The following is a 144,179-nucleotide window of genomic DNA, read 5'->3' as shown; positions in this document are numbered from 1 at the left end:
CTCTCTCTCTCTCTCTCTCTCTCTCTCTCTCTCTCTCTCTCTCTTTCTGTGTGTGTGTGTGTGTGTGTGTGTGTGTGTGTGTGTGTGTGTGTGTGTTGGCTGTGTTTTCTGATGGGATGTTAGCAACAGGAGTTAGGGCATTGCTTGTATCTTTTCATATGGCTATTTGGCCGACCTTTGATGAGTGGGTATTTGGATTTCTATTCAGTGTTACCCTGGCTTGGCAGGATTTAGTTCAACTGGGTGATAGTTGAAGCTCAGCCTTATGACTACTCAGTGTTGGTCTGTGCTTGAGGTAACAGAGAGGTCCCTGGTACAGCTAGTGCAAAGGGAATTCTGAATTCACACCATACCATAGGAAGTTTCCTCCTGCAGTTCCTCAGAGGTTACTGCTAGAGTGCCATCGAGAAATGGACATGGGGTCTAACAGTGGGGTACACATGTTCTCTGAATGGGTCTTCAGATGGCAGCATTAGATTCTCAGAGAAAGGGGCAACACTGCATGAGGGATGGACAGAAAGCTCCTCAGAGGTCCTCAACTGGCAGCATTAGGTGCCCAGAGAGAGAGGGAGGGGAAGGCTACCCATAGAGCAAGCCGAGGACTTGGTGTAAGCCCTTAGACAGCTGCATTAGAAAAATGCATGGCACAAATTCTCAGTTTTACGTGATGCCAATAGCCTCTTAAGGACTGCCTAAGGGGAATGTATGATTGCTGTTGATTAGCGATTCGAGGCTTGTGGATTTACTTGACTTATAGATTTCTGTTCAATAGGACAGAGAAAATCAAACTTTTATGGCCTGCTGTGCATTTCAGAAATCAAATTGTACTCCAATGGCATGCTTATATTGCCTATAAATGTCTTGGCTCTTAAATGACATTCAAACCAAAGTTAATACCTAACTCCTTTTTAGTCAGTAATTTAAGAAAAACCAACAGTGTAAGCCCATTTTGTTCTTGTCCGAGAACCATGACTTTTTATCTCTGGAAATTGCACTTTACAGATATGCTGACGACTTCAAGAGGCTCAAATGATAAAATGCAAAGACTAAAGGGCAGTCATATGTGAAAAAAATCAATTGTAATTTCAATTTCTCCTGTGGAAATAAAAATGGTCATTTTTCTATTTTAATCATGTCTTACCTTTTTACTTTAACTGAAACAAAAAATAATTACATGTTAATGATGGTCCATGTAATATTCAGTACATATATACATTGAGTGACATGTAATTGGGTTAAACACATTTATCACTTGAAACATTTATTAATTCCTTATGATGAAACTTTTAAAATACTTTCCCTGTGGCTTTCTTAAATGCTCAGAATATAGTTTTTACTTCTATTCCCCACACTAAGCACTGGCTCTGGTCCCTAACTATACCTGTGCGCCCCTTGATCAAGCTTCCACCCATCCCTTTTGCCCTCCAATTTTAAAATATAATATTGTGATAAATTCTTCAAGCGCTCCATAGATGCACACTATATATTAGAACATATTTACTTTCTTTTCCTTCTACAACTCCTCTGAGATCCAGCATTCCTATCCCCCAACTTTGTGTCACTTTGATTTATAATCCACCAAGTCAAATTTGTGATACACACACACACACACACACACACACACACACACACACACACACACATTTTTAAACTTGTTTCTATCAGATATTTTGTCACAGCAACAGTAAATAATAACAGAATACTAGTGCCACAAAGTGGGCTATCACTGTGACAAATCTGACCACGTGATTCTTGAGCTTTTAGAATGCAGAAGAGTGGTCCATAGAAGCCGTAGAATGCTATAGTGGGGCTTAGTGGTCCCTCTACGGAAAAGCAGAAAACCAAAACCAATAGGAAATGTGAGCAGCAAAAATTGCTCACAACGTCACAGATGGGAACAAAGGCTCGTTTAGAAATCACACTAGACCCAGGGGTCCCGCTCAAATTAAGGCACCAGCCAAGGACAATACAGGAGGTAAACTTTAAACCCCTTCCCAGATCTAGCCAATGGTCAGAATATTCTCCACAGTTGAGTGGAGAGTGTGATATGACTTTCTCAGGTACTATGGTGCCTCACATTTGACCATGTCCCCTGGACGGGGAGACCTGGTGGCACTCAGAGGAAGGACAGCTGGTAGCCAAGAAGAGACTTGATACCCTATGAGAATATACAGGGGGAGGTAATCCCCCTCAGGAACAGTCATAGGGGAGGGGAATAATGGGAAAAAGGGGGGGGAGGAATGGGAGGATACAAGGGATGGGATAAACATTGAGATGTAACAAGAATAAATAAAAAATAAAAAAATTAAATAAATAAATAAATAAATAAATAAAAGAAATCACACTAGAGAGCATCGCTATTACATTCTGGCCAGGAATGTGTTTTATTCTGCCCATGTCGTGTCCTGAAATTTTGAATGAAGACGAACTCAACAATGACAGACTAATTAATTTGGCAGAGGAAAGGACAAGAGATCATATCACCCAAGACGTTGTACAATGACTCCTGGTTACTTTTAACCAGATTTACAGTGAAAATAATGACTCAGGTGAGGCTCTCTTCAGCGAAAAACACGCCATTTAGCAGGGACAGGAGTTAAAGTCTCAGGAAGGGCAGGATCAGGAAAGGCTAAGGCAGATCTCAAGGAGATTTGTGCCATTAAACTTTGCACTTGGCCACTTAACGCTGAGACAGTGGGAGAGGTGCTTTGGGAGTGAGAAGCACCCATTGAAGTCTCCAGGGTGCATAAACGAAACGAAAGCACTTTCACTTGAAAGGAAACACTCTTTAGAGGGAAAAAGAAAGAGTGCTTTAAAAGAGACCATTTCCAGGGTGCCCTGCTGGAGAAGAGCCAGGTAGGGAAGTGATTTTTCTTGGTTCAATCACCTAAGCACTCAGGCTGCTAGAGCCACAATAAAGGGGGGGGGTGTGGGGGGAGGAGCCCAGCCACCTTTCAAGATGACTAGATCTTGATGCTTGTCCGTGTGGTGTTATTTTGCAGCTTTATATTATGGCATAATGGAGTCTGGCATAAAGTTTCAGGGAAAAGCCTGTAAAAAGAAGCAATGTGCATGGTGACTGTGGGAGTGGGAGTAGGGGGCACCGATTCCCTGCAGGGAAATCCTGCACATGTTTGAAAATGTGAAAAGTCAAGCTTAATTTGTAACCAAAGACTATGTTCCAGGAACTTCAAGGCCTATAGCAGTCAACCCCACCTCTCCACTCATACCTGCCCTCACACCCACACCCACACCCACCCAAGTTTCCTTTGCATTGCTTTCCAAATTAGCCAGTTGGGGTTGACTATCAGATCAAAGCTCAGCCAAGTTCCCCCTTTCATTGAGGATGAAAGGCTGGAGCCATTTTGGGTATATGTGCTCCTTGCTAGCCCAGTTTGGATACCTGTTTTATAAAAAGAATTGCCTTGCTAAGTTACTTTCACTTTATTCTTTCGTTTCTTTGTGAGACACCAAGAATATTCTTTTCAACACAGGAGCTCGATGTTAAGAGCTTGCCTTGATTTCAGGGAAGTCTTTGAACTTTAGAATTTTCAACAGCGTTGGGACTGCTGAGGACTATAAGGACGTTTGTATGTGCACTAAATGCATTTTGCATTATGAGATGGCCATGAACCTTTGGGAGGCAGCAAGCCATGTTTGAATCTGGAGTGTCCCCTGCAGGTTCATGTTCTGAGTGACTGCTCCATAGCTTCTGGCGCTATTTTGAGGTCTACAGAGTCAGCAGAAGGTAAGGCGTGGCTGATAAAGGAAAGACATGGAGAAGTTTTGGTGAATTTGCCTACTTCTGGTTCTGGACCGTACAACCAGTTTTGTTAGGTGTCTCTATGGACAGAGCCACTCCTTCTGCCATGCCTTCTCTACCACGATGCTCTGAAAACCTGAAATGATATGCCAAAATAAGCCTTTTTCCCTTAAGTTGCCTCTGTCAAGCATTTTATCACAGAGATACAGATAGTAATTAATATGCCCAGCCCAACTTCTTTCTAGTCTCAATTGGGGCCATTGCCTCAACCATCCTGGCTGGAAACATCTCCCTTCAACCTTCAATCATGTCCTACTTAAGCACATGTTATTCATCTAGATGGGCCCCAGACCCTCAAAACTAAATTCATGCTTATCCTGGCTAGCTTTTCTCGGGATCAAAGTTTCTACTTTTTTCCTGAAATACACTTATCAGGAAATACAGGACATGGGTATCAGCAGAAGAAGTGGGAAAGGGATGAGAAGCTAAGAACAGAGTGAGAACACATGTTGTAACCTGGGCTAGTGGAGTGGATGGAGTAATGTGTGAAGGAGGCTGGATCTATCATTTCTCTGTGCTGGAAGCATATGCTCTAGAAAGTAAGCTATTTCCCCACAGATTATTGATACCTACACTTCTTCATATCACAGCCAGATGACACTAGGCAAGCTATTTGCCCCAGTTTCCTGACATGTAAATGGTGTTAATTATGGTGCTTAGTTTATATGGTTGGATAGGAATTAAGTGGAGGAAGAAGTGTTAAGTGATTTGAACAGCTCCAGGAATAATCAACAAATTCTAGGTTTCAGTATTGATTCTATTATCGTGAATGCTGTGCCCCAGCAAATTATCACTATCCCCCGCCCCTCATTATAGTCCATCAGGATGGAATCACAAGCATTATGGAAGCACAAATTGAGATAAATGTTCTAATCCTCAGAGAATATAACTGAATTCCAAAATCATGAAAGGTGAAGTCTGTTTCATGAGACTTCACTTGAGAACAAATGCAGCTCTAAAGCCTCATTAAGAAGAGAAGTCAGTGATAGAGTCACTCGCTCAGCAGTGTGAAGGACACACGGGTCTATAATTTTCTTTTCATGTTCTGCCTCCCGCTGAGCCAAGCATATGACACACATCAGAGTGCAATGCTTATGTTCTACGAAAAAAATGTTCAACCCAAACCAAGCTAGATTTATGCAATGTGCACATGGAAGCATTTAGGCCCTAATGGACATAAAAGGAGATTTAGTAAATTAGTATCAGAACTAGGAATGAGTCTATGGATGCCAAACAGTGATGTTATTTGTATAAAAATAAAAACTGGTGGCAAACCCTCTCCTGGGAGATACCTAGGATACAGCAGTTGAAACACACACACACACACACACACACACACACACACACACACACACACACACACAAACTATTTCCTGACCCCTCGGAGGATCTATCTAATTGGGATGCCCAACACAAGCTAGATACTACATCAGTGTGTACCCAGAACAGAACACCTGATGCCATCTGGTAATTCAGAAAAAGACCCATCAAAGGAAGTAGCTTTTAAAATAGAAATAAAAGGCACTTTATAATGGGTAGAAGGGAAAACACAGGTATGAGAACTAAACGACACTTGGCTGCAAAAGAACAAATCAATCCCAAGAAGAAACAAACAAATGCTATAAAACCAGGGTTGGAAACGTCACTACTTCTGAACTCAAGTCAGACTACAGATCTAAGTTGTTTAGACATCATGGTCCTGGCATTCACACAGATACCAAAGCTGATGGGACAGCCAGCGATTCCAGAAATAAATCTGCACATTGACAGCCAACTGGTTCTCAACAAAAACACCAAAAATACACTCTGGAGAAGGGACAGTGCGTTCATAAACCATCCTGAGAGCATCAGAGAGCTGCGTGCAGAATATGAACATAGGCCTCTGGCTTTCATCCTATTGCCAACCATCAACTCAAAATAAATGAAACACCTAAATGAAAGGTCAAAAACTATGAAAGATTATATAAACATAGATAGGTAGACAGACAGATAGATGATAGACAGACAGATAGATAGATGATAGATAGATAGATAGATAGATAGATAGATAGATAGATAGATAGATAGTATTTCATATATTTTGGACATAAGTAATGGCCAATTGGGCATAAATAATTGCCAAGTGGGCAATCTTTTTTTTTTTTTTTTTGTAAGAATACCTTGAATGTGCAAGAAACAAAAGTAACAACAGACAAATAGGATTGTGCCCACCCAAGGAGCCTCTGAACTGCAAAGGAAACCATCTAGGGTGCAGAAATAAGCTACAGAATGGGGAAACCACTGGTAAACGATTCATAGGAAAAAGTACCAGTGCCCGAAAATATAAGTTCCAAAAGCTTAACAATAACAATACACCTTGAAAATGGGCAAAAAGTAAAGATCCAGTCATTTTTTGAGTTGAACCTGAAGACCTTTAAATCCCTCATTTAGTCTCTAGACCTCATCAGATGCCCATGGTGGCTGATGACTCAGTAGTCAGTGTTACCTGCTCCAAACAATTTTTGGAACATGCACATCTCCTGGGAGCACAACATGGACACAGAACACGTATTTGAAACTATCTCCCCAAGCCATGCTGAATGTTGTGGACCAGGATGTATGTGTGCACATATGGGTGCAGGTGACTTACATGGTTGTGGGTGTGGGTACCATCAGCTTTGTGCATGTTTTATGTAAAGGCCAGAAGCTGACACTGCTTTCATATCGTTCTCTTCATTTCATCTTTTGAGTCAGGGTTTCTCAGTGAACCCAATGCTTACCCCTTTCAGCTACACTGACTAGACTGCATGGGACCTAATATCTACCTGTTATACACATGCAAGTGCACACATATGCACAAGAGCACTCCCTAGTGCTGAAGTTAGATTCTCCTGTCTCTCTCCACTCTCCCAGCATTGGAGTTATAAATAAGCACTTCCAAACCTGGATTTCATGTGAGTACTAGGCCATCAAACTCAGGTCCTCATGCTTGTACCATAAGCGCCGACTGACACACCTCCTCGGCCCCTAAAAGGAACTTTTAGTAGCCCAAGCATTCAAGACCTCTTAAAGATGAGGGTGCAGTGATCACAAAGGAAAATACTCCAGCATCTTTGAGTCAACACTAGGGTGAGGTAGCAACAGTCCACTGCTGGAGGGTGTGAGTCCAGCATCTTTGAGTCAACACTAGAGTGAGGTAGCAACAGTCCACGGCTGGAGGGTGTGGGTGTATTAATGGCAGTTACAGCAATGGCAAGCCTTAGAATCAGTTAAGTTAGCACTCTGCTGTGATGTATTCCTCACTTTAAAATGCAAGAGGCATGCCATTTCAACGAGGACTCCTACTGACAACAGCATCACCTTTTCTTTGATACAGCATGGCCAGTACTGGAACAAAACTTAGACATTCACAATAACAAGAATCTGTACTTTCTTATATCGAGTGGAATGCTCCAAATGCATCAAATGATTAAAGTGGTTTTTCATTTCTTCTGTAGTCTCTTATTGGTTTTCAAATAGTTCTTTCAATTTCTTATAGAGGATTATTAAGACTTCTTACTATAATTGTTCATTTATCATTTTCTGTTTTTAATTCTGACTTGTTTTTTCATGTATTGTGATAATCTGTTGAGTAGATAGTCATTTGTAAAGGTATGTTCTCTTGTTTTATTGACCTACTATTATTAGAAAACATTTTTATTGCCTCCAATAACATTTTTATCATAAAATCTAAAGTCTACTTGGCTGAAGTTAACATAGCAGATCCAGTCTTGCTACGGCTGCTATTTGCATGATAACACCTTTCCATCCCTTTACTTTCAAGCAACTGTTTGTGTCTTACAGAAAGAGTGTTTGGGTTGTTGTTGTTGTTGTTGTTTTTGCCTCACCTGACAATCTTGGTCTTTCTTCATAATTTTCATATAGGTGGACTTATATCTATCATTTCCGGCAGACCAGCTCCAGGAAGAAAGAAGAGAAAGTCTTGATAGTTTAGGGAGAAGTGAGAAGGCAGTGGACAGCTGGTTAAGGGAAGCCAACTGTTGGTTGAACAACTAGTCAGAGGAACTAGTTGTTGAGGAGAGGTTCAGGAACAGAAGAGAAAAGAAATATTTGGCCAAGGCATAAATGCAGTGTAAACTGAAAGGTCTTCTAGCCTTTACTTTTCTTTTGCTTTTCCTTTCTCCTTTGGCCAACCCCAGTACTTTATTTAAAGTGAAATTCAGTTTTTTAAATTACATATTACATCATGATTTTCTCATCTTCTACAATCAATAGAGTCTTTAAAAATGAAAAAATCAAGAAAACAATCTAACAAAGAAATATAAACAGTTCTGTATAACCTGTAATAAGGCATACAGCAAAAATCAATCAATATTCAAGCAGTGATCATCATGACCTGATTATTATTTCTTAAACAATACTCAGGAAAGTTTAATCATAAATTTTCCTAGGCTAAAGCCATTGTGTTTATATATCATAAAAACATAGCTCGACACTTAATGCCTTTAACACATAAAAAACAAAACAAAACAAAACAAAAAACTTCACTTACTTCCAGTCCCAAACCAACAGGTGTGCTATCCAAGACTAGGCTAACTGCCAAGGGGTCCTCTATTGTAAAATATCTGTAAAGCATGATGTTCCAAGTCCACCTTCTGTTGCCTTCAAAGCACATTCTAAAGAAACAAGTTTTACTTTCCTACAACTAACAATATCTAACCAGTTACTGTTATGGCAAAGTCCTGACTCTATTTTCAAGTAGTTTCTGCCTGGCTTCACACAATAGTCAGACCCAAGACTCTCTCGTTGTCTCAATCCTTTGGCCAGACACCTCCTTTCAACATTCTCTGTGGGAAAAAGTTTTTCCAATGTGAATTTCATTAGGGCTGAGAAATAGAGAGAAAGACAGTTTTAGTAGAAAAAGCAGATTTCAAAGTAGTTTTTAGACATAAGTATACCTGGACCATACATAATATTTAAGAGCAGTGGTGATGAGCCAGAGGTCTTTGAAACTTTGTCAAGCAAAGCCTCTATGACTTGTATTCATACTGTGACAGTCATTTATTATTCATTCTCTGTGTCTATGTCTAATTCCTATTTGGGTTTTCTGTTCTTTTTCACTGCCTTCTCTTTCCTTATTTATTTTCTTTGTGGCTGTCTTAGTTAAAGTACTACTGCTATGATGACACACCATGACCAAATCAACTTTGTGAAGAAAGGGTTTATTTCAGCTTATACTCCATGTAACAATCCATTGATGAGGGAATTCTGCACAGGAACCTAAACAGGGCACGTACCTGGAGCTAGGAGCTGATTCAGAGGCCACTGAGGAGTGCTGCTTCCTGGTTTGTTCATCATGGCTTGCTCAGCCTACTTTTTGTATAGAACCCAGGCACACAAACCAAGCCAAGGATGGTACCAGCCATAATGGGCTTTGCTGTTCTCCACTAATCATTAATTAAAGAATGCCCTACAACCAGATCATATGGAGGCAATTTTCTAATTGACATTTCTTCCTTTCAGTTATCTCTAACTTGTGTCAAGCTGACATAAAACTATCTTGCATAATTGACCACTTGTTAACTTGACACACAAGCACATCTTTATTAAAGCCACAGCCTTTTATTTCTTGTCCATCCCCAAGGTCACACAGTAATACTAATATTACAATATAAAACATTTTACAAACTTACAAGGCCCTATAGTCTTTACAAATTCAAGCACTTTAAAATTCAATCTCTTTAAAAATTCAAGGTCTCTTTTAAAATTCAAGGTCTCTCAACTGTGGGAACTTATAAAAGCAAAAATAAATTAAATACTTTTGTACTTCAAAAGGGAAGAACCAGGGCACAGTCACAATCCAAATAAAGAAAAAGCGAAACTCCAACAGTGTAACTCAACATCCAGTGTCTGTAATACACTCAAGAACTTCAAGCTCCAACGGGCTTGAGTGATTTCTCTGGCTCTTCCCTCTGCAGCATACACAGCTTCTCTTACAGAATCTTGCTGGTTCCACTCCATGGATGCTGCTTTTAGTGGTGGTCATCCTACAATACTTGAGTCTCCAAAATGCTGGTGTCTCTTGCTGCAGTTGAGGTGCACTTTCACCAACAGCATCTCCTGAACTCTTTTCAGGGACTACACCCCTGTCACATAGTGCCAAGCCTCAGCTTCTGTCTACAACCCTTTAAACCTTCAAAGCCACCTGGGAGACTGTTCCTTTGGCCACCTCTGAAGAGCAGCTTCTGTGGGCAGAATCTGAGAAGGCACTTCCCAGAAGATTTCACCTCAATGATGCTGGTCTCTTCTTAATTATCACTAATATCTCAGCTCCAACTCACCTGCATCTATTGTCCCAATAATGCAAAGATCTTATTTTATTGCTTCTGCACTTGAGGGCATAGCTAATTACCATATATTATGTCAACTAACATTCACGTTCAGGTTTAAAGCTGTAGAGGAAAGAAACACCACTGTAGTAGATGTAAACATGTTTTTGTTTGGACCCCAAGTATAGGATGTGAAACAGACTTGTGTGAGGGTGTGTGATGTTTGTCTGCTAGAAAAGGAGCCACCTCTTGTGGGGGAATGATCTTTGCCAACTGATAAACATTCTGGTATGGCTTCTGTGAGGATCTATACACACACACACACACACACACACACACACACACACACACACACACGAGCCCCAAACCAGAGGCTTGGCTTTTTCATCACTTCCCATTTCTTGGCAGTTTATTGCTTCACTCTGAGACACTACTAGAGAGAAAGGCTCCAGAGAAGGCTTCGAGGTTATGAGTTCCTGATACTGCTCTGGGTTCCAGCTGCTGTAGTTGCAGCCATTTTTGTTGAACTGCTGGTTTGCTGTTTAATGGGTCTGCTGGAATCCTGACGATGAAGAGTAGAATCAGCCCAAGAACTGAATCTAAGACATTCTGCTCCTCCTGTCCCCACTAACCTCTTTCCTCTCCTATCTAGGGTAGATGGGTTGGAAGGGAAGTAGAGGCATTAAAGAATGCCAAATAAAGTAGGTTTGGAAAAGGCCAAAGCCTACACATCACAACTCCTATTGGTTCTTTTTTATTTGTTCGTTTGTTTTTGTTTGTTGAGACAGGGTTTCTCTGTGTTCGGTTGTCTTGGAACTCATGTCCTGCCACTATCTCCTGAGTGCTAGGATTAAAGCATGCACCACTACCACTGCCTGGGTTCCTGATGGTTCTTAAATGGAGCCTTTGGCTAAATCTTGAACTGAGTTCATACAATGCTCATTATAAAGAGGGATACATGAAATCTTTATTAAGTTACCTGAACACTGGATCTTCAAAAGAAAATGAATTTCAAAAATAGGACTATGGTAAGATGCTCTATGCTTTTCTTTGTTTTTGTTTGTTTGTTTGCTTGCTTGCTTGTTTGTTTTTGTTTTGTTTTGTTTTTGTTTTTGTTTTAAGAGCAAAGAATCCATGAAGGAATGACAAGTCAAATGAATCTCTGGAGTAATGTGGTCAATTTTAATGATGTCAGTAGGAGATAAATGGGGGAATGTTGAAGCTATTAGAAGACAGAGAGACATAAACAAATATATTTACTCAGGTTCAATACAGCCCCAATGACCAGTGTCTGCAAAGAGCCCACTAATTACTTATCTAATATGAAATGATCAGCACTGGAAACATATGTATGCAGAGATCCTTATGTGGACTGACCAGGTTCTACTTATATCTTTAAGAATACGAACATGCACACACACACACAACAACGACAACAACCACCCTACAACCAACAACAATGACAACCATCGAAGAAAAAAAGACTGACTCTGAATGAGAGTAAGGGGGCACACTGAAGGGTTTGGAGGGAGAAAACAGAAGGGGAAAATTATGTAATTATATTATTATCTCAAAAAATATTTTTAAAAAGAAAATTTAAAAACCTAATTCCTTGATTTTTGACAAAGAAGCCAAATCCATTCAGTGGAAAAAGGATAGCATCTTCAACAAATGGTGCTGGTCTAACTGGAGGTCTATGTGTAAAAAAGTGCAACTGGACCCATATTTGTCACCTTGCACAAAACTCAAATCCAAGTGGATTAAAGACCTCAACATAAAACCAGAGACACTAAGCCACTTAGAGGAAAAAGTGGGAAAGAGCCTGGAACATATTGGCACAGGAGACAACTTCCTGAACAGAACACCAATGGCCCAGGCCTTAATGTCAACCATTAATAAATGGGACCTCATGAGGCTGAGAAGCTTCTGTAAGGCAGGAGACACTGTCAAGAGAACAAAGCGACAGCCTACACACTGGGAAAAAATCTTCACCAACCCTACATCTGACAAAGGTCTAATATCCAAAATATATAAAGAACTCAAGAAATTAAACACCACCAAATCGAATAACCCAATAGAGAAATGGGGCTTGGAACTAAACAGAGAATTCTCAACAGAGGAGTATCAAATGGCTGAGAAACACTTAAAGAAATGCTCAACCTCCTTAGTCATCAGGGAAATGCAAATCAAAACAACTCTGAGATTCCATCTTACACCCATAAGAATGGCTAAGATCAAAAACTCAAGCGACACCACATGCTGGCGAGGATGTGGGGAGAGAGGAATACTCCTTTATTGCTGGTGGGAATGCAAACTAGTACAGCCACTTTGGAAATCTATCTGGTGCTATCTCAGAAAAATGGGAATAGGGCTTCCTCAAGACCCAGCTATTCCACTCCTTGGAATGTACCCAGAAGATGCTCCAGCACACAACAAGAAAATTTGCTCAACCATGTTTATAGCAGCCTTATTCATAATAGCCAGAACATGAAACAGCCTAAGTGTCCCTCAATAGAAGAGTGGATAAAGAAACTGTGGTACATATACACTATGGAATACTACTCAGCTATTAAAAACAAGGAATTCCCAAAATTTGTGGATAAATGGATTGAGCTAGAAATGATCATAATGAGTGAGTTAACCCAGAAGCAGAAAGACTCAAATGGTATATACTCACTTATATCTGCATACTAGCCCAAGGGGCATGTCCCACGAAAGCCTTCACTTACCAGGAAACTGGGACAGAGGGGAGGGCATCTTGTTGGGACTCTAAATGAGAGACGCATGGGAGAATAGCAAAATAAAAGGATACAGAGGGTCCTAGAAATCTACAAGTAGAACAATAGGATAGGCAGATTTGGGCCCAGGGGTCCCGCTCAAACTAAGGCACCAGCCAAGGACAATACAGGAGGTAAACTTTAAACCCCTTCCCAGATCTAGCCAATGGTCAGAATATTCTCCACAGTTGAGTGGAGAGTGTGATATGACTTTCTCACGTACTCTGGTGCCTCACATTTGACCATGTCCCCTGGAGGGGGAGACCTGGTGGCACTCAGAGGAAGGACAGCAGGTAGCCAAGAAGAGACTTGATACCCTATGAGAATATACAGGGGGAGGTAATCCCCCTCAGGAACAGTCATAGGGGAGGGGAATAATGGGAAAATGGGGGGGGGGAGGAATGGGAGGATACAAGGGATGGGATAAACATTGAGATGTAACAAGAATAAATTAATTTTAAAAAATAGATAAATAAATTGTGGTATATGAATGCAAAAAAAAAAAAAAAAAAAAAAAAAACTATTTCCTTGCTTTAGTACAGGAAGGGTACCCGTCTCAAAAGCATCCTTATGGTTTTCTGTGTGTAAGAAAAGATGAGCCGAATGGCCCTTTCTAAAGTGATAGTTCCTTACGTGATGAGAGCTTGGAATGAATTCAGCATATCCTGAGACAACCTGTCCTTAACTCCTGCAAACTGTATCAATACATGAAAGCAGCAGGGTACAGCTTTTAGCATCAACAAAGCATTTTATAGATCCCAGCGACCACCCGTTTTTAATCCATTGGGCTGCTGGATAGTACTTGGGTGAACCAGGCCTTGTTACGGCCTGCCATAAAGGATGATCGATTCAAGGCCAAAATCTCACATCTCCGTGCCTCATCAGTGGTGCAGCAGCTTGAGTTTTCTCATGTGTGAACAAAAACACCAAGAATAATGCAGGCCTTGGCTGTTTATTGAAAAGAATTTTTTTTTCTAAAATTAAACAGAAGCTTTATTACCTAAGCATTCTCTTGCTCTGGTGTTGTGAAATACACGTTTTGTCTCCTCCATATCCTGGTGAGATGATACAAGCTTCTGAAACTTAAATTTTCTAGGGTTATAGGAATGTCATTCCAGCATTGACCGAATGACTGGCAGTTCAGCTAGCTTTGAGCTGTGGGCTGGCCACAGGAAAGACTAAGTCATTATTATAGGGTTGGGACTTCCAATCCCACCCCAATCTCTAGGAAGTGAGAATAACTGCAGGTTGAGTTGGTCATTGCTGATCACTGCTGGCCAATGACATAATCAATCATGCTTAAAAATATGCCTTCCACAAATACATGATTTTTGTTTATTTGTGTTTTATATTGAAAGAGAGAGTGAACATGAAGTTGTGGGGGCAGTAAAGTGGGGAGGATCTGGGAGGAGTTGGGTGGGGGTAAAGAATATGGCCAGAATGTATCATATGAAAAGAATTCTTGTATAAATGAAAAAAATCAGAAAAAAAAAAACCTTAATACTGAATTTGGGGTAGGACTTCTAGGTCACTATACACATGGTTGTTCTAGCACACCTAAAGATGGTCCCTTCCATGTTCCTTGTTTTGATGTGTCTCCTTTCTCATCTGCATCCTCTGATAAGTGCATAAATATGTTTCCTAATATACTTCAGTAAATTCATTAAACTGAAGATGTCTAAAGACAGGGTTAGCCTGTGGACCTGACTTGTAACTCACTGGATCTCGTACAACCTGCAGGTAGATAGTACGAGAACTAAAGTAGAAGACACCTACTAGTTGCCTGCTGCAGAACTAATAATCCATGCGTTACTATTAGTTAAAATTTATGGGTGAGGAAACTGAGATGAAAAGAGGTAGAAATAGTACCTAGCAGTGCTGGGATTCAAGCCCAAGTCATCTGATCCAAAGACCACAGCCTGATCCCAATGCCTTGCTCCCTCTTTTGAATTAAAAGGTAGAAAAGAAAAAGAAGAGGAGAGGGAGGAGGAAGAGAAGGAACAAGAAACCGGAAACAGACTTTACTAACCCACTAAACAAACAGGTGAGCTGCACTTTGCTCCTTCATTCCCCAGCCTTGCAGCAGGTAAAGCTACATTTTATACAGATTTGATTTCAAATGGAATGCTTCATTTAAATATCCTCAGTGGAAAGAAGCCTTAATTTATCCTCCTAGATAATTGTAAGAAGATTAAAAGTAGATGCACTGACTTGAAATAAAGCCCCTGGGAACAATAAAATTTAAACAGAAATGAATTAACATTTAGTATCCTGCTAAATGTAACACAAGCTTGCTAGTTAACATGCTTGGTGTGCACTGTTTCTGTTACATCCCTCCACTTTCTGCATTTAAACTAACAAACCCCAGCAACTGACACCAAGAAATTATGTGCATTAGGGCTCCTATTCTCAATTGACATGCTGAAATCTCCCTTTACAATGACCTTTTAAGATATAAAATATTCGCTTAGTCTTCAAGACAATCCTAGAGGATGGCCACTATTATTCCCACTTTAGGACAAACCAAATCAGAGTGTTAAGCAGCAACTTCAAGGTCACACAATTTGTAAATGACAAAATGCACACTGGAACTTCATTCCAAGCACTAAAGTTACACCCTTTCTCATTACTCCAAGACTAGACAGAAAAGGAGGTGGGTTTCACTGTGGTATCAAATGTGGGTTTCAGTGGGACATATGAGCTGAACTTGGATAGCAGTACTTGTTCCAAACATAGAACCTTGCCGCTAAGGAGCCCAAAGACTTTATGCATCATTAAATTTGCCAAATTTCTAAATAGCTTACAACAGGAAAAGTTGACTATGAACCACAGTCCTGTCTTCAACTCCAATGCCAGCAATCCAGCCAGATTTTATCAGCTCTTGTGTCCCCACAAGCTTCACAGTGAGGTGACTTGGCTTGTCTTAATGTCACAGAAGATGATAGATAGATATAGATAGATGATAGGTGAGAGACAGAAATAGATAGATAGATGATTGATAGAGAGACAGAGAGAGAGAGAGAGAGAGAGAGAGAGAGAGAGAGAGAGAGAAGAAATTGAAGGTAAGTTCCAAGTTTCCAAGGCTCTGAGAAGACTGACATTTAGCCTTCTCTCCTTAACGCTGCCCAAAGAATAAAGATGAGGGAAGGCAGTGGGTTAATAAGCAGATCCAGGTCCCAACCAGTTCTTCTAGCAGAATTGGGCAGAGCTTATTCTCCACTGGGCTTAGAATCTTCTCTGTTACATAGGATAGAGGTGAGGGGTCTGACCACAAACTAAACCAAAAGTGCTTTACTTCATATATCAGACTTGGTAGAGTACAGCCAAGCCCCTTTATCTGCATTTATTATCTTTGGCTGCTTTTGTATGACAGACACACAGCTGAGTATCTCTGACAGAACCCATCTGTCCACAAAGCATTTATTATTTGGTCCTTTAAAACCATGGCAACTCCTGGGCCTAGATCAGTCTCCAATCTTCTGTCTCTGTCAACAAATACTTGTCATGACCAAATGTAAGAGAGGTTCCTTGATAATTGGGGAACTTTAGGAAGCAACCAGTCCTTGTCCCAGTTTACTCAACTTCCTACAACCACTCTGATCTCTTGAAGTTGTTTTCTCCCTTCCCAGCAGCCAGACCTACAACATGCATATGCATACCTCTTGGCTCCCCATTTTTGTTCTTCCCCAATATAAACCTAAATCTGTTGCCAGGACAAGGAAGACAGTTTTCTGGATTAGCTATCTTCCTGATCTGCCCAAACCAAAAATAAATTCTTTGCATGCTTCGCCATGCCTTCTGTCAACGGTACCACTTGTAGAGGTAGCAGGTGGTTAGACTTAATATTGCAGAATTAGGTCATCAGCCTAGGACTCTGGGAACAGGGATATAAAAATATATTTGAATTGTTAAAAGTTGGGAAAAGAAACAGAAGAGCTTTTCTTAGTCAAAAAAAAATTATTTAAAAAAATACAAGAGAGACACATGACAAATGTGATTAGGGGGAAATGAGAAGCTACCACCAATACTACACAAGAGATGAACAGCCCTGGGAGGCAGAAATGCAGCTTAGGTGTAGCTCAGGAGAACAGAACTCGAAAGGGCAGGGTACCTGCAGCTGGCTTTGTGATTTGCACCTTTCATCAGAAGCAACCAGACCGTGTTTCCCTCTTTTACTTCTCTACGCCAGCCTGAGCAGCAAAGGCATCTTTCACCTGACTGGAGCACGTGAAGAGCTGTATGAGAAAGGGGTGGGTGTCACATGACCAGCAGCACCCAAGACGAACCAGGAGATTACATTCTCCGGGGAAATAGCTATTGTTATATTCTACAAACAAACATAGGCACATACTCTCCAAGTCACAGAGCAAATGTGTCTTAGAGAAATGGCATGCTCAAGAATAGTGAAGAATGAACCACCATAGTTCTAAGATAAGCTCTGTCAAACACTGTTTAACCTTTGAGAGGCCCCAATTATAAGTACAACCGAATGCCTGAGCAAACAGTCGCCAAAGGAAAAGGACTCAGACATACAGTGAAAAATAGCATAAAGTCTATGAAGAACACCTCAAAAAATGAACTACAACATACCCCAAGAAAGAAATCCACCAAATTATATAAACAGGTAATGCAGTTTACAAAAAGAAGACTATAAATGGCCAGAAATACTGAAATGTTTCTTTTGTTCACCAGTAATCAGGAAAGAACAGACCCAATTATCTAGCATCCGCAACCCTCCCCACATAAATGGGACAGAACTTTAGGAGACTGATAACTATTATTAAGGAAGAGTATTAGTCTTAAGCCTTGTTAGTAGGTATTAAATCAATCTATTCAATGCTAATAAGCATGCCCTTTAATCCAACAATTTACTTCTTGATGTCTGCTGGCAAGAAATAACCTCACAGATGTTCACACAGCACTGTTTGTATCTTAAAATTTAAAGCAGCTTAAATTTCTATTGCTAACAATTTAGCCAACAAAGGTGTTTTCAAGCTAGGAATATTTTGCATCTATAGGATCCAAACTCCAACATACTGTGAACTTTGTTGTGACTATGACTTTTATGATCTCATTCCCTGGCCTCTACAAGAATGTGTGCCATACTGAAAGAATTACCAAGTCTGTATGACTGTGTCAACTCTGTACTGTGAGAGGCTAGCATATCGGGACATTATCTTGCTTTCCAGCTTCCTGCTGAATTCAACCAATGAGGATCTCCCTCCAAAATCAAGGACAACATTCCAGTGTTCTTGCTTGCCAAAACAAAATGTAAGTCAGAGTGGTCTTAAAGAACAACAACAAAAAAAAATGTGTTTCTATAGTCTGGGAGGGTCTCAGAACAAAACGCAGTGGAGGTTGGTTTCTGGGGAGGGCTGTTCTCTAGGCTTGGAGAGGAAGGCCTCCCATGCTCTGGGTCTGTGCACTTATGTGGGAGAAAGGGAGAAAGCGCTCTGGTGTCTCTTCCCACAAGGGCAATACTCCCATCACGAGCGCTCACAGTCTTAATGGCAACATATACCTTTAATGATCTCACAAAGGTTCCATCTCCAAATATTAAGAGATTGAGAGTTACTGTGTGTCAATTAGAGAAGAAATAAAAATGTCTAGTCCATCATAGGGAGGAAAGAATGGAGAGAGAAGGGACTTAGCTTCTTGGGTTTGTCCTTGCAAGAATGGCTCAGACTAGTCGTTCCCACCTTTGGCGGTCTCAGTCTTGCTGCTATACAATCCTCACCAACCAAATGTCTCTGCCTCTGTTACTGTCTCCTGTCAACTATGTGTCTTCCCAATAAGACCTCTTCTCCCACCACCCCCTGCCTGCATCTTCTCTTGAGTGGTAACAATGTCTCCATTATCACTAATTCCAAGGTGATAACTCCATTCAACTCCTGTGAATTTCCTTACCCCAGCCATAAAATGAAGTTGGTTGAAATTTCCTCAAATTATTCTATTTGAGTTTGGTCATTTGTTTTCTGAATGGACCATGATTGACACACAGATTGATAGACTAAAAGGACCCAAGGCATTTATTATATGAAGAATGAAGCTTTCAAAAGAACATAGCATAGATGCCATAGCCAATATAATTAATATGTATAATTTTCTAAATGTATATATAAACATGGAGAGACATATGAAGGAGTGTACACTAAATGGATGTAGTGATTATATCTGAAAGAGAACATATTGGGGAGGTAGGCAGAGAACAGAGATAGGGAGGGGGTGAAACTATATTGCTGGAACTCTAAACAGAGGATACATATTTATGTAACACATTTAAATTAAAATATCTTAAGAGAGAAATAAGTATTTATTCTATATTTATTAAATTGCAAGCATAAAACTACTTGTTTTAAATACGTGTATCATTGTTGTAGTCTGCATTCTGGAGGTGCAACAGAATACCACATAGTCAAAGTAGTAATTCAAAGTAGACAGAAAAATCTTTCTCATGTCTCAGGACAGTATTATCTACTTAGTTCCTCTTGTGAATTCATGAAAGTGCATGAAAGGGTAAAAGGACAAGATGATCCAATGTTGTGGGAAGTTTCTTTTATGGGACTGCCATGAGAGAGGCGCATTCTTGGTCTAATGGCTTCTTCAAGACGCCACTTTAGATACCCTCAGATTAACTGCTCAAATGACATAGCCTTCCACCTGCAGCTATCCAAAAGTCATGTTCTTCTGACATGCAAAATACACTTATTTCTATTTGTTTTTAGTTATTCTGCCCTCAGTTTCCTGAATTGAAAAGATAGGACACTTGTAATTGCTAAATTACTTAACTATGCACTGAACAAATTAAAATTAGAAGGCTCACAGCAGTCCACTGAAGTCTGCCAAACCTGTCACTACAGGAATGAAGAAAATCAGACAGGCCAAGGAAAACTTATAGAGATACTACAGGAACCAGATTATTTCCTGTAGCTGTGCCTACAGGAAGATAAAGACAAACATGCCAGAGCCAAAGTCTCCCTATAACTACAAAAGGGCTTAATTTCACTTTTTTCGGTTCTGATTTAAACTCCAGGCTCTCTACTGAGCATGAGGAAAGTCCTTTACTCTCCTATTTAGGCAGTGCCTGGCACACCATAGATTCTCAAATATTTGTTGCCTCTCTTTTTTATATTTATAGACTTATGCAAATACCAGATATATTTTTAGCACTGCTTTCTTCCACTAAAATAAATTATGCTACAAATTTATAAATTGTACGGGAGATTTATGAATCTGAATACTAAGGAGATAAGGAAATTACCTTCTAAAATATAAAAATATTTAAAGTTTCTTAATTTTTATTTTTGGTAACTTTGTGCATGCATACAATGAAATATGATCATATCCACCATCTGCTCCTCCCCTCTAACTCTTCCCCTATGTCCCCCAACATGGCCACCCTCCCAACTTCATGTTTTTCTTTGTTTTTTCAGTAACCCACTAAGTCTAATTAGTGCTGTTCATCTGTACATGGGTGTGAGGCCATCAGCTGGAACATGGAAAACCACCAATGGTCACATCCTCAAAAAGAATTATTCCACCTTCCCCACCAACTATCACTGCCTAAAACTCCTCAGTAATGGGTAGGACCTGAAACTCATCTGCTCCATCTATGCTAAGATTCTGGCTGATGAATTTTGTATAGATATTGTACAGGTTATGACAGTTGCTATAAATTCATCACAGTGACAGCCATTTAGTATCCAGAAGTTGAAATTTCACAGTAAAAAACCTTTTAAGTAATGGCATATTTAAGAAAAACTCCAACACAGCACATTAGTAAGATATTTGCTCACAAATGGGAGGGTCAAATTACAAAATTTTAAATTTAGTAACTCACCCCTCAAAACTGATTTAGCTGAGACTGTCAATCAAAGGCTAGGAATTCAGTCAACAGAAAATCTGATTCACCTTATGTGCAAAAGAAGTGAGAGGAATAATTTACCCCCTTGATGAAGTAAGTGCTCACCCTCTGTCGAAGTTTGAATGAGATTAGTCTCTATAGTCCCATATATTTGAATGCTTAGCCATCATGGAGTATCACTATTTGAGAAGGATTAGTAGATGTGACTTTGTTGGAATAGATGTGAACTTGTTGGAGGAAGTGAGCCACTAGGGGTGGGCTTTGAGCTTTCCAAAGTCCAAGCTAGGCAGTCTCTGTCTCATCTCTCTCTGTCTCTGTCTCTGTATCTCTCTGTCTCTGTGTGTGTGTCTCTCTGTCTCTGTCTCTGTCTCTCTCTGTCTCTCTCTCTCTCTCTCTCTCTCTCTCTCTCTCTCTCTCTCTCTCTCTCTCTCTCTCTCTCTCTCTCTCTCTCCCTGCCTACCACCTATGGATCCAGATGTAAAACTCTTAGCTACTTCTTCAGCACCATGTCTGCTTCCATGCCTCTATGCTCCCTGCCATGATGATAATAAATCTCAGAAACTATAAACAAGCTCAATTAAATGTGTCTTTTATAAAGGTTGTCTTAATCCTGGTGTCTCTTCAGAGCAATAGAAGCTCTTAGACACCTTCCCTCAGTGCAGTTACTTGTAGATCCTCTAGTCTTCCACCATGTAGGACGGTGGAGCCTTCCTAGTTTTCTGAACTACTTAGAATAGTGTAATTTTTCCTTTTCACTGACACTTCTTAATAGCATAGATTTTTTAATACAAATTAATAATATACTTTTATAAATGAGTTCAGTTGTAAAATGATGTATAAAGTTAACTTCTTGAGTTAGAAGATATTCTTTCTACCACAACTGCAGATCTTTAGAAGTAATCCTATTCAGGTGTCTTTGTGACACTTAATTTACTCTATTTAGAAATACTGATCCCTTAAAATTTGTAGAGAGAATATCTGGTGTATTGTCTGGATGCAATACCTATCAATTAAAAAAAAAAAAAACTATGACCTATAGGAAGGCATAGAATAGAAGGTGGGACATCCAGCAGGCAGAAAGGATTCTGGGATAGAGGCAAGTGTGGGAGATTGGCCTGAAAAGATTGAGTAAGATAGACACACAGTACCTGAGCAGAGGTAACCAGCCATGTGAAGAATGTAGATTAGTATAAATGGGTTATTTTAGGTTATGAGCTCATCAGAGAAGAGCCTGGCTAGATGGCCTAGGTATTTGTAACTTATATTTTGTAGTAGGGCACATGTTTTTCCTCCCATTTCCAAGATTCCAGAATAATAACTCATGAGACTCAAAATATAAAGTTATAATAAGCTATATGATGTCAGATATCCTTTAAGAATATAATACATAATGAATATATGGTGAATCATAACAAGAAAATAGGAATGCAACCAAAAGGTGATCATAATGGGTGTAAGATGGGCCATGTATATTCTATAATGCAATTTACTCCTGTTCTACTAGCCAACTCCAAGCCTAAGATCTTCAGCAGAAGAAAAAGAAAAGAAAATCTGATCATATGAGGCTCTACTCAAAAGAACATGCTGCCTATTATAGCACAAAATCAATAGATCTTTGGGGCAAGAGGTCACAAGAGTCCACTTGCTATACAATTCATCTTTAATTCACAAAAGAATTCACAACTTTCATGTCTTTCAACTGCATCATGCAGAAAGTGAAAATATTTCCCTTTTGAAGATGATGTTTTTCTGCTTCATTGTATTACCATCCTGTTGCTTTTATTTGAGCAGGTCATTTGTCACTGATTACAGACCTCATGGTTTAAACTATTTGTTACAATTCTGAGGGCTTGCCAGTCTAGACTGTGGTTGGACATAGTTATGATTTTTTAATGGGCCCATCTTACTTCTCAATGAAAGAACCATTTTGGCCTTTATGTTTTCAGAAACCATTCTCTCCAGTGTCCTTATCACTGAAGTTTCTTAATCCTTTTCCGTTCTCACAGAGACTTTTAAGTCTCACTTTTCCCCCAAAATTCAGTACCCCATATCTAACCAGCCTCTTGTCCAATGTCCTTTGTTCTTTCTCAAAATACTAACATCTTAGCACTCTAACTGTTGACAATATAAGTGTATTTCATTACTCTGGACCTAATTCAAAGGAGGAAATGCTAATTCAAGAATGATTTGAATAAAATTATATTATTTAGATTCTCAAAGTGGGCAAAGTAACAATCAAATGTTCCAATGAGTGAGAGGGTAACAAGAAGGGTAAAAGAAAATAGACTATGGATAAATTGCAAAAGAAAATAAAAGACAGATAGACAGTGGAAACTGTAGTAAAATCTTCCTGTGAACAGTTATAGCTTTGCAATAAGATGCTGGGAGGAGGGCAGGAAGCAGAGAAGGGCTTGGAGAATCAAGGCCACCTTTGACTCTCACCTCCACTGCTTTGTTTATCTTATTATCCCTCACTTAGGCACTATGTTGCTCTGCCTTTCCATCTCCTCACTATAAAATATGCATAAGGTTCTGAGGAGTCAGTTTCCATTCACTCTCTTGTGAGAATTTTAAGTGTGACGAATGCTTTGAACTCACTGAAGAAGGTGTCATTTCAGAAGAGCACCACAGTAGCTGCCTGTATGCAGATGCTTTAAAAGAGAGTGTCTGCGTTGAGCCAATATCTACTACACTCTTTATTGAAAAGACTCCCTTTCCTTTCTGTTACTTTTCTATAATTGAATTGAATGATATTACCTAAATATGTTACATTGTTGTATTATAGAAACTAAATTAATCTTTAAAGTGGTCAAAATGGCACTGGGAAGACAAAAATAGAAGCCATAGTTAGAATTTACTTTTCAGATTTTATCAAATAATGAATCTACTAAATGAATATCTCTTGGTGCTTACTAACTTCTGAACACTAAAGTCTTTGAAGATGCAGTATTGACTGTGCCACCAACAGTGAAATAGACACATTTCATGTTTTTCAGAAACATTAACTGGTCAATAGGGAAGATCACTATAAATTTCCATCTTAACTCCTAATCTCCGGTAAATGGGCAGCCCTTGACTGACAACCTCCCGGAACACCTGCTTCAGCATCCCTGGTGGTACATACTCACATATCCAGAAGATCCTCCAGTGCTGAAAAGCACCAGGCCATAATCCACTAAAGACCCAGATTCCAACTTCATTAATTTAATTCCTAAAAATGACTTTTATTTTTATGTTTGATTATGTGTGCATGCAGTACCAACAGTATCCAGAGCTGGGGTGTCAGAGCCCCTGGAGTTGGATTTACAGCCTGTAGTGAACCGTCAGGGAAGTGGGAATAGAACCAGGGTCCTCTGCAAGAGCAGCCAGTACTCCAACCACTAAGCTGCCTCTCCAGCCCCCATTTATTTAATTCTAGGAACCAGTCTCAGACAATCACAAAACTACCCAATGCCTTCACAGAATTTGTGAAATAAATCTAAATTATAATTAAATAACACAGAGATAATGCTGAAAGGCATATAATACAGAAGAACCCTCACTTTTTTCACTCACCCCAAGTGCCCATAACTCACTGGGATCCATAGTCAGTGACTGAAGGTGTTTCTTTTGGTCTTTGATTCCTTATTTCTGAATAATATTTTATTTGGCCATTTACCAGCAATATTTTCAGATATTACATATTGACTCCCAACATGGTGATAATTTAACCCTCTTGTTTCTACTGTCCTTCCATAAATCAATAAATATGTTAACAAGATAATTTGTAACTAAATATAAAGTGAATCTTTATACTAGTATCATTACATAAAAAACATTTTACTACAGAATTAAGTATTAGTTCATTTCCTTCCAAAAGGTTTTACTTGTTTAAACTTACCATTGTATTGTCATTATTGTGATACATAATGTCAACCAGTGCAACAAATATATGTACATATATGTCTGGGTTTGCCTTCTGTTGTTGTGATAAAGGATTCTGACAAAAAAAAAAAAAGAAGTTGAGGAGTTGAGGATCTGTTGGCTTGCACTCCCACGTGCCAGTATATCACTGATGGAAGTCGGTCTGCCTCAAGCAGAGGCAGAAACAGAAACTCAAGCACTTGGCATATCTACCTATTTTACTCCACACTACATGTCAGAGTCCATTCTCTCCCTAACAGGGAGATGACCTTATCATAGAGACTTGCCTTCTCTGAGCTTCCAACACTTTCTAAAGAGAGCCCACTTTTAAATTAAGATTTGTGAGCCTAGAATGGTGGCTCTTCAGTAAAATGTTTGCCATGCATTCTTAAGAGCCTGGTTTCAACCTCAGCTCCCATGAAAGAAGACAGGTGTGTAATCCCACCGCACTGGAGGCTAACGAAGGAAGATAGTAAATCTGAGATCAGCCTGGACTACATTGTAACATCTCATCTCAAGAAGGGGGTAGGGGGCAGCCGGGTGCAGTGACACAAGCCTGTAATCCTAGCACTCAGGGTGGCATATCTCTGTGAGTTCAAGGCCAGCAGGTCTACAAAGCTTGTCTGTGAGATCCAAGGCTACACAGAGAAACCCTGTCCTGTCTCAAAAAACAAAAACAAAAACAAAAAAAAGGGAAAAACAATTAAGTGTAATTATCCCATCATGGACCATATTGCTAGTGCTCCTGAATTTCTTCGTGCCAATAGATATTTCACAAGTCAGTGCATCTCTTTGTATCTGTAGCACATCCCAGTGTGCCACACAGCCACACCTAAAGGCATAGTGTGCCACACAGCCACACATAAAGGCACAACCACTAACTTCACTGCTACTGGATGTCAAGGAGTGTCACAATTTTCTCTTCTGTCAGTGACAGTGACTTATGCCAGTCCCCTGGGAAGGGATCCAATTTTAGAAACTCTTGAAGTCCGGTCCCCAGGATCCCTCTTCTGGCTGAACTACCTCAGGCCATGTTCTCCGGCATCCATGAAAGTCGCCATCTCTAAGTGTTTCTCACACGAGTGCTGCTGTCTCCCACTGGTATTCATTGAGTTCTATATGTCTTTTCAAAAAAAAGATATTGAAATGGGAGGTTTGCCCACCAGAAATCCAAAAATGTTAGGCTCAACTACAAAAAGAAATGTATCATTTTCATGCCATGGACATACAATGAATCCAGATGGTCGTGCTAAAAACTGAAGGGAAAACCCTTTTAGCTATCAGAAACCAACAAGGCGTCAAGTCTTGGAAAACAGAATTGGTAATCAGAAGGGATGGGGCGTCCATATCAGCCCTCTTACCAATTGCAAGTGATTAAAATAAATATACAAAATAGGTAGGGATTCAGAATAAAGCAGATCCACTATTAATTTTACATAAGGCAAAGTAAAAAACATGTCACAATTAATCATATACAAAAATAAATGTCTTCTGTAAATTTTAAAGGAAAAATGTGAAAAAGAAGTATTGTAAAGACATTTTTAGTTCAAATTTCTGTTTGAATTTCTCCCTTCTGGTTTCCAATCTGTCAGGCAATGAAGCACCTAATTGACTGAAATTTCAGAAGGGGTGGGGGGGCACGGGTAGAGAAAGAAAGAAAACAGAAACAACCCAAAGGCCAATAAAGTTTAAATGCTTTTTTTTTCTTTTTCTTTTCTTTATGCAAAAAAACGAGGTTTTCATCTAAAGACCCTGGCTCTGAAGAATACATTTCTTATTGAGCATTTAGAATAGGGAAGCCAGACTCGCTGCTCGTGCATTTTCTTGCTTTCTGTTTATCAAAATGACATTCTGCTACAGTTTCACTTCCTACATAATAGGTTTGCTATTCCCATGTTAAATGCTTAGATATCTTTTTCTTTGAGGACAAAACAGGAGTCTCGGGTAAGGGTGCATTCTGGGTTGTTCCACATGGAAACTGTATAAATAAGGTTAAAAATTCAGCATATGTATTTATGGTGGGAAATGGCCTTGAGCAGGCATTAATATTCTATATTTTGGTTCTTCATATCAACACATTTCTAGCAATAATATGAAGAAAAGAATAAAATGTTCACAAGTCCATCATACTCCCGAGATGCATTATCATCAACAATTTGTCTTGTGGTATAAAAGGAACAAAGTGGTAGCTGAAGTAAAGCGAATAAAAATGTTTGGGAAAATTTTTTTAAAAAACAATGTTTGGGAGAGCAAGTCTGGAACCTCAGACGACAGCAGTCAGCAGAGTCCTTCATGTGGACAGTTGCTTTTCAGAAGGAACTGCACCCAGACATACTTGAAGTAGTCTGTTATGTCTGTGAGGGTGACATAAGAGTGCTTTTCTCTAGCATGCGTGAGGCCCAGGGTTTGAGCCACAGTGGTACAAAGAAGAGGGAAGAAGAGGAGAGAATAGGTGGAGAAAGAGAAAAACAGGGGTATCTGTAGCCTCTACATCAAGTGTAGTGTGGAAACTATAAAATATCTTACGTATCAATGCATAGACGTAGCATGCATTCAAAGTTAAAAGGGAAAAGCGTTCTTGAAACTGAAATATAGAACACAAGACTTGGAGATGAAGGGAACTGAAAGTTATTTTGGTAGGTGAAGAGATTCAAAATTGGGATCAAGAAAATTTGGGTAGAGTGACAACTTCAAAGTCATGCTGATTTAACATAGATGGTTTTTGTTTTAGTTCTTTTTATTATTATTATTATTATTTCTTCTTTTTGCATTGTATGTGCCTATGTAGATGTGTGTGTGTGTGTGTGTGTGTGTGTGTGTGTGTGTGTGTGTGTGTGTGTGTTTGCATTGAAGAGGAGGTCATGCATCACTGCTTCTGTAGTGTGAAGGTCAGAGGACAATGCACCAGAACTGGTTCTCTCCTCCTTCCCCTATGTGAGTTCCAAGACTCAAACTCAAATCATCAAGGTCAGTGGCAAGCACAGTTACTCACTGAGCCATCTAGCAGGTCCCATAAGTTTATGGTAGTTGCTCATAATAAATTTGTTTAGATTACAGATGACAGTGTAAAATAAAAGTTTTTGTAGATGCATAGTAATTGTCAACGTTGTGGGGTATTCACCAGAGAAGACTGTTCAGACATGGGTTTAAGCCAATAGAAACTCTTTGTTAGCCAGCTGTCAATTATACTGGGTGTTCAGGATCCCAGTGTAGCACTGGGCCTCTCTCAGAGTAAGCTTTAAACACATACACACATAAACACACACACACACACACACAAAACATGTTCTGGGTTGACATACTTCAGTTAACAGGAAGAGTTACCCAGAAGCAGAACTACAGAAGCTAAAAAGCAAAGTTAGTACATTTAGAGACTTTCTCAGAACTATGAACATGCTTTAATGGATTAGGGCTTTGTTTTAGTTTTGGCGGGTGGTGCTATGTGCTGAGTCTTATGGCCTGTTTGGCACTTCCACTGAGAATCTCCTCACTTGGTCTTTTGTTTTTGTTTTTGTTTTTTATCACCATTTGTCCATTTAACTGATAGATTGGGACAAATTGAGCCTAGTCTGATGGAGCAGCCCAACCCCGCTTTGCTTTTGCCTTAAAGAACTCTAATTATCTAATCACAGTTGTTTATTGTCTTTCTTTGCCAGGAAGACTGTGGAACATGGCCAGACCCACTCGTGTTTCATTTCAGACATGCTTTGACTTTGCCATTCACTGCCACGTCTTCTCTTCTGCATTCCCCTTGGTGCTCACTTCTGTGCAAAGGTCACTTGCACAGAAATATTGAAGAAGAAATAAAACATTTTGTAATGTTTGACAATTTGTCCAACATCAGAACCATGGATATTTACTTTTTCTCATTAGGAATGTATAAATAGCCCAAGAAGTACCTTTAACATTGGTGGGCCAAGAACCAAAGGCATCTGCAAACTTCCAGCATCAGTGTTTTTCATAGTCAGCTTATCTACAAGCTTTGCAACCTCTGTAGTTGTGATCCTAAAGTTTTGGCACTGCAGGAGACAGTGTAAAGAGAAACGCCTGTGTCTGGGTTTTTTTGTTTTGTTTTGTTTTGTTTTGTTTTGTTTTGGCTATGGTCCTATCACCTTTTGTTCTTTGCAAAATTAGTGTACTTAACAATCAGACAGAAGTCTTGAGCTAGAAGCTACCCACCAAAAATTGATACAAAAGGATTGCAGTCTCTCTCTATCAAAGAAGTGAAGTCAAACTCTAGCAGGTCTGGAATTCTTATTTGAATTTCAGAACTCTGGGTTCCGTCAGCCCTTACAAGCATGTCTCTGCTGTACATCTTCAATAGGCTAACTAAAGAGACAAAGTAATAGTAAAGTGAATACAATGAGACATATTCAATTGGCCATATTGGGCAGAGGAACAAAGAGGTCCATCTTTAAGGTCTTCACATGAGAGGAAAGTTAATTAGAGAACAAGTGGCCCCACCACCCATCACTATTGTCTTGGTGTAGTCACTCCTGTAAGGTGTTTTATCAAGCTGTCAAAATTGTGTGAAATCTCTCTCTGGAATACTGAAGACAAACCACTCCTTTGGCTGCCTATTCCTTCTTTCACTGTGGGATTCTTGGGAAATTCCACTTTCTTGGGGCCCAATGTCTGAATTGTCTGACAGCAAAGAAAGAGCCTATTCCAGAGAATTTACCAGTGGTGAAGAGAGGTTTCTAAGACATGGGGAAAGGATGGCCAGAGACTTGAGAATGAGTCACTGTTTCCTTCTGGTTCAGCACAGTTATTGAAAGAAATCTGTTCTGAAGCGGAGGACAGAGAGGATGTTCTGTGTACACAGCAGCAAGCAGGGTACCCCTGTGCTTCTCCAACCCTCACAAAGTTCCAGCTTCTAAAACTCCGGAGAGGAACTTGAAGAGTTTGCGCTGCTCCTTGCAGCTCAGTTCTAAGGCTCTAGCGAATGCGCAAAGCTCAGAAAGGAAGCAAGGTCACCTGCTTTCCTGTATCTCCTTAGAGGGCGGAGGTGAGGTCTTGACCTTTGCTCCCACTTTCTCCACAGACACTAACCAGGAAGTCCTCAGGCCTCACTGGCTTGCTGTTTTAATGCTATTCATCTATTTATTGCACTTTCCCTTGACACTTTCAGTCTTTTGTTTGTTTGTTTGTTTTGACACAGAAACTGTGGTGGGGACATTAAATTCTCTTTGCATGCAAAAAGAAAGAAAGAAAGAAAGAAAGAAAGAAAGAAAGAAAGAAAGAAAGAAAGAAAGAAAGAAATAAATCTGTTCTGTCTCTCTGTCTTTGCTTGAGGGGATTGTCACCAACGCTAGAGTTGGTGGGATTAGGAGAATGGAGCCTATGAAAGAGGCCAACTAAAGTCTCCTGCTGCCTTCATTTAAAGCAGCAGATGGTTTACTCTTTGAGGGTTAAGAAAGGTCACATGAATAAAGCTCTCATTGGTTCAGGCTGTAAACATTCTGAGTAACAATGGCAAGTGGCCATGGGTAATCTGAAGCAAAGCTGCTCCTATCTGCTACACCTGAGAGGGGCGGGGAACCACATCCCAAACCCACACCTACATTTGGAAAGAGCTGAGGTCACAAGACTCTTGTTTTCTTGAAGTGTTCTTACAAGCACTCAGAAGTCTCACCACATGACTCCATTCCTGGACTTTGTTCTGACATGAACCAATCCAGATTCTAGACCGCTTCTGCTCCGGATGCAGCTTTGCCCTCCTGGATAACTGTCTCCTCTGGAGACTGGTGCATTCTGGGGGTTCTACTGTTCTAAGATCCCTCTAAGGAGACTAAAAAGAAAGAGTTAAGAATGATGACTTATCTGCTTTCTCAGCCAAACTAAAGGAGACAGACACAAAATGGAGGCAGCGGTGTCAGGCTTCCATACTTATCTTAGGAAACTTGTGGGTTCAAGTGAGGAGGCAATTGTAATCTGGACTAGGGCCCGTTTTACTTTAGCCTTGACCACATTGGGAAAGATGTTTGTTTTGGTTTGGTTTGGTTAGTTGTTTTTTTGTTTTGTTTTGTTTTTCTGACTGTCTTGGTTTTGGTTTTTCTTTTTTTCTTTTTCTGTGTAGCATTAGCTGTCCTGGACTCGCTTTGTAGACCAGACTGGCCTCGAACTCACAGTGATCCGCCTGCCTCTGCCTCCCAAGTGCTGGGATTAAAGGCATGCGCCACCACACCCAGCATCATTTTGGTTTTTCAAGACAGGGTTTCTGCTAGCATTCTCCCCTAGTCTGCCTAGCAACCTATGATATCATTACCTTCCTGCCACTAGGTGTGACCCTACCCAGGAGTACATAAAAGGACAAACCCACCTACCTCTCTCTCTTACTCTCTTACCTTTCTCCTTTGGTGTTTTCTTACCTGTCTCTATCTCTCTTCCTCTGTCTCTGTGTCTCTCTGTGTCTATCTCTGTCTCTCTCTCTCTGTCTCTGTCTGTCTATCTATCTATCTATCTATCTATCTATCTATCTATCTATCTATCTCTATCTCTATCTATCTATCTACCTCTATCTATCTATCTATCTATCTACCTCTATCTATCTATCTATCTCTATCTATCTATCTATCTATCTCTATCTGTCTGTCTATCTATCTATCTCTATCTATCTATCTCTATCTATCTATCTCTATCTATCTATCTCTATCTATCTATCTCTATCTATCTATCTATCTATCTATCTATCTATCTGGGGCACGTCCCCTTCCTTCTCCCCCCATGCTCATATAGCAAACTGCTCCATACCATTTCTGTCGTGTGGCACATATTTCACATCTCATATTGCATATGGTGACTCCATACTGGGAAGGCTTCTTTAGAATCACCAATCTCTGAAATCCTTCCTGTCAAATTCGCTGTACCTGCCACACTTCCCTCAACAATTTGCCTTCTGTTCCACCGATCACTAATTACAGCTCCATCTAACATCAACTAATTGATTGGTAGGTTTTCCCTTCCTGGTCAGCATAAATGGCAATGTCTGACTGTTCCCACTGACCTTCCCTGGGTGGGACTTCTTCTCCCACCAAAAACGTTTTCTTTTCCTCTTTCTTGCACATCAAAAACCCTGGAACCAGGTGAAGACTTGCCGCCCAGGTGTCTGCCCTGGCTACTGGCAAACAGTGTGATGACACATTTAACCAGCTTTGTGCCTACTAGTTTCTAGTCCTTGAAGCCCACTGGGACACATTTTTCTTTCCCCACCTCAGACCTCCAAGCTTTTTGGAGACTCATAGCTTCTAAATTGTCTCATCACACTGTCAAAGGGATCAGGGAACATAAAAAGTTTTATTTTCCTATGACTTTTTCTCACTCCAAAACTTGATTTTTAGACCATCACAGCTACCACCTGAGCTCAGGGGCAGTGATGGCTGCTTCAGAATATGTTCACCTTGCTGTCAGACCTCAGTTTTAACAACTGATAAGGTAAATTTAATTCTAAATTCTACTTAGAGATTCTACCATGTGGCTCTGACTCCAGCTTTCTTCCACTTCCCAAAGCTGCCTACCCCAAACATGCATTATCTTGGTGGGTGCTGATGATCATGGTCGCCTTAACAGCTCTGGATATGGCTCTGGGGGCAATAGCTACAGGCAGTGGTGACCCCAGCAGCAGCATCTGCTAGTAACCAGGGTAACCCAGCTGTACTTTTAAAATCTGCCCACACTGCAGTCTGTGCACAATAAGTGGTGAGTCACTGTGTTGGTTTTGGGGTGGGGATGGAGCTATTGCCTTGTCACCATCTTTGTTGAGGGTAATCATGTGACTAGCAGCCATGGTTGTTTTGGAAAAATTGTAGACACTCATGCCATCTTTACTAAGGGCTCTGTTCAAATCTTTACTAAACTCCAAGTACACCTGTGTTTTCAGTCTTTTGTGCTTGGTTTACAATGATACAATTAGTTGCAGGCTTAAGGTTACCTAATTCCCACTTTTACATTTTCAAGGTTCTATTTTTACCCTGATGCAAAATGTTTTCATTTCTAACTTATGCCTTTACTAATTCCTAGACAAATAAATGAATGCTGTTCCTTCTGTCAGTAGATACCCTGGATTTAACTACAGGTTTCTTGGCTAATGGGTTTGATAATATTATATTAACATTCATTTATTTCCAATGTTAAAACTTAATTGTTATGCATTACCTTCATTCTCAAAACCTAAAAATCACTGTCTTAAAACATGTTTAGCCTTACTTTGTAAATATGATGTTATAAATCATATAAAAAACTGTTCTCTCTTTTTATGGGCTGTGTTTACGAATTTTAAGACTCTAACTTAACAGATAAAACCTAAATTCTTAGTCTTTAATGACTAAGACAAACTATAAACAAAGTTTGTCTATCTAAATACTCTTAAGATAGACTTCGGTCTTGCTGCCTTCTTAACTAAAAGGCTGAGGATGGTCCCGAACCCCCAAATAAGAATGAGTAAAATAGATTTTTAAAACCTTTAAAGCCCAAGAGAAGCCTTTCCAACAGGTCCACCTACAGCAGAAAACTATGCTCTATGCCTTAGCCACTGCCTTGAAGCAAGAAAAAAGAGGTCTGTGATGCCCCCTCTTGCCGGGGTTCAGCCTAAGTCAGCTCCAACAGGGGCCTGTTTTAGATGCAGCCAGAAAGGGAACACTAGTCTCACAGCTGCTACAGCCAGAAACAGACACTGATCCCATAGCTGCCTAGAAGCCATATCCTGCTTGCTGGCCAACTGGCTTCTGGAAGCCAAAATGCTCCCATACAGGCTTGGCCTCTGTGCCCAGCCACTGGAGAATCAACCAGGACAAGAGCTATATATAGTTCCAACCTTCAAACTCTTTGACCCAGGAATATACAGATGGCTCCTAGATTCAGCAAACTTGCCAAACCTATGGTAATGCTACACATCAATTTTAACCTCATCCTTGGGCTAACAGTCACACTGCCAACTTCTATAATGGGAGGCTTCAGATACCTTCACAGTCCTCTTCATAAACAGGAGACCAAACTTTAACTATCAGGTCTAGATCAGTCTACCTGCTTACCACACTTAAAGGGTACTTTAGGAGATCAGAACTTAAGCCTCACTCCTATAGCCACTGTCGAGTCTAGATACAGTCTACCTCATTACCAGACTTAAAAGATAGTTCTCAGATACAACCTTTTACCATTCTTTTAGCTTTACCATTCTTTAGACAGTGACTGCTCACAGCAATTTCACCCATGTCTTAAAGTTTCCAAGCATGTTTTGTGAATGTTGGAGGGTCTAAGAAAGTGTTTTAAGGTTGGCACATGCAAGTTATAAATGTTAGGAGGTTTAGGAAAATGCTTTAAGGTTGATTAATGTAAGATATGAGGGTCAACATGTCTAAAAGGATGTTCTATTTCTTCCTGTGGCTATGTTATTGTTGTATTAACTGTTCAGAGTGTCAATGAAACTCTTATTTATTAATCTAACTATTGTAAGACATTCCACTAAAGAATCCTCTACCATAGTTCCAAGCTCAAAATTTTAAATTTCCTTTGGTTTGTCTTTTTAAAATAGACCCAAAATGTTTCTAATTTTGCTTAAATAACATTCATTGAATCTTCTGGAAAGACACCCTTCATAGTGTATAGTGATGCTAAAAATCAAGATCAAGTGAGCTTTTCCCTTCTGCTCTACAGGAGATTTCTGTCTTCCCCATGTTACTGTCCCACAGGTGTCAGAAAAAATTCCATAAGGATTATTCCTTTCCTAAGCTCACCTCAAAGAGTAGTCATGCTTTTAACACAAAGTTCTTTTTCCAAGCCTCTGTTATGCTATATGTCTACTGACTTTTATGACAATGTGTATTTTACTGTAGATTACAAACAATGCTGATGCTAACATGTCTCCTTTTCCAAACTTAAAAGAATTCTTATTAGCTCAGAAAATCCACCTTTTACATCAAATAGAATCCAGATGAGTACTGCCAATAAAAGGTCTAAGTTTCTCAGCTATTGCCTATTTCGTGGGGTGGGATTCCTCCCTTTTCAGTGGTTTTAGTACTCTGCTCCCTTACTATCCGATTGCCACTTTTTTTGTACTCAACACTAGCTGATTAAATGAGTTCCTCCTTCCTAGGCGGTGTAAATGTTTCCCTTTGTCCAAGAGACCATCGACAGCTCTCTGGTTTACTGGGAACAGAGGTACCCAACCCTGTTCTACATGGCTGGTCTTTCTCACTGCCCTGACACTAGGACTTTTCCCACTGGGGAAGACTGCTGACACAGCTCTTTTTCCACTGCTGCCAGTTGTCACCACAAAATCCTAGTACTGGGTGGGCTATGTCTCCAGGATGGCTCATCTGTTGAGCTGTGCTCTCTTGGTCACTGACAAGAACTGACAAGTCTCTGGGACAGTCTGTACTCGCCCTTTTTGAGTCACAGTCCATTTTGGGGGATGCCCTAATGGATTAGTGACATCACTTCCCCATAAGAAATAGTTCATACGCCACCTCTCCAGGCTCCTCTGGGATGCCTTCTAGAGAATTTCAAATCCCTACGCCCACATTAAGGGCTACTAAGCTTACACACCTCTGCAAGCAAACTTAGACAGATCCAAAACAAGATCTTTTTAATTACCACCAACAATCAAGTAAAATGGAAGGAAGTTTCTCTTGCTTGAGCCTTTTCTAAGGTAAAATGAAAAGAGGCTCCTTATTTTCAATTCTTTTCTCTCCTTTGCTCTCCCAAAAGTTTCAAATTTACACCTCAAGTAAAATGTTCAAGCCTTTTCTAAAAGAGGGTCCTTACTTTCTTTTTCTTTTTCTTTTCTTTTTTTTTTTTTTTTTTTTTTTTTTTTTTTTTTTTTTGAGACAGGATTTCTCTGTGTAGCCTTGGCCATCCTGGACTCACTTAGTAGACCAGGCTGGCCTCGAACTCACAGCGATCCGCCTGCCTCTGCCTCCCAAGTGCTGGGATTAAAGGCGTGCTTTCAAGCCTTTTCTCTCCTTCACTCTCCTAAAAGTTTCAAGTGTACACCTAAAGGGAATTTTCTTTCTAACCTTCTAAGTTTGTCTTCTGCCCACATATATGTTCCAGTATCCTGCCAGACTTCCTATATCCAGGACAGCACTAAAACAGCTACCCACAGTGCTCCAGTCCAACCTCACAGATCATGCCAGCGGAACCTGTATTGCCCCTCCTAGCTGCAGATGTTGTCAGACCCTGACAGCAAATACAATAACCTGATCCTCCTGGGCCTGGCCAACAGTTCAGCCTTTTGACCCACTGTCACTGCCCTACTGTCAGCAGGAATCAGTCAAAGGCATTGATTTCTTCAGCCCTTATCCATTTACAAAAGGCTGAAATGGTGCGCTGAGACCTGGGACAACCAGCTCCAGGTTCCTCTTTCTCTTGCTTTTTGTTGCTCTTGCTTTTTTTTTTCTCTCTCTCTTTTCCCCCTTATGTGGCAGCCAAAAGCTGCTTCCAATGAACCTACATTTATATACTTTAATCTCCATTACATAAAAAAATCCAATGTCCTCATTTTTTTTTTTTTTTTTTTTTTTTTTTTTTTAATTATAGGAAAAAGGAGGTATGTTAGCATCCGGACCCAGTCTGCCTAACAACCTGTGATGTTATTACCTACCGGCCACTAGGCATGGCCCTGCCCAGGAGTATATAAAAGGACAAACCCACCTCTCTCACTCTCTTACCTTTCTCCTCTCTTTTTTCTCTCTTCCTCTCCTGTTGTCTTACCTGTCTCTATGCCTTTTTCTTCCTTAGTCTCTGTCTTTCTCTGTCTCTCTGTCTCTCTCTCTTTCTGTCTCTGTCTGTTTCTGTCTCTCTGTCTCTCTGTCTCTCTGTCTGTGTCTCTCTGTCTCTCTGTCTCTCTGTCTCTGTCTCTCTGTCTCTCTGTCTCTCTGTCTCTGTCTCTGTCTCTCTGTCTCTCTGTCTCTGTCTCTCTGTCTCTCTCTCTCTGTCTCTCTGTCTCTCTGTCTCTTTCTCTGAGGTGCTCCCCTCTTTCTTCTTCCCCGTACTCATATAATAAACTTCTCCATATCATATCTGTTGTGTGGCACATATCTTATTTTTTTCACATCTTATTTTTCATATTTAAAAGTTTCTCTGTGTAGCCTTTGCTCTCCTGGACTCCCTCTGTAGACCAGGCTGGCCTTGAACTCACAGAGATCTGCCTGTCTCTCCTCCTGAGTGCTGAGATTACAGGCATATGCCATTGCACTGTCTCCCCTCAGACTCACTCACACTCAACACAGAACAGCTGAGTCCTGTAATGTTCTTCAGTCTAGTTCCTGCTTTTGTTTGTTTGTTATTTTTTATTTATTTATTTTTTTAGTTCCTGCTTTAAAGGCAAACTAATAGCAGCCCACTGATAAGCCGGAAGCAGCTCAGCTTCCTCTGTTTACACCAAGGAACAGATCATTATAGCTGCTTGTCAGGTATGTCGAGAGCTGGGTATTTATGCTGTATACAGCATACGTATGCTCATGACTCCCAGCATAACTTCTAAAGGCATAGACAACACCAAAGAGCTGCTGGATAACCACCAGGCTGCAGCCATGCTTAGCCTTGAATCCACAGGATTCCGAAGGTGGCTTTGGCTGTTGTTGTTGTTGTGTTGTTTTTTTTTTTTTTTTTTAATGAGTTGAGAAGACTATTTAATCTGCCTTTAAGCTTCAAATCCTTGTATGTGGATGGAGGGAAAGGAAGTTCCAGGTTTTTTTCTTTCTTTCTTTCCTCTCCTTTTGCTTTTGCCAATTATTTATTTTTGTAAATCTGCTTTCTCTTTTCAAAAAGGATAGTTTGCAAACAAGCTTTTGTAAAAACAAACTCCAGCAATTGGAGGGTACCTCTAAGTCTGCATGTTTTCTAAGAACACTTAAGCACATAGCAGGGGGCAGAAGCCCCTGACGCTGAAGTTGTAGGACTAATTAGCTCAGGCAAGGGGAATGGTTCCCCCAGGCGGTCTGAATTCCATGCAGGAGGTTGCTGCCCTTTAATTAGCAACCTCTGATTTTTATCCGGAGGTTCCCATTGATTTTCTAACAGCTTAAATGTTAATTTAAGCTAAAAAAAAAAAAAAAAAAAAAAAAAAAAAAAAAAAAAAAAAAAAAAAAAACAAACCAAACACCAAAAAAACAATTGTGTTCTTTAGAACATTTTATCCACAGACAGGAAAAGAGAGGTGGGGGTGGGACGTGAGATGGGAGGGTCCTTTTCCAAACACACACACACACACACACACACACACACACACACACACACACACACACCCCAGAATGGCTTTCCTGAATCAGAAATAAAGTAAAAATGGAAATCTGTGGGTGTCCTGGTTACCTGGCAACACAACCTATGGTTTGTTTCTGTTCATATCCTAATGTCCCCAGCAGGAAAGAAGCAAGAGAGGGGATTCCATTTATGTAAAAAGCCTCTTGACTCTCATTCATTCATTGACAATTATTTGGTTTCCTAGTCAGTGGCCCCGCCTTCTTTAAACTGTAATGCTTGTCTCTCCAGAGGAAGGCAGCTTCCACTGAGGTTCCATTTACTATAACACATTTTAAAATGCATCCGTATTTTGCAACCGCCCTGGGGAAAATTGCACACAGAGGTGGGGAGCTGGGGAGAACTATTGAAGGGACCCTGCAGGCCTTCCCCATAGCTCCAGGCCACCTATAATTCCATGTGACATCATTCAGCGCCTCATGGCCTGAGGCGTCACATGGAATTGATTGTTGGTCACACTGCAAATTCATCCAGTCAGTCCAGATTGGCAAGGAATAACAGCGACAGAGACATAACGCTCCAGACCTTTGTTCCAGCCCTACACCACGCGAGGCCAAGCCAGTCCTGCTGCTTTTAGTTCCTTATATTACTGGTGCTAGAAACTGAACCCTAGGGCCATTTGTTGATGTTGCTACCGCTGCTGCTTGTTGCATTTAGAAATCCCACAGAGAGCTGTGCACCGGATCCCCAACTTGAAACCTTCTTTCTCAATTTAACATGCTGCCCTTTGGAAGGAAATACTGCACTATTTCTATACGTTTTTAAGCTAAAATACCAATGATTCTTAACTATTATTCTGTTCAAGCCTCAGCAATATGGTTGAAAAATAAATAAGTAAAAAGGAAAAGGAACATGACTGGTCCTGGGCTACGGCACCAGATGAATGAAAAAAATAAGAAGGAAATGACATGAATGGCCCAAGGTATGGTGGAGGAGAATGTTTAGTATAGATATATGGTAAAGCATGGCCATCCAGGGACATCGGGGAGAATACCAAGTGGACATAACCGTGAGTCATGTGAGAACAGGGGGAGGGGAAAGGAAAGGGAGGAGAGGGGTACCAGGTGCCCAAAGAGTGGGTGAAAAAGGACAGGCAACCAAAAATAGCTGAATTATATATGGAAGAGCAACTTGGGGAAGGGCAGCCTAGCCCCAGGGCTGGAAAAGTTCAGGACAGATGTTGAGGTATGCCATCTAGGAGGACCCATTAACAGGTAGGGACTGAGGGATGCTGGGAGAACCTGACAGTCCTGATATGTTAAAGAGGCACCTCGGCCATTTGTCCCAGGTTTGAAACCTAAAACCAGGTTTAGCTGTTGTGTGCCTTTAAAAACTGATCCCTCAAAGATCATATCCCATCACAATTCATTTGTGTTTGCATTAGTCACTGATGCCCCTTAAACATCAGTGCCTTTCCTCTGAAAGCCTTTCCTATTTGTTAGCCTCTTTGTCAAAATGATTAGTGAAGGTTTTTATAATATAGAAAGAAGAGCTATTTCCTGCTAAATTCACCCAGTCAGCAAATCAGATTGAGAAGTGTGTGTGTGTGTGTGTGTGTGTGTGTGTGTGTGTGTGTGATGTTCTCCTTATATATCTGGTGTTCTACTTCAAAACAAAATATTGGCTGAGGTGTCACATAACTCCATGCTGCTACCTGCAGCAGCCTGAACTCTGTTCAGAGCTTCTACTCAAGTGAAACTGTCATTTTTGACTACACAGAAAAGAATTTCCAGATGAACTGATATGAAGCAGTATTAGAGATTTCTTTCTTTTCTTTTTTTTTTTAAAGAAGATATTTTCAACACAGGTTTTTGTATAGGAGTCACTACAAAGAAAGGTACTCAAGGAAATGCCCACACCCCCAGGAAAGTAGGCACCAGCTTCTCAGGAAAACCTTGCTTAGGTTAAGTGCCTTCACAGTAGCTTCATACAAGATTTTGAAGGCTTTTGGAATCTTGTTCTCAAAGGATTTCTAAGAGACAATGCCCCTTTATCTCTTTTCAGTTTTTCAATAAGGGTAATTATGAGGTGGTTCTGGGGGATGGATTGGATGGGATTGCAATCTGATAAGGTGAAACCAGGGGATGGTAAAGCTTCCTGATGTAGTTAGGACATGTCTTTTCCTTTGTGTGGGTGTTCTTGTAAGAGTTCTAGAAAACTGTAAGTTTAGAACTGGAAAGGGAGAAAGGCCATACTCAAAAGTCGTATGTGCTTAAATCACTGGAGAAAGCCTAGGCTTCCCCATGAGGTGGTGTCTGAAATAGTTACTGTTCTAATTGCTGTGACAAAATACCACGGCCAAGACAACTTATCAAAGAACGCATTTAATGATAGGCGTGCTTACAGTTTCAGAAGGTGAATTTATGGTTATCAGGGCAGGGTGCATGGTGGCAGGTGGGAACGCTGGAGCTGGAGCTGACATCTCGATTCACAGGCAAAAAGGGAAGGGGGGAGGGAAGGAGGGATGGAGAGAAAGAGGGGGGGCTGTATGGTATATAGGCTTTTGAAACTTCAAATCTACTTCCAGTGACATACCTCCCCCAACAAGACCACACCTCCTAAGCAGACCATCAACTGGGAACCAGACTTCAAATATATGGGACATGGGGACTGTTTCCATTCAAACAACTACAGTGTCCAGATTCTTTGTGTGTCAACGAATTGGGCAAGACCTGGAGTACTGTCCACAGTCTGAGACTGGCCTTCAGAAAGCATGTAGCTCAAGAGTCCTGAGTTCTTTTTTTTTTTTGGGGGGGTGCCATTTTATGAGTTTATGTGGAGGTGCTGCTACCCAGAGGCAGGAATGGGATGGTGTTTTACCCTGATTGACAGATGGAATATTATATAACTTTGGATGATCTATCTGTGTGTGCATAATGGTAAGCATATGTACACCCCACCATGCATACACATGAGGTTGTAAATAGATGTTTTCCCCTGGCAGGTGGCTTTAAGGACATATTTCTTCCTCTGAGACAAGACAAATCTGTTGCTCTTGTGCCCAGTACTGACTTAAGTCTCTACTAGGAAGTAAGGTTGACTTCTGAACTCCATATGGATGCACAACACACACACACACACACACACACACACACACACACACACACACACACATGAATTAAGCCTAGGTAAGATCTCCATAAAGAAGCAGCAGCCAAGCTGACTACCAACCAGCACCCAGCCACACTATAGTCCTCACGTTGAGACAGGGTCAATGGTTGTTGCCAGAGAGGCACTTGCCTCTCTGGAAACACATACTGACAGAAGGGGAGATGGAGATAGAATGACTCAGCTGTGCAGAATGGAACCAAAGGCAGGACACATACACTGTCTGTGGAGAGATGGACACAGCAGCACAGGTAGCTGAATTGGAGCCAGACGTGTGCACAGAAGCCTGAGGCTGAGATTCACCAGGACCTTGGGTGACTATCCATAGAAAGCACCGTCCCTACCACTCTTGAGTGATGGAGAATAGGGAAAGTGGAGATATGCAATGCTGAACTTGCCTCAGTTTCCCAAAATGGACATGGCCAGTAACAAAGGTAAGCAGAAGCAGGTGGATTGTCCATTGCCATTCGCAGCCTCAGGCACAGAAAGCCACACAAATGGAAAGAATGACATGGGAAACACGTGAGGTGAAGTTATAACTGGCAGGGAGGAATGCAGGTGGGGCTTCAGAATCCCAGAAGGAAGTGGGTTTCAAGGCTGAGATCCTCCTCAGCAGGAAGCACACAGGAACTTAACTAGTATGTTACAGAGACCAGCAGATCCACCCCGTCAGCTTCTCAAGAGAGCCCTGCTGTAGTCAGTGTCAGAGCAGTGGCTGCAGAGAGGATTTGAGAGGCTTGTTTTACCACAAAGTCAGGCTTTGCTACGTCAGTACTGCCGTAATTGTAATTCCCTCACCAGAAATGGCAGAAGACCTCTTGTGTGTGAGTCCAGTCAGAAGGCCACTGTGAAATTCGGCTTAGAATTCACTGTTCACTGGCGCAGGTCACCATGTCACATGTCACAAGGTCAATCCAAGGCAGCACTCTGGAACCACTACAACCGCAAAACTAGACAGATGCACACACACACACACACACACACAGAGAGAGAGAGAGAGAGAGAGAGAGAGAGAGAGAGAGAGAGAGAGAGAGAGAGAGAGAGAGAGAGAGAGAGAGAATATGAGAGTGTCTGCACACACTGGGCTGGCTGACTTCTGGGGAGCTTAAGCAAGGTGCATCAAAGACTGTGATCCTATGCTCTGTTTCATTTAAACCTCCACATAAGGTGATGATTAGATGAAAAGGTATTTCTATGCAGATGGCTGGAAAGCAGGAGTCTATTCTGTGACAGCTGTCTCACGCCCATCGTGGCTAGCCTACCTGATGGGAAGTCAGGGCAACAGGCAAAGCAAAGACTCCCTAGATGATCAGAATTGCTGAAAATCAGTCACCAACTGTTTTCTACTTTTACTGGTCAGAGGGTCATTAAAGATAGACAGAAGGCAAGCATAATTAACTGCTAGCTCTCTGCCAAACACTTTGATTGTCATTTACACATTAATTGTGCCACATCCAAAAGGCAGCTGTATCCAAAGAGGTACAAGCTTACATATGATATTTCTGTGTCTTTGATGTTGTTACACACATAAGTTTTTTCATTAGAAAGACCCCAACATTTCTCTTTTGTTCCCCGCCCCCGAGCATTTCCAGAACTTTTAGTTGTCAATCTGCTGAGAAATATGACAGAATTATAGGGAAGATGGAGCTGCAGAGGGCCAGGGCTGCTTTTCAGAGGGAGTTAAACAGCGTTCACCTAGTCCAGAGAGCATGTGCATGGGAGAGCTGGCTCCAAGTTCATGGGAGCCACAGAGCTGGGACAGCCCCTGGCATGCTGGAGCACTCAGAAGAACAGGCCCTACACCTCACCTGGGCATCACAGTAGAGCTAGCCCTGCTGGGGTAGCGGGTGGAGGATGGGGGGTGAGCAGGCTTGGATAGCATGAAATTGGGAGAGCTCACCCAATGCTGCAGCTGGCAAGGGGCAGGGTCAGCACTCCCAATCTAGGATGCTGGAGAACTGGCAGACTGATCAGCTCAGCTATCACCCAGGCCCAGATCCAGGGCTTTGAGTTGGCTCACTCCAATATCTACCCCATCTAGGAACTGCTGAGATGCATGAAGGGACCAGCCAGTCTTATAGATCTGAAGTCGTGGGGTCTCCACAGTACAGGGAAGAACAGGATAGCCAAGAGGAGCCCCAGGGAAGATGCAGATGATGCTGTAGCAGAAGCCAGAGGCATCAAATCAGACCAATGAGTCATTACAGTGACCATGTGAAAGCAAAGCAGTGTGGATAAAAGGGGATACCGTGGGGTGCACTGTGACATAGTACAGCTTCCACAATAAGACTGGGGGGCGGGGTTGCAAGGGTGGGTACAAAGGGATGGGGAGATGAGTGGGATTGGGGTATGTAATGTGAAATTCACAAAGAATAAAAAGAAAGGAAGGAAGGAAGGGAAAGAATGAGAGAGAGAGAGAAGGAAGAAAGAAAGCAAAGAAAGAGAGAGAGAAAGGAAGGAAGGAAAAGAGAGAAAAAGAAAGAGAGAATAAGAGAACGAAAGAAAGAAGAAGGAAGGAAGGAAGGAAGGAAGGGAGGGAGGAAATAAGGAAGGAAGGAAGGAAGACGTTCATCAAAAATCATTACCAAGAACAGTCAGAAGAGACCTAAACAAACAGACATGGCGTTGTGGTTTTCTTCTCCAGGAGAATAGAAGCTTAGTTGCCAAGTTCTCCTGCTGTTTCTGGGAAGGAAAAGAGCTAAAACAATTATATATTAAACAAAATACAATTGTGAGCCCCATGGGTCAATGGTGTGTAGTCTCCAAATTCACATGAATGGGCCCAGAGGTCAAATTCACTTAATGAAAGAACTCCTTTTCTTAAGAAATTCCCATCAGTGGAATGCCAGTGTCCTACTTTGCTTCTCTGTGGCTGTAATAAAACACTGAAAAAGAAAATGCAACTTGGGGAAGAAAAACGTTTCTTTCTTTGGCTTATAGATTACAGGGTGTTGTTTAGGGAAGCCAAGACAGGGAGTCAAAGCAGAACTTTGAATCAGAAACCACAGAGAAGCGCAGCTTAGTGGCTGGGTCGGCCACCTTACATACATGTCCAGACCTACCTGCCCTAGGCTCTCACCACCCACATTGAACTGGCCCTGCCTACATTAATCAGCAACCAATAAAACCATACCTGCCCATGTGCAAATCAGAGAGAGGCAATTTTCATCCTCTGAGGCCTGCCTCTTCCCTGGTGTGTCAAGGTGACAACCAAGGTCAGCCATCAACCGGATATGCAGAAGTAGACCTCCTTGTTTGCAGAAACTAACAAATAGAAGATCTGAATTGTTGTTTTCAACAACTTTTTTTTTTTTAATTCTTACCATCTCATACCTAAGATCCTCAATTCATGAAGAGAAAAAAAAAAATTCACTTAGCTCAGTTTAGAGCCTCAGTCTGTGATTGGTCAGCCCTGTTGATTTGAGACCTGTCATGAGACAAGGCTCTGTGGCAGAAGCATGTGGCATGGCGCAAGCCTGTTCACCCCATGACCAAGAGTGAAAAAGAAAAAGCAGAGAACAGATGTGGTTCCGGGAGAAAGCTGACATTAAACCTTTACTTGGTTTGTGGGAAAGCAAATTTCCCTTAAAGTACATATTCTGAGACATGTAGAAATCTTTGGTCAAAACCTGCAATGTGATTGCTGCTTTGGTTTGATGCTACTCTTGTTGCAAGCAGCCTCGGTAACATCAGCAGAGCAAGACTAGTCACATCTTTATACCACACCCATGCATGCATGGGCATAGTTGGACTCCATAGCGGGGGCGGGGGGTGGGGAAGTGGGGGGGGGGTATGGAGAAGGGAAAGAACATGAAGTTGGCGGGAGAATGGATGAAGGGGCCTGGAGGGAGCTGGAGGCAGGGAGTATGGGTGGACATGATCAAGATACATTGCATACATGTATAATATTTTCAAAGACTAAATTAAAAAAGAAAGAAAGAAAGAAACACTGGCAGAATGTATAAGTCCCATGTTTTTCCTTCTTTCCTCTAGGGTCAAGGTCTCTCTCCTCTAGAAAAGCCAGGTTTCACATGCTGGAGGACTTTGGCAGTACTTGTGGGAAAACTGACACCAGTTCTCCAGCCAGATTCTGTCCATGAGGGAACTTGCTGGTTTCCCTCTGTGATTTTTCAGCAGCCAGTGAGGGGGAATCGGTGGTAGGGAGGAACCTGGCTGATGAAAGGCAGCTGTGCACAGTCTCCCCTCCAATCCTGCAGGTCAAATGGGCTGCGTGGAAGTTGTCCAGGCAGAGGCTGTGTGGCTGGGGGAACTGCCGCTGTACAGTCAGAGAACTGGCATTAGGTGCCTGTTATACAGAAGATGTGGCTGGCATCAAAATGAGTACAGCATTCTTATACCGGAGGCCTCTGTCCTTTCTCCCTACTCACCACAGCCCTAAGATACCCAGAGTCCCTAGGGAGGGCAGGAAGGAAGAGAAACAGCAAGCCAGACTGCAGCCAAGGCAGTCCCACACAGATGCAGGTGCTGTGCATCCAGGCTTCCTGGGAACAAATGTTCTTTCTCTATTGGACATGAACCTGAGATTTTTAAAGCATCAAGTTAAACCAGAGCATAATTTCATGACTCAAAATATCCACAAAACTGTGAGATTTGTCCAAAATATTCTTGAGGAGCAAAATATTTGCCAAAAGCAAATAGTTACAACAAAAGAAAAATGGGGAAAATGAACGAATCCACCTCATCTGTGCATCATCAAATCTTGTTCAGTAAGAAACGGTCTCAGCGGATAATATTGCTACATCAAGTTATTAAGATAATTTCTCTATAGAAATGGAAACACTTCAAAATTAACGAGCTAGTTGAAAGTGCTTCACACTTAAAGATATCTCCAAGGTCAATAATTGCAAGAAACAAATAGATTTTATGTCTTTCAAGCAAATAGTGAATTTACTGGAGAATATAGCAGACTCACTGTGTCGGTTCATTCAATAACTACTTATCAAGTGTTCTTGTGCATCAAGTATTATCCTGCATATTGGTATAAACATGAGATAAATTTTCTTTATAAGCTTGTCACCTAATGAGAAAGTCAGACAAAACCATGTAAGAAAAGAATATTACACACTGTAATAGATGCCGCATACAGGGATGTGGCCAAAGAAGTTGGCATTTGGACAAAGTCAGAAGAGATGAAAGCACAGAGTAGTTCGGCTGGTACATGCACTGTCACCACCAAAACCGCTGCTGCCTCTGAAGATGCCACTGTAAGGCTGTGACTCCAGCACTCGGAAACACTCTGTTCATCATCGTCTCCCTCACCCATTCCTCCTCATGCCCCAGAAAGAATGTCTACATAGCTGAGCAGGGTTATATGTCTCCCTACCCTGGCTCCTGGAAGTGGACAGAGGGAGTGATGGGTTGCAATTATACTCCATGAGAGATTCCCTAAATGAGAAAAAGTGAATGTCTAACTCACTGCTGTTTGGGGAAGCTTTTCCCATGGCTTTAGCTCTTTCAGAAGCATTTGTGGCTTTGTAGGACTAAATGGCTGATCCAACAGTTCAGAGTGGAACAGCTACAAGTCCCAGCTGTTTTGTCCCAAGCAAAAGAGAACAGTTCCCCATCTCATCCTATTGCCAGGGTACATTAGAGGAAGCAAAGGATTGTCCCCAAGTGTCCTAGGTTGCTTTCTGTTGCTGTGATAAATGCTGTAACTAAAAACAACTTGAGGAGAAATGTTAAGGTTAATTTTACAAAACTGTGTTTGTTTCTCAGTTTCTCTCTCAACCCAGCTACCATACAAATAATTGAGACTCTGTTATATTATTTTAACAAGTTTCACAGCACAGGAACTGAGCAGCTATTAATTTATTCTTAACTTTCTAAGCTACTTTGGTTTCCTCCCACCATACATCCCAAAGATACTTGCACTTTATAGCTTTCCTTGCTGAGCTCTCTCTCTCTCTCCTGGTCCCTCCTGGACATCTGCCTGTGGCTGAATCCCCTACTTCCTTCTCTAACTCCTCCTCCCCTGACTGGCAGGAAGTCCAGCCCTATTTGCTCCCCTGCCCAGCAACTGGCTACAATTTGCTTTATTGGCATATAAGGGGACAATTGGAAACAGTGTTTACACAGCATTGAGACAAGAGATTCTTAGAACAAGAATTGTAACCAGATATGGGGGGGGGGGTTCAGAAATCAGCATTTAAATTACACAGTAACCTCATGCCTATATTAGAAAGGAGTTATTTGGTGTATATTTCCAGGTCACTATCTATCACTAAGGAAAGTCAGGGCAGGAGCTAAAGCAAGGACTGAAGCAGAAGCCATAGAGGGGTGATGCTCACTGGAGTGCTCTCTGGCTTAGTCAGCTAGTTGTCCTATACAGCCTAGACCTGCCTGTCTAGGGGATGGTGCTGCCCACAGTGGCTAGTTCTTCTCACATCAATCAACAGTCAGCAAGGTTCCTTGTATTCATGGCCACAGGTCAAGCTGATCTAGACAATAATCCCAGTTGAGACTTCCTCCAAATAACTCATGTCAAGTTGACAGCTGAAGATAACCAGGCCACCAAAGGTGCCTGCCAACTATGGGCTTCCTTGAAAGTGTTTCACATCAGGTCTCCTCGTCTTCTCTCACTGTAGGTACTCTCCTCAGCTTCCCTTACCTGCTTGTCTCTAGCAAGCATCAAACCCAGTGGGTACTTTGGCCCTGTAGATCAGTGTTCCTCAAATGATACGAGAGCACCCACTGGGGACATGTGAGAAATGTAGAACCTTGGATTCCACATACAATACACTAAATCAGGAAGTATAGGAAGACAGTTTCGTCTTAATATGCCTCCCTAGTAATTTTGATAAAGGCTTAATTTGGGAATGCTGCTGTAGGTTACACAGCTGTTCTCGATGCTATGCCATCCCAACGTGGTTCCAGACCCCTAGAATTACCATTGTTCTGCCCTTCATCAAACTCTAATCACCTGCCATGAATAGCCGAGAGCCTCCTTCAAGATGCAGCTTCAGCCTGGGCACGGGGAAAAGTTTCTGTCTGTCTCTAAAAGCCTTTAGAAGCCTGACATCACCTATGATGTCGATATCAAAGTTATAAAACCGTAAGAGAATAAAATAAACGTTCTCACAACAGCAAAGGGCACATAAGTACATAAATATGTAAGTATACAGACACATAGTATTTAGACAACGGGTTGAGTGTGGGGGAGGGAGGGCAGGCAGACAATCTTGAATTGTAACGCCAACCAGGGAAACACATACCATTTCCTATAAGGTACTCGAAGTGCTTAAATATTGTCCATTCATCACAAAAGTTGATTCCTGAGCTCTGTACACCACTGAGTAACTCCCTATTATGGGCTGCTTGGCTCAGAACCTACCCACAGAACAACGGAAGCCACAAAGTGGCAAGATGATTAAAAGTAAGGTTTTACTGACATTTTTACAAATGCAAATTCGTATCACTGGAACTGAACAAAGCTTCATATTGTTCTTTTTTTTTTTTTTTTTTTTTTTCTTTTTTTTTTTTTTTACCAAAGCAAAACGAGACTCCTCACTTTCCATGGATTTATAATTCTCATGGGTCCTGAAAAAAAAAATTCTAGTGTTCTTCTTCAATCAGATTTTACCTTATAATACTTTGTAATATGACTTTTTTCTTTTACTTTTCTCTGAATAGCTCCCACATGTCTGTTGATATGTAACTTTCTTTATTAATAATATAAAATTTTTCTTATTATAAAAAGCGTATGTTAATTCTAAAACAACAAATTAAACTCCTTGAGTACATCTTTGGTATTTTCTTAATTTTTTATAATCCACTTTTATAATTGGTGGTATTAATCAAGAGACTGAAGCCATTTTTACAGCAAAAGACAAGTATAAAAGAAAGCCTCTCAACACAAGAATGTAGTCATTCAGAGGCCTACACTCTGGTCAAGCTCTCAGTCCCTTCACTCTTAATTCTTTAGAGGAGTTGGCCCTTTGGAATGGTTTAAACACCGAGCAGACCCAAGCACAGCAAGATGAAATACTGTATCATTTTACAGTGTTATCTACGGAGGGCTGAGGAATTGTTTTCTATGCAGACAAAGATAACTCAGTTTACAGTGAAACCAGGTAGTCCCTTCTGCTAGAATTTACTCCGAGGCGTTGCATGAAGGCCTCGATGTCAGTGACGCCAGAGACCACTGAGAGTTTAAATCATTATAAATTGTTTTTAAGAGGAAAATCCCTTTAGCCCATTATGGCAACTTTAAGAGACTGTGAGATGCAGCAACACCTTTGGGTTTATTTTATTGCTTTATTGTCTTATTTGAGAATTAAGGAAGCAGTAGCTTCAAAGAAGAAAGAACTAGAAAGCACCTTCCTCTCATGAATATTAGCCATGCATCTTCATTTCTTGAAATCCCAAGTCACCTTTCTTGGGACAGCTCCTTTGACACTGTGGTAGAGGGAATGCTGCCACAGCCCATTACTAATGCCACACACTCTGAAACAGAGCTGCCAGCAGTCTGGCCTTCTCTACTTCAAAGTGAGAATTAAATCAAATTGAACTTGCTTTCTGCAAGATAAAATAATACAGTAGGTCTCCATCCCTCCTCCATTATTTTGAAAGGTCATGATTTCTAGTAAAGTATAATGAGAGGGAAATTACTTAAATTAAACCTCTGTTATCTACACTGTGGGCTAATTACAAAATTAGCGATTCCCTCTGTCACCACCAGCTCCCTGCAGTTCTATGGTGACAGCGCGCCATCTAGTGGTGACTTCCTCTTAGATGCATTCAAAAGCACATAGGTAGAACCTTAAAAGGCAACTGTAAAATTAAATCGAATCAACAAATACTGGGCAATGCATACTAGATCAATAGCATTTGTTTAGATTTCTCCTCAACTCTGGATAAACCTTTCAACAAAATGAAGTGCTCTGGATCTGGTGGAAATTATCTTCACTATCAAACTCTTTTCTTGGTTAGAAATTGGACGTAGTCTGCAGACGAGAAAGATCTCATTGCAGATACTGAACCTCTTCCCAGAAATATATAGGGCTATTTAGCATTTATATCCCATGGGCTTTCTTTGTAGAGGCTCTCGGACTAATTGTCCCAAAGGTCCTGCAGAGTAGTTAGTACTTTGCACTATGAACATCATCCTGAAAGCTGTGGACGATTGTTGCCATCGTGTGAGAGTGAATGGCATTTACCAGAGAGAGTTTCTCCAAAGGTGTGTGTCTAGAACAACTACCATAATAAACCTTTATTCCACTTTTACCAAGAAACAAAGTCTTATAATTAATTTTATACAGTCAACACCGCATTTCTTCCTATTTAAAGGGAAGAATGCCCACAAGGAAAACATTGTGGCGTAGGTATAAGATGTTCCCTTATTCTCTGGTCAGTGTTTCACACAGAAAAACTCTCCTCTGAGTCACAGCACTATGTCCTCAGAGTACAGAGAGCCCAGGAGGCCAGCGAGGTAAGAAAAACTCTTTAAAAGAAGAGTCTATGGTACTAGGACTCCAGGACACCTAGGAACTGGTGTTATTTGACCACCTATCATGCCTAACGTAATCAACTAATTTAAGAAACCAACTATTCATGCAATACTTAGTTTAACAGCATGATACAGGGAAAACAGCAAAGAAGCATGTACTTTCAATGAGCCATAGTCATAATTTAAGCGTGAAGGTTGTGGTTTGGATCCTTTCCTTTTTAAAAGAAAACAGTAGCCACATATAGTCATCATGCGTACCTGGAATCTCCATACTTAGGAGGTGAAGAAACAGGAGGGATAAGCTCAAAAATGAAAGAGAGGTCTTTTGAATTTGGCACTTTTAAATCCCAAAGCATATTAGCTGTGCCATTCCTACACCCTTTGATAAGTTATGAGTGTATCAACAGAGAGTCACATCAGAATGCATCTCCTCAGGGGGAAGGGAGGCAGGGAAGGGAAACCTGGGGGGGGGGGCAGCAGGAGAAGAAAACAGAGCAGCCAGAGGAGGTTGAATTGGAAGCCTAGCAGAGAGTGCCACAGCCTTGGTGCACACTGCATGCAGCAAGCCCGAGCAGCTCTGTGCCTGGGAGGCCCTTTGCCATCCTTTCTCTGGTGATATTACCAAGAGATACATGACAAGCATTTCATGATTCACAGTTGATGACAAAAAAGAATTTTGACATTAGTGATAATAATCTAGGTTTTTTTTTCAGCTTTAAAAAATAGTTAAGGACTATTCCATGACACGTGGGAAGCAATGGGTCAGAATTAACTCTTCACACGTCATTTCCAAAGCCCTCTCTGCAGACCAAGGAGGATCATTTTAGTGGTATCACATTAACAGCTTAAAAAAAAAAAAAGCAATCTCTAGTTATAGGCACTTTCTATAAAGAGAGCCATCACCATTCTGTTATCTAAAGTATTTTCATGTATTTTAAGACTTAGGAAAAGAAGATATGTGAACTAAAAATACAACATAATGAGCATATTCATTAGGCCAGACTATTTTAGAGCTTTAAAGAAATCCCACAGTGAGATACTAAAAATTGTAATTGCTATAAAAAATGTTCCATTTTGGATTGTTGGGGAAGGTGGTTCCCTCTTCTAAGAGCTGGGGTTTTCAGGAGAGCAAGGAAGTCTGTAACAGAGACAGCGCCACTGATACCAAAAAAACCTTAAAGGCATCCACTGCCTTGGGAGTAAAAACGAGCCCCATGGGCTAGGGGAGAAGACATCCGATGGGTCCAGAAAGCTTGGTGTCCTTTGATCATCTTCGTTGAGCACCTACTTTTTACACAGCATGGGCAATTACTAAAACTTTAATCTTTTTATGTCAGACAGTTTAAATGAAGAAGCTTAGATATTCTGCTTTTTCAGAGTTAGCCTCATCTAGGGCTTAGTTTTTGTGATCTCTCTGAGGTGACTAGATTTTTTTTTTTTTTTTTTTTTTTTTTTTGGTGATACATTTAGTTTTTCAGATTTTTCTCTCTCAAAAGCCATTTGCCCTGAGATAGCCACTGTCTCTGTAAACAGAGCTAACACTGCCTTCCTGGCAGCAGCAGCAACAGCAAGATGTTCTTTGACCATTGTAACATCCCCTGGCCACTGGTCCATGCTATAGGGTAACCAGACTTACTGACCTCTGCAGTACAGAGGGCCGTGTCTGTCTCGGGGGTGTGAGAATGCCCCATTCTATGACTGTGGCCCTACCCATTTGCCACCAGCCTACAGGAGGTAGTGGTAACACTAGTAAGGTCTGTGTTCCCAGCTCGATCGCCTGTCACAGTCAACAACACAAGAACACCTTCCTGGAGCAAACGAGAATTCCTGAAGTTTACTCTTGTTACCCCAAACCCATGGCCAACCAGAAGACTATGACAGGCCTGTCTGCTCCGCTTTCCTGTTCCATGCTTCTGGTAGACTTCTGTAGTTGCCATGCTAGACATCATCATGCATTTAGAGAACTCAAGTCCTATCTCCCCTGTTCTCTTTAATCCCTGGGAAACCCCTGCCCCTGCTTCTCATTCTCAAGGCAAATATCAAATGTGATAATGTTCATTCTGCATAACTAGGATGTGTGAAAGGATGTGTGAAGATTTTATACATGGGTTATTGAAAAACTCCTTACAGTGCTGTACAGCATGGACTTATAATAAACACAAGGAAAACTATCACCTTCTGAATTTGGATAAAACATACTGGAGCTTGATTTGAGGTACTTAGTTTTTAAGCCTTAGCTGAGGAGATGGCTGAGTAATTAAGAGCACTTGTGGCTCATGAGGAGGATCCAGATTCTGTTGCCAGGATCCACATGGTGGGTTACAACCAATTGTCTGAAACTCCAATTCCAGGGGATCTTGAGAGGGTTCCCTGCAGGTGTCATACAGGGAAGTGAACCACTCAAAGAGATAAGAATAAAACCCGGGTGCAGATCGACTTTCTCAACCTGGATCAGACTTTGGGGAGTCCAATGCCAGACAGTTCATTATAAGTATATATAAAAATACTGTACAATTTGGGAAAAGGCTTAGAATCTAGTGTGGTCCCTGACAAATAGGATAGGGGTCAGCAGGTAATAAAGTTCATGTGACATCTCCCCTAAGGATGGGTAATGGTCTAGGGAGGGAAGAGTCTGAGATAATCATTCTAGGGAATTTGGGTGAGATCTGCTTCTATAGCAAAAGGCAGGTGAGGTCTGCCAGGTCATTATCCACTCACTCTCAGCTTTCTGGGTGGAATGCAGGTATTTGATTTTTATCTCCTCCATTGAGGAAACATCCCTGTGCGGTCAGTATCTCTGGTTCTCTTAGTGCTTTCTCTGTGAGTATAAGGACCTCTGTGCTACCAGCAGAATCTGGAGCCCTCTTATGACCTCTGAGGGCACAAGGCATGCAGGTGGTATACAGACAGATGCAGGCAAAACATCTATACATATAAAATCAACAAATCTGAATGAAAATTTAAGTAATCATAAACAATTCCCAACTTTGGTGCTTTCTCTTGTTAATAAAACTTGGTTAAGAAATGTCTAGGAGGGGTCTCTCCCTAGAGTGTTGGGGTGCAGGAAGTATCAAAGGTACTGACAGCTAAAGAGGTAGTGGACCTGCCTTTATATTCTTTCTTTCTTTCCTTTTTTTTTTTTTTTTTTTTTTCAGTATTAACCACCCTGCAACTCTGGTGGTCAAGTTGACCGCTGGAGTTTCAGTCTTAGAGGTAGCATCAACCTCTCTTCCTGTAGTTTTCACCCACCAATGCTGCCAATTTAAGCAACATTCATTGAGTAGACTTCATGCAGGCACTTTGCTCTTGTCTGCCATCCTGCTTTTAAGGTCTTTTCCTTCCTGTCTTCATCCATTTATTTTTAACTATATTTTTTCCCAAAACACATCTCCTGCTGAGTCACTTATCATAGTTACGTGGCTCTGAGCTTGATACAACTCTCACTCCTTAAAACTCTTGTAGCAGTTGCATAGAGCTCTTTTATCCTGCTTTACCTTGAAAGTTGTAAAGATTTGACTTCTTACACAGGATCATGACCCACTTGACCACAGCAATGACATCATATCCTGTTCACCTGTGTGCCCATTCAATATTCACAGCCTTGAGTTTAAAATAATAAGGGTCGCCACATCAACTACAGTAGGTTTAGTAATGTATGCAGGAATGCAAGAGTGACTGGAATACAAAGAAAGTAGCTGAGAGAAGCAGCCAGCACTGTCATCAGCACCCTAAAGCTTTCTCTTCAGAAGCTTCAGGACCTTACTCAGGGAAGGATGAATCTTCAATAGAGACAAAGAAAGTAATTTCCAGGCAAGCCAGAGTAAGACAAATCCCTCAGTCTACAGTTAACTCTTACTGACTGCATTTTGACTAGACCTGACTGAAATGAGGACCCAGAAGAAAAGCTTTCGTAAAAGACATAGTGTCGCAAAAGTTCTGCGGAAAAGGGCAGATTAGAAGTCATGTGTGTACCATCCTGTGGGAAGGAAGAATCAAGATTTTAAAATAATAATACTGTCTAGTTCATCCCTACAAAAGAAATGGCAAAAAAGAAAGAAACCTGAATAAAAATCTCTACAAAGAAAAAGCTATTCAGGAAAGTGGGGCGTCCTTGAGAGCTTTGTGGGGGTTGTTTTTCCTCAGTGGACTGTAGGGACCAGCTTGTGGGGCACAGTTCCAGAAAAATGAATGGCTGTCAAAGACACACTTATGGCTGCTGCATTCTTGACTTGAGATTTTGAAGACTGAAACTCGTGGACCAGGGAATCCTGAGTTTCAGAGGCGAGTTTTATTATAGGATGATAGGTGGGAGCTTAAGAGACAGAGGCAGCACCCCTATATAGCAGGAGTGGGATCACAGAAATGAGATGCCACTAAATTGTTAGCCAGAGGCTCTTCATAGGAGGCAGAAGCTGGGGTGAGGGTATCGGATGGGAGCATGAGATTGTATATCTAGCTAGCCCACCCATAGCATGTCCAGGTGCCTTCAGTGTCAATTCCATCCTCATGTGTGGGCTTCCTGGCAGGAATGCTGATTAGGAATAGAGAAGCAAGGCAGACCTCTCTGCCTGCCTCTGGTAAGGTCAACCCTGCCTACAGGACCAAGGCGAACTTCAGCTTCTAGCCAAGGACAAGAATTAAAATGATGTAGCTGGACATGGTGGCACATGCCTCTAATCTCAGCACTCAGGAAGGCAGAGGCAGGCGGATCTCTGAGTTCAAGGCCAGCCTGGTCTACAAAGTGAGTCCAGGACAGCCAAGGCTACCCAGAGAAAGCCTGTCTCAAAAAAATAAAATAAAATAAAAATTAAAAAAATTAAAATGTCTTCCGTTCAGGTCCCTTATCCTGAAGCTGCCTGACCAGTTTTTGTCTTAAATTCTCATCAGAGGCAGGAAGAGCCATCAACCAGTGCCTAGCTGTACTGCAGGCTGTCTGAGCCAGGCTGCTGTCAACAGTAGCTGCCAGGAAGGTGTTCTCTACTCCCAGACAGAGGCATTGCAGAGAAAGAGCTAATTAGAAAAAGACCAATGAGCCAGCCAAGATGCAACCAGGGCTTGAATACATTGTAGACAGAGAATGCAGAGACAGTTGAGATGGTATAATATGGGAGCTTGATGGTGAGATTGCCCACTATTGGCCTAGAGAAAAAAAAAAATCACGGCCACTTTGTGGGCCAGTGACAACATACAACCTTGAGATGTATGCAGCTGAACTTGATGCAAGGTCACTGAAGAGTGCCACCAGAAAGAGACCACACAGTGAGGATGGGTTAACACAAACAGGAGGGCCTTCCACACTGTAATCCTCATCAAAAATCCATGCCTGGGGAGGTCATGGGCCCTCCCCGTGGTAGTTTTATTTTATTTTGCTAAACAATCTTATCATCAAGGTGCCTTCTAGATATTTATGTTCACACCATATAGACCCAGGCTGCTGTTAACCTTAGTGACAGACACATCTTTTCTATGGTAGGCAGCAGTCAATGAAAAAAGATACAGAACTGGTCCAAGTGCTTAGAACAAGAAACTGAGTGTTCAGCCTCTTGCTCTAGATAAGCAGGGCGCCTATATCAACGTTCCCTTCAAGGCTCAGGGAATAGACTGAGAGAGGAGATGGAAAGAAAGGAAGAACCAGGAGAAGCAGAGAACAATGTGAAACACCTTTTGGATGCATCATGGCTGTGATCTCACAGCAGCTGTCATTTCTTGCACAGAGGCCTGCACAAGATCAAGCCACCTCGAATCCTAAAATAGATGGGGAACATGACCTCAGGGCTGATCCCCTACTGATGAATGGATAGCTACCAAGGAAGAGAATTACCCTTTTTGCAGGACATGTGTACTGATAGTTTTCCATGCTCCAGTCACTTCATCTCCATGCATGGATGGATGGGTACCACTCACTGGACGTTTTGCTTGTCTTAGTTAGGGTTTCTATTCCTGTGAAGAGATGCCATGACTGTGGCAACTCTTATAAAGGAAAACATGGCATCGGGGCTGTTTATAGTTTCAGAGGTTTAGTCCATTATCGTCATGGCAGGAAGTATGGAGGCGTGCAGGCAGACATGGTGCTGGAGAAGGAGCTGAGAGTTCTATATCTGATGGGCAGGCAGCAGAAAAAGAATGACGCTTACATCCTCCAGCAAGGCCACACCTCCTCATAGTGCTACTCCTGATGAGCCTATGGGGCAATTTTCTTTCAAATCACTCCAGTGGGTTGTCAGTTAAAAAAAAAAGTATATTATGTTGAGAGGGGCTTGTTAGGAAGATAGAGAGAGAGACTAGAGATCTGGGCCAAGTGGACAGATGTGATCATATTTCATTGCATAGATGTTAAAAAAAAAATCCTTAAACATAAAATCATTTAAATAATAATAAAATGAAAAGGAGAATGGGTAGAAACAGAACAGACTCTGAGAAAAGCAGTGAAATCTAGCCATCTCCAGTCAGCTCCTGAAAACCACCCTCCATCTCTTGCCCTGAGGAGGCACTCTTGCCCTTCCTTCTACAAATGTGTCAACTTCATGGGTAGTTATACCTTTACACATGCTCTTGCAACTAATTGTAAGGGACTGAATTGTGGATAAAGATGGCTTCTCAGAATGCCTCTACCTACTGTACAAAAATAAATATTTCCCTAGGCAGCCCCAGTGGGGGACAAAGAGGAGAAATTGTGAGTCATTCATTGAGACATGAGAGGCAGGCCTTTGCTGTTGCTGCTGTCAGCTCAATCAGCCCCCTACTTTGGAAGGTGTACTTACTGTCTGATCTTCTTTCTCACCTGCTCAAATAAGCCTGGACCACTCACTCGCTCGCTCTACCTATACCTCAATGTGGATTCTTCTGACTCCTAAGCACAGAGATGGTTACTATGGTTGAGATCATCAGGAATGAAGGAAGATGCTTCTCTCCCTACCCACAGTGGGAAAAATTAAAATTTTAATTTTTAAGAGAAGATGCACATAAAATCAAGGTATCCATGCTATGAAAAGGACTCCACCTCAGCAATTAAATGTATCTCCTTGGGGGCTGGAAAGATGGCTCAGTGGTTAAGAGCATTATCTGCTCTTCCAGTGGTTCTGAGTTCAATTCCCAGCAATCACATGGTAACTCACAACCATCTATACTAGGATCTGATGCCCTCTTCTGGCACACAGGTGTACATGCCAATAGAGCAATCATACATAAAATAAATACTTTAAAAAATTAAACTGCTTTGTGCTTAGATAAGGGGTGAGAACTGGACCATAAAAACTGGGGACCTCTGCACATAAATCCAGATTTTCCACCAACTTTCAAAGACAAAGATCAACCCATACTCACTCTGGCAGAAGTGAGGTTTGCTCTTTTACAGTCTTAACTGTTGAGCCATCTTTCCAGACCCATGACTTTTTTAATATTACATTTATGCATTACTTCAACCCAAAAGTATCAAAACTATCTTAATAATACCAGAATGCCATTTGGTTTGTCTATTCCCACTGGCATTTTCCCAGAGGATACACGCAGAAAAGATAGAAGAATACAGTTATCTTCTATTAAGCTAGACATTTCAACAATTCATAAATAGGTAAAGCATATTTCTTATATTTGGTTTGTTTGTAATTTTGGAAGATATTTGAAGTAGATCAGATAAGCGCTCTTTGTTTTTGTATTCGTATGCTATTGACTTTTTAAGACTTATTTATTTTCTTTTATGTGCATGAGTGTTTTCTCTGCATGTGTGTCTGTGCATTATGTCCATGTCTTGTGCCCAAAGAGGTCAAAAGAGGACATTGGATCCCTTGTGATTTAAGGTATAGATAGCTATAAGCCACTGTGTCGGGGCTAGAAGCCAAACCCCAGATCCTTGGCAACAACAACTAGTCTTAACTGTTGAGCCATCTTTCCAGACCCATGACTTTTTTATATTACATTTATGTATTACTTTAATGGTGAGTTTAATCTGAGTTTATACATTTTAGTACATTTGTAGCATTGTTGTTTTGTAACCTCTTATAGACATAGGCATTACTCTTCAGAGAGCACCAATGTTATATAAAATAAAGAAAAAGAGAGGGGAGATGCATGGATGTTTCCTGGTAAAGAACAGAGTACCACCACTGTAGCCCCACCCCCAGCAGCCCCAAGTCAAATCTGAATCAAAGTGTGATAAAATTCTGTATTATATGTGTGAGCAAACACACAGAAAACACAGAGAATATTAAAGGGCATCACAGAATGCTGATAATCAAAATTCAGAGCATGCAGCTTGATAGTACAAAACAATTCGGTCTCTCTAATTGAAAAAGAGGGTGATGGGAGAGGTATATGAGAGGAAAGAATCTTAAAGAATATTTACATATCCCAAGTCTCTAGCAGTGAGATGTTTCACTGTGTATAACTGTCCATAACTCCCAGAATCAACGATAGCATTAGTCAATATATCAATGACGAAGAGGCTAGAACACTTTGGTTTTATATAGGTCATTATTCAGAAAAAGCAACTTCTCTTTAAAAAAAAAAAAAAAGCCAACATACACATTTCTAAAGCCAAACTTTATGGCTCCTTCAGATGGCTTCCTTCTGCCTTAGGAAGCATTGGGGGGGGGGGTATCTAGCATATAAGTAAGTATCACACTGGGACAGATTTTATTCTGGGATAGAATGTCAGCCAAGGGAAATTTCCACAACAAAAGAGAAAAATACCAAAAGACAGCTAATTGATAGCACCAAAATTAACACGCGCAAGTATTCTATACCTAGGGGTTATTCATAATAGGTCAGAATAGCTCATCATCAAAATTCAGCTGTGAAACAGAAACACGTTTTCAGGGACATCTGCGCATTCCAGATCCATGCAGTCCCTGCTTAAGGCAGTCAACATGCAGCACCCTGTCATGCGACATGCGCATGGCCGCTGGCTCAGGGATCAGCACCTGACTGTCACTATCAGAGAAGCACGAACTGTGTTGATACTTCAGGGACAGAAGCAATTTAAGCTGTGAGGATCTGAAATCTGGGTCTGCTGCTTACGTGCCCCAAGGGCTGAACTTGCCAAAGAATAAACCCAAGAGGAGAAGAGCAGAGCTCATAGGCTGCTCTAGCTCCATCCTTTGATGGCCTAATTAAGCTAATGAGCACTCTATTATGATCCTTCCATCAATTAATTGCATATTTACCAGTCTGATGGAAGCCAGTTTCACCTTTTGGGCACAACGGAAAATTTTACTAAATTATATTAGGATTCAGGGTATTTGACAGAAAATGTATTCCACTAGCAAACAAAGGTCTGCCAAGCAATTACTGCAGCCCGGCATCCCACACTGGGAACATGGGACATGGGGGCATCACAGAGCTGTTACGGCCATGATGCATTTGGAGAAAGAAGCTACAAGAATTTAGCAAGTTTATTTTTTCCTTACATGAGCATCTGTTATCATGGCAGCATTAGGTAGCATAAGAATTTTCTAGTGTTTCTGTAACAAGCCATTATAAACTAAACAGCTTAAAAGAATGGAAATGCACCTTCTCATGGTTATGAAGTCAAGAATTCTAAACTCCAATGTCAGCAGAGCCAACCTCTGGGAGAGATTCCAGCCATTGCCTCTTCTGTCTCTTGGAGGCTCTTGGGCATGCCTGGACTGTGAGCTTATTACTGAGACTCTGATGCCAGAGCCATGCAGTCATCTCAAGTCTCCTTGTCCTGGTTTCCTACAAGGACTAAGCCCCACCTAGGCAAACAAGAATGATCCACTGGTCTCAACGTCCTTAATTCTACCTGCAAAGAAGTTTTCTAAATAAGCAACATAGAATATAGACATGCTTCTAGGGGAGGCGCTCAATCCAGTACAGTAATTCATCTCCTTATACAGCTTAATCCAGTCATATAAATAAAGAGCCTTAGATATCAAAACTGTGGCCTAACTTATTTATTGATATGGTTTGAATATGAAGTGATTCCCCAAAAGGCTGTGTGTTCAAGGCTTTGTCCCCAGCTGGTAGTTCCAGTGATGGAAAGATGCTTAGACCACAATGGCTCTAACTTAACTAATGGGTTAATCCATTAATTAGTCCACACTGGATAGTGTAGTGAGATATCCTTGCTTGGAGGAAGCAGTTTGCTGAGGGCACAACTTCAGTGTTTGTTTGATTGGTTCGTTGGGTTTTGAGACATGGTTTCTCCGTGTAGCCTTGACTGTCCGGGACTCACTTTGTAAACCAGGCTGGCCTCAAACTCACAGGAGATCCAGCAGCCTCTGCCTCCCTAAGTGCTGGAATTACAACCATAAGCCACCTTTCCCCTCTTTTCGTAGTCTTGAGTGTTTATCATAGTGTCAAGAACAACAAGATAACATACCGTTCCCATTATCAGTTTTTAAACTAAATTTACTATCATGTCATATATATATATATATATATATATATATATACATATACATATACATATGTATATATATGAAGTAAAAAGATTCATCAGCATGCCTCTTTCCTCACATTGACTTTAAGCTTCCTGCCATAGCCCAAAGTTGTCACATCATCTAAAAAGCTGGGCACATTAAGTAATAGCAAGTATTTACCTAAATAAAAACTTTAAGTTTTAAACTTCTCAAACTGTTTTTTTCCCTACAGTATAAGTCTGACCCAAGTAATGACCTATTATAGACATAGCCCATATTAAAATAGATTATACTACATGGATGTGACCTTTTATATTATACTTTAATATGTGCTTAAAACTTTAATAAACACATAGAATATGTTCCCCAGGCTCCAAGAACTCATAGGCAGAGAACACAGGAGGCTCCTTTAAAAAATGAGTACTCACTTTGTGTAATGTCATTTTCTAACAGTGGGATGTCAAGAAGAACAACTTCTCTGGGCATGGTGTCACAACACTTCAATCCTAGCACTCAGGAGGCAGAAGCAGGCAGATCTCTATTAGTTCGAGGCCAGCCTGGTCTACAAAGTACATCTGGGTCAGCCAAGGCTACACAGAGAAACCCTGTTTCAAAAACAAAAACAAACAAAAAAGTGTCATTCACAGGGCGAAGATTACCTGAGTCTTAAGTGATAAGCAGTAAAGTTTCTAACCAGGAAAACCAGGAAGAGAAAGGGAACGTGGATATAAACGTGTGCCGCAGCAGCAGACAGCTGACAGCTGTGTGCTGTTTTTCCTGGCAATCGCACCCCAGCTTTCTTTGACAATCCATTCTTCTTTGCTCTCAGATTGCCACAACTTAGGAATCCTGGGAAAGACATTAAACTCCTGTGTCAATAACCAGAACAGTTGCTCATGGAAAGAGCTATTTCACAGTGGGCACATTTTCTTGTGCCAGTGCTAAACCCCACTTCCCAAAAAACAACAACAGCAAGACCTAGTAGTGCGTGTGTGGTCTGTTATAGGGACCAAATATCTTACAATGAGCAGTGGGCATGACTGCCAAAGGAGACCCGTATGTGGGATATGCTGTCAGCTAAAAGCCATCTGGAATTGCATATACTAAAACAACAATAACTGGAAAAACTAAAAGAAAGATCTTCATCTGGTACAATATAACCACACCTTAGAAAGAAGCACAGGTACTCTGCTGAGAAGTTTTATCCTAGAGAGCAACTTCCAAACTCTAGCTCTGAGAAAGGGCTGGCACTCTGGAGCAGAACGTCCAGTGCCTTCTGCCTATTGTAAATCATTGATTTCCTGTCACGTCGCTTTAAAGCTATCTCGTTTGCAAGGTAAATGTGCATCACAGCAATCAAAGCATCCTTCCCTGATTTTCTCTGTCTGGTGAAACAGTAAAGGGTAGCAATTGCATCTACAAGAGGTGAATTTATAATAAATGATGCACATTTCTTGTAGGCAATGTGGACAACAAGTTGAGAGAGCTCATTACCTGTAGGAGATGAATCATTCGAGTGAACGTTTTTCAAAGTCTTGAACAAATTCATGAATAAGAAATGTCTCAGCTGAGGATGCCATAAAGTAATAGCCTAAGGCTGGGTGGCTTAAATGACTGAAATGTAGCTCTCTCTCAGCTCTTTTTAAAAAATTATTATTAATTTATTCAGATTACATCTCAATTGTTATCCCATCACTTGTATCCCCCCGTTCCTCCTTCCCTCCCACTTTCACGCTAGTCCCCTCTCCTAGGTCTATGACCGAGGGGGACCTCCTCCCCTACTATATGGTCATAGGCTATCAAGTCTCATCTTGGTAGCCTGCTTGTTCTTTCTCTGAGTGCTACCAGGCCTCCCTACCAAGGGGAAGTGGTCAAATATGGGGCACCAGAGTGCATGTCAGAGTCAGTCCCGCTCTCCACACAACTGTGGAGAATATCCTGTCGACTGGCTAGATCTGAGTAGGGGTCGATGTTTAGGGCTTGTATTGTCCTTGGTTGGTGCAGTAGTTTGAGCAGACCCCCCTGGGCCCAGATCCACCCATTATGATGTTCTTCTTATATGTTTCTAGAACTCTCTGGATCCTTCTATTTCTCCATTCTCCTTTATTTCTCTTACCTGGAGTTCCAATATGATGTCCTCATATCTATCTCAGTCTCCTGGTAAGTGAAGACTTTCATGGGACATGCCTTTTGGCCTCAGTTCTTGACATTGGAAGTCTGAGCCAAAATTCCAGTATGGTCAGGATTTGGCAAAAAGCCCACTTTGTGGCTTGCAAATAGCTGACTTCTTTTGTACTCTCTCATGGTAATAATCTCCTCACTCTTCCCTCAGAGGGGCAGAAAAGGTAGATGTATGTATTTTAAAGCTGTTTTACAACTCTTCTGATTCTGTTCATGAACACTGTCTTAGTCACTATTCTATTGCTATGAAGATGCCATGACCAGGAACTCTTTAAAAAGAAAGCATTTAAATTAGGAGCTTGCTAACAGTTTCAGAGGGTCAGTCTATTTTTATCATGGCAGGGAATATGATGACAAGAATGGAACTGGACAGGAGCTCAGACCTTATATCCTAATATGCAAGGAGAAGGAGAGAGAGATGGAGGAAGGGGGAGGGGAGGGGGGAGGGGAGGGGAGGAAGGGAGGGGAGGAGGGGGGGGAGAGAGAGAGAGAAAGAGAGAGAGAGAGAGAGAGAGAGAGCGGAGAGGGGAGAGAGAGAGAGAGAGAGAGAGAGATGTAACTTCAAAGCCTACCTCCAGCGACAGACACACTTCCTCCAACAAGGACACTCCTAATTTTCAAAACATGCCACTCTCTGATGTCTAAGTATACAAATATTAGAGCCTATAGGGCCTTTTTCATTCAAAAACCCACAAATATCTACTAACTAGCTGCATTTTAATTCAATCTAATGATCTGTCTGTTATCATACTTTGAACTGTCTCTTGAGACACCTTGTCTTTTGTGAAGGCTACAAGACAGAGTCCCAGACCATCATGTAAGAGACAGAAGTGTCCAAATTCCTCCTGAGGTTTCCAGAATATACACCATACCCAGGATGTCCAGGATTCTTCTATCACCCTCAGTGGCCATATTGGTGTGGACCAGGAATATGCTCATTGTAGGAGAAAAGGGTCTGAAATATGAGGTGTCCTCTGGTTTCTCTACCCTCTCCATCAATACCTATGGTCCAGCTGGCTCCTCCTCTTCCTGCCAGTATGTGCACTTACCCTTGCACTCTATACTGAATGTTGGTCTGGATGTTGGAGGCCTGGGAAGCTCACCAGCTTACTTAACCCCAGAAGGTTTGTGTGCATCCTGCAAACTCCTTCCTAGCTTTCCTCTGTGGCTCTCCACCTTCCAAACCCTACATCCCAGAGCAAATACCTCAGATAGACCCTTACCAAATCCCATGTCCTTCCCTAAAAGGGCCATGGTTGTGGAACTGTAGTGGCCCAGGATTAATTAAGTAAGGGCTGAGGAGAGCTTCAACACAGGATACCTCAGACGGGGAAAGCAGGCTTTGGCTCCCTCATCAGGCCTGGAGGCAAGTGCTTTTACTCATGGAGCCATAACACCAGGCCCTTTTAAAAAACATTTTTAACTGTTTATGTTTGTAATCTTTTCTTATTTTAAATTTTGAGTGACATATTAACATATATAGGGTACCATGTGATGTTTCAACATACATATGCACTGTGTAATATTCAAATCAGAGTAGACATGTCTGTCTCTTCAAGTATAATTTCTTTACAGTGAATTTTTCAAAATTCTTTCTTATAGCATTTCAAAAATATGCATTGTCATTATCCATAATCACATTCCTGTGCAGTAGGACACAGACATTCTGTGTCTATCCAATTCTAATTTAGTATTCCCTAATTTGTCTTTCCCCATGTCTCCCTCCCCCAATGCTCTCCTTTGCCTCTGGTCATCACTAATCTAACTAGCTGAAATGAATTATTTCAAATGCCACACAGGCAAGCATCCACTATGTAATCCTACAGCTGGGTTATTTAACGTATGTAATAAATACCATTCTATCTGGGTTGCCAAGAACTATGGGGAAAAGAGGAAGCCTTGAGAGGATGTATAAAGATTGAATGAAGTCCTGAATGAATGTGACTTGTTGCCATGGGCACAGCATACCGAGGACCAATGCTTAAGACCCATGAGAAACTGGCAAAGCTTTCCCCTGGGTTAGGCTGAGAAAGGCAAAGTCTTAAGTATGAGTGTTATGAATGATTGATCAGTGTGTTAAAAAAAAATAGCAACTGCTGCTTTTTTTATATGTATACAATAAAGTTTATTCATCCATAAAGATGAATTAAATTATGTACTTTGTAAGAAGTTGAAATGGAACTCATCAAGTTACTTGAAATAAGTCAGGCTCAGAAAGATAAACACCACATTCCCCCTCATATATGTGAAGTCTAGATTCTAAAACATATATAACAAATGAAAACAGAAAAGACTTGTTAGGAGATTGATGGGGGCCTAGAGGGCAATGGAAATTAAGGAAGGTATTATATGAAAACAGTATAACTCAATAGGTATATGAAATGTCCTAATGAGACTCATCATTTTGTATGCTAAAAAAAAAATAACAAAACTAAATGAATGAATACATAAAAGGCCTTTTGAGTCTAAGTCCTCCCTTACATTTTAGGAAATTATATCTCCGACCTATAAAACACGGAGAAGGAGCAGTAAGATTTCTCAACATTCTCTTATCCTTAAAACAATATTGAGACTATGCCTTTTCAATTGTTTCCAACAAAGCTAAGTGGTGGGTGAAAATGCGTGCAACAGCACCATCTAGTGAACAGAATATGGTAACACTGGCAACAACTAACAAAGGCAAATGCTTGTTAAATTGAACCTCCCAGGTTAACCTTTTGTAGATTGTGAGGCCCTTGAAGAACCTAATCAAACCATAGACCCTTTCACCTTCAGAAATGCCAAGGCACACACACAATGTTTCTACACATGGTTTATGAAATAAATGACTTGCCCAGCTCCCCTTAACCATCAGTGGACCAATTAAAAACCTCTCACAGAATAAATGATTTCAATCACTGGAAAAATAAAAAGAAAGCTAAAGTCATCTAAGTTGGATCTAATGTCTTTAAAAAGAAATCTAACCATAGTCTAGTCCCACCCCTTTTCAGGGAACATGGCTTTAGGAAGGGTCTCACTGTTCATGGCAAAAGAGGCCAGAACTGTTGTTTATAAACAAAATACCAAACGTTTAATTTTACCAATAACAACTCAGGAGCCTGATGCTTGAGTAAAAGGTTACTAGCTCAGAGAGGCAGAGAAAGCACGCAGCTGACCTTCCTACTCAACAAACACCCCAGAAGGAAAAAGGCCCCTTCTGTCTCCTCGCTGTCTTAAAAAGCCCTCAAACTGAACCTCCATCTTTTCTACTTCCTGTGTTCCTCTATCTATCATCTGGACTTTCTCTCACTCTCTGTTTTTGTTTTGTTTGTTTGTTTTTGTTTTCTTGTGGTTTTTTCTTTCTTTCTTTTTTTTTCTTATGTTCACTCCCAGCCAATCTTTTAGATGCTCCACCTCTTGACCTATGGTTGAATTTCTTCAATCCTATTTACAGAGGGTTCATGGATTAAGGTGTGTACCAGGGCTGAGCCACACTACAGCCACCTGTTTACAATAAACAGAAAGCTCTTAGATTAAATGAGCTACACCATAACTGAAAATAGGTTTTTCCAGTACACAACATAATTATGGGGCTCACAGTGTGATCAAATCTCCTGTAACCACAGATCCCGCTTTTCCCTTTACTTGGTTAAAGTAAGAGTGCCAGTTTGAGAAGGAATAAAAATTAATTTCCTGAGTAAATAGGGTGTTTGGGTTAGCAGCTTCCAAAATGAAAAAATGACAAAGACAGTTTGCCACCTGAACAGTCACCCAAATGAAGACCAGACAGTTTAGTTTTACAACAAAGCTTACTTGTTTAGGGATTAAGATTTTTTTTAGGTCTAGATAGATGTTTTAAGTTGATAGAGATGAGATATGATAGATATTGATTTACATTCAGAATTTGAGATTCACCAAGATAGGAAAGATGTTTTCTCCAAGGTTGCCAAACACAAATAGCCAAAACACTATGAATGTAACATTTATATAATTTCTGATGGTTATGTGGTTCTTCTTGTTGTATGTACTTTGTTGTAAATATGTGTAATAATATAAATGTAAAAAAAATAATAATAATATAAATGTATATGTAAAAAAGAAAAATAATAAAAAGAATGTGCCAGTTTGATCATACATTTGTTCTCCATAGACTTTGGTTCTTGAGAAAGGGTGGCAAATGCATATAAAAATTTAAAGTGGCTGAACAGAGAACAGCACTAGCAGAGTCCACTGGCAGCAAACTTACTGAGGAGATACTAGCCTGAACTTTCCTCAGTTCAAATTCCATCTCCACAAATCCTCATCCATTCACTATCTGGCTGCTCCATCTCATTATTTCTCTGAACTACTTAACATCCTTCCAACAGACCCTTTTACTGCTTAAATGAAAGCCTACGCATTACAATTAACAGACACCAGAACTCTTAATTGACATGTGCACCAAATTCTTAGGAGTGACCTGAAAAGTAATGTTCTATGTTGCTTTCTGTTGCTGTGATAAGACACTGACCAAAAGCAACTTGGCAAGGGTGAGGAAAACGTTTGCTTGGCTTACAGGTTACCGTTTTTTTCATGATGGAACTCAGGGCAGGAGCTCAAGGCAGAGACCTGGAGGCAGGAACTGAAGCAGAGAGTTCAGATGAACGCTGCTTCCTGGCTCTTTCCACTGGATTGCTTCCTTGCTTTCTTAGAGAGCCCATGCCTACCTGACCAGGAATGGCACCACCCACAGTGCAGTAGGGCCTCCTTCATCAATTACCAATCAAGAAAGTAGCCCCACAGACCTACCGCAGGCTAATCCGATAGAAGCATTTCTTCAACTGAGGTTTCCCCCTTCCAGAGATGTCAAGTTGATAACTAAGATTAGCCCTCACAAATAGCTCTCATAGAATAAAACATACTTTAGAGTGTAAAAGTAACTTTTATTCTCCCTGGCTCAATTGTTGTCTAGGAGGCCCAGGCCTAGTTCTGGAAGCTTCTAGCCTCTGTACAATCTAAGCTAAACCTAGAATGTTTTTATTAATGAGCTCACCCTTACTCATTCTTTCTGAGCTCTGGGATGGCTGGTTCAACTCAGCTGTTTTGGCTCATAGTCTTTTCCCAGCTGACTTATACCATCTGGCCTCTCTCTCAGCCCAGAATTGCTCTGTTTGGCCTCAAACTTCTTGGCTCTTCTCATTTTCTGGCCTGTCTGTCTCCACCTGAGTTCTCTCTCTCTGCAACCCATCTCTCTATACTGTCCTGGTAAAAACTGCCTCCTCTTTCTGAAAAACTGCATCTCACGTAGCTTCCCTTTCCATCCTCTTCTTGTGAGAGTTGGGCATATCCTATTCTGTCAAATCTTCGCTGATTTGTCACCTTTTCTGCCACTCAATTAGACATCACTTTCAAACCTGGGTGCTTCTTTCTACAAAGTCATTTTGTAGAGATTTGTTTGGGATTAAAGGCATGTACCACCATGCCTGGGTCTAAGCTTTTTTTTTTTAAACCTGATACCTATACCCAGCTGGCCTTGAACTCAGACCTATTTGCCTCTGTCTCCTGGATTATAAAGGCATGTTTGTATTCCAGCAGGATTACACAGACCTAGAAGATCTTTAGATGTGATCTCTTGCCAGACAGATCACACAGGCCTAGAAGGTCTGTAGATATGATCTCTTGCTAGAACAGCCATGTCCTGAATTAACATTCCTCTACATTAGAGGTTGGAGAGGTGTTTCAAGAATTAAGAGCAATTGTTGCTCTTGCCTAGAACCCAGGCTCACTTTCCTACACCCACATAGTAGCTCACAACCATCCATAACTTCAGTTCCTGGGGATCTGGTACTTCTCCTGGCTGACCTGGGCACCAGGCACACATATAGTACATATACATATATGTGGGCAAAATACTAACACACATAAAATAAAATTAAAAACTTTCTAAAAATATATGACAATTTTATCATTTACCTAATAGCATACTAAGGTGAGCCATTTAAATTTTTAAAAGCTACTTCTCTGAAGATGATGAGAGCATAGGGAACACACAGAGGTCCATAATCCACCCCCTCCTTTATGTGTAGGTTTAACACTTCACATTTCAGTCTCTAGAGAGCCTTATTTTGTTACTTTCCCCTACATTTCATACCTGAATTTATTAAATACAATCCCAGTCTTCATGGAATGTGCTACTTTATGTGTTTGCATACTAGTGTGGTGTCTAATTATTACCCAAGATATATTAAACCCATAAAACATGTCTTGTAAAGAATAAGTAGTAGGAATGGGTAGACAGCTTGATGGGTAAAAGCACTCACCTCACAAGCCTGATAACTTTAGTTTGGATCCATGTTGCACATGTAAAAGCCAAGAGATGTATATGTAGATTTGTTTTTAGCTTTTTGAGACTTCTCCACAATGATTTTCCTACTGGCTGCATCAATTTGCAATCCCATCAGTAATGACTGAGGGCTTCCTTTTCTCCATCCCCACTCCAGAATTTATTGTCCATTGCTTTATTGAGCTTTGATTCTGACTGTGGTGAGATGGAATCTCAAACTAGTTTTTATTTGCATTTCCCTGATTGCTAGACACAATGAACTTTCGGTTTTTAGTGGACTATTTGATTTTTTATTCTGCTTTTGTTCGTTGGCTTTGTCTTGTTCTTTATTTATACTGGATGTTAAGCTTCTATCAAATAAATGTATACCTGGCAAAGATTCTTTCCCGTTCTGTGGGCTTCTCCTTTACCCGGCTGATTATTTCTTTACCTGTGAAGAGGCGTTTTAATTTTATGCAGTCCTACTTATCAATTGCTGGCCACAATTCTTGTGCAAAGGAATCCTATTCAGAATGTCCCTTCCTACACCTGTATCAGGTAGGGTACTGCTATGGTTTTTTTTTTTTTTTTCCAGCAGGTTGAGCGTTTCAGGTTTCACACTTAGGTCTTTGAATGCGCCTGGAATTAGTTTTTGTGTAAAGTGACAGACACAGGTCTAATTTCATTCTTCTATGTGGGGATATGCAGTTTTCTAAGCACCACTTGTTACTTTCTCTTCTCCAGCTTAAGTGTTTGCATCTTTATGAAATATTAACTAGCTGAAGGGCTATGTACTCATGCTTAGTTCTTCTATTTTGTTCAATTGGTTTGTGTACCTGTTTTTTGCCAGTGCCATATTGATTTTATTATTATTGCTCTGTAATATGTCTTAAGACATGGAATGATAATAATCCTTCCAGCATTATTCTTTCTGCTCAGGATTATTTTTTTTTTCATAACTGGTGTCTTTAATGGATGTTAACATGTTTTTGGTTTGATCCTAAGTACTGGATGTGAAACAGACTTGTGTGAGGGTGTACAGTGTTTGTCTACTAGAAGAAAAACTCCCTCTTGTTGGGGGCATGGTCTTTGCCAACTGGTAAACATCCTACTACTACGAAATCTGAGAGAACACACACACACACACACACACACACACACACACACACACACACACACACACACAGCCCAAAGCAGAGGCAGGGCCTTTTGGTTTGGCATCACTTCCTATCATTTGGCTGTTTATCACTCTGTTTCGAGATGCTCCTAGAAAGAAATGCTCCAGAGAACACTTCAAGGTTCCGGGTTCTGGCTGCTTCGGTTGCAGTCACCTTTGCTGAACTGCTGGCTTGCTGTTTAAAGGGTCTGCTGGAATCCTGATGGCAAGAGTGGAATTGCTCCAAGGAACTGAGTCTAAAAATGTCTACTTCTCCCTATTATCCTCTTTTTTTCTCCTATCTAGGGTAGGTAGGTTGGAAGGGAGGTATAGGCATTTAAAAACCCCTAATAAAGTATGTTTGAAAAAGCTCAAAGCCTACAGGTGTCCTTTGAGTTTCCATATGAATTTTAGGATAGTAGAGAATGAGATAGGTATTTGGTTGGGATTGCATTGCATTTGTAAATAGTGATCATTTTCACAATATTAATTTTGTCAACCCATGAGCACAGGAAGTCTTTCCTTCTGTGTGTGTGTGTGTGTGTGTGTGTGTGTGTGTGTGTGTGTGTGTGTATTTCTTTATCTTTTATACCAGAACTTTATTTTTCATGTTAGCAGTTCTTCACTTCCTTGGTTAGGGTTTGTTTCTAGATTTTTTTTTTTTGATGCTATTATTGTTTGATGTCAGGTTAACTTTTATTACATAGTGTTCAAACAGTTTTTATTTCAATGGTTTTGCATCTGTAAAGATCTGTTTTGAGTCCCAGAATGCTGTCTACGTTAGAAAAGGTTCCATGTGCTCCTGAGTAGAGTATGAATTTTTTGGTGTTTGGGTAGAATATTCTGTAGGTATCTAAAAAACCGTTTAATGTATGATGTCAATTAATCTTGACATCAGTGGTACTTTGTATTTTAATATATATGGCTTCATACGTATTCTTTCCAAGTCTCTCTACTCTTCTTATTCCTCTCTTCAACTCCAAATATTGTATTTTCTTCAGTTTGGTTTGTTAGATATAAAAATTTTAAGACTGTTTATATAATGGAAAGTTGTTCTCCTTCAATTATGGAGGATTATTTTGCTGGATATATTAGTCTAATCTGGCTGTCATATTTTAGTACTGAGAATGTATTGTTCCAGACTCTTTCAGCTTTCTAAGTTTCTATTGAAAAACTAGCTCTTATTCTAATGATTTTTCCTTTATATGTGACTTGAGTTTTTTTTTTTCCTGAGTCTTTCAGTAGATATTTTTTATTCTGTATACTTAGATATGCTGTGGAGATTTTCTTTTCTTTTCTATTTGGTGTTCTGTGTGCTTTTTGTATCTGTATTTCCTAAATTTGAAGATTGCTTCTATGATATTCCTGAAGTTCTGGTCTATGCCACTGACTTGGAATTCTTCTCCCTCAACTGTCCCTCTAATTCAAAGTTGGTGTTTTTTTCTCTATGGTATCCTACATTTCTTCTATGATCCTTTTCTCTGTTTATTATTTTTTTAAATTTCTTATAGTCCTTGTGTGATTTATATTCTCTACTTTATATTGAATCCTAATAGAATTTGCCTGCTTGGTTAATTTTGCTTGTAAGTCTCTTGAGTTTCCTAGTTCAGTTATTGGATTTTTTTCAGTTCCCTCTTCATTTTAGCCTGAATCTTCTGTATTTTTATTTCTTTATGAAATTCTATTCTCAGGCATTTATGTTCCTTAAGTTCCTCCTCTTTAATTTTCTTGAGCAGTTTGTATCTTCTTTAAATTCCTTGAGCAGTTTGTATCCTCTTCAATTTCTTTAAATTCTTTGTCAAAATTTATGATTGTTCTTTTAATTCTGTGTCCTGGGGTTCAATTAGTTAGTTCTCATTGGCAAGTTATTTTGAGAAGACTGGTAGGATTTAGAGAAGATATTGGCTTGGTCTTTCATGTTATTTCTACATTTGGACATGTGGACCTTTGTTAGTTCTAAGGTTGACATGAATCAGGCAGGTGTGTGTGTGGGGGGGGGGGGTTGGACCTAGTGGCTGAAAGTGACTTAAGTGGAATAAAGTCAGATGGACTGGTATACAGGATATCCTCCTGGTCTAAGCCTTGTGTATAGGGGTAATTTTATTGGGTGGAGAGGTTGGATTCAACATCGGCAGGGGAGGCAAGACTAGGCCAAGGCAGGAGTATTGGATGTGAGACCAGAGCTAGATTTGGTGGGTTGGGGTCAGGGAGACTCACACATCTAAACCCTGGAAAAAGATGTAGGCCATCAGGCTGCCCAGAAAGGTTGGAGGGAAGGAACCTGGGAGTTGTGACAAATAGAGAAGGTTTGGCAAAAGCCTAGATTTTTATTGCAGCACAGGTAGGAGTCACCAAAGCCTGGACACTGATGTTGGTAGGGTTAGAGGGATTTGCTGAGTTGAGTAGGGTCTTAGACCCCGGAGGAGGATGTGGGAGATCTGGCTGACTGGAAAGGTTCCTTTGTATTATTTTGTTTCATTGACTTCAGCCTTGAGTTTGATTACTTTGTCTCATTCATTTACTCTTTTTATTATTTCTTCTTGATTCTCTAGAGCTTTCAGGTATGTCCATAAATTACTAATATAACATCTCTAATTTTTTATTAGTAGTGTCTTTTTTTTTCCCCCGATGGCACTTTTTGCTATAAAGATAAAGTTACATTTATAACTGTCTTCATTGTGTCTCACAGGTTTGGGTATGCTATATTTTCATTTAGTTCTCAAATGTTTTTAGCTTCTTTCTCGATATGTCTTGATGCAATTTTCATTCAGTAAGGAGTTGTTTAGTTTTCATGAATTTGTATACTTTCTGCTATTTCTGTTGGTGTTGGTATCCAGCCTTAATCCATGATGGTCAGAGAAGATGCGGTGGAGTTTTTGTCTTTTTTTTTTTTTTTTTTTCAATTTTCTTGTATCTATTAAGACTTGCTTTGTGTGCCAATATGTGGTCAATGAGCCGCTGAGAAGAAAGTTTCTCTCTTAATGTTTGGATGTAAAGTTGTATAAATCTCTGATAGGACTGTTTGTTCTATATTTAACTGAAACTGTTCAGTCTCTGTTTGGATGACCTATTGGTGAGAAAGGGGTACTGAAGTCATTCACCAGCCCTGAAAGAAAGCCAGTATGTGATTTTGGCTGTAATAGTGTTTCTTTTATGAATTGGAGTACCTTTGTGTTTGGTACATGTGTAGAATTATAATATCCTCTTGGTGGATCTTTCCTTTAATGAGTATGTAATGTCCCTATCCAGATTAATTTTGAAAAATATTTTATTACATATTAAAACAGCTATATATTTGCTTCTTGAGTCCATTTTTTTTTTTTTTTTTTAAAGAATACCTTTTCTAGCTTTTTGTGGTCAAGTGATATCTTTGATGATTCCTATTATTTTCTTGTTGTATACGGGTGTGCAGTCCTCCATATTTGGTTTATTGTTCTGGTCTTATTTCTTGTGTCCTCTTGGGTGTAGTTAACCTCTTCAGACTGAAGTTTTCATTATAGTGCCTTCTGTAGAGCAGGGTTGGTGGATAGAAATTACTTAAATTTTGTTACGGTGAAGTTTTCTTTCTCTGTCAGTTGTGATTGATAATTTTGCTGGATATAGAAGTCTGGGCTGGCATCTGTGGTCTCTCAGAGCTTGCAGAATATGTGTCCAGGACCTTCTGGCTTTCAGTCTCCATTGAGAAGTCAGGTGCTATATTTCAAAGGGCCTGTCTCTTATATGTGACTCAGTCTTTTTCCCCTGTAGCTTTAACAACCTTTCTTTATTTTGTATATTCAGTATCCTGATTATGTATCCTAGAGAGTTCTTTGGGTCTGCTTATTTGGTGTTCTGTATGCTTCTTGTAATCTGATAGGTGCCCTTTTAGACTGGAAAAGTTTTCTTCTATGGTTTTGTCAAAAATATTGTCTGTGCCTTTGACCTATATTTATCTACTTCCTAGTATTCATAGGTTTGGTCTTTTCATGGTGTTACAGGTTTCCTGGATGTTTTATGCCTAGATTTTTTTTTTTTTTTAAGATGTAACATTTTCTTTCACTGAGCTTTCCATTTCTAATACTTTGTCTTGTCTTCAAGACCTGAAATTCTCCCTTCCAAGTCTTTTGTTTGGTTAGTAAGGCTTACCTCTGAGGTTTTTGTTTAACGTCTTAAAATTTTTCATTTCCAGTTTTATTGCAATTTGAGTTTTCTTTAGTGACTCTTTGTTGTTAAATTCTCCTTTCACATCTTCAATTACTCTCATTACTTCATTCAACTGTTTTCACAGTTTTTATAAAGCACTTACTTATGACCTCTTTAAGGTCCTTGAACATATTCCTTTTTTTAAAATTTTTTTATTAATTTATTCTTGTTACATCTCAATGGTTATCCCATCACTTGTATCCTCCCATTCTTCCCTCCCTCCCATTTTCCCCTTACTCCCCTTCCCTATGACTGTTCCTGAGGGGAATTACCTCCCCCTGTATATGCTCATAGAGTATCAATTTTCTTCTTGGTAACCTGCTGTCCTTCCTCTGAGTGCCACCAGGTCTCCCCCTCCAGGGGACATGGTCAAATGTGAGGCACCAGAGGACGTGAGAAAGACATATCCCACTCTCTACTCAAGTGTGGAGACTGTTATGACCATTGGCTAGATCTGGGTAGGGGTTTAAAGTTTACCACCTGTATTGTCCTTGGCTGGTGCCTTAGTTTGAGCGGGACCCCTGGGCCCAAATCTGCCTATCATAATGTTCTACTTGTAGGTTTCTAGGACCCTCTGGATCCTTCTACTTTGCTATTCTCCCATGCTTCTCTCATTTAGAGTCCCAATAGGATGTCCTCCCCTCTGTCCCAGTTTCCTGGTAAGTGAAGGCTTTCGTGGGACATGCCCCTTGGGCTAGTATGCAGATATAAGTGAGTATTTGAACATATTCTTAACTGTTATTTGAAGTCCTTCTCCTCTGCTTCAGAAGCTAAACTGCTTTTCTCAAGGCCTATGACAAAATGGTTGATGGCTTCTCGAAGTGGCTTATTGTCTTGGTTAATTTTTGTGTTTTTGCACTATTATCTAGGCACATAGAGCTGATATATTTCTTGGCATAGATCTTTGGTCTTGCTTTGTTGGGTGGGTGTTCTATTTCTTGGTTGTTGTTGCCCACCATGGGTCGTAGCCAAGTATGGTGGCCATGGGTTCCCAGAAGAAACTGTTTCTCTGGGTTAGAGGGTGTCACAAAGGAATGGATATGGGCTAGAAGACTCAAAGGGGCAGTGGAAAAAAATAGGGGACCCTGTGTCTGCATCAAGAGGCAGAGTCCCTAGGGAACGGAGGTGGGCTGGTATATTTATAGTTTTCTGAAATTGTCATTTGATCCTTCCAATGATTCTGTGAGAGATGTTGGAAATGTTTTCATTCTTTACATGTAAAATTTGAGGTGAGAAACTCTAAACAATTTGCTGTTTTCACACTTTGTGCTGGCACCTGTCCTCAAATGCAAGCACAATAATTCAAATCCAAAGTTCTTTCTTGATGTTACATGGCATGCTTCATATCAAGGTCAGTACTTCATTAAATACATTTATACTTTTTAGTATTCTAATGACACCTATCATGCTTTACTGCACAAGATATGTAAATTAATGTGAATATTTCAGGCTGCTGTCATACAAACATTAAAGCACACATCTAAAACAGTATCTTTGGTTGTATTGGCCCGGTTCAGCAAAACAATGTCTATCTGAATTAACAATGTCTGAGGCCTCTATTAAGTTGCAAATGCTTAAGCTCTACTACAAAACTACTGATCTACCAATCAGACCTAGTGTGGGGGCCAAGGAAGTCTTGTAAGCAGTATCTTTATCTTCACATAAAGTTGAACATCTTCTAGGCTTATTTACCATTTCTCAGCTTTTTCTTTATTTCAAACTTATTGCACCTAAAATTCTTACCTAATACTTTTAGCAGGTGGTTCTTATAAGCTATACTCTCAAAAATACCTTGCTCTTTCTCAACTTATTACTACAGTTTTAACTATTTTCCCCAATTATTTTACAAAGTCTATCAGTTTATAAAATGACTCAAACATAGGAATTAGAGAAATGGCTCAGAGGCTAAGAACACTTCCTGATCTTCCTGAGGACTTTGGTTTCCATATCCCCATTGGGTGCATCATAACTGCCTATAACTCCAACTCCAAGGCATCTCATGCCTTCCTCTGGGCTCCAGACAGCTGCATTCACATGCCACACAATCACACAATACAAATAAGTAAAAAGTTAAAAATAAAAAGCTTAAGAAATAAATTTTCAGTAACCATTCTCCTCAAATGCCTTAGCACTTAATCTACATTGACTCAATTGTGCTACACTAGACAAAACTGCCACCTTCAAGCATATAAGCTCTTTCTAAGCATCAAGAGCTGTAACTGATGTATCTTAGTATGCTATTATAAAGTATACTAAGTAAATATTTATTATCAATAAAGGCTCTTGAACTGCTCCCAGTGAATTAGTAATAAAAAATATTAAAATTCTCTCAAAGATGAAAGGGCTGATGGAGATCAAGTGTCTCAGGTACTATTGCTATTATTTTTCTACAAAGACATAGGCAAATGGTACCTGGCAAACAGTAAGTTCTCCATGTTTGCAAGATAGAAAACTACTAGTATTTTAAGACAATGTACTCTTTGCAATATGTAAAAAATGTTTTAATATGGTAAAAATCTCCACTTTTGAAGAGCTAATTAATAGCCTATTTTATGTTAAAGTATTTTGAAGGTTTTATAATAACATTTCTTGAGATTTTTGCCATTAGAAAATGGTTACTGATAATATATTGAATATTTGAAGATTCTTATTCTTCAAGCTAACTAAAAATCACTGATATCTCAGCAAATATTACCAGTTATGACTACTTTAGTCTTATTATCAGAAAAGTATCTAAAGCAAGTTTCAAACCAAAAAAAAAAAAAAAAAATCATAATGACTGTTCTTATAGGAAATTTAAAATGTTGTTACAAGAAAGAGAGGCAGGATATGGCACACAAGATCTGAATAACTATAGAATTTCATTTAATAAGTATTCTTAAAATTCATTTGTTCAAAAGACAATATTTCAATTACATTCAAATTATATTCACTCTACCAACAAACCATTGTTTATTTACAAAGCTAGATATTACAAAACAGATGAACATTTAAACAATGTTTATTTCTTAAAAGTCCTTCCAAATTTAGAATCCTGAAAACTTCTACAGATACAACTAAAAAAAGTATACATTATCAGGAAAACTATAGGTTTCTTGAATAGGAAGAAAATGTAATACACATACAATGAAGCATAATTCACTTTGGCTCAGCTTACGGGTATGTCTCAAAGTGTGTGAGTGAGTGGGTGTTTGTGTGTGTGTATGTGTGTGTGTGCACATGTATGCATTCATATATCATATATTTATATATACAACACAATTTCTAATACAGGCAAGTCACAGCTGGCATCTTAAAGGAATGTCTCCATACATTTTCTCAGAGAAAGTAGAAGAGTTCTCAGGACTTGATGCTGATCCATGATTTTTCAAATCTTTGTTCTCACATACAGAACCAGACATTAGTTTGCTTTCCATTTTTAAATTAGGCTCATTTTATAACTATGACTTAGCTGCTATGAAAAATACTATTAAGCCTGCTTTGTTTAGAGCTCAGCAACAAAGACATGTCTGTTGTTCTGTCCTGCACTTCTACTTTCTCTTCAAAAAGTCTCTAAGGAAACTTTTAACCAGTGGTGGTAAAGACATCAAACAAAGTAACTCTGAGATGGTAAAGAAACATGAGATTTGGCCTTAACACAGACTTAGAAAAATAAATGCCCCATTTATATAAAACAGTGAGAGAAAGAGGTTGAAAATAAACGGAAAGAGACAAAGAACTGTGGCTCTTGTGAGTTCTAGTTTCAAAGATGTGCAGCAGCTAGGCTATCAGTAACTGCACCTTTAAAAGCTGGATGAATTTCCATACATTTAGTCATTCTAAATTGGGCTTCTGTAGCAAAACAAAAATGTCATCGCTGTAAAGGTGATGTGAACGTTGCTTTGTGGGAAGAAAAAAGAATGGACATATTATATATAAGGTTAAAAAGGACAGAACTAGGATCTGATCAAAGGTAGAGAAACTACCTTCAGATTTTATCTCATTCTGTAATCAGAGAAAAATAGCCTTTCTTCAGTTTCTTTTTTTTTTTTTTTTACTATATCTCAGGTTAAAAGTAATAGAATGAATAGCCCTTGTTCGCTAGTTCTATAAGAGACAATTTAAAATTTTTCATATATTTGTTAAATGATAAACATAAGAGCTGTCTCTTCTAGAATGGTTTTTAGATGTACTGATATATTTATGCCTTTCCTGAATTAAACAGTCAACATACAAGTTTGGCATTGCAGGTGATCGTGACGCATGCCTTTAATCATAGCTCGGGGGGCAGAGGCAGGCAGATCTCTGTGAGTTCTAGGCCAGCTTGGTCTACAGAACTAGTTCCATGACAGCCTGGTCTACAGAGCTAGTTCCAGAACAGCCGAAGCTACACAGAGAAAACCTGTGTGGAAAAACCAAAATGAGTTTGGCATCAAAAGTGAACAATTAAATGTTTTAAAGAAATGTTTACATTCAAATTAAGTTAAAATAAGTGCTGTTGTATCAAATACCAAAATTGCTATTTTGTTAATCAGAAACATACAATTAACAAATATTATATAATAATTCCCCAAAATCACCACAAAAATTAAATTATCTTTTCCTCTATATGAAGATGATGATTCTGAAGTAACACTCTAAGCTACAAAATGTCACTGAGTTTTCAGAAAGTCAGTGCATCCAGTAGTTACAATAGGCATAATGCTTGTCCACAGCCAGGAGCTCTGAAAAAGTTAAAAAAAAGAAAAAAAGAAAAAAGAAAAAAGAAAAGGTGAATAACTGAAAGTCATACTAATGACAACAAATACTATGAGAAGTGCTCAAGCCAAATATTATATAACCTGAATGTCAATCAGCTGTGGTCTTTTCTCCCAATGGAAGGCGTTCCCATAACTGGAGCAACTGCTCACCAACCTGAGGTTCTAGCTCCTAGATAAGTCAAAAATAAAAATAAACATTAAAGCTATCTGGGATGAATTTTTAATAAGTAAAAATATATGCAGACAAAAGGCAAAAAAATCACTTTAAATTTCACTTAAAAAACAGATCCTGCTAATATCAAATGGTACACATACTATTTCTAGTTCTCTACTTTTATAGAGTCGACATTTAGATATAAAATTCTACTTAATGTGAAAATCTTGTACTATTTGTTATGAAGTGTCAGCAGATTACCATGTAATCAATTTTGGATGTTGTCTAGATGAAAACAATAAATTTTATTTGAAATAGAGATTCAACCAGAGCACTCAATTTGAACTTCCAAAGGTTACCTACCATATTAAGATGTTTTTAGACTTTCTCCTCAAAAATGAATCTTAAATGACTACATAATCCTAACTTATGAATTATTTAACTTTAAATCAAGATTAATAAATTAAAATAGAATGACATGAATAAAAAGAATGTCACTTTTTTTTCCTCCTGTGGCATATATGATACCGCTAAAGAGTACACAGAAAGAACTCTATTCCCAGGGTGGACTGAAGTAAGCTACAATGGTTCAAATAAATTACTGGATGTAATTGTTGGTAAAACTAATCTCTGAATACACTTTCCCCTGTAAATCGGGACCAAAAGCTCACTGTACTGTTGATATGAACAGATTACATGATACAGGCAGCACAGTATTTTGACACTATTTGTTAATTCCCATCACATTACTAGTTTAAGTGCACAGGGGCAGCACCACAAAAGCAAAGGAGACTGAAATAAAGCAAGTCACTAGAGTATTAAAGGGCTGCTGTTTACATAATGTACTTAGACAACAAGGAAGCTGAGTGCTGATAGCACTTGAGACTTCGACAAATTACCTTAAGAGAGTACTCTGCTTTAGTCACGTGTCATTAAGGAGACAAGAGAAACCTCCATGAAATGACTCATGAAAGATTTCATACAGCAAGAAACAAAACTTAACACAATGTTAAAGGATCTATAAGACATCTTGCAAGCAGACTTTTATGCTCTTTATTCACCAAAACCACTGTTGATCATGTGCACATGGCATATACATTTTCTCCTTGAACATAACAAGAACAAAACAAAATCAAAAGAAAAAAAACTGAAGATACCAGTGTATACCTGCCCATCTCTGCTTATCTGTACTTTTTTGTTGTCATTCCAAGGATTGAGTAAATGGTGTGCAAACTGAAAGGGCAAGCTTTCTTTGCGTATCCACTCCACTTTAAATACTCCACCGAGTCCAGCAGAGCCCCAGTCCTGGCTTTTCTCTCTTCCTATCTCAGAAGACATCCTAGAAAATCCCTGTATAAAAAAATGAGGGGATGTTTATCAGCTGTAGGAGTTCTCTGGTGGAATTTTGAGGGTCACTTATGTACACTATCATATCATCTGCAAATAGGGATAATTTGACTTCCTCCTTTCCCATTTGGATACCCTTGATCTCCTTTTGTTGTCTTATTGCTCTGGCTAGAACTTCGAGTACTATATTGAAGAGATATGGAGAGAGTGGGCAGCCTTGCCCTGTTCCCGATTTTAGAGGAATTTCCTTGAGTATTTCACCATTTACTTTGATTTTGGCTATTGGCTTGCTGTATAGAGCCTTTATTATGTTGAGGAAAGTGCCTTGTATCCCCGATCTCTCTAAAACTTTAAATATGAATGGGTGTTGGATTTTATCAAATGCTTTCTCTGCATCTACAGAGATGATCATGTGGTTTTTTATTTTCAGTTTGTTTATATGGTGGATTACATTGATGGATTTCCATATATTAAACCATCCCTGCATGCCTGGAATGAAGCCTACTTGGTCATGTTGAATGATATCTTTGATGTGTTCTTGTATTCGTTTTGCAAGTATTTTATTTAGTATTTTTGCATCAATGTTCATAAGAGAAATTGGTCTGAAATTCTCTTTCTTTGTTGAGTCTTTGTGACCCCTACCCAGATCTAGCCAATGGTCAGAACATTCTCCACAGTTGAGTGGAGAGTGGGATATGACTTTCTCACGTACTCTGGTGCCTCACATTTGACCATGTCTCCTGGAGGGGGAGACCTGGTGGCACTCAGAGGAAGGACAGCAGCTTACCAAGAAGAGACCTGATACCCTATGAGCATATACAGGGGGAGGTAATCCCCCTCAGGAACAGTCATAGGGGAGGGGAATAATGGGTAAATTGGGGGGAGGGAAGAATGGGAGGATACAAGGGATGGGATAAACATTGAGATGTAACAAGAATAAATTAAGAATTAAAAAAAAATGAGGGGAAAGGATGTAAGCAAAAATGATATTAAAATATCTATATTTATCTCATAAGGCTAATTATGTTTTAAAGAATTTTAAGGCAAAGCACAATATTAAAAAAATGCAAAATTATCAAGAACCAAAAAAGCTTCTTTATCAAATTTTGGAAGACAAACCAATTCGAGTAACTTACAATCTTAATAGTTTCTTTATAATGTATCAACAATAATGACAGTATTTATTATATAAAAATATAACCATCAAAACTATAGTTTTTATTTATGAATACTGTAACTATGAAATAATTCAATAGTTTGCAAGTTCAGACATATATTAACTCAAATTAAAATTAAACCATCTCAGAGATAGAGATGCTTCAATGGTGAAGAGCTCTGGCTGCTCTTCCATAGGTCCTGGGTTCCATTCCCAGCACCAGTGTGGTGGCTCACAACCATTTGTAACTCCAGTTTCAGAGGATCTGACTCCCTCTTCTGGTCTCCACAGGCACTGCATGCATGTGGTGTATAGACTGACACGCAGGCAAAAGCAAAACACTCATAAAACTTAAGTTTGAAACTTCTTCTGAAAAGAATCATTGTCTTTTCATTGTCAATGACTTTTCTAGTCCACATAAACATTTTACAAAGGTGAAGCTTCTTGCTTTTAATCCATAACAGATCCAAAGCTGTTGTCAGAAGGAAAAACTACTCATTTAGAAATGTCCTGGTTATTCAAGGTAAAAGCAGTTCTACCACCCCCTTGCAGAAATGTGACATAGACCTCAATTTTATTGTGTCCCAATACAATGAAATGCTAGGGTTTGGATTTGATTTTCTCTAAATTTTAGAGTGTAACCTACAGGCAAAACAAAGCCCATTTTATTGACCCAGGATGCCTCACCTGGAAATGTCCAGATCCTTGAACAGAAAATACCAAGTAAACCATGCTGCTCTCCCAAAATGCTCGATTTAGCTTCCGTTCATTACTAGGGGTTGTAGACCAGATACCCTTCTGTTGAGAAATTTCAAGGTTTCTCAAATTGCTACTCTTCATTATGAAGTAACGAATAGGCATGTTTGGTCTTGGTGAAGGAGACTTTGAGCCCTGTGAAAGAATATGTAAGTTCTTGAAAGGTAATCTGACTTTTCAAAGTCAGTAGGCTCTCATAAATAACATCTCATAAACATATAAACTTAACCACATATCCAAGAAATGAAAATCAAAACCTTTACAAGGCTTAATCAAAAAGTAAAAAGAAAAAAAGAAAAAAGAAAAAAAACTTATTTCCAAAGCATTCAAAATGCCTTATACCAAGACAGAAAATTTATTAATTTACACTTAGACTGAATTTTCAGAAAATGTTTTTAAATCCTTCCAATTCTGGAGGGGAAATTGTTCCAGTTTACTACCTAGAGGCAGTTTTAAGATGATCAAAGGAAACAGTCCAGTACTCTTACTGCGTTGCAGAGACTGAAGTTTAGACACCACAGTGACTAGAATGGGCACAGCAATGTAAAAAGGAGTTGCACAAAGAGCTCCAGAGAACTGCAGAAGGATCGGTCCCCAAAAGTGCGTGGTCAGCTACAGACCTCATCAAGAGTTCAGACAAAAGAAACGTCTGAGAGCAGGCAAGGAATTGAAGAAAAGCATTACACTAAATATTTGCCACATCCTCACCAATGGTTGGGAATACTTAGCATCCTCAGCCACAGCAGGCATCTTGTAACATAGTGGACTCGCCCTTAGAGGGCTCAAACCTTAGTACTATAAGGAAACTAATCCCAGGAAAAGACTTCTCAGGACCTATGGTGGAAAAAGAGAACTGACTCCTGAAAGTTGCCTCTGACCCCCGTGGCATGCACATGCACACATACAAATAATTTTTTAAAAGTTAAAAAAGTATTAAACTAATTGTAACTAAGCTAGCTATTAGAACAAAATCTAACACTATTTAATGGAACACACACACACACACACACACACAAACAAAAGCAAAAAACAGAAAAAAAACTCCAGCAGCCAAACAAATGTTTAAGAAATACAAATACTAAATAAATAAATAAATAAAGGATAGGAGGGAAAAAAAATCAATACAAGCACTTGCATGGCAGATTTTATAGACAGTAGACAAGAATGGTAAAATACATATTATAAATTATGTGAATGGTATTTTAGAAGATAAATAAAAATATGAATATTATTTTTTAAAAGAGGTATTTTTAAATAGCAAGTAGTATTAAAGACATATGAAGAACCTTGAAACATAACATTATAAAAAATGAAGTTTACCCTCTCAAAATAAAAATATCACTAAGTGAAAAAATAGCAATAGAATTACCTTAAATGAGGCCCAAGAGGGAGAATGAAATATTGAGTGATGTTATATACACATACACATACATATATATAGCTACACACATAGAGATCTAGTAAGAGTTCCAGAAAAGGGAGGAGAAAGGGCAGAGGCAGGTGAATCTCTGAGTTCAAGGCCAGCCTGATCTACAAAGCCAGTTCCAGGACAGCCAGGGCTACACTGAGAGAAACCCTGTCTCAAAACAAAACAAAACAGTAATAATAATAATGTGAAGAAATAACAGACTTAGATTTTTTTTAGAAAACTAATAGAAATTACAGATAAAACAACCTGAAAAACAAAGAGAATCAGAGAAAGCATTATCAAAATCCAGCTCCTCAAAATCAGTGATTAAAAAAACAAAAAACAAAAAGCTTACACACAGCTAAAGGAAATCAGGCACATTGTACACAAAGAAATGAAAATGACTGTAGACCTCCCATCAATAGTTCCTGTGTTCTAAACAATTGTCCTTACCCCCACAAATAAGGGTAACACTCATCCCACATCACAGATACTTTTTGTAGAGCCAGAGTCCATTATAAAAATCCACAACAGCTCAAAATGCAAAGAATTACCAACTGTAGATGCCTCGGCCCCTAATGGTACATACACAATGCAACACTTATACCTAAAGCTCAGGGAACATCGCTGAAGAGGAGACAGAAATGCTCTAAGAGCAACAGAGGACCAGGATGCCTGATGCTAGATACTATCTTATAGACATGACAGGGCATCTACTACATCCATGAAACCACAACAGTATGGTTCCCTAGACCTGCATAAAGAAAGTACTACATGACATGACTGTGTAAAAAGGAGATATTTTGCAAATCCTTGACCCTAGATGGAATGCTACAGGCAATCAGTGGCTTCTGGATGAGGAAATATCCAATTCTTAAGGGACAAAGTCCCTGGTAGGTTATCCAATCCCAAGTGGTCAACTCTAGGATAACAGGGTATGTGTATGCAAGCATATGTGCAACAATAATTATATAAGAGCTCATGAATTTGAGAGGCCGTGGTGTTGGAACAGGGAGTGTGAGGGGTAGAAATGAGGTAAACGAAGTACTGATACATGAAATTTCTCAAAAATAAAATGTAAGATGTCTTAACTAGTGAATTCGACTACAAACATAAAGAAGAAACAATACCAATTCTACAACTGTATTTCAAAATCCTGAAATTGAAGACATATTTTGCAACTAATCTGATGAGACCAGCATTTACCTTGATGTCTTAGTCTCTTTTCTACTGCTGTGAACAGACACCATGTCCAAGGCAACTCTTACAAAGGAAACGTTTAACTGGGGCTGGCTTACAGTTTAAGAAGGTTAGTCCATTATAACCATGGTGGGTAGCATGGTGGTAAGAAGGCATGGTACTGGAGTAGTAGCTGAGGGCTTTACATCCTGATCCAAAAGTAGCAGGGAGGGAGGGAGGGGGGAGAAAGAAAAAGAGGGAGGGAAGTGGAAAGGCTCAGAGAGAGAGAGACAGACAGACAGAAAGACAGGAGAGGAGAGGAGAGGAGAGGAGAGGAGAGGAGAGGAGAGGAGAGGATAGGAGAGGAGAGGAGAGGAGAGGAGAGAGAAGAAAGGGAAAGAAACTGGGCCTGGCGTAGTCTAATGAAACTTCAAAGCCCATCCCAAGGAACAAACTTCCTTCAACAAGGCCACATCTTCTAATCCTGCTGAAACAGCCTCCCAACTGGTGACTAGGAATTCCAATAAATGTACCTATGGGAGGGGGGGGGTCATTCTCATTCGAACCATTATACCTGGTTTCAAAAATCTACAAAAGTAACACAAGAAAAAAGGTACTGAATAAGATCCCTCATGAACAACACTGATAACAACAGACATTTTGATTCAATAAAATCAAGTCTAGCAATATACAAAAGGCTGGCATGCCTGAAGTACTGTGGTGGATTCAATATGAATGGCTCCCATCATCTCATATATTTGATTGCTTGGTCATTAGGGAGTAGCACTACTTGACAGGGATTAAGTGTGGCCTTCGTTCGAGTTGTGTGTGAGGACTTCCTCCAGGATGTCTCTGCCTCCACTAAGAGCCTCCAAGAGCTGCTCTCAGCCCACAGCTTGTCCTCTTGGGGGGCTGAGGTGAAGGTCGAGCCTGTTGAGGTGGTTGCCCCCAAGGGGAAGTCAGCTGTACCCTCCAAGAAGAGCAAGGGCCTTGTCAAGGAGGAAGGTATCAACAAGTCTGAAAAGAGGATGAAATTAACTCTGAAGGGAGGAGCACCTGTTGATCCTGACTCTGGTCTAGAACATTCTGCACACGTCCTGGAGAAAGGCGGGAAGGTGTTCAGTGCCACACTTGGCCTGGTGGACATTGTGAAAGGGACCAACTCCTACCACAAGCTGCAACTTCTGGAGGATGACAAGGAGAGCAGGTACTGGATCTTCCAGTCCTGGGGCCAGGTAGGCACAATTATCGGCAGCAATAAGCTTGAACAGATGCCATCCAAAGAGGATGCTGTTGAGCACTTCATGAAATTATATGAGAAGACTGGAAATGCCTGGTACTCCAAAAACTTCACAAAGTATCCCAAAAAGTTCTACCCTCTGGAGATTGACTATGGCCAGGATGAGGAGGCAGTGAAGAAGCTGACGGTAAAGCCTGGCACGAAGTCGAAGCTCCCGAAGCCGGTGCAGGAGCTCGTCGGGATGATCTTTGACGTGGAGAGCATGAAGAAGGCCTTGGTGGAGTATGAGATTGACCTTCAGAAGATGCCCTTGGGGAAGCTGAGCAGAAGGCAGATCCAGGCCACCTACTCCATCCTTGGTGAGGTCCAGCAGGCAGTGTCCCAGGGCAGCAGTGACTCCCACATCCTGGATCTCTCCAATCACTTCTACACCCTCATCCTCCATGACTTCAGAATGAAGCAGCCCCCACTCCTGAACAATGCGGACAGTGTGCAGGCCAAGGTGGAGATGCTGGACAACCTCTTGGACATTAGGTGGCCTATAGTCTTCTCAGGGGTGGGTCTGATGATAGCAGTAAGGACCCCATCGATGTCAACTATGAGAAGCTCAAAACTGACATTAAGGTGGTTGACAGAGATTCTGAGGAGGCTGAGGTCATCAGGAAGTATGTTAAGAACACTCATACAACTACACACAATGCCTATGACCTGGAAGTGATAGGTATCTTCAAGATAGAGCGTGAGGAAGAGAGCCAGCATGACAAGCCCTTTGAGCAGCTTCACAATCGGAGGTTGCTGTGGCATGGGTCCAGGACCACCAACTTTGCTGGCATCTTGTCACAGGGTCTGCGGATAGCCCCGCCTGAGGCACCTGTGACAGGCTACAAGTTCAGAAAAGGGATCTACTTTGCCGACATGGTATCCAAGAGTGCAAACTACTGCCACACATCTCAAGGAGATCCAATTGGCTTAATACTGTTGGGAGAAGTTGCCCTTGGAAACATGTATGAACTCAAACATGTTTCACATATCAGCAAGTTACCCAAGGGCAAGCACAGTGTCAAAGGTTTGGGCAAAACTACCTCTGACCCTTCTGCCAGCATCACCCTGGAGGGTGCAGAGGTTCCACTGGGGACAGGGATCCCATCAGGTGTTAATGACACCTGCCTGCTGTATAACGAGTACATTGTCCATGACATTGCTCAGGTGAATCTGAAATATCTGCTGAAACTCAAATTCAACTTTAAGTCATCCCTGTGGTAAAGTGTGAGGGGTGGGCTGTGCCCAGCACCCAAGGCCTAGGGGGTCACTCCCCCGGTGCCTGTGCACCAGACACCACAAAACCTCAGCCATGCGGCCACCTAAGGTGGCACCCTCACCGAATCTCCTTAGGAAGGGTTTTATACGGACAGGTTAAAGGGCCCTGGTTTCCAGGTTAAAGGGCCCTGGTTTCAAGTCCCTTGTCCAGGTTGCGCCTGGGGCAGGAGGGTTTGGTCCTATCCTACTGCACACAGCAGGCTCAGCCTGGATAGATACAGCTGACAGTAGAGGGGGAGAGCTTTTTGTTTGGATTGCCTAGACTCGTCCTGAGGGAAGAAACAAGCCACATCACAGTCACAGTGTCTGCCTCACTGGTTCCCTAGGGAAGAGAAATGTGCTTCCTCCTTTTTTTCAAGGATTTGTCTTTGGTCTTGATTTTGGCAAGATGTTAAGCATTTATTTTGAGCTAAAAATAAAAATAATTTCATACTAAAAAAAAAAAAAAAGAAAAAAAGAAGGTGTGGCCTTATTGGAGCAGGTGTGGACTTATGTCACTAGAGGTGGGCTTTGGTGTTTCAAAACCTCAAGCCAGGCCTAGTGTCTCTCGGCCTGCTGCTCATGGACCTGGAAATAGAACTCTCAGCTACCATATCTGCCTGTGTGCTGCTATGCTCTCCACCATGAGCATAATGGACTAAACCTCTCAACTGTAAGCAAGCCCTGAACAAATGTTTTTTATAAGAGTTGCCATGGTCATGGTATCTTTTTACAGCAATGGAACACCAAAACAAGTAAAAATGTTGGACAATGAGTAAAATCTACCATCTATAGACAAAGATTCAGAAACAATATGTAGAAAGAACACTGAAAATAACTCTGATTCATAATGAAAACCAAGAAACTAGATAAAAAAGAAAACATTTACAGTTATCTTGCATCAAATGATAAAACAGGTAATGTTTTCTGGCTAAGATCAAGACAATGGTACTTCTTATAAGACTTAAATGCCATTCTATTAGAGGACCTAGCTAGAAAAAAAGGGGGGAAAGGAATAAACATCAGATTGAAAAGAAAAAAATTAATAAAGTAAAAATTATTGGAAAGTAAAATTACATTTATTGACAGAAGTAATGAAACAGGTATATACAATCACAGCTGTTCAGGAGAAAAGGTGACAGGTCAGAAAGCAAACACTAAATGACAGCACATCTCATTATAATCTATATAATTAAGTCAGTGTAAGACTGACAAAAGAAGAAAAATACTTATCAACAGAACTCAGTAGAGTTCAATAAAAAGATCATATATTTATGATAAAATACTTTATAACAAATTTGCCAAAGAATTTAAGGGGAGGGTGATCTTTTTGGAAAATGGTACTAGAACAGTTGTATAGATAAGGGAAAACCTTCTCTCATTCATATGATAAGAATTAACCTGAAATAGTAAGAGTCCTAAGTTTAAAATTTCTAGGAGCACACAAAATATTTTCTTGTTGGATTATGCAAAATTTTCTCAGTATACAAATGAACAAATCGTAAGAGGAAAAAAATCCGGTAAAATAGATTGAATCATAACTATAAACAGATAAGCATGATAACACATGACTTTAACCCCAACACTAGCAGACTGATCTCTGCGAGATCAAGGACAGAAAGCCTGTTCTACACAGCAAGTTGAAGGCAAGCCAGGATTACACAGTGAGCCCCTGTCTCAAAATAAATAAAGCTATAAATAGTTGTTCTTCAAAAGAAGGTTAGAAAAGCAAACTAGGTTAGGAAAGAAAGCAGGAAAGCACTTTAAAACAAATACCCTAAGTATATAGAAAGTTCTTATCATTTTTAAAAAAGATAACCAATAAAGAACAGTATAAAATGAACAAAATTTTGAATCAATGTTAAACAGTTCAGCTATGGGGGGATGGTCTGATGTGTTTTGATGTTAATTACTATTTGCTGTCTCTATGACCCACCTTTTGACTGATGAAAAGCCCTCCCACCTGGGCAGGGCAAAGGAGATAGGTAGGGCTTAGAGAGAGAGAGAGAGAACACCTGGGAAGAAAAAGAAAGATCACCACGAGGGAAGGAGAAGAGAGCTGAGGAGAGGGTCCCAAGAGGGAAGAGAAACAGCCGCCATGGGTTAGATGGGGGAGAAGCACAAGGCAGGTGTGGATGGAGAATCCAGCCCAGATAAAGAACATTGGAAAGCAAGTATATGGGATTATGGATGAGAGGTAGCCTTTACTACAACCTACAACCCCAAATACAAAACATCTAACAACAAAGGCTGCATATAGTACCTTTAGTTAAAATACAAATTAAAATAACCTAAATGTCTATGTCAACTGGGTAAGTAAACTGTGGCATATCCATACAATGGAAGACTACCAAAGAAAAAAAGTAATTTTACATTCAACAGCATAGGTGAATTTCAAAGCACTGAATTAAGAAGAACAAATTAGACACAAAAGGATGATTCCATTTACAAGATATTTAAGAAGAATGAGCAGTGATGACTGGGGTATAAGGCAATAGAAATGGTCTCTATATGACTACGGCAGCAATACTCAATTAGATACACTTGCCAAAATTCACTAAGTTGTTCAGTTTAAACTGATAGTTTTTTCTATTACATATGTTTATTTGTGTGTGTGAGAACGGGGACGTTCACATCACAGCACATTCATTTGAGTATGAGATCTACCCGTGCGACTCCACTCTCTCCTTCTACCACCTCAGTCCCAGGAATCAAACTCACAATAAGGCTGGTAAAAAACACTTTCACCCTTTGAGACATCCCAGGAGCCCATAAACTAGTAGTTTTTGTTTTTTTGTGTTTAAACAAAGTATACCTTAATAAAGGGTTTTAAATACCCCCCAAAATAAAACATAAGAATACAAATGTACTTTTTTCATATTTAGCAAGTGTTCAGCAGACACTGTTTACCAAAACACAACTAAGTAGTTCACAATTAAATACTTTCTTATTCATGTACTAATAACACAAGTAAAAATAAACACATTCTAAACATGTGAAACCACTCACATCATTTTTTTAAAATACACTTTTCAACAGCCAGGTGTGGTGGTGCACGCCTTTAATCCCAGCACTCGGGAGGCAGAGTGTGATGTGAGTTCAAGGCCAGCCTGGTCTACAAAGTGAGTCCGGGACAGCCAGGGCTACACAGAGAAACCCTGTCTCAAAAAACAAACAAACAAACAAAAACCAAAACAAAACAAAGTTTTCAATGCCATATCAAAAATTTCTATGTTCTATATAATCACTGAACCACAGAAAACACTTGAATTATAAACAAAAATTACTATCAAAGTATTATTTTTGTTTTAACCAAACACTTCTATAGGAATTAAGAAGGGGAAATGAGCTGCACAGCTATATGGTATCAATAAATAACCAGTTAGATTAAAATATATAGTGTTGGTATTAAGAACACAAGTGTACAGGGTTTATAATTCTGAATAACTGTGTCCATGAAATACATGTGAACCTGCTCCTTACTACAGTGCAGAAGTCCTACCTTCCCTGAGGACGGAGGAGAGGGACTAGCACAGGGACTTGGGTAGCTGCTGCTGTCTGTGGATTTCACAGATGATTGATCCGATCGGTCATCAGTACTCCGTTTAGGATGTAAAATTCCTCTATCTTTGTACTTCTGAGGTGGATGTAAGGCTGGAGATGGAGATTTCATCAGTACTCTTGAGCAAAAAGAAGCACAGAGCAGTTATACATAAGTTTGTAATACAATATGAATGCTGTTTAAATGCAAAAGCCCGGGGCATACAATATATGGAACACTTTTAGGGGAATTTCATTGTTCTATTACACTCATTAAAAAGAAAACAAATTATAATGGGCTAGGAGTGTAACTCAGTGATACAGCACTTCCCCAGCATGCCTAAAGCCCTGGGTTTGATCCCCAGCACCACAATGAATAAATAAATGAATATACAAAGACAGTTGAAGAGTGGGAAGACAGCTCAGTAAAGAGTTTGTTGCGGGCTGTGGTTGGAATATAAAATGTCTGTATTGGCTGTTCTGTTTGACCATGGGTCCCCAGCTGGTAATTCTGTTCAGGAACAGCTGGAGCCTTACTGGAAGATGTAAGGCACCGAGACAAGCTCTGAGGCTTTATAACCTTGCTACACTTCTTGCTCTCTGATGAAATATGATTATCCGACTTCCTGCTCCTACCACTGTGCCTGCCATGCCTTTCCTCTCTGTTGCCGTGTCTTCCCCACAATGATGGAAAAGTTGCCTTTTGTTAAATGTTTTATCAATACTTTTTCAAGTATTAATATTTTGTCATGTATTTTCTCATGGCAAAATAAAAGAAACTAATGTCCATGAAATCATGAGGACCTTAATTTAAGGTCCCCATGTACCAACATAAGAAGCTGGTTTCAGCAGTACTTGTCTGAAAATCTCAGGACTAGGGTGCCAAAGAGAGGCAAATCCCTGGGTCTTACTCCCCCGATAGCCAAATAGGTGAGGTCTAAGTTCACTGAGAGACCTTGTCTTAAAAATGAAGGTGGAAAGCTACTAACGAAGATATTCAATATCAATCTCTGACATTTGCGCATGCATGCACGTACACACACACACACACACACACACACACACACACACACACACACACCCCAACTCTGCCCTCCTAAAAACCCCACAGACTATAGGGTAAATTTTTAAAATGAGGTAAGCCACATTGAAAAATTAGAAACTGTATTGTGTAAAACAGACTTGAAAATGAAAGTGAGCTAGCATGGGAAGAATACTGGACTAGGGTGAGAATACAGAAATCTATATACCAGAACAATACTAAATGTACAACTATCTAGCATATAACATTGTACATGTCTCTGAACTTTAAATTATTTGTTAAAAGGTTATCTTAGATGAACTTTAAGATTCTTCTAAAATTCTATAAATACCAAAAACATATCATTTAAGAAATTTTTTAATTAAAAATAATTATTTTAAATTAAAAATAATAATGTTCATATATTATATAGAATGGTACAATCAGACAGTATATATTCTGGTTGCAGTATAAAGTTTCTAATAACATCCAAAACCAGTCTTGCTAAAACAAGGGATATAGTTGAACCTTGCAAGCTAACCACTATTCACACAGAATAAACAGAGTGTAAGATTAAATGCTGTTAGCTGGAGACAGACAAGCTCAATATGTTGGGTATCTCACAGTGTGGGTGACCTAGTTTCTTCCAAAAAGTAAGAGGAAATGCTCCATATGGCAGTATGTATTTAAAAAAAAAAAGTAAAAGAAACAAAACAAAACAAATAAACAACAACACAAAACAAAACCTGAACACCTTACCTTATAATACACACCCTAGATACAACTAAATGTAAAATTTATGGAAAGTGGGAAAATTGCAATTTTGCTGGAATGAAAAAAATACAATGTTTTCTTCAGTGCTTCACATGGACCAGGCATTCAGCGCATCAATGACTAGGCATGCTCTTGTGTAGGAATGCTAGCCAGCAGAACTGACAGGAGGTAGTGGTGCAGGGAAATGGCTCTTTACACAGCACTCTCAGCGCTGACTACTCAGGGTCCAAGAAAAACGTCATTTGATATATGGTCTTTAAAATGGATCATTTTAGAATTTGTTATCCTCCAAACAGACCTTAAATTTATGATTTCTGGTTATGCAACACCTTCAGTTTTTCCTGAAGGACTGGCCTTATTAAATCATAAACACCTGCTCTAAGTCATTCATATTCCCTTAGTATTTACAAGAAATATCTTACAGTAATGAATTCCACTTTATTATAATTTTTTTTACATATACTACATTATATGTAATTGTGAAATAGAATAAATAGTTCACTGTCCTGGGGAAAATGTTCCCATCTATAAAGAATGCTAGATTCACCTTTCTGCAGTCGTAGATCCATCAGCAAACTCAGTGTCAGCTGAAGTTTTCCTACTATTATTCGATCTCCAAGATGAAGCCAAAGGAAGTTCTTCTGAAGACATGGGTCTTGGCCTCTGTCCAATTCCAGATGGCTGCTGTAAACCTGCAGACTGTTCTTCAGTGCTTAAAACAGCTATAATAGCCCGTATGGTAGCTTCATCGACTTGAGACCAAGGTTTAGATGGAGCTCTCATTCGGCGTAAAAACAAGCTATGCCACTTCTGTCTGAGCTGCAGCAATAAACTCGCAGCCTGTAATCAAATCATCCTCAGTTCAAATACAAGCAAATTGTGTATCACATATGTTAGAAAAACTTTACATTAATTAATGTCTGCAACTGTCTCTAAATAACTATCTTACATTCAATATGATTTTCTATTCATTTCATTCATTCTTTTACATTAGTAAAAATTTTAATAATATTCTAGGAACTAGAGACACAGAATGAAACAGAAAAGCTACTAATGAAGACGTAAACACTGCAGAGGGTGGTAAGTGGTTAATACTCGAAAAGCAGTAGTAAGGTAAATAAGGAAAAATGCACTTAGCCTATCCATATTATCCTTTAGTATCTACCGAGCTTCAAATGACAGCCAAGAGGCAAATACATGTATAAGAAGGCCTAATATAGAAACAGACTTGAGACACATAAGTGCTGTCAGTTCTAAATCTACACAGAGCAATAAAGTTAGCAGGAATTGTGTAGAGTAAAGAAAAGAGCAAGCTACATAGAAACAGAAGCCTTTAATTAAAGCACAAGCACCTAAAATTTAAAGCAGAAGCATACACATAAAAAGAAATGACTGCAAAGGCAGAAGAATAAAAAACAGTTTATTTAAGACAAAGTACTTGGAGCAGGATTGAGGAGGAAAAAAGGAGAGAAGGGAGGATTCAAACCGGAGGTGGTTCACAGTTGTGCCAAGTAGTAGAGCAAGGTTATCAAACACAGACTGGCATAGAAGCATGGAAGGCACTGGTGTCTTTGGCAGATGCAGTTGATTAGTACTAATAGGAATGAGATTACAGTATGCTCACAGTGAAGAATACGTGAATAAATGAAATGGAGTGATGGTTGAAAGAGAAAACCTTGCCAGTACTGACCACTGACAGCTCAGTTGCCAGCAAAAATGGAGAAAGATTTATTTAAAAAAAAAAAAAAAAGGCCTAGAATAAGAAAAGGCTGTCAAGAAAATCTTAAATCTGAACCAAAATTTCTCTCTCCCAATTCAGTTATGAAAACAGAATAAACTCATATATTTCTCCAGAAATGGTAAAAACAAGTGGTGCTTTATATTGAGTACTCAATACATTACATATCCAGAAATACTAAAATATTACTACTGTGGCTGAGACAGTATTGATCCCTTAAAAAATTCATGTTGAAACTTAATCCCTCATGCAGCAGTACTGGGAGGTGTAACTGTCAGGAGATGACAATGATTAGACAGCCTTCTGAAAGGGTTGAGAGACGCACTCCCTCCCTCCAGCTTTCCACCATAGATGGACACACCACACTTGCCCACTCAGGACAAAGGGTTTAAGGTGTCATCTGGTAAACAAAGTAACCTTTGCTGGCACCCTGATCTTAGCCTGAGGAATTCTGGTTTTCTAAAAATTACCAGCCCATGGGTGTTATAGCAGCCCAAATAGAGCGAGATAACAGTCACGCATAAATAGTAGGCTGCATCTATGTTGTCTTGAGTTCTCTGACAGAAGAAAACTGCACTGTGGCTGAACTGCATAAGGGCTTTATAAAACTGAAAAAACAAACCATAGGTATTTTTTTTAATATTAAGGATCAATACCGAAGATAAAAATTTTAACATGCTATTTCAATTCATATTAACTAAAAGAAACTTATGTCCCATTAAAAAGCAACTTACCTCTGGCTCTAGTTTGAAATGAAGCCACTCATCAAGTTTCAAAGCAGCCAAGTTAGCAGTAGTTCTGTCCTCCATTTCACTGTCACTACTGTCATTGGGGATGCCATCCGCTGTGACAACATGCATGGGGAAAAATCCATCACTTTACCTAATATTACCAAGTGACAGAGCCACAGAAGAGATGCTCTTATGTGAAAAACTCCTCCTTACAGTCTAACAATTCTGTGGGAGGTTCACCTAATCAAACAAGTTATAAAATTAATCTAAATATATAAATATGGACCAACATGATGGCTCAGCACTGCAAAGGTTGTTTGATGCCCAGGACCCACGGTGGAAGAAGAGAACAGAGTCCAACAATGTGTCCAATCTTTACAGTTACCAAGAGGTGCTCCTGAACTTAACATAAGGTACAGCTCAATAAAACATCCCAAACTTCCTGAAAGAAAATATTAATTAAAAATTTAAAAGAGCTGTTGCATTCAGAAAGGAGAAAACGACAAATACTGAGTTTTAAAAACAGGGGCAATTATCAAAGAATATTTCAGCAATATATTTTAGTAATATAAAGGCAGCAGAGAATTACACAGTCCTTAACTAACAGATACTGAATTTATTGGTAAACAAAAATATTAAATGACAGTACAGGATAAATGTAATTAATAGTTACATTAAAGAAGATAAAAAGACTATACACAAAGCTTACATAAAGAGCCCAAATTTAATAGGCATCTTTATAGAAAAGTATACATAAGGACTACTTGATAAGTGGTGCAGAAAAGGGAGAAACACTCCCAAGAGGGGAGGAGGAATACTTTAAATCCAATCTACCTCATTGAGAAAAACAAATCTTAAAAGTCAAATTATACCTGCCCCTAGAAGCATTGCAGGTGTGGCTATGTCTATGTTCAGTGTTCTGGCCTGTGAACATCTGAGAGATTAGTAGCCTAACATACCCTGGGGGGGAAAAAAGGCCAATGCCATGGGGCTCAGACAGGGAGCTAGCCTGAGCCACAACAATCCAGCTCTGCACAAGAACAAGCCAGAGACTAGAAGAACTCTGCCTAGGTCTGAGGGCCCCAGGCTGGAGTGAGAACAACCTGATGAGAGTAGGCAGTGATGCCACCTGGCACCAAGGTGGGTTCCTGGCCTGAGCTGCCACGTGGGGCCCATTTGGGTCTGTGGCCCTGCAGCAGGAGGGATCTGTTTCCACCAAAGGCTGATGTCAGAGTGTGGACTGTGGGGAGTGGCAGAGTGAGGGGGGTGCAGTGGAGGAGGAACCATGTCTGAGGTCTGTGCAGAACTGGCCCTAGCCCTCACCTGGGTATCATGGGAAAGCTGGCTCTGGGGGAAGGGGAAGATGAGAGCAGGAGAGCTAAGCCCACCCCTAACCAGCAGCAGTACTATGGAGAGCAGGGTTTGCACGTCCATGGACAAGGTAGAACTGGGCCTGGTACAGGAGGTGAGAGGTCGGGGTGGGGAGAGCAGAAAAGCCTGAGGGCTGATTAGCTTAGAGACCTCCCAGGCTAGGGATCCAGAGGTTTGAGTTGGTCCACCCCAGCATCTACCCATTGATGAACTACTGATGTTCATGAAGGGACCAGTCTTACAGATCCAAAACTACAGGATCTCCATGACACAGGGCAACAACAGGATATTTGAGAGGAGTCCCAGTGAGGTCCCAGTATTGATAGAACAGCAGAAGCCAGAGGCCTCATATCGGACCAACAATCATTGCAATGAACTTTGCAAGCAAAGAAGTGTAGACAAAAGAGTATACTCCGGAACACACTGTGACGCACTATAGCTTCAACAATGATATTTTTTTTTTCTCAGTTCGGGGTGTTGCAAGGGTGGAGAGCAAGTACGATAGGAGGGGGAGACAAATGGGATTGGGGAGCATGACCTGGAAAAACACAAACAGGCAATAAAAAGTACAACAATAAAAACAAAACAAAAATCCCAGAAAGTCAAATTACAGAAAACAAATAGTTGTCACAGCAATACAAGAATTACATTTTCTCATCTCTGAAAGTAAATAGTATAAGATTAACTAATCTGACTATGCAGTAATCAAACCAATTTAAAGTGTGATAGAAAAAGGCTAGTAAGTTTAAAGCTATAAAGCCATGTTAGGTTGACAGGACTAATATTGTGTATATGTCTATACTATTCAAAGCAATCTATAGATTCAATGCAATCTCTGTCAAAATTTCAAGGACATTCTTCACAGAACTAAAAAAAAAAAATCCTAAAATTCATATGGAAACACACACACACACACACACACACACACAAACATGGATTCAAAAGCAGCTTTAAGCAGAAAGAATCTAACTGAAGATCTCAACATTACTCAACCCCTGGATGGGGAGGCCTGGTGGCACTCAGAGGAAGGATAGCAGGCTACCAAGAAGAGACTTGATACCCTATGAGCATATACAGGGGGAGGAGGTCCCCCTCAGGAACAGTCATAGGGGAGGGGAGTAAGGGGAAAATGGGAGAGAGGGAGAAATGGAGGATACAAGGGATGGGATAACCATTGAGATGTAATATGAATAAATTAATAAAAATTTTAAAAATATTAAAAAAACCATTACTCAACCTCAAACTAGACTATGGGCTCATAGTGATAGAGCCAGCATGTAAAGGCAATCGATGGCATGTAACAGCTGACCCAGAGATAAACCCAAACAGCTATGGGCACCTAATTTTTGACAAAGGTAAGAGCAACAAAAGCCATGGGAAAAAAGAAAGCCTTTGCAACAAATAGTGCTTGCAAACTCGATATCAACTTGCAGAATGAAATTATATATGCATCTTTCACTCTGCACAAAAATCAACTTAAAGTAGATCAAAGAATTTAATTTAAAACAAAAAAACACTTGGAATGTTAAAAGAAAATCACAGGGGAAACACTTCAAAACATATGCCAATTTCATGAACAGAATTACTAGAGCACAGGAGCACAGCCTCAGCAACGGAATAATGTGATTACATAAAATTAAAGCTTCTGCACAGCAAAACAATCATCAGAATTAGTATGCAGCCTTCAGAAGGGATTAATTTCTAAAATAAATAACTACAGAAAATAAACACCGCCCCAACTTGTAGAGGCAGCCGTCACTCACACTATATTAAGGTATGTCCCTGTGTATCCGATTGTTAACTGCTGAACCAGCAGAGAGCTAAATGCTAACAGGTTCTGGCATTGTCATTGCTGTTGAGGAATCTCCTGTCTCCATGCTGTGTAAGAATGACTCCCCAGTTATCTGTGATTCGTTAGTAAAGAAGAAGAAGAGCCTATGACTAGGTAGAGGAGACAGTAAGTGGGACTTCTGTTCGAGTCTGGGGCTCCCAGGTAGAGAGAGGGACAGACAGATGCAAGGAAGAAGGTTGCTGGGCCATGAGGAGTCACCAGGAGGATAAAGAGGTGACTACAGGGCATTTGGCTGGAAAGTAGCTAGACTAGCATACATGGGTTAGAATAGATGAGAATCGCTTTAACACATTAATAAATGTAACAAGTATCATTCTCATTATTTGGGAGGTAGAGTGGACAAAGGAACAAAAAACCTTTAATTCAACACAAACTCCTGCCAATAAATATTGGCCAATGACCTGAACAACGTTCTCAACAGAAGCGACATAAACAAGTACTAACAATTTAAAGTGTTCAACATATACCCATCAGAGCAATGCAAATTAAACCTACACTGAAAGTCTATTACATCCTTGTCGGAAAGGCTACCATCAAACAGAAACAATATAAAACAAACAATAAACAGGGACAATAAATGCTGGCAAGGACTGACAGACACAGAAGACCTCATTTAGTGAGGCCAGTGTGGAAATCAGTATATGGGCATCTCAAAAAGCTAATATAGAACTGGTATATGCCCCACTATACCAACCACATACATATACCCAAAAGTTCCTTGCATCCTACTGCAGAGATATGTTTATACTATTCTTTTTACAAGTGCAAGGAAGTAGAATCAGCCTAGATGTTCATCAACAGATCCGTGAAAATGTGGCACATAAAGACATCGGAAATTGTTCAATCATAAAGAAACATGAAATTTTCAGAAATATCTGTGTAACTGGAAAATACTATGTTAAGCAAGGTAAACCCAGCTTCAGATATTAGCTCTAACTTTGCAGATCCTATCCTCTGTTAAGTATATGGTTCTAAATGACAGCACATATGAACAAAGACCAGGAGCCTAAAACAGAGCCTATCTGACTGGGGAAAGGAAGATCAGGCTTTAAGGCAGAAGGGCGTAGAGAAGACAGTACAGCAAAACGGAAGGGAAACCCAGAGTCAAACGGACACCGAGAGGAAGGAGGCAGAGAGATGAGAGCAGATGAGGGCTGCAGAGAATCAACCAAGCATTATGGAAACCCCATATGGAAACCTATCAGCTAATTATCAAATGAAATAATAATAATTTATGAAATTAAAATAGAATTCATTTTATAGAAAAATAGCAATATCTATATAAGTAAATGAGTAAAAGAAATCTACCCCTAGTTTTTCAATCTCAAATAAGCAGTAGCAGGAGCTGGAGAGAGAGCTCTATGATTAAGATGCTTGGTGCACAGTTGTGATGACCAGAGTGAGGGTCCCAGCACACACAGTAGCAAATCAGGTGTTCTGCCCACAACAGAATCATGAGGCCTTGTTGGCTGCTAGCCTAGCTGAGAAAGCATAAGCCTCAAGCGCAGAGAGAGCCTGCCTCAAAGGAATAAGCAGCATGGGTAACTAAGACACCTAATGCCCTCTTCTGACAGTCCCCCACCACTTGCACATTTAACATAGTCTCATACTCCACCCCAACATACATAATAAATAAAAATGGGCCATCATTATTCAGCAACCTACTATAACCAAAAACCTCAAAATATAAAAAGAAATAGCACTAGGAAAATAATTTTAAAATGTGAGTAGAAAAAAAGACAGAGTATTTGCATAAAAATGAGAATATTAGTTACTTTTACATTTTTATCTTTATTTATATTATCACTTAAACTCATGTGGAAAACAAACATCTTCCCCAGCAGTAAGATTAATATAAATAAACCAACAACCTGTTAACTGAAAATAAATTTCAAGAAAAGTGGTATATCTTACTATTTCCTGTCTCACTATATCAAATATATACCTCTGTATTTCCTAATTATCTCTATATGTCAAGTATAACTCAGTATTTTCTAGTACGCTCATGTTATAAAAAAGGACAAATTTTTGTATTTTTATATTATTGGTTTAGTTTATTTCAAATAGATTTTTATATCTTCACACCACATTTACCTCTAAAGGATGAAGGTTCCTGAAGAGCATTACTTGCCAGTCTCGCTGGGCCACAGAACACCAGTACAGTTACAGGTGTCACTGCTGAACAACATCTGATATTAGCAATTCTATGGGCTCTGGTCATTTCATCATAAATAAGCCAATCCGTGGGCAATGCCTGAATTGCTGCAGCCTGACCATTGGCTGGAGGGATCTACCAAGACAGTAAAAAGACAGTTAATTACTTAATTTATTGGTAGTACTTTTAAGTCCTTTAATGAAACAGACAATGTATATTAGTACTCAAAAATTAAAGCTAGCCATTGTTCTTTTGTTTTGTATAGATCTTCACACCACTTTCCCAATGTTATACTACCTCTTCTATTTCTAAGATTCAATGTTTTATTACACATATTTTGCAAATTAATTTGCTAAAGCAGAGGCAGTTGGAGTATTTTTGTTTATCTTTAACTTCCTAAATTTGATTCACCACAAGATCTAAGAGTATTAAAAATGTTTTACCTTTTTATATTGAGGCTGACTGAGAACTGAAGTGGGATGAAACCGTACTTTTTTTTCCTTTGGCCCTGTCAATACTATATTCTCTCTGTCCACATGGACTAAATTAGGATACATGCCTGCTACCAACGCAGCTTTCACAACAGCCCAGTTCTCGGAGTTTGTGTTAACATCTCGAATGTCACCACCACCTCGTGCTCTAACAAAACCTACATGGACAAAACAGCACACCAATCTTTTCTATTATGCAAAAGGCACTTTGTGAACATTTGACCAACAAAAATGTAAATCCATCAACTTTAACAATATCCATGCATGATTAACACTTTGTGAACATTTGACAAAAAAATTGTAACGCCATATAAATTTAACAATATCCAATTCCATGATTAATACATTCCACTGTAGCAACTAGGAAGTATGAAAGTAATAGACAAAAGTTTTAGATCTGTTCAGGCTACATTAACTAAATTATTTCCTGGGACAAGATCTCATTGTGTAACCTCAACAGACCCTGAGCATTTGGGATGTTAGTGTACGGCTATTACGTCTGGCTCTATTTGCACATTGTCCAGTCAAGTCATTCAGCAGTTGCTGTGTTGGTTAGCTCTTTGTCAACAAGACAAAAGCTAGAGTTACCTACGAAGAGGAACCCTAGACTGAGGAAACGCCCCCATCAGACTGGCCTGTAGCCAGGTCTGTGATGGATCTTCCTGACATGGATGTGCTGACCACCGTGGGCAATGCCATCCCTGGCAGGTACTCCTGGATGGTGCAAGGAAGCAGGATGAGGAAGCAATGAAGAGCAAGTCAGCAAGCAACATTCTTCCAGAATTCTCTTTACTTCCTACCCTGACTTCCTTTGGTGACGTAACAACTGTGAGCTGAAATAAACCCTTTCCTCTCCAGGTTGCATTGATCATGATCTTTATTATAGCAAAAGAAACCAAACTAAGACAGCTGCTATGAGAAACACTCTCTCCAAGCTCACTGCTTGAGATCCAAACCATTCTGTTGACTTTTATCAATGTTTTCATTTTCTCACACATCAACTGTAAAAGTACAGTCAAGTATGCATACTGTATGCTTGAATTTCCAAAAGCCTTCATATTTTCCCATATTTAAAACAGATCTAAATTCTCAATTCTCTTCTTCCCTTAATACTTCAGCAACCTAAAAATCCAGATTCTTATACTATTGACTATCACTTCAGTTAGCTACATTACTTAAACAACACATCTTCAAAGAAGCAGTCCTAAAAAAAAAACAGTAACAATTGAATCCTCTCAAAAAATTACATACCATCAAGTTATTACCAATCACTTCAGTGTTCCACATACACACAGCAGCCATATTAATCTAATTAAATTCTTTTTAAAATTAAATTCTTATAATTGCTATTTCAGAGTTAAATAACTTCTGATTGGTAAAGGGAAAAATTAAATATAACAACTTATTAAGTCTAAATTGAACTTTAACAAAAAATATAAATTGCTGACTGCCAATAGTATCAAAAGGGTATACAGAGCATGATTATATAGTTTACTATTACTACCAGAGTATTATTTTGTTTTGTCAATAAGCAAAAGTCCATAGGATAAAATGTGTACATCAGTTCATGAAAACAGACATATAGTATGATATAAAAAGAACAGGAACTGGTATAACTTTAAATCTAGAAACATGAAGAATAAGCAGGTATTGTATGTAGAAAAACCTTACCTGATGCTCTCAGCTGACCAAGCAACTGTGTCCTCATGCCTATAATAATTTCCATTGTAGCTTGTGAAAGAAAATTCTTTTCACAAAAGGCTCGCTCCCACCCATCACTCCGTGCTTTCTGCCATGCCTACAAAACAAAGCAAAACAACTCAGAATATGTAACAAGACATATTTATAAATCACAACGAAGTGAGGCATCAAAGTAATGCAATTATATCAATCACTCAAAGTAAAGTATTATTCTGATAATTTTACAAAAGTCTAAAATTTTATTATCACATTAGACTTGTCATTTAGTTTATGGACAACTGCTATCTTGCTAATTCAGTTTACAAAATCTCAATGAGAACAAATATCAAGTGATTCAAATAACCAATTCTGTAAAAATAATTATCCTCATAGATTCAACTTTGAGCTGGTATATAGATAGCTAGTTTTATTACACACAAGTGAGAGGTTTTTCAGTAGTATTTTCCATTAAAATATTTTATGTCTAGGAATCCTGAAAGTCCTAATATAGTAATAATCTCTATGTAACTCTCCCAGTTTGACTGGAAATGGAAAGTGGGAGTTCTAGAAGTCACACACACAATATGAAAATCTGTCCTTTGAAAAACGCTGTTATTCTGGTTGGAAACATAACTAAGAGAAATCTCTTCTGCTTTCAAAAGAGCTGGAAAAGAATAACACAGAAATTCTACTCTAGATTTCTGATTATTACTTGTTTCTCTAATATTTACTACCTAATATCCCAATTCAATAATCCATCATTCAATACTGACCATAAAAGAGCTTATAATTGCCAAAAATAACCTGTTATGAAAATCTTGGATGCCTAAAAGAGTGTTTTCCATATAAACAAAGAGAAATGTAAGATTATATAGAGAGGCATAGCCTATAGTGAAGAAATTTTAAGAATTAAAAAAGATGTTTCTTTTTAAAGAAGTAATACATTCTTCCCTCAATATTTGAATTTCTAAAGTACACTTCATTTCTCTCATCAGAGGTGTCTATCTTTTTCTTTACTCAATATCTCACTATAATTTTTTAAGGTTTTAAATTATTAGTTTTTGCTTTATAAAATTAAATTATTGGCACAGTGCCTTAAGTGTACAAGAAAAAAATACTGTAAAAAAAGAATTTCACAATTAATACTAAATTGAAGATAATTTTCTTTCAATCTTTGTTCTATGTCCTCTACATAGCACACAACCATTTTAAATAATAAGTTTAAGAGTATTTCTAGGCCAAGTAATGACTGAACAATAAGCAACTTTCAAGCATTTAATACAAATTATATACCTGCTTATATACAGCCTAATTATGTAAAAATGAGGGAACAGAATAGAGATAAATGGTCATGTTAAACTATGAGGAACAATCAGATTAAAAAAAACTATTTGTTGTTGTTTTGTTTTTAATGCCAGAGACATAAGGACAAGTTGTAGAGGCTTTGCTTGACAAAGTTTCAAAGACCTCTTGATGATCACCACTGCCCTTAAATATTGTCTGCGGTCCTGGCCTAATTTTGCCTAAAAACTACTTTGAAATATGTTTTTTCTCCTAAAAATTGCCTTTCTATTTCTCACTTTGAGTCCAGCCCTAATGAAACATACAATGGAAAACTTTTCCAATAGAAAATGTTGAAAGAAGGCATCTGGCCAAAGGCTGGAGACAATGAAAGAGTTTTGGCTCTGACTATTGTGAGCAGCCAAGCAGAAACTGCTAGATATTGTTAGCTGTAGAAAAGTAAAACTTGTTCATGTAATAAATCAAGTTTCTGTAGAATCTGCTTTGAGAGCAAAGAAGGTGGGCTTGGAAGGTCATGCTTTACAGATATTTTACAACAGAGGCCCCCTTAGCAGTTAGTTTAGGCTTGGATAGCACACCTGTTGGTTTGGGACTGAAAGTAAGTCAAATCCTTTCTGTGTTGAACATTTAGTTCAAGCTATGTTGCTAGGACAATCATGGAAACACGATAGCTTTAGTCCAGGGAAATTTATGATTAAACTTTCCTGAGTATCGTTTAAGAAATAATAATCAGGTCATGCTGGCCATTGCATGGAAACTGATTGATTTTGCTGTATGCTTTATTGTAGGTTATACTGAACTGTTTGTATTTCTTTGTTAGACTGTTTTCTTGCTCTGTTTAATTTTAAAGGCTCTATTGATTGTAAAAGATGAGAAAATCATGATGTAATCTGTAATGAAAATTTTGAACTTTACCTTAAAGTACTGGAGTTGGCCCAAAAAGATATAGAAAAATAGAAGAAAAATAAAGTTCTCCTGGACTAGAATGCCTTTCAGTTTTGCACTGCAATTTATGCCTAGGCATCAATATTTCTTTTCTCCTCCATTCCTCAATCTCTCCTCAACAATTAGTTCCTTTAACTGTTCACCAACAGCTGGCTCCTTTAACTAAGCCATCCCAGCCAGCTCAATTCTTCCTACCACAGAATCACCAAGACATTCTCTTCTCTTTTCCCAAAGCATGTCTCCAGGACTTTGATATTAGAATTATATTATTTCTCTAGTCCCTTTCTTCCCTTAATCAGTCCCATATACTTCTCTTGGTTGCTTTCAAATTCATGGCCTCTTTCTTCATTGTTACATGCATATAGGTATATACATATATATTCTTAAATATAACCTGCCCAATCTGTATAATGTTACTCGTACATTATGCTTCAGGGATGATCATTTGGTATTGAATAACCAGCTGGTATGTTCTTCCTTGGGAAAGAGTATTTCTCCCACTCTCAGTACTCCTTAGTTGCCTATACTTCCTTGTGTATGGTTGAGGCCTCTTTGTCTTCTCCCCATCCACTTTTGCTCTATTTGATAAAATGTGACTTCTGAGACTAAAGAGATGGCTCTGTAGTTAAGAACACTTGTTGCTTTTGTGTAGAAGCTAGGATCAGTTCTAAGCACTGGCATGGTAGCTCACAATCACCTGTAACCCTACCTTCAGGGAATCAAATCCCTCTTCTAACCTACACAGACACCCGGTACGCACATGATATACAGACATACATGCAAAAAAAAACATTCCTACAAGTAAAAACAAATAAATATTAAATAAAAATAAATAAAATGTGGCTTCCCAAGTAAAACAAAATTAACAAAGTGTTTATAGTTTATTCTATTTTTTTAAACTGCTACACTTGCCCCAGAATGTATTTAACACAGAATGTTTAGCAATCAGTGGAAGTGACAGTACCTGGAATGCTCTGAGAAGTGCCATGTGGTCACTGAAAGTCCCCGCAGTGAAGCGCTTCCTACAAAGCATGGCTGCACGTTTCTGAGAGGCCTGGGTAGGCAGTACAAAAGGGTCGCGATAAGCTAGTGTGCAGGCAATGGTAAGGATGGGATCCAGACACTTTAAAACAACAGCGCACAGGACCATTTTACCAAGATGTGGTTCTACTGGCAAATCAGCCAAATGATACCCAAGTTCAGTCAGATCTTCCCACGCATCCATTGCGTCTATTGTCTAGGTAAAAGGAGGAAAAGCACAAAACAATTTGACATAAATTAAAAACTCACTAAATATGAAGTATAAATATTCTTTTGTTATATCACATAAAAATATATTTGTATTAAATATATGCATATATAAGAGCTATATCTACTATTTTAAAATACAAGAGCACCAAAGTGCTGAACAACTACCCATTTTTAAAGAATAAAATTATTAAAACATATGCTCATTTAGCTTAACTACTAAGTTGAAAAAACAAACAAGTAGAATAAATAAAATACCAACCTTTAGCATCTGAACAGCGTTTCTTACAATTAAAGCTGGAGGTGGTTCAGGGGCTTTCATAAGGAAGTCAGCAATGGTACAATTAACTGGGGCTAGCAGCTTGGTATGTAAACAAAGTTCCTGTAAACCACAACGGCAAAAACCATTTACAAAAAGTATAACTATAGCATTGACTTGTATTTTAAGAAAACCATGAGAGCCATGTGTCCCATTAACAGACTAGCCAAGTCTCAAAGTCAAAGGCATAGAGGAACAACACCTTCAGGGAAATGTGCTCATGATACCCCCAGTCAACTTACACCAAAATGACCAATGTGCCTTCTGGCAACATTTCTCCTATAGATTTTACCCACAACACTTAAAGAGTCACTATCCAAATAGTAAGTAATATTTCTCCCTTTATGCTCACTTCATTCTTTCATCTTTTTCCATTCAACAAATATTTGGGTGCTTTATACAGACAGGCACTATGAATCCACAGAAAGACTGGATAGTGCCTGCTCTTTTGGAGTTTATAGGAGAATGAAAAACAGACCTTAAACTACTTTAGTACATCATTATTTAGTTGTCTATTTAATTATAACTGTACTAAGTGCTATGAAGGATACTGGGTGCCACAGGGGTTGGGGGAGTAATCTGAGACTCTTAAATGCTACAATTAAACTTGCATGCATATGCATGAATGCACACACTTATGAATGGCCCCCATAATTTAAATGTACCCCAATAATTTTAATTATCTGAAGGTTCAGTAAGATTTGTATAGAGAAAAATCTTTATCTGGATATATCCCACTTTATAAATTTAAGTTATGATTTTATTTTGCAAACTGATTTTCTCAAGCTCAATCAGTAGAAATTGAATGGCGTCTGTTCCCTCACCCACAAAGTCTTAGGAGGCTGTAAGTCTACCTGCAATGGCATTCTCAAGAGTTCTGGAGTCTGAAATTCCAGCATGTTCTGAAATCGGAGTCTACTAAACAGACGGAAACAAATTCCAGGTCTACATCGTCCCGCTCTTAAAAATAAAACAGATATGGAAAAAGCACAATAATAATGAAATTACCTACTAATGTGATTTAGAAAACAGGAAAAATGAATCAAGATCAAGACATATGAACATTTAGAAGGTATTTTATACTCTGGGACTCAGTATTATTTACTGAGCAAGATTCACAAACATTGCCTTTTATAACAACTTTTAAAAAATCAAAATTAGTAACATAAATTTGAAATTGAAATTCAAAACATAAATGCTTAGTATTTTGTTGTTGTTGTTGTTTTGGGGTTTTTTTAAGATGAAAAAAAAACTTGTGTATCACTGGCTGCCCTGGGCATGAACCCCTGGACCCACCTGCCTCTGTCTCCTGAGGTGTGTGCCACGGTGCCCAGTTATGTTTAGCAATTTCAATTTAATAAATTTCATGAAGATGTTATCAAGCACAATGTTCCATCCAACTGATAAGAGTTCTACAAATTATGGGTTCACAATAACAAAGGCTGGCATTTATTCCATCATCACAGTGGTATACAGTTTCTTGGAAAGTATAAGAAAATATAATGAAGTGGTCTCCTTTTATTTCTAATCAGGGAAATAGCTGATGTCTGGAATGCATGACAGAGATACTTCCGACCTCACAACCCAGCGAGGATAAACAATGAAAGAAACACAAAGGTTACAAAATCTGACGTCTTTGAACCACTCTTTCTTCATCAACTACTTCCCAAGAGCAGGTTCTTCAGTTTCCCCATCCACTCAGCCTTCTCTGTGGAACTTTTATCTTTGCCCACACCTTAAATGCTGGCGTCTCTCCAAGGTTGGGGCATAGCCCTCTGCTCCTCATGAATTATCATCTCATCATCTGTGGTGATCTTAATTGTCCTCTACCTTCAACTTCCATCCACCCTAAATCTCCTGATGTTAATCATAGGCCTGCACTTCAGAAGCACCTGGGACAGCTGCACCTGGGACTTTTAGTCAACTAAAACTCAAGATAGTCCAAAGGCAATTATTCTTCTCAACAAAAAAACCCTTACCAATGTCTCTGACAAAAGCAGCAGCAACTGTCCAATTTTCTAAAACAGAATGTTAGAAAACATTTAATCTTTTATTCTATGTGTGTGTGTGTGTGTGTGTGTGTGTGTGTGTGTGTGTGTGTGTGTGTATGTGTGTTATACACACAGGTATGCTACAGAGTACATGCACAAGTCCAAGAACAACTTTCAGGAGTAGGCTGTGCCATTTTACCATAGGTTTCCCGAATCAAACTCAGGTCTACAGCCTTGCATGACAAGTGCTTTTATGAGCCTGTTTGCCAGCCTTGCATTCTTGATTCTACTTGATCCCTAACCCCTCAGCGCCATACATAAAAAAATCCTAATATTAGTTCTTTATCGTGAATCAAATTGTCCATCATCTTTTCACCCTATTTTCTCTCTTAACAAAAATATTAATAATTCTGTCTATTGTTTCTCTCTTATGGAAATGAAAGTATTAATGAACCCATTCTCCAAGAAGCAGAAAAAATGCTATAATCACATCACTACCTTTTTTAGATAGCATAAGAGCAGTTAAAGTGAGTACTGCTCGTACAGAGGACCCAAGTCCTCCCCTTTATCTCCAGCTCCGGGAGGGCAGCACTTCTGGTGTCCACAAGCACCTACATACACTCTCTCACTATAAACACATTTCTTTAAATGTGTATTTCAGGCTTCTTTATTAAAAAAAAAAAAAATCCAGTATCTGGGCTTCAATTTGATTCTATTGATCAACCTGTCTGTCTTTACGGCAATGCCATGCATTTGAGTTGTTTTGTTTGTTTGTTTGTTTGTTTAAATTACTATAGCTCTGTAGTAGAGCTTGAAATCAGGGATAGTGACACCACTTGGAAATTATTTTATTGTACAGGACTGTTTTAGCTATGCTGGGTTTTTTGTTTTTTCATATGAAGTTGAGTATTGGTCTTTCAAGATCTGTAAAGAATTGTGTTGGAATTTTGATGGGAATTGCACTGAATCTGTGGATTGCTTTTAGGTAAGATGACCATTTTTACTATGCTAATCCAATCAATCCATGGACATGAGTGATCTTTCCATCGTCTGATACCTTCAATTTCCTTCTTCAAAGACTTGAAGTTTTTATCATACAGATCTTTCATTTGCTTGGTTAGAGCTACTCCAAGATACTTGATATTATTTATGACTATTGCGAAGGATGCTGTTTCTCTGATTTCTTTCTCAACCTGTTCATCATTCGTATATAGACCGGCTACTGATCTTTTTGAGTTAATCTTGCATCCACCCCCTTCACAGAAGGAATTTATGAGCTGTAGGAGTTCCTTGGTAGAATTTTTGGTGTTGCTTTTGTATACTATCATATAACCTGCAAATAATGATACTTTGACTTCTCCCTTTCCAATTTGTATCTCCTTTCTCTTGTCTTATTGCTCTAGCTAAAACTTCAAGTACTATATTGAATAAATAAGAACAGAATAGACAACCTTGTCATATTCCTGATTTTAGTGGTCAGTTGCTTTAGGTTTCTCTCCATTTAATTTGCTGTTGTCCATAGGCTTGCTATAAACTGCCTTTATTATGTTTCGATATGCTACTTACACACACACCCCAAAAATACTTTAAGACCAATTTGTGCTGTCTAACACATGGTCAACTTAGCAGGTGCTACAATCTTCCAAGAAAACTGTCTGTCTCTGTCCCAGCAGCTAACTGTCAATAGCTCCACAGATATGGAGCTCAATTCCCCTCTCTGTCCATGTTGGGATTTGGTAAGACTTGAGCTTGCAAGTCAACCTATATTTAACTTTTGAAAAATTACCCCAAAAGGGTCAGTGACATGGCAGAGGGGTTAAAGTCACTTGCCACCAAGCTACGAGACCTTAGTTCTACTCTCAGGGTCCACATGGTGGAAGGAGAAAACCAGTTCCTTAAAAGTATCCTCTAAATACCACATGTGTGCCATAGCATGCAGGTTTCTCTCACACACATACAAAATGTAATTTAATATTTTTCTTTAATTAATTTTTTAAAGCATCAAAACAGTTTTCTTGGCAAAAAAAGTATAAAATTAAGACTATTATGAAACTAACATATTATAAAATGAAGAATATGATAACTATGTAATACATATAGTAATATTACTATTACAAGCAAGTTAAATAAATTTATTACACATGTAATTATAAGGTAAAATGTACATTACCTGCCTTTGCGCTGTATGGCACTAGCTTTAGAAATCCATACCATTTTTAACATTGTGACAAAATTCAGTGCATCAAAGGATTTCTGTAATATTTAAATCATCTTTATGTTAAAATATGATTGGTGCTAAAGAGGAAATAAGAAATATTATCAATATATTTTAACATGCCAAGTTAAACTTAAAGCTCCCTCTTGATTAATTAGAAGAAACTACTTCTTAAAACCTCAGATTTGCTGGATATAAGTACTCTAATGGAAAACAATAAAGAGTAAAGTAAACTTAGAAGATCTAAACTTCCCCACACTGTGCTTTGTGGAGCTGTTTGCAGTTCTCTCCTACAGTTTAATAACAACTGATTCTCATGAGACAGCACTCATGACATCACCATGCCTGCCTAAACATGACCTGAACAAGAACAATACCAGCAGACACCCTAACATGGAATGGGAAAAGCCTGCAGGGCCTCAACCCTAGACAAAGAACTACAGGCAACTGAGAAATACTGAGAGCAGAAGAACTGATCTTCCCCAGGTAAGAACACACCAATTAATTATCCAGTAGCAAGTGGTCAGTCCTGAGTCCATAATGGTATAGGTTTCATTATACACACTGAGCAGGCTGGATTTACATATTTAGAAATATATATACATCTCCAAGAAAAAGAGGCCATGAACTTGAAAAAGCAAGGGAGAGACAAGTGATGAGTCAAAGAAAGGAAAAGGAAGAAAGGAATTATGTGATTATCACATCAAAACTAAAAATTATTAAAAAAATAAAAAAAAACAAAGTAGTATAAAATGCAAAATAGGGATCTCTGGTGATTAATTTTCATCATATTTACATTATTTTAAGAAATAGGAATGACCAGAAAAAGATATTTTCTGAAATATTTCTCAAAGAGTAAATCTCTGGAAGGATGAATATAATAATTAACACACTAAACATCTCAAACTGAGGTATTTTTAACCTTTCTACTTAACATCCTTCTGAGTTACCAAGAAGTTAATCTTTCTTGTATGTTTCAAAGAAAAATATAAGAAGAATATTATTAGCACCAGGGCGTCAACATGAATATTTGCTGTAGGAGAAATATTTTTAAATACATATCTAAGTAAAATACATACTTCAAGTATTCAGTGTCCTTGCTTTCTCTTATATAAAATTAATTACATAGAGCAAATATAAATGCATTCTCTAATCAGTTTAGTCACTGAATTTTTAGAAAATATGTTGCTTAGCAAATATTTGCTTCATTTGTTAGTTTTGTATGTAAATAACTTTTGATACTGTATCTGTGCTTAAGTCATGATTTGATAACAGCTAAAGGAATTAACTTCTAAAATACTCAAAGACTGCTTCTTTCGGCTGTAAATAATTTAAGAGCAATAAATCTGTACTTTTTGTTTTTTTCCTCTTTGAGACAGGTTCTTGCTTTATGGCCAACCTAGCCTTAAACCTTCGATCCTCCTGCCTCAGTCTCCCCAGTGCAAAGAGGTCAGGTGTACAGCACATCTGATAAACTTCGATATTAAAAGGCTCATCACTTAGCTTAATTGACACTACAATAGGAGAAACAGTTTATCCCTCCATTACAATGAATTTGACCAAACTCTGTAATAAATTTTATTTTCTATAAGATAACCCTAAACTTACATTGAAAACATGAATTTTTTTCACACCAAAGATCTTACATCAATTTAATCATCACTTCCTTGAAAAACCAATTATCTCTATCATTTGATCTACCAAAAGCTAGTGGCACTGAGAACTGTTAGTCATATTAATACTGAAAGGAAACAATGTTATCATTTATTTATTAAAGAAGAATTATTTTTGCAAAGGGCCCAATAGTAAATATTTTATGCTTTGAGGTCTTTGTTGGAATTTATGTACGGCTACAATGATATGAAAGTATCAATAGAGAGTAGATAAAAGTGTAAGGGAAAATTCTTTTTGCACAAAGCCAAGTAGTGATTTGTACTGTTAGATAAATGCTGTGATGTTCACCCTGATTTATGTTGCTGTTGGTTTTAATGTATTTATCTGTGCATACGTGTCAGTAAATATGCCCCTGGAAGCCAAAGGTTCACAGCATACATCTTTCTTAATTGCTTTCCACTGTAGTCTTTGAGACAGGGTCTCCATGAACCAGGAGCTCACTACTTTGGTTAGACTTGTTGGGGATTGCAAGCACACAGTGACATACTCAGCCTTTTACATAGGTGATGGGGATGAACTCTGGTTCTCACATTAAACAACAAATACTGAGCCATTTTCCCAGCCCTAGTTATCATGACTTTGTTTTCCTTTGTTAATCAAGGTTCTCTTGATCTTCAAAAACACCTACTATATGTAAAGAATAGATTATATCAATGAACAAGAGGATTACAGCCCATCTCCATATATAAAGGAAAAACAGATATGATCTCAATGTGACAAATTTTTACTGTAACTATTCAAATTATTTCTTTATTTTCTTACTAGTAGTTAGTAAATAAAAGCTAATCTTTTTGTATAATTCGTTGGAAAACCGAAAGATATCCCATATACTAAATCTCAGGTAGAATAGTTTAGTAAGAACATTTATTGTGTTAAATTCATCTATAAAGAAATTTTCAATTAAAATGAATTCTTTTATTAAAGTACCTGTTGGAATAGAACTCAATCACCATTTAGTATAAATATAACTTACTTATACATACCTCTTTCACCTTACCAGAATCAATAACAAAGACAACATCATTGACAGTGATGCTAGTTTCAGCAATGTTGGTAGAAAGGATCTGTAATGGAATATTATTTTATGATTATTATGAAAACAGACCAATGAATACCAAAAATAGAACATAAAAGACCTTACGATGCTTACTATTTTTCGGACACCCGCAGGTGGATTTTTTAATACTTTCTTTTGATCAGATGTCTGCATATTTGAGTGAAGCATAAAGACTTGATATCTGTTCACAAATAAAAAGACAAGATGCACTATAGTACCTGTCTGTTAGCTTAAGGAACAAGTAAAGACCTTTATAGTTTACCTATGCGTATTATCAGCAAACCGCTTGTCATCAAACAGGATCCGATCCCTCAAACCAACAATTTCGTCATATCCGGGTAGAAAAATTAATATTGCACCTTGGAGAAGAATATTTTTAATATTTAATCTTATGAAATTAAAATTAAGCACAATCAACAAAACTAGCTATAAAGAATAATATGATGTGATTTCAAATATTGATATGATTATAAAAGAACCACTATTCTCCTATTACTATCAGTAGAATTACAGAGACATTTTTACAACTAGGAACTAGGTACTAATTTGCCCCAGTTCTCAGACAGTGCTCACCAGCATCACAACTATGGCAGATGTTGTACAGAAGGTGCATGATCAGATCCAAGTCTACTTTTTCATCATCAAAACTATGATGGTAAGCTTTCAGCAGCTCTCTGTCTTCTGCACTGAGGTCATTTCCATTTGTTTGAACCAAAGAACTTTCATCTAGATTTCCAAATTCCAATGAAGCACTAAGAAAAATATCAGATCAGGCTTTATTAAAAAGAGGAACTTTTAAAGCCCAATGGTTCCCATTATTTCCACTGAATTTTCAATATACCTTAAGGAAGGTGTCACTTAATGCAGTATCTATAGTTAATTTATATGTTGGCTACAACCATATTATTCAAGTTAAATTTAATAAGCACTTTTATAAAAATCACAACCTGAAAATACTTAAAAAAAAAAAAAAAAAAAAAAAAAACCATGAGTGATCTATAAATATATCAAAATGCTTAGCATCATTTGTCACTAAGGAAACATGCCCAAACTACAATGGTACCACTTCATAACCAAAAGGAAGGCTAAAATCAAAGGGCAGTTAAGTGATGGGGATGGTACAGAAATACTAAAACATTCCTAGAAGAAATGTAGACTGACACAGCTATTTTGGAACACTGTGGCAGTTCTCTAAAGGGTAAACACAGTGTTGATACATCCCCTACCAATTCTACTTCTAGGTACAGATGGAAGAGAAATGGAAATGGATGGATGGACAGACAGACATAAACAGATAAATGATAGATTAGATTAGACAGATAGATGACAGAAAGAAAGATAAGATTAAATATCTGCTTTAACTGTTAAAAATCTGTGTTCATAAAAAATTCTGTGTTCATATTTATATTAGTAAAGAGTGAAAATAACCCAAGTATTCATAAATTGGTAACGGTATAAGCTGTCACATATCAACAAAAGTAAATATTGGTTGGAAATAAAACACTAAGATAAAAGAATGAAGTAACAAAAGACATGTATCATATATCATATGGCTCTATTTACACAAAAAAAAATCCTAGAATAGACTATTATATAAAGAGGAAATAAATTAGTGGCTAGCCTAAGAACTAAAAGGAAATAAATGATGATGGGCACAAATTTTTATGTGTGATAAAAATGCTCTAATATTGACTGTGGTGACACTGAACACTAAAAAAGAAATAAAATAAAAATAAATTAGTGAATGTGAAACATATGGTATTTGCGTTATTTCAATAAAACTTTATTTTCTAAAAGTATCATTTACATTTTTCTTAATAAGTTGTTTCTAGTTGTTCCCTATTACAAACAATATTCTGACAAAGCGTACACATTAAAATATAGTAACAACAATGATGATGAAAATAATAATAATACCTCCATGGATAACCCTATATTTAAAAGCAAATTACTTAATGTGGATTTTCAAAAGTCAAAATCAGAATTATTGAAATAAATTGTTTACTTAGCCTATGTATAAAAATATAAACAATAGCTATCATTAATAATTATCAATGAGACTTCTAGGAAGTTCAAGTCTGTCCAATTCTTTTCAGTTTGGCACAGTTCCTCCTCAAGAGCCCTCTAAAGGGCAAAGGCAAACAAACAAGATAGTTTCCAATAGGGAAAACATTAAACTCACAAAACTTTGTAACTAAAGTATTTTCAATCTCCAGTTTTGTTTAAAATTTCTGGTTTAATATCAACAATTAAAGCTAAGAGATTTTACTAAAAACTTAAGACATCTAGCAAACACAGTAAAACTTCAGTATATGAAATAAATAGTTGACAAATTAATAACTGGTCAAGATAAATAATTATCCAGATAATGGCTTCATTTGATAATGAGTAGTGTCTAGTAAGGCATACTTAACATAATGATGTCCTTAAAATTAGGAGTGTTAGCACAAAAATTGCAAATTGTGAATATTACCATTGGATGACAAATACAAAAAACAAAAATACAAACCTCAATACATCACAATTAGCACCTGGATCTAACATTTTAATACAGTAGAACACACATTATTTAATAAAGAGATCCACCTGCCTCTGCTTCTCAAGTGCTAGGATTAAAAGCATGTGACACCACGCCAGGGTCCTTTTGAGATTTTTTATATACAGGATATATATATGAGTTTTTATATAGGATAAAACCAATGTATTATAAGATATATTAAAATCTACTTTTAGTATTTAAAAGTCTATGTACCTTATCTACATATCAAAAGTTACCAAAAGGTTCTAATGAAAAAATAATTGGGGACCAGAGATCTGTGGAATAATGCTTTTATAGCATGCTCAAGTCACAGATACAATCTTTAAAAATACACAAATACATACAGAGTACAGGTAGGGGGATGGGGGAGAGATAGCCATATTGCATTGGTGCTTTTCTCCTTTGTCTATTAGTCAAAAAAAAAAAAATGCATTCAGTGTTAATAAGGAAATAATTTTGTGAAAGTTCAATTAAAATCGTCAGTCACATGATCCAGGGTCTTTTCCAATTTTTTTAGCCATTTCTTTTTATTTGCTGCCATATTCTGTTACCATATTTTTACGTTTAGATGGGCTCAATTCAGTTCATTCCATCGTCACTGGCGATCTATTATATCTACTAGTCTTGAACAAAGACGACAAAAGGCTCGGTAAACGATCGTGGAGAAAAAGAAGGACGTTACCCATGAAATAGTAACTAACCCAGTTATACGTGTAGTGTAGCCGTGGATTGTAGGGTCCATGTAGAACAGAGAAAGCACGGCAGGTTAGAACAACAATGCAAGGGAGTAGACTGAAAATACCAGCTGGGTAAATTGCAGTTTGCCTATGAGGATGAAATATGAAGAAAAATGTGTGTTCCATTCCCTTTTAAAGGTATGCTATTGTGTCATGAAAGCATTATCTTGTATTGTAGTTTTGTTTCTCAAGCTTTCTTTTGGTTGCTCATACTTAATTTCAGTCCAAGGTATTTGTTATTTGTTGAATGAGTTTACAAGTTGGGCACTGTGATGCAGGCCTGTAATCCCAGCACTCAGGGAGGCAGAGGTAGGTGAATCTCTGTGAGTTCAAGGCTAGCCTGGTCTATAAAGTGAGTCCAGGACAACCAAGGCTACACAAAGAAACAGACAAGAATGCTTTTGCCCCTCACATATCTGGCAATCAGTCATTGGCAGTTGGTCCATTTTAGGAGTAAAGCACAAGTAACCCAGTACATAGGCTGAGACTCAGTACATGTACTGAGCCATCTGATTTAAAGGCCGTCATTTCATTATGGAAATAAACAGAAATATTTGGTCTAAATTTTGGTATATTCCAGGAAAGAGTTCTTAGTTTTCAATCAAAGAGCATCCATTTCAACAAGAAAAAGGTGATGATGGGCTGCATGGAAGGGAAGCAGATACGTTTTCTTTAAACCCCTTTGTTACTTGATAACTTGTCTCCACTTCCCAGTGTACCCAGTAACCTCAAGTTCAAAGTCTAGTTCAAAGCCTTTGCAGCTTAATCCCTAGCATTCCTACCAAAGAGAGGAAAGAACACCATGCAATGCAGGAGATGACCTGGCATGCTAAAAACTTATCAAAGAAAATATAAAACAACTCTACTAATTTTTTAGCCCTTTGTCATTAAAAGATCACTGAGCTCTGACACTGAGTGTGGTTCTCACTGGTACTGTGAGTTTTCTTAGCTTTGCCAACTTAGTTATCTCTAATCAGTAAGATGCCTATCACGTCAAGACTCATTGAAAACATCCATCAGCTGCCATGACCTCTATCATGTCCTCTCTGGTTGTCAGTTTTAAGCTTTTACTTTTTAAGATTTATTTTTATTTATGTATAGCCAGGGCTAGGGGGTAGTTGGAGTGCCCCAGAGGCCAGAAGAGAGCATTGAACACCTTGGAGCTGGAGTTACAGGAGTCCTGAGCTCCCTAAGATGAGTGCTGAAAACTACAGGAAGCACTCTTAACCACTGAGCTATCTATCTACATAGTTCCCTATGGTCACATTAACAACAAAAAAACCAAAACCATTCTTATTAAGTTTAGGGGTAATACAGAGACAAATACACATCTGAAGCTACCATGTCTTGAGTGTGTATATCTATGTGCTTATATATTTACATATGATCATCTCTGTACAGGTGCTCATGTGCATGTGAGAGAATGTATGGAGGCCAGAAGTCAACTTCATGTGTCTTTTCTTAGATACCACCCCCATGTCTTTTTGAGTCAAGTTCTCCCCCTTGGACCTGGAGCTTGCCAAGTAAAAGGTTAGGCTGGATAGTCAGGAAACCCCATCCATCTTCCTGTTTTCATCTCTCCAGTGCTGAGATTACAAAAATGTACCATCGCATGTGGCTTTTTGTTTGTTTTTTGTTTTTGCAAGACAGGGTTTCTCTGTGTAGCCCTGGCTGCCTTGGACTCACTTTGTAGACCAGGCTGGCCACAATCCACCTGCCTCTGCCTCCCTGAGTGCTGGGATTAAACAATTGTGCCACTATACCTGGCTACCAAATATGGCCTTTTTATGTGGGTGCTGGAGCTCAAAGTCAGGTCTTCAGACTAGCCCAGTAAGCACTTTATTGACTGAACTATCTCCCATTTTCTACATACTATGTTTAAGTGAAAATCCCCCTTCCAATTTTTCAAAAAAAATTAAGTAAGGTAAATATAATGTAATATGTCTTATTAACAACCAGAAGAATATTCTTTTATAATTATGAAAATTAATCTCTGGGTAAAAGATTATAAGTACCTAACCTTTTACAGATTTACATGGCTAAGATTTTTTTTTAAAGGTAGAATTAATTGTAAATAGTATAAGGTTTTACCTGTAAGATTCTAGAAGATCCACAATTTCTGTCTGGCCAAAGTGCTTGGCCCAATCTAAAGCCATCCTGCAAATTTCAAAGATATCAGACTGAGAAATAATTTACCTTCAAAATTGCTTAACTAGTCACCCAAAATTATTTATTCATTCATTAGAGTTGTACCAGCAATTATTATACAATAAGCTTTAAAATAAGGACAATCATAAGAAAACTTCAAAGGTATGTGCAAAGAATCGATTGAATCTAAAATTACCAGCCATTTGATGCTTTACTGTGGACATTTGCTCCCATACTAATTAACTGTTCTACTTGGCTCGTAAAGCCCCGTCCTGCAGCAACCATCAGAGCTGTTGCACTGGTCTCACTATGCCTATAATCAACTAAAAGAAGAAAGAGATAAAATGTTAAATGTTCAAATGTTAAAGACTTTCATTGTTTTAGTTAAATAGTAGAACTAACTGTGACAATTAACCTGGGACTGGTTCCCTCATTTTAAATGACAGTTAAAGGTAACCTAACCTTTAACTAGCCCAGTCACAAAGAAATCCAAGACGTTATTACATTTAGAGTAGAATAAATACTATCTTTGGAGGTTAGAAGAAGAAATTTAAGGTTTACTTATATAATTAAGAAAAAAGAAATCTACTGGCTTGCAGAACCCTTAATGTTGTTGTTGTTGTTGTTTTGTTTTGTTTTTAAATCAAGGTACTGCCATGTTCACTAAATAACAGATAAATAATTAAGGACTTTTAAAGTTAATTTTTCATCAATAACTAGCAATTTAAAACTTCAAAACAGTTCTCAGGAATTTGTTCATATGGCTTAAGACACTATAATACAGAACTCAAAGAAATAAACAGCTCAGAGAGAGATAAACTCTATACACTTTTATGACCATATCAAAGTAATTTAGTACTTACCAGAAAAACCAAGGAAGACAGTTAAGAGTCACAGTTAAATATCTAACATGCTTTATGAATATTTTAAAGCAATGTAGCAGACGAAGTACTACTAACAGCAGGTTAAACAAATATAGCTATAAAAATAGTAATTGTAACAGCAGTGGTGGTGAATGCTTTTAATCCCAGTATTTGGGAGGCAGAGGCAAGCAAATCTGAGTGTGAGGCCAGTCTGGCCTACAGCGTTCCGGGACAGGCAGGATTACACAATGAAACCCTGCCTTGAAAAACCAAAATAATAATGATAATAACGATATGAATAAAGGAGTATTTTAAAAATGAATAGAGACTTTTGGGGTAACAGACGTAACGTGGTTACTAAGAATTTAAGCTCAGAACCAGAGAGCAGGTGTTTAATTTTTTTTACATGTATTTACTTATTTATTTGAGGGACACATGACATGGCATCTGTGTGAAGGTCAGAGGGTAACCTGGAAGAAGGCACTTCAGTTCTCTCTTTCCACCATATGGACTCTGGGGATCAAAATCATGTCTTCAGGCTTTACAGGAAGCCTCTTTATCCACTGAGCAATCTCCGCAGCCCCAGCTACACTTATTGAAAAGGTTTATAAACTAAAATATATCTAAAAGTGGTGGAAGCCAGGGAACTCAGATGACATGTCATGTTAGAAAGCAAACAACAAAGAAAAGGTGTTGAAATAAAATAAGTATGGTCAGCTGAGAAAGCTTAAAAGGAAAAACTGTCTTCACAATTTGTAAGGTCTGTCAAGCACAAACATACTAAATCTCTTAGCACACCAGAGCAGAAAAAGACAGAAGGTATGTATCTGTGTAGTTTATATTGGTTCAGTGTATTAATGGACAATTAAACCAACACTAAGTTGAAAAGCACCCTCAAGTAAGAATGCTGTAAGTGTGGTGTTATCCATATTTAATTCCAGCACTTAGGTGGCTGAGGCAAGAAGATCGTGAGTGTAAGGTCAGGCTGGCTTACACAACTAGATCCTCTCTAGTAACCAAACAGAAAAAAGAAGATAGGAAGGGAAAGAGAGAAGGAGCTTCCTGTCACCTTCCATATTAGGTATTACCATTTGCTAAGAATGCATAAAGGAAGCAATAATGAACAAATATTTAAGCATTTATCATGAAGCTTAGGAAGCCAGAGACGAGTAAAGCCAACAGTATTTCTGCCTTCACGAAGGTAGCACTCCAGTGTAAGATGGGGAGTAAATGATAATAATAATAAACAGCAATAATAAATGGTAATGATTATAGTCAATAAAAAATAAGGCAGATTAACAAAATAGTAAGAAAAGACTACAGGGTTACTGACCAGAAAAGACTTCTCTGAGAGGCAGTAAGTAATCAGAGGCCTAGAAAAAAAAGGCCCCAAATAGCAAGGCTACCAGCCTGAAAGTTTAAGAGTTAAAGTACAGGAGCCAGAGCCATTAGCTTGACAATTAAGAGTAAATAAAGTTTAGAGCTTCTTGTTGTGACCAGTGGCTGCAAATAGCCTGAAAGTTTAAGAGTTAAAGCACAGAGAGAATGTCATGTGTTCCTAATACCTATGCTAGGCAGGGCACAACTTCCTGTAACTCCAGCGGGTAGATCCTGACGTTCGAATGCACCCGCACTCAGGTGTACATCTTATACATAGCCCCATACACATATACATTGTTTTTAAATTTAAATTTTAAAAATTAGGGGTCACTTAAAATAGATACTTAAAGTCAACATTCTAGCTTCCTTTCCATTGCCATGGTGAATACAATGACAAAGTACAACCTAAGCTTGGGAAGCAGGTTAAAGACTGACATGGTGAGCCATGCCTTGGGGAACTAGGAGGAGAGGCTCCAGGAAAAGAGGCAGAGGGCCTTCCCTCAGGTGCATTCTGTTCCCTAGACTGTTCTTGGGTGTGATTTCATGACTTCTATGACAAACATTTACATTCAATTTATAAGCCATGTTTGTTCTTGTTGGATGTGAGATCATAACACAGATTATGCTGAATGCTGTCCTCACTGTACCCTGCGTCTGGGTATGCCCTGCCCTGCTTTCATGATTTCCCAGACACAACCTATAGTACGTGCCAGGCAATTGTGTTTCAGTTGTTCTGTCCTGACAAAGTTCCGGGAAAGGGCTGCTCTGTTAATATTTAGTGTGTGCTTAGTGACGTTTATTTACATGTTTTTCTGATTGTCTGAACTCAAACAACCTTCTTTGTATCACTTCTTTCTTTCTTACATTCATGTATAAAAATCCACTGAAACTGAAGTAAAGCTGTCTACAGCATTAGACTGTAGTCTGAACCACTCTTTAACGTGTTCAAATCCCAGGTCTCGCAGACAGCTGTGCATAGGTTGATAGAAGTGGATAGTAGGGGAGAAAGGATTTTATTCAGCTTATAATTCCAGGTTATGGTCCATCAGTTTGAGGAAGTCAAGGCAGAAACTTACAGGTTCAGTAAAGAGCACAGAGAAATACATATGTACATGACAATATAATTAATTAAAAAGTAAAATAAAAATAAAGTTGAAACATCAGAAGCTGAAGAAAATGTTTTAAAAACAGAATGATAATAATTAAAACAGTAACACTGCTGGAGGAAGGAGATGGGTATTTTATGTCTTACTGGTTTTCTGTGATCAATCTGTCTAGACCTAGTAACCTACAGAATTATAAAATTCATGTCTGGTTGTCAATATCCATCAAAGTTACAAGGATAACTCATTAATGAAGATGATCATATGATGTATGTGCGTATGTATCTACATATGGGAGTGCATGTAGATCAGACCTGAGCCCACATAATCGTAAGTAATAAAAATCATCACTTACTAAATGACTCTAAGAATCCCAAAGTTTTTAACCATTTTTTCTTTCAATCACAAATCTCTTTGAGATACCGTTCCCCCCCCCACCCCCGCGGCACAGCGTCAAGGACCAGATTACACGGATACATACAACACAAATATATAAAAGATTGCATGGATGTATATAATACAAATATATAAAAGCATTTTTGTAAATAACTGTGAAAACCTTAGAAAATCACTCTGGAGATATTAATTAATTTGAAATTATACAAAGCACTCCAAAATAAAATTAATGATAGCAAACAAAATGTGTCATGCATAATTTTTAAATTAAACAGTATTTGCACCATTATGGCAAGAGTAAAGTTTTAATTTACATAAACTTACCACTGACATTTTCAGTTAAAATAAGATGAAAGACCTGAGCAAAAGCATCAACGTCTTTATGCAGCCATATGTCAGAAAGGCAGGCATCCATTTCCTTGATTAACCATGGTTCAAGGCAATTCACATCTTTTTCCGTCTTTTAAAACAAAAGAGAAAGATTACAAATTGTCTAATTGCTTAATATGTGTTTGTGACTTTGTCACTTGGGTGGCCTAGCCTGAGCAGTCTGGAGAGGCTGGTGTGAAGAAGGGAGTGCCAATTCACTGACCAGTTCAGCTACCACACAGGCCCAGATGCAGAGCTCTGAGTTGGCCCACCCTAAAGTCTGTATCATTTGTAAAGGTTGGGACATGTGAAAGGGCCAGTCCTGCTTATCCAATAGCTGCAGGATCTCCATGACACAGGGCAGTAGTAACAGGATAACTGGGAGGAGTCCCAATGCGGATCCAATATTGATGGTGTCACAGAAGCCAGAGATCTCAAACCAGACCAATGACTCATTGCAATGAAGACTTGCAAGTGAAGATGTGTGGACAGAAGGATATAATGTGGATACACTGCTTCCACAATGAAATGTTTCCTATACCGTTTTGTTGTTGCTGTTTGTTTGTGATTTTTTATTTGTGGGAGGAAGTTGCAAGGGAAAAGAGCAGATATGAGGGGATGGGGAGATGAGTGGGACTGGGGTACATGAATTAATACAAAGTTAAACATATGTGGGGATGAGTGGGGGTGTGTTTGTTGCAGGAAAGTATAATGGCCACAATCATCTCAAGAACTAAAAAGCATACAACATACTATGTTATTATAGCAAAATTTCCTCTCTAATTTCATCTTACAAACATTATCTTTAATAATAATTACTGTATTACAATCATCTTTCATCTGAAAGTGAGCTTGTCAGCAAAGAACCATGATCTACCCACCCGAATAATTGCGCCTTTGATGGTACCCCAGTATATAATACACTGATTTGTTTTCCTGCTACAACAGAGGAGGCATCACCCTAGAACTTAACCCTAATACCAGTTTATGCCCTATATCAAGTACATCAGATCTCTGCTGGCATAGTGGCTCTCACTTATAATCCCAGCAACTCAGGAAATTGAGGCAGAAGAATACAAATTTCCCTGTGCTATATAGCAAATTCCAGACAACTTGGGCTGTCTCAAAAACCCAAAAAGAATTTCTTTCCCTATCCTAACTCCCCCACAAATAAGCTCTGCTGGCAAGAAAACAGATTCCACTGGGCTTTAGAAGCTTCTCCTATGTATAAATGTCCAGCTTGGTTCTTTAAACCACTAGTATAAACAGTCAAAATGCTGATCATAGAGTGGGGGGAATGTTCAGCCATGAAAGGATAGACTCATAACCAAAATGTCAAAATAACTCAAGCAGAGTTTCCCTACACTTAAGAATTTTGAAACATCCTTCAGAAACCTCTTTTTGTTAAGCATTATCTATCTTCTCATTTAAAGAAGGAGGAGGAGGAGGAGGAGAAGCAGCAGCAGCTGCTGCTAAATTTGGGGCCAGAGAGATGGTTTTGCAGTTAAGAGTGCTTGCTGCTTCTGCAGAGGGCCCAACCTCAGTTCCCAGCAGCACTCACAGGGCAGCTCGTTGTCATCGGTACCTCCAGTTCCAGAGGGTCCCATTCCCTCTTCTGGCCTCTGAGGCTATCTGCACTCACGTTCCCAAAATCCATGCAGGCAAAAATATGCATATACATAAAATATAAATAAATAAATCTTTTTAAAAAATAAGCTAAACAACATAGCTAAATTCTTCTTCTAAAGACAAAGTTTGGGACAATAGGAATAGCTTAGGAGTAAAGTACTTTTAAGACCCTAGAGTCCATCTCTGACCCTTCAAAAAAAAAAAAATTCTGAAAATATGTGGTAGTCTAAAACAAAGAAAATTAGCCTCAATTAACAAAGTAAAAAAGTGCCTCATTACCTCATTAAAGTTGTTTAACCTATAAAGTTATTACTTACAATATCATTACAAGCCAGGAATACCTTACCAGCTGGCTGAAGACCGCATCGCCTCCATCGTCCAGTAGGTCATACTCTTCAGACACATTTGCAACAGCTCTCTGTCTCTGAGACTCAGGTTTGAAAGTATTCTCTTGAGCTGAGTACCACTCTGTGAGTGTGGTCTGCTGTTTCTCCTCTAAATTACAAAGGGGGGAAAAAAACCAAACAGATAAGCCCTTTCCTTTGATAATGTGTTCCTTTGCTCAAATCAAAAACTTAAGTGAATCTTGTATCACTTTGGAGTCACTTTTTAAAAATACACTAGATCTTTCATAAAGTTATGTTACAATATAAGGACATAAGAACATTCATCCGTCTATTAGTAAGAGGTCTGCTCAGAAAGAGCATCTTTACCTACAATGTACCAACAGTTTAAATCAATGACTAATATACATACAGCACTTTGTAAAAATTTATTTATTAAGCTTATATCATCATGTCAATCATTTGAGATACAATAAATCAGATGTTTCAAACATTTTAACATCTATACATTTTATAATTTACATGTATGCTATGATGTACTTTTTCAATGATACAGAAATTGTTAATTATATATTCAAGTGGAGAATCAAGTGTTATGTGCTCATGATCATATACAGTAAACAAAGAAATAAAATTACAACCAGTATACTATAAAAGAAACAGGGAATATAAACTCTAGTCATACACTGAAACACAGAATGACACTCTGAACATGTTTTAAGGCAAACACTGATAAAATGAAAACGAAGACCAGCTCTATAATAACACCATATCTAGAAATCCTGCTGGGAACAGAGAGCACACTACAATTCTAGCATTCAGTAGGCAGAAGGAAAGAACTGACCAAGTTCCTGGACAGTGTGAGTTCTACAGTGAGATCAGGTATCAGAAAACAAATTTTAAACATTGGAAAACTTGACATTTTCAAGAAAAATAAGCCCTTTGTCATCAATCAGTCACTCCTTCCACTCCCTCCGATCTATTTCTTAACTCCACCTAATGAGGTAAGCTTTAAGGAGCCAGCACATATCTCACTGCTTTCTTAAAACACTGACTAAGAGTCTAGATTCAGACACACTCAATCTCCTCGATTCCAGCAGGCACTTTAATTCCTTTCCATGTATTATAACTTCTAGAAATAAGCCAGAATGCAAAAGTATATCCCAGGGACAGACTAGATGACTCAGTGGTAAAAAACATTGACTAGTCTTCAAGGCCCTGAGTTCCATTTCAAGGACCCACATGGTGGCTCAGGGTTACCTGCAACTCCAATTTCAGGGATCCTATGATCTCTTCTGGCAAAACGTATGGTGCACAGACATACATGAAGGCAAAAAAACAAAACAAACAAAAAAAACCATGCACATTTAGTAAAAATAAACAAATCTTCCTTCAAAAATATTAAGACAATATTATCACATTTTATCTAATTATATCCAAGAAGAAAAATATATTCAAGTGTACTAGTTCTTCTGTAAGCTAAGACTACAGCATTATAAGAAATAATTTTCAATAGTAAATTCTTTGATTTAAAAAACCTTACCTCGTTGCTTTTCCTTTTTGTACTTTAACATTTCTTTGTTGGTATATCCAGTAGTTCTTAAAATATCTTCCAGAAACATTTCTTTTACTTCAAATGGTCTCCCTTGTACTAAAAAAATAGAAATTTTTAAATAGCCAATTTGCATCCTATAGATAATTAACCATAAAGAATTCCCACATTTAATGAAGCATATTGTGATATATGCAAGCTGTTTCAAACCTTCAGCAACTCTCCTGATACTTCCTGTTAGCTGTAACTTTGCTCTATAGACACAACTGGCTTCACATTCTAGGAAAGTGCTCACATGCTTGTGTCCCTACTGTTCACTACCTACTTGCCATAAGCCTGGCATCATATTAGGAACTGGCAATACTACGGTTAGTACAAACAGTGGTACTTCCCACTTTCATGAAGCAAGGAAGACAAGTAACATGAAAAAAGATGTAAACAGAAAGTTGTGCAAAGTCTGACCAGAAAGTCCTACAAGAAAGAAGTATAGGATATTATGACAGTATACCATAGAGGTAAGTGACCACATCAAGAAAAGACTTTTACTGAAACACTGGGGAACAAGGAGATGAAATAACTGGGCTTTTCAGAAAGTAAACAGTATGTGAAGAAAATACAACATGCACAAAGTCACTATGGTGGAACCAAAAATGAAGCTGTTTTCAAGAAACTAAAAGGAAAGTAGGAGAATAAGAGACAAGGTAAAGCCTTAGAAATAAATGAAGTCATATGAAGGATCTTTGTCCTGGAATAAAGATGATTCAGCATGTAAGAGAGTGGTCAACATCAACAGAACTTGACTTCATTAAGAACCACTCTAGCAACAAAATGGAGAATGGATTTTTGAAAGCCAGAATAGAACCATGCCAGGCCGCAACATGTATAGGAGTAGTTCAGGCAATAGAACAAGACAGGCTAAGTAAGAATAATGACAGTGAATATTTTTTTTTAAAAAATTAAAAACTTAGTTGGATTATTGAAACAGAAAGTAAAATGAAAAAATACCATAGTTACAATTGTTATGAAAATATTTTTTTAAATCTGCTTGCCCAATAAGAAAGATGTTTCTCAAGTAACAAGGAAAGATACAGAGAAATAGGTTGGCCAGTGAGAACTAAGGTTTCCTTTCATACTCATCAAAGATGACAAGCCAAAACAAATGTTCAAGCACAGGTATCAATTTTATGTGCCTAATCATCCAAGAAAATGTTATTAATATTATCAGTTGAATGTACAAGATTGAGATTTAGGTGGCTTTAGGTATCACCCAGATATGCAAGACAAAAAAAAAATCCATAATTTATATATTAAGTATTTAGCATGGGACAGAGAAATGATGTCTATAAAATCTCTACATCCAGAACCCTGGAGAACAACCATCAGTATACAACAGAAGGTATCAAAAGGCAACAAAATGTATATCTATAATAGCTAGTAGAGTTGCAAAAAAGAACAGGAAGAGAGAGGGAAATAAGAGTGAACAGAGAAGAGAGATTAAAAGAATAAAGGTATAATATATATACATACATACATATATATATATATATATATAGAGAGAGAGAGAGAGAGTGTGTGTTAGATAGGTACATGTAAATAAAGACAGTTCCAGAGAGAAAGTAAGAAAACACTACAATGTAAAACAAGACTCAAGAAGGAATGATCCCAAACAAACTGAAATCTGAAAATTTCTCACACACACACAAAAAAATGTTAACCATGAGATATAATAAAGAATGTATATGTTTGCCTAAAATGAAAATATTGGGCTTAACAATTAAATCAGTGACAAAATAATATTGTTAAGAATTCCTAAATGGATATCCACATTAGCTAGAAGAAAGCCAATTCCCACAAGCTCCACATGATACACACAATCAAAATGAATAAAATGTTATTTTAAATAAAAATGCTAACTGAACAGCTACTAACAATTCAAAAATGCAAATCAAGCATCCTTTAGAAAAACTTGTACAGTGAATCTTAATAAAATAATGATGAAGGGACCTCTGAATATGACAGCAGGCTAGAAAATGCCATCCTGTTACCCAGTGAAGGCAAAGTACCCAGATAAGAAAACCAAGTGAGGAAGAGATTTGGAAACATACAAGAGAGTCATAATATGGCTGAAAACTACAGGGAAACAAAACCAAAAGCAAGCAAAAAGGATGTGCAGTTCTGCAGCAGATAGAAGAGAAGCAGAGACTCATCCAGAAGGCAAACTAGGCAGCCAGGAGAAAAAGGCTACAGCTTCTACCCATAAAACTCAAGTCCAGTTATAGGTACTAATGAAATAACTGATTTCTCTTGCAGGACAGGTCAGGAGTGGAAAGCCCCCCGACCCCCACCCTGTTGGAGTTGATGGATAGTACTGAGAAAATCTATTGTATAAAACTGACATGCCTTGGGGGCATAAAATTATTCAAGTGCGGATTCAACAAGTGAAAAAGCCTAAATTCAAACTGCCACAGTGTCAGGGTGAGAAACAATATAAAGAGGTAGCTGGGCCCCCTGCTGACAAGACAAAATGTGCAAGCAGTAAGAGGAATGGCTCAAGCAGTAAAGTATACAGGGAAAGGAAGTGCAATGCCGGTGCTGAGGAGTAGACTTTACCAGCCAAGAGTAAGTCTGAAGTTTGACAGTGCTGAGCCTGGGGTCATCAAGTGGATAAAAAGGACAATCCAGACGACTGCTCCATCCAAGAGACTGGGCCATAACGTGCAGAACAGTGTTTGAAGAGAGACACAGGACAAAAAGAAGCACATTTCTTTTTAGGTTAGATCATTAGATTTGCTACACAGCATCAGAGGGCTACAGATGCAAGAGAGGTCAAAGTAGAGACAGACTACTACGTAGCTTGACTCATGGGAAATATGAACAGATGATCTCTACTTCAGAATATCCCCAGTTTCTGTTTAAAAAATAAAATGAAATAAAACATAATCACACTGCAAAGTTTTTGTTTCAAAGAAGTTATATAAGGTAGTCATACTATATATCACTGGGCAACTTCCAAAATATCTTATGAAGAGATTCACATCCAAGGCAGCACTAGAAAGAATTAGTTTCAAAGTTGGATGCTTTTGCAACAAATCTCTTAACTTGGTAAGTAAAAAATCACTGAATCGATCCCTTTCGTGCACTTCATCCTGCAAGGAACAGAAACAGAAACGAAACCCTGATCAGGTAAAATACAGTGGACTCTTCTGTATCAGAAACACTTTGCTAGATTTACATTGTTCAAATTAATAAGGAAATCAATACCACAGAACATTTTGCATTATGTATAATTCAGAAATCATCATACATTAACAACTTATTGTGATGACAAAGTACTGTCCTTTTCCACACAGAATGTAAAATTACAAAAACTATTTAAAATTCTAAATTATGTCAGTCTATTCAATGCAGTCTTAATATAGACAAAATCAATTTAAGCATATGTCTGGCTAGACATGGTAGCATACCCCTGTAATCTCAGCTCCTGAAGAGGCTGGAGCAAGACCGCAAGCTGGAGGCCTCAGCAATATAACGAGATCCTGTCTCAGCAGCAAGAAACAAGCCAACATAACCTGTAGCTGTTAGCACTCGGGATAAAGTGAATCCTTTGCTTAGGAAGGTTTCTAAAACCTGCTTAACTTAAAGGCTAATACAATAATCTATTTTTTTTCTGATGCAAACTAGAAAAGAGCTTAGGAAAATTTTTTGTTGGTGGTTTTTTTTTTAACTAATTCATTCATATTACATCTCAACTGTTATCCCATTCCTTCTATCCTCCCATTCCTCACTCCCTCCCATTTTCCCCTTACTCCCCTCCCCTATGACGGTAACTGAGGGGGACTTCCTCCCCCTGTATATGCTCATAGGGTATCAAGTCTCTTCTTGGTAGCCTGCTATCCTTCCTCTGAGTGCCACCAGGCCTCCTCATCAAGGGGACATGGTCAAATATGGGGTACCAGAGTTCGTGTGAAAAGTCAGTCCCCACTCTCCACTCATCTGTGGAGAATGTCCTGTCCTTTTTTTTTGTTTGTTTGGTTTTGGTTTTTGGAGACAGGGTTTCTCTGTGTACCCGTGGCTATTCTGGATTCACTTTGTAGACCAGGCTGTCCTCAAACTCACAACACTTCACCTGCCTCTGCCTCCCTGAGTGCTAGAATTAAAGCCGCGCATCACCATGCTTGGTCAAGTTTAGAATACTTTAATAAGAGGGTAGTTCTTACTTTACAAATAGTTAATTAATTCTACAATTTAGCCATGAAGTTAAATGACTATAAAGTATATAGCTGTGATGTCACAGGAAGCCTGTGACATGATAAAGCTATGTACAGAGACTAAAAATTTTTTTTGCCATTTCTAGAAAATTCTAAACTACATGCATCATGTTCACAGATAAAACTGTACTTTCAAAAACTTGCTATTTGTTTATTTCTCCCATGACATCCAATGGTAACAGCACCTTTATGTAATATATTTCTAATAATAACACCACCAAATTACCTTGAACAGAACCTACTAAAACTAATAATTCATTTTTATTTTTCCCTATTTTAAAAATATCCTTACATAATTAAATATTAAGCTGTCTCAGTAACACATAGCAAACTCCACAATAGTCTTACCACAATAACATGGGTCACAGTTGACAACGTGCTATCTCCTGCCATCAGTGTACGAAGCAATACCCCATTAGTGCAGAAGGTCAGAAGTGTCTTTGGAGAAACCCTTTTTAAAAATCAAGTGAAGTACGTAATTACATATCTTTTACATCATTAAAGTACAACTACTTTAATGTTCTTTGCATACATACTTTAACAAATATGAATATAATATGTATATTATAAATAGTATTAATGTATTACTATATGTAGCTTGTTAAAAAGTTATGTGAAATACATATATAATGTCTGACAATCAAAATTTTCATCAAAAATAGCTCTTAATTATATAAGTTACATACTTTGTTAAAGAACTTCAGTGTATTAAAAAAAGTTAAAATTTTTAGTTTAGTTAAAAAAATTACAGTACAAGTAGAAAAAAATTTCATTGCCACAAACCAAGATGTGCTAACACTTGTCAAGAACGCATTACTAGCTCTACAGAAGGCTAAGCAGCCTAGTTGTAATCTAAACTCCCAAGTGCCTTGCTCCAGACTTCAGACACTCCAGAAGCTCAAGCAGTCAAGTTTATAGTAAGATCCAAACCCAAAAGTTCTGAAGTCTGATAAACTTGATTCTACGCACTGTGGATAAGGCACCCACTCTCATGAACACTAAATCACTACCACTGAGTTCCTCGCTAAACTCGTATTTATCAATGGTCTACAAAACAAAGGCTCAGCAAGGTAAAATGGCTTAACTTGATCATGACACAAATAGGATTTACACCCATGTCTCAGCTGTTCAAACCTCACTAAGTTTAGATATGCTAACAGTATCAGAATATAGATTTACTACTGATAGTAAAATTATCATTTAATTCTTTGGTTTGGGGAATTTTATATTTTTACATAAAATATAATTATTTCTCCCTCCCTATCCTCCCTCCAACCAGCCCATCCCATGTTTCCCCACATTCATAAATGACATCCTTTTCTTTATTGTTACATTTATGTGCATAAATAGCTAAAATATGACCTGCTAAGTCCAGTTTTGTAGTTCATGTGTTCACGGTTTAGAGCTGACCACTTACTTCTCCGTCTCACAATCATTCTTTGCCTGTGTTCTTTGTCTAGGGTGGGACTTTCCCCTTCCATGTAGCATGACCGTTTAACCCTCTGTCTTTAGCGAATATACCTTTACCCGGCTTTAGCATGCTAAGGGGGAGGAAGGCTGCCTTTACCTGCTTTCTAAGCGGATCTGATAACCAATTGTCTGACCAATTCTTTCCCTTCTCTCCGCAGCCACTCTTTCAGCCACAGCTATAGCTGCTAATCGTCTTGGTTGAGTACAAAATATTCGGCAGGGGATGCCATTTTTAAAGCAATCATCTAACAGGAACTGAGGAATCTAAAACAAAAGTTTTAGAACACTGTGAAATAGCATTCGTTTTGCATACCCAGAATATCAAAAGAAATCAAATGAAAATCAAATTTCAAAGTATATAACATGTCAAAACATTAAACAATCTTCAAGTCAATAAGTCTCATATAATTGCCAATAATCAATGAGAATGTGTAATTTTAAAGAGATTTTGTTCACAAGGAAAACTAAACCTAAATATTTTAAATAAAATCTAACAAGAAATATTCAACATAAAAAAGACTTTAAAATACTACTGAAAATCAAAAATGACTAGACTATCCTGAGAAATGTAATTCTGGATAGTAATGATCGTTACCATAGAAGTTAGCTTCCCCCAAATTATCTTATAAAGACAATGTCCCACTGTGATTTTTTAATAGTCAAAATCACCAAGAAAACAAAAACACCCTATAATCCTAGAATTATACATTTCCATAATAAAATTCAGGAGGGTCATAAATATTTAAAATAAAGTCTTATTGGGACTAAGGGGATGGCTCGGTAGTTAAAGAGCATTTGCTGCAATTCCCCACATGGCAGCTCACATCCATCCCTAACTCCATCCCTAAGGATCTGACTCCTTCCTTTGGCCACTATATACATGTGGTGCATAATCATCCTGAGATAGCCCAGACCCAGGGAGACAAGTGCTGCAAATTCTCTCTCACACATGCATGATAACTAGAGTAGGAACTGGAGTACCATCAGAAGGCAGGAAACAAGGGCAACAGGGGTGGGGAGTCTCACGGGGAAGGAGGCAGAACGCAGGGGAAAGGGGAATAGTGGAATAGGAAGGGTCAACTGTTGTAGGGGAGCAGAGAGCAAGACAGAGGAGGGAGTATGGAAAGAAATAACACGAAAGACCTCTAAAAATGGCACATGAAAACCGACTACTGCAGAAGCTTCCTAATACACATACACATTGTATAAAAGGAGTTTAAATGGAGCTGCCCTATAATGAGGAACAATGCTTCTCCCACACACAGTGGGCTATGAAAAAGAATAGTAGGGCTACATCTTTTTGAACTGTTGGTTATTGGGGTCCCATAGATCCACCCAACTATTACAGACTATTTCCACTGTTCTTGGTTACCCTCCAGAACTTGGTAAGACCCTATCACTGATGACACCAAATACTTGAGGCACAGGATATGGAAAAATTAAGCTGGTACTGACCTGGAAGCTCTCTATAGACTAGTTAGAGTGCTAAAGGTGCTATGCATGTTTCTAGGGAAGAGAAATAATCAACAGCCTTACCCAGATGTGAGCCCTGTGAGCTATAATAGCTAATGGTCTACCAAGATATGCCCACTAGAACAACTAGAATGTTATGGGAGTAAACCACCAATTTCTGACTGCATTTAAAGCCTGCTAAAGAAAGAACACATGCATGATACTGTTAACTGGGCCAAAACCCTGAAGTTGGGGGATAATTCCAAACACTATTACCCTGTTAAATTGCTAGAGTGATAAATTACCCCTGTTCTTATTTCTATACCCATAGACCAGAATATCTCTAATCTGTCTAAGAGAAGCATCTTTACACAGTAAGAGAATGATTATTCCAGAGCTGGCCAATGTGCAGAGAGTATGGCGTGCTCAACTCTACATGGGAAAGAACGTCACATCCCTTTTCCCAAGGCACAGAATAGAAAGACTGTAAGAGTCACAGGCAGATGTCCACAGAATATGTCAGACACGCCACCGTACACATGGACTCCCAGTAGCTGTGTCTGCTTGCACAGGATCTGCACAAGATCCAGCCAGTCAAATCCCATCATGTACAAGAGAGAAGCTCACGAAGTCCCACCACCAGCTGAGGAGCTGTCAGCACCTGAGGGCTGTTGGTGAAGGGAAGTCAGTTTTCCTCAGGGATGCGGCCCCTGAGAGGCACACTAAGAACTGAGTGGGCTCTTTAAGAGTACATGACATTGGGAACAAATCAATGGCAAGGGATAGGAAAGAAACTGGAGCGGAGGGAAAGGTACATTATATGCGTGTATGATATCCTCAAACAAAAAAAATCGTTCACTTTATATATAATAGCCTGTATGATATTTACATTATAAACATGAATAAGAAGAAAAAAAAATACTGAAAATTTACTTTACTTCCTGAAACAGCCAATAGACTTCTTTAAGTTCTGTCTAGCTTTGTGGTTCACAGAACAGAAACATCAGGAAAAAATTTAATAGTATCTTGCATTAAAGAAAACCTTCCCACTAGGAGCTAGTTAGTATTATATGAGGCATTTTGTAGAGCTTATCTCTAACCCTCACCCTATAATGAACTAATTATCAGTCCTGTGTTATAAATGAAAACAGGCTCACCATGGTTACAAAGCTACGTGAAGACTTGACATCTAATAGATAATATAACAGGAATTTGAACTCGAGGACCAGTCTCCTTCCAAAATAACAAATTACAGAACTTATGTTTTCATACAGACCAAGTCACTAGTTTTGTGTGGTGGCACACTCCTTTAACCCCAGCACTGGAGAGGCAGAGACAGAGGATCTCCCTGAGTTCCAAGCCAGTCTGTTCTACATAGCAAGCTCCAGGACAGCCAGAACAGAGGACAGAGACAGGACAGAGAAACCCTATCTAAAAATAAATAAATAAAAACTAATAATTTGAAAGATTACCTTCCTATAGATTCTCTATATGCATTCAGTAATAATTTGTGTATGAAATACTAGTAAAATAACCAGAGGTTTGTTTTTAAACAGTATAAATTTGACATAAAACTAGAAAATGGAATAAACTGTACTTTCTTCTATTAATAACAAAGAGAAAACAAACCTGTGTGGTCTTTCCAGATCCAGTTTCTCCTACAATCAAAACCACCTTATTTTCCTTAATTATTTTAACAATCTCTTCTTGTTTCTCAAAAACTGGTAGAGACTGCCTGAATGAGTCAAATTCCGATTCTCCCCTCTTCACAGGAACTTGAGGTATGCCATTGTTGAGTCGCCCACTTGTCTTGCTCATTTCTCGGTTTTCTTCAAAAGTGAGTAAACAGAAGGGAAGCTTATGACCAACATGAAGTGACACCTTGGAAATGAAGCTACATAATTTCATGTGCTGCTTTTGAATGTTTCTTCTCTACCCAGTGCCTTATCTACACCTTCCTATATGTGTCATTTTACAGGCCACAAGCTTCAGCACCAATTACAACAAGCCTTTTTCAAAAGTGTTTTCAATACATAACCTATAAAAGCCAATAAAATAAATTATCCTGTAATCATTAAAACAAACAAATTTTAAACTTATAAATTACTTTCAGGTTTACCATAAGCTACTATAAGCAACTTCAAAAAATTAAAATTTTAGCCAAGAAATAATGTGCCTTATAAAATCTGTTACAGATAATGTAGCATTACAAAAAGTAATATATTCTACATGTTTAAAATGACACATGTACATTAAATGATTAATAATATTTGTAGGTGCAAAGTACTAATACTTAATGAATTTTTCCAAGAGAACATTTCAGCCAATATCCACATACAACGAAGCAGGGATAATAAAGATGGTATTCTCCAAACAGCCTAAACTATTTTTGTGTGTCCACACTTAAAATACTTTCTTTAGGGCTCAGGTCATGGCTCAATGGTAGAGTGCCTGTATAGCACCCAGGAGTCCCACATGGCAAAACAGCCAAAACTTTAAAGATATCTAGGACCACGGATGTCCTATGAGCCATAGACAATGATGATGCAAACTCCTAACCAGGCAATTAGGTCATTTTCTCACCTTAAAAACTATTTTCCTGAATAAAATCATGACTTCCTTTTATAACTCATATGTCAACTGTCTTTGAGTAATTTGACATACTGAAGATTCTTCTCCATCCCCGAGCAGAAGCTACGCCACAGTTTAAAGTCTTACTCATCAGGACATCACGCTAATGACATAGCGAAATCACGTCTCAGCAGGGTTTACTAGACAGCTGAGTAACCCCAGGCCAACAGTTCACGAGCGCCAGCTTCTTCACTGCTCACATTGTTTTCACTGCAGGGTCACTACTGTGAGGTTAGGAGTGAGGGTATCACCAAGGACATAGTAACCATTCAGTGAAGAGCAGCTATTGCTAGAACCCTTAAAAACCTTGGTTCAATTGCATGATATGCCTTAATGCTTTATTTTATTGCAAAAATTTCATCATTATTTTTTATGACATTGTTAAAATTTTTAATTGTCCATCAAAATACAATTCCCAGCTTACAAAAACAACAACAACGTAAACCAGATGCCAAATAACAGTCAACCCTTGAGCCATTTCAAAGCTGTTTAATTTTAACACCTTTCTTGTTTTATCACCAAAAAATTACATCTAAGTCCACTCACCACAGGCAAAGATAGCAGTTAGAACCTAAAATCGAAACTAGACGCATAAGTGATGCAATTACTGCCTTTTAAAAAGTATGCGAAATAAGGATTTGTGGAGAAATAAGGAACTGGTTAAAACCTTTTCTGCGACCCAGTGAGTAGCACGCAGGCTACTGAGCTTGGAACCAAATGAGGGAGAGAACTGACTACAATTCCCACACAGACACACAAAGTAAGTATATGCAACATCTCGAATACATTATTAAAACTGAAAAGAAACTTGTACCGTATTAACTCTAAAAAATAAATTTAAAGCAGGAAAAAAATGATCACCAAATTATAGGGTAAATAAGGAAGCTCCCAGGAAAATACATACCAGCTTCAACTGCAAACACATTTCCTCTTTCTGTTTTAGGAAGAAGTTCAGTCCGTTCTTTATTGGTGACAGGAAATCTCTGAATTAGACTCCTAACAGCATGTTTTGTATTATGAGTCAAATTGCAGGTCATCATTGCATGAGCTGTTTCTGATCCATCTTTCTTCTTCACAGTTAGGTATCTATTTGCTCCCTTTCTGAATATTAATAGAAATCATTTATTTACTATATATAGTCAGCTTGTTCACGTATGACGTACACCTACTAAGAAAAGAAGTCTCAAGTGAAACAATGAGAAACAATTCTTTGAGATATTAAAAGTCCCTCAAAAAAATAAAGAAAATTAAAATTAAGCAATCACATGATTGTCTTCAATTAAAACATCAAAATGCAACAAACCTAATTTTAAATCAATAACGAAAGAAAAAAGCCTCATCTATCTATAAATGTTAAAAGTAGAATTTAGTAGACTTCATGGTAGGTGAAACATCAGCAGTTTATATATACTGGGAAGGATATAAAGATGGGGGCAGTCTGAACCAAAGAACCTCAACACACTGAAAAGGTGATGGCTGACCACTCATGGTAGCTCGTCCCATGGGCTGCTTTGGGAATGTGTTACGTCACATCCCAGGAGTGCCTGTTAAAAGAGCCATTTTTAGTAGCTGAACCAAAACTGTGTTACAACAGCATCGCCAAAAATTACTTCAAGCACATACTTTGTAACGTAAAGATTCTTCCCAAAGCTTATGACTATACTCCTCAGCTTAGGCTCCTGGCTAGCTGTCTGTTGCACTAGCACAGGACTGACCATCTTTTATGACTTCTGCAAGTCATAAAGCCAAGAGTCCCCGGTAAAATATACCCACAAGAAGCCCCAAAATGTGTTCTGAGATGTTTAATAATATATGTCTAAATTTGACCAAGTTGTACAGGTTAAGAACTCAGCTCTAAAAAGCACACAGACTTGTGGTTTTGGTGGAAATTTCAGCTTTACTGTTTGTTAGTTGTAAGAACCTAAGTAAATTATGAATACCTCTAAGCCCAAGATAATGCCTACTTTAAAGTAGGTATTCATATGATAAAGAAGTTAGATATGAGTTATAGCATCCATCACAAAGCAGGCTTTAAATAAATGAAAGCTATTATAATAAAAAAAATCATTTCATAGTTACCCAAAATATTCCATGCAGCATTTTCAATTGCTAATGTAGCTCTCACAAATTGGTGAAAACAACATTATTTTTCTAATTTTCCAGATTTCATTACATTTACATTTTGTCAACATCTTTTCCACTAGAACATTAAACTGGGGCCAGACTTGCTGCCAGCCCTGACAACCTGAGTGCATCCACATGATGAATCCTGTGAATCTACATGACAGATGGAGAGAACCGTCATCTGACAACTACACACATGTACCATGGCATGTGTGAGCATGTTTGTGTCCTTACTTGCATAGTTGTAAAAAGAAAAAAGGAAGAGCATTAACCTCAGGGCTAAACTGTAGCTTCAGCTCTAAGTCTTCTAGGTGATGCTCTTACTTTATTAACACTTACAATTCTGCAAATATCAGAATGGATGGTAAGTTTTCAATACCAGCATCTACTCTCTGAGTGCTTAGTGACACCCTACATGATGAGATAAAGAACGGTCTAAACGCTGGGTGTGGTGACACATATCTGCACATAAGGTGAAAGCCTGACAGTCATGGGCTTCAAGGCCATCCTGGGCTACCTAAGATTCTGGGAAAAAAAAAAAAAAAGATATAACCTGCTCTAAAAATGTTTACTTCTACAGTGAACTGGAATCACTACATTCTAAAGGTGTTCTTTCTAGTAGGTTCTTTTCCCCTGTGTTGTTCTGCAACATCTAACCTTCAGTTACTAAACGGGCACCTACTAATTCTCCTATACTGTTCATCTCATAAAATTTTAACTACAGAGGGTGGAAATAATGTTGAAATGAAATAAGAAAGAATCTGGAGGCTAGTGTTCATTCGGTAATAATCGTTCAATTAATTAACTATATGATTAAAAGTACATCATTTTAGTTCTCTGGTTAATAAAAATATCTCTAGCATGCCTGTGAAATCAAGACCCTTTAATTTCTTGGGAAGCTTTGTTACACTTCACCTTTAGCTAATTGTTTTCCTCTGAAATTATTCATAATTCATAAATATACACCAGATCCCTATAGTAGTGGCTGTTATTACAAAACTGAGTAAGACATATGACTCTTTGCTGAAGCCGACCACTGAACTGAAGGGTCAAACTGAAACTCCTCTAACAAAGACTGCATCTGTATGTAAAATAATTCAAATTAAGCAGGTTCTGGTTTAAACCACCATTGAAAATTATCTGTCATTTAATAGCCTAATGATAACCTAACATGAATAATGGAAGCTATAATCTTTTTTTTTTTTTTTCTTTTCATTTTTCAAGACAGGGCTTCTCTATGTAGCCTTGGCTTTGTAGACCAGGCTGGGCTTGAACTCAGAGATGTCCACCTGCCTCTGCCTGCCTGAGTGCTGGGATTACAGGCGTGCTACATCATGCCAGGTGTTTTTTTTTTTTTTTTTTTTTTTAATGTTTAAACTTATTTTATGAGTATGTATAAATTCAAGGGTTCAGATGGAGGTCATTGGGCAACTATTAGGAGTCCGTTTCTTACAACTGGATCTAGCTTGTAATTTCTACCATTGTGCAAACGTTTGCAGTCCCCTGCTCCCATTTCACCATGGGAGTACATAGTTGTCATTATTTTAACCTCAGTCAGCTTGACTTCTCTTTCCTTTCTCAAGGTGCATTCTGAGGATGGAATTCAGGTTGTCACGCTTACACAACAGATGCTTTCTGCACCTGGAGGTAAGGTGCATTGGAGGAAGAAAAGCTGATCTTGGCACATTCCTAAATATATCTACACATACTATAATTAAGAATGTGGAGAAATAATGATTTAAAGGCACATTTATCCCTTTTAGAAGACAATTCTGTAAATATAAGAAAAGCTGTAAACTTACCCTTTACTTTTAGAAACTAAACCAAGAGACTGACTCAGTCGGTGAATAAAGGCTCTTTCCGTACTGGTCAAAGAAGAAGGAAATTCCATTTCTATGTAGGGAAAAAGGTTACACTTATAGACAGTTATAGGTGGAAAATACATGTAAGTATATAAGCAAATTATACACTTTAAGTGAAAAGTGTATTAATTCAGTAACTCATATCTAATATAATTTTGATATTAACTTTTAATATTTTTAATCACATAGTGCATGTGTGCTCAAGTGTGTGTGCGTGTGTGTGCGTGTGTGTATGCATGCACGCACTCGTGCATGCAGTGCTTAGAGGTCAGAAGAGGCATCAGATCCCCTGGAGCTGGGTTAAGGATGGTTTTGAGCTACCATGGGGTGCTGGGAATCAAACCTGTGTCTTTTGCAAGAGCCATCGGTGCTCTATACTGAGCCATCTATTCAGCCCAGAATATTGATATTAATTTTTAAGCTACATATAAAACTTAAATACGACAAAGGACTCTGAAATTCACCAAAAAAAAAAAAAAAAAAAAAAAAAAAAATACTCACCTGAATTGAAATCTTGAATTAATATAATATCTATGGGTCTCATTTTACTAATTTAACTTACTACTGTCTTCCTCACCAAAAAGTGTATTTCCTTCAGTAATGACGTATGCTCAAGTATTATGAATTCTCAAGCTGAAAATCCTATGTTTCTGTTCTCAAAACTGTATCGAGCTCCTAGTCAGTATTTCAGACTGGATTTGTTGTGACATTTTGTCAAGGCTTTGCTTCTGTCAAATATATGTTCAAAACCGTTTCGGGCCATAAGCCTCGTCAGCAAAGGGTCTCCTATTAGTTAAGCCAGCAAATTTGAATGAGCATTTAATACGTTACGAAGACACTACGGATAAGCTCAGCAGTGTATTATGAGGTCCGCAGCAAATAGCTCTCTCACCTGTGTGAAATCCACTTACAACGCCAAAACAATTTTAATTTATGTTCGATTAGCTGCGTCTAGGATTTCAATAAAGCCCAATATACTATACTGCCGGTGTTTTTTACGTATCTTTTCCATTTCCTTACGCTCCCCTGGATTTTTTTTTTTTCAGCTTAAAGTAAGGTTATACCTTCTTTTCAATAATAATGATAATAATGGTAGGGGCTTTCCAACTCCCCCTCAAAATAATATTGACTTAGCAGCTTAGGGTTACAGAAAAGTACCTGCAAGAAGAAAAAATTTCCCACCAGGGAGCAACCTCACCTTTCCACTCTCTGACGCCCGCCAATTGCTCCATAACCCCACCGACCCACACAAGGCGTCTCACTCCACCACTAACAGTCACGCGACAGGCGCGGGTTTCACCTCCACGGCCCAGCTCGGGGGTTCCTCTGCCCGGCTCGGGGAAGGGCCCGGGGAGGGATGGGTGTCAGCCAGCAAGGTCCCCGAGTCAGGAGCCTCACCTCGCTGGTCACCATATCGGAAGCGCTCCAGAGCGATGTTGACGGCAATCTTCACCTCCTCGTCGATGCGAATGTCTTTGAGCCCCTTGGCCCGGCCACCGCCTCCAGGACCGCACGAAGCGGGGCCGCCGCCGCCGCCGCCGCCGCCAGGAGCCGGCGGTCGCGGCGAGACGCTGCTCGGCCTGGACATGGCCCTGAGGAGAAGCTCGCTCCGCGTGGGAGCGGCCAGGCCTGCTGCCAGCGAGCAGTGACAGAGACAGAAAGCCTGTGTGGCCGCCGCCGGCCTCCCTCCCGCCCGGCAAGCACCACCTCGGACGAAGCTCCGCTCCGCAGCGCTAGAAGCGAAAGCGTCGGCACAACCACAGCCTAGAGAAGCCCTAGGCGCGCGCATGATGACGTCACCGAGGGCGCGCCGCACGCGACTGCAGAACGCGGGGCCGCAGGCTAAGCCGGTTCTAAGCTTAGGGAATTCGGTCCCCCCCAGGCGGGGTGATACGGTTCTCGTGCCTCCGAGGCTTTGGTGCTCAGACGGCATAATTTAATTGGAGGAGACATTATTTCAGCGGCCGGCTGTTCCTTTAATGCTTTACTCCTTTCTTCAGAAGGGGCTTCTGCCCAGCGATAGATTCACAAACTCGAACATTGGAAAAAGGGGTTTCCCCGCCTTTCTGGGGTTCATGGTGTGGGAACAGAGTTAAATACAGTGAGTTAGGCCAATTGGTTTAATTTTGAAGAACCAATAACTTATTGGTATCTATCTTTCATCCTGAGACACGTTGAAAACTTGGTTATCTGAAATAAAGATTTAACTTTGTTTTACCTGACAATCTTAAATGGGAGTGAAGCCCCCAAAAGGAAAAAGGTATATGATTATGTTATAGTTATTAAGTGTCCGCAGTTTAAAGGAACAGCCCATCACGGAGGCAGCGTGTGTGTGTGTGTGTGTGTGTGTGTGTGTGTGTGTGTGTGTGTGTGTAGATTAATATAGAGGTAGGACCTTCTCATGAGTTGGGAAGATTATGAGAACTCTCATTGCTTCAAATAGATGCAGCTAACAAATCTAATTCCAATAACTTAAATCGCTTCCACTCTGGCATCAGTATTGTCATTCTCCAGAGAGCAACCAATGTAATCGTTTTCATTTTTCAATATCAGAGCTAACATTCCTTCAAAGACCACCTCCCAGTTACTCTACTGCAACCAGAACACAGCAGAAATTTCTCACTGTGACACTCCGAGACCCTCAGTGATACGGCTTGCGCTCAGACGCACTTAATTTCGTTCTATTTGATTTTTCTTTGCTTGGATAGTTTCTCTCTTGGAGAAAGCAGTCTTCTTTTGAGAATTTCACAAGGATGCCACTGTACCATAATTTAAAGTGTGATTCTGTCCCTTACATAGACATGCTTTCTAATCTTGTGTTACCATTTGCCACATTTGAAAGTATTTTATTTGCTCTCACCAAAAAGCTTTAAGCTCCTAAGAACACAATCCTTACCTTGTTTGTCAGTGTTCCGTCTGCATGGGAAAGTATTTTTCAAATCTAGAACTAGAAATGGCATCTTTCATCAACAAAGAAAAGAATTTGAGCAGAGAATCCCTTCAGAGTCATTTCCAATTTAGGTTCTCTCAAGTGAGTCTGTTTTCACAGGTTGGATCCTTTGGTGGATGGGATCTTGCCCTGAGGACCTTTCTTATATCCCAATGTAACTGGCTAGATTTCTCTTTAAAGGTGTGGACTCATTCACTATTTCGGCTGTTTTCTCCACACCTGCCTTATTTTCAGCTTTACCCTGGCTTACACTCACCAAGCTTCACAGTTTTCATATCGCTTTGTTCAGTTCCGTCTCT

At 39.0% G+C, this 144,179-nt stretch overlaps 2 protein-coding genes and 1 pseudogene across 2 annotated transcripts; 2 read left to right on the top strand and 1 right to left on the bottom strand.

Moving 5' to 3' along the window:
• Positions 1–79,486: 79,486 nt before the first annotated feature.
• Positions 79,487–142,701, bottom strand: Ythdc2 (YTH N6-methyladenosine RNA binding protein C2). Its single transcript, XM_051163923.1, has 29 exons — positions 142,329–142,701; positions 140,871–140,961; positions 137,849–138,045; positions 135,943–136,142; positions 132,959–133,125; positions 131,740–131,842; positions 130,113–130,269; positions 127,115–127,222; positions 125,574–125,722; positions 123,554–123,689; positions 119,684–119,810; positions 119,431–119,496; positions 114,637–114,815; positions 114,326–114,422; positions 114,157–114,244; positions 113,990–114,070; positions 111,288–111,370; positions 107,981–108,086; positions 107,070–107,189; positions 106,524–106,796; positions 103,304–103,430; positions 101,585–101,790; positions 101,081–101,276; positions 95,767–95,876; positions 93,842–94,134; positions 91,462–91,639; positions 82,768–82,971; positions 80,745–80,927; positions 79,487–79,592 (listed from the first exon to the last, which is right to left on the bottom strand). The coding sequence occupies exons 1-29, from the start codon at positions 142,516–142,518 to the stop codon at positions 79,512–79,514; spliced, it is 4,296 nt and encodes a 1,431-aa protein (XP_051019880.1). The 5' UTR covers positions 142,519–142,701; the 3' UTR covers positions 79,487–79,511.
• Positions 85,571–88,067, top strand: LOC127204724 (poly [ADP-ribose] polymerase 1-like). The gene is given in 3 exon segments (XM_051163965.1): positions 85,571–85,588; positions 86,221–87,193; positions 87,196–88,067. Coding segments are annotated over 3 exon segments (1,722 nt in total). The 3' UTR covers positions 87,927–88,067.
• LOC127204833 (uncharacterized) lies at positions 96,635–96,721 on the top strand (annotated as a pseudogene).
• Positions 142,702–144,179: the final 1,478 nt, after the last annotated feature.

The sequence above is a fragment of the Acomys russatus genome, chromosome 20, assembly GCF_903995435.1.
Source record: "Acomys russatus chromosome 20, mAcoRus1.1, whole genome shotgun sequence".
In the NCBI taxonomy this organism is placed as follows: Eukaryota; Metazoa; Chordata; class Mammalia; order Rodentia; family Muridae; genus Acomys; species Acomys russatus.
The sequence above is the reverse complement of the archived record's forward strand: the minus strand, read 5'-3'. Positions and strand labels throughout refer to the sequence as shown.

What these genes read in the sequence shown, in the direction of transcription:
- Ythdc2 (XM_051163923.1), bottom strand. Translation starts at nt 142,518, where the DNA reads ATGTCCAGGCCGAGCAGCGTCTCGCCGCGACCGCCGGCTCCTGGCGGC. An exon ending in CTGTGACCCATGTTATTGTG is followed by an intron (nt 130,270 to 131,739) that starts GTAAGACTATTG and finishes TGTTCCTTGCAG; the next exon opens with GATGAAGTGCACGAAAGGGA. An exon ending in TCTTGAGAATGCCATTGCAG is followed by an intron (nt 107,190 to 107,980) that starts GTAGACTTACAG and finishes TGTGGTTTACAG; the next exon opens with GAACTTTGTTTACATACCAA.